The sequence below is a fragment of the Pterocles gutturalis genome, unplaced genomic scaffold, assembly GCF_000699245.1.
Source record: "Pterocles gutturalis isolate BGI_N339 unplaced genomic scaffold, ASM69924v1 scaffold6936, whole genome shotgun sequence".
NCBI lineage: Eukaryota > Metazoa > Chordata > Aves > Pterocliformes > Pteroclidae > Pterocles > Pterocles gutturalis.
The window spans coordinates 1-102,530 of NW_010097760.1; the positions used below are offsets into that span (position 1 = coordinate 1).

The 102,530-nt window shown below is 37.0% G+C and overlaps 2 protein-coding genes across 2 annotated transcripts; one reads left to right on the plus strand and one right to left on the minus strand.

Moving 5' to 3' along the window:
- Window positions 1-2,274: 2,274 nt before the first annotated feature.
- FSIP1 (fibrous sheath interacting protein 1) lies at window positions 2,275-76,531 on the plus strand (the record flags this gene model as incomplete). Its single annotated transcript, XM_010086348.1, has 10 exons — window positions 2,275-2,464; window positions 3,333-3,431; window positions 4,809-4,981; window positions 5,835-5,919; window positions 7,550-7,648; window positions 10,645-10,745; window positions 11,476-11,583; window positions 16,301-16,465; window positions 23,354-23,491; window positions 75,956-76,531. Coding segments are annotated over 10 exons (1,734 nt in total), but the record flags the coding sequence as incomplete, so codon positions are not given.
- A 10,317-nt stretch (window positions 76,532-86,848) lies between these two features.
- On the minus strand, window positions 86,849-102,369 carry THBS1 (thrombospondin 1). Its single transcript, XM_010086337.1, has 21 exons — window positions 102,303-102,369; window positions 100,987-101,564; window positions 100,360-100,435; window positions 99,906-100,102; window positions 99,594-99,719; window positions 97,928-98,021; window positions 96,728-96,901; window positions 96,172-96,348; window positions 95,690-95,863; window positions 95,377-95,504; window positions 95,121-95,273; window positions 94,353-94,571; window positions 93,683-93,790; window positions 93,144-93,303; window positions 92,624-92,742; window positions 91,696-91,930; window positions 91,097-91,324; window positions 90,680-90,951; window positions 90,154-90,251; window positions 89,904-90,043; window positions 86,849-89,222 (listed from the first exon to the last, which is right to left on the minus strand). Exons 1-21 carry the CDS (start codon window positions 102,367-102,369, stop codon window positions 89,215-89,217), a joined length of 3,531 nt encoding a protein of 1,176 aa, XP_010084639.1. The 3' UTR covers window positions 86,849-89,214.
- Window positions 102,370-102,530: the final 161 nt, after the last annotated feature.

A 102,530-nucleotide genomic window follows, 5' to 3' on the forward strand; every position in this document is an offset into this window, starting at 1 on the left:
AGGTGGTGAAGGGTGTGAGGTGAAGGGGCCTCTTCAGTGCATGCGCCTGAGATTTATGAGTTGAAATGAGTGAACGAGTATGAACTGCTCTGTTTCCTTTCTGCCCACTTCTTTGTACTGTGCCGTGGTGTTATGGATCTGTGTATGTGCCTCATTTTGTCCTGTTTCTGGTACTGAATTAAAAAGTGGTTTTCACTTGGGCCTTCTGGAATTTACCAGTGCATGTCCCGTACTCAGATATCTATCTAAACCCTGTAAATTCAGGCAGTTTTTGAAGAGAACCATGCATTTCTGTTGTTTAAACTCAAAATTGAGTTGGGAATGGGATTGTTTGGATTTGGGAACTCCCCCTGTTTGGATTTGGGAACTCCCCCTGTTTGGAACTACTTAATGTAAAAAGCTTTTGGCAGCTTTATTTGATATGTTCAAGATGTCTGTAAAATACCCTCATCCTTCTGTTGATGTTAACCTTGCCGTGTTTTTTTTTAAAAAAAAAAGCAATGACATTTCCTTTGTTGTGCGATTACTTCTAAGACTTAGGCAATTCAAAGTTTCTTTCACAGTTAAGCACATTTGAATACTTTGGTTGGCTTGGTGGTATAAATACACATTTGTACATATATTAAAAAGTGTACATTTGAGTGGCAAGCTAGTCTGTACTGCAAAGACCTCTCAACGTTGAATTGCTAGAAAGGATTTGAAACCTGTTTAATCTACATCTGTAATATTACTGGGCTTGTGTTGCTTTATTAATAAACTTATAGTTTGGATGATTGTTTTTGCTGTTTTTTTTCAGTTTTAGGTCACAATGGATATTACAAGGGGGAGCTTGGATAAAATTTCAAGGCCTGCATCTAGCTCAACAGTTTATCCAAATTGTAGATCTTTAAGTACATCTGTGGCGTTATTAAGATCAGAACCATGTTTGCCAAAGGTAATTATTTTCACCTTCAGTGGGTCAGAAATTCTGTGCCTAATTCTTCTTGGTAGAATGCCAAAGAAATAAGATTCGGCTTTTTTAGCTTCACATAGAGTTCTGGGCTGTGTAAATGTGCTAAGGGATTATGTGAAAGTTCACGAATATGCGTTGCTCCTTATGTGTGCATGGAATGATATTTAAATTCATTTTTCTGAATATGTGTTACTTTTATGTTTGCCACAGAAAGGGCTATTCAGGACTACAACCTGGAAAACTTGCTTGTCTTCCTCTTTGTTTAATCAGATTATTAAATCTATTTTAAGAAAAAAACATTTGAAATTCTGTCAGTAATATGTAGATACACAGCTATAGGCTGTTGATGCACGAGCCAGTATGTACATAATTTCACTTCCATCCCAGTTGTGCTTTTAAACTGAAGTTGGAATAAAAATTATTTTGCTTATTACAAGAAAGCATTTGAGCAGTCCTTGCAAGTTGAATTTTTGACTACAAGGCTCTTTCAAGATAAGTTTGAATCTAGTTTTAAAAAATTTTCATACTATTCCAAGAAATAAATCAGTTCCAGGAATTCAACAAAGTCTGTTGGAAGGTGTTCATCCATCCTCTGAGAAAAAATTAATATTGGGGATTAAGGTAATTTTGAGAAGGGGATATGTGATGTGGTTGTTGGGTTGTAGGCGCTGGGAGTTGGAAATTAGAGATTTAGATTGATTTAATTAAAATTAGTCCAATGGAATTGTTCCACTGTTCACCTGTCCGTAGAATGGGATCATATCTACATGCTTCACGGAAGTATTAAAATTTTTTTTATAGGTTCATAATCAGGCATTAAGTTTAACATCAGGTAACTTTGAATCCAAATTCTGATGTAAACATTGTAAGATATTGCATGAGAATTGCGGTCTCTTGAGACTGATGAATTAAGCATAAACTTCTCAGCTCTTCAAAGACTATAAAAAGCTCTATAGTATGAGCAAGATATTGGGATGCTTCTTGTGCAGAGCACCCATGGTGTAAGGAAATGGACGAGGCTGTTGTACACACAGTCTTAACTGGTTGGCTGTAGCCTCTGCTGCAGCAGAAATTGTGTAAGCCTTTGGAATAATTTCCTAGTCTGTCAGTCTGTGGAATGATGAGCCTGAGAAAAAAAGACTCAGTGTGATATCTAAGAAGCAGAACTCTATATGAGATCTGAAAATTGTTTGTTTATTTAAGAAGTACTCTGCAGTCTTGTATGGAAGTGTTGTTAGCCCTTGTGACAGCATGTGATTATTGTGATTATCTTTCTCTCAAAGATTTTTATTTTTATGGTAGCATTGATTTGCATTTCATAGGTTGGTTCACTTGTCAGTTTGGCTGGTAGTCATCAAAGAGGCTGTCTAAAAGACTGCTGTCCAGAAGAAAACAGAGGTGATGACAGAGAGAAATGTGATGTCAAGGAAGTAAGAGCAGATCAGCAAATCTCAGTGGAGAGTATGACATTTTTTCTTCAGAAGTGTATACTGAATGCCAACGAGCTATCAGGTGTGAGAATAACTAAAACTTTCTGGTGTTGTGGCTAGACCAAATATCACGTTTGTAGACTTTGGGTGAAATTCTATTTGTAGAGGGAAGAGGATGCAAATAGGTAAAACTCTAGAAGAGAAGGAAGTGTCAAAATTCATACCTTCACTTCTCTTCACTATTTTGAATCCATCTGTGAAAGAGAAGTGTTATCACTGCCATACCTACAGCAAGCATCTTGTGGCATCTAAGCTTTGACCTGCACCTTGGTGATGGCCTAAAAGATCAGTAGAAACTGTCTGCATGTGTTCTGTGGGACCACGTTAGAAAGTGTTTTCAATAAGACATGATCATTTGTTAGAAACTTTGTATCCTAATAATGGTCTACCCTTCCAAAAAATTGGACATTATGGTTGTAAGTGTTAGCATTGCTCAGTTGTTAAATACTAATACTAATAACATTCTTAAAATATAAATATGCAATATCTCATTTTAATGAAAGCACTTGTGGAAATGCTTCAGATGGCATTCTTTTGGCATTCTATAATTGGTTATAAGTTGGCTTTCTAGAGCTTCTGACAATATGAAAATAGAGAAGCAAAGGCCGGTATGTGAAGCAGAACGTTTGGATACCTTCTTCAAGTTTAGATAAGATTTAATGACAGAATTGGGTTAGAAAGAAATCCCTTGATTCCTGCTCCAAGAATGACTGCTGGTGCACTAGTACATACAATTTTTTAAGCAGTAATCCACTGGAGAGGCTCTGTGGTGGTCCCTATCTGACAAAAATGTATTTTGGTCTCTTAATTGTTAACATTTCAAGCAGTATCTTTAAAAGTTTATTTCACAGCTATATTATTGTGAAAGGCTTTTTCCTGTGTTTTTTCAGGATGTATCTCTAGTTCAGATTCTGGAGATGATAGCACTGAAACACAGACTTTGAACTTCTGTGAACCTTCCCAAGGAAAAATAAATAATGTGAAACCAGGTATTACTTTTCAGGTGTATAAAGTGAACAGTACAATAATTTTTTTTCCTTGTTAATGTTTCTAGGAGAGTTTGTAACCATACTGTGTTTGTGCATATGTTGTATATTTATAAAGAAATATTACAAATTGAAAATGTATCTGCATTGTGATATTCCAAAGGTGTTGGATGAATTCTTTATTTAAAGATTATTTTATTAAAGGGTATTCACTTTCTTTAATGATATGATGGTATTTGGGTTTAACATAGGTTCGGTCAATCTAAAAAGGCAGAATCTGGTGGTGATTCTATCCAGTGCAGCTGTGCTGGTCATCTAACATAATATTCATTTCTTCAGAACAGAAATTGGATAGAACTCAACTTCAAAGCTTTACTCAGTAATTTTAGGTTCAAATCCATCTGCTGGATTCAAGCCAGTTGAAATAAGTGTCCTTTTTTTTTTGTCTTCCTTCCTTGGGGCTTCCCTGGAGCTCAGTTAGATTTTTGTAGCTCTCCTCTTGTTCTATCACTCATTTCTTTTTATAGCATAAAGTAGACCAATGCATCACAGTAAATGTTTGGGACCAGAGGGTGTGTAAAGCATTTGACCTCAAAAGATTAGAAAATGGAAAAGTATTGCAGGAGTCCAAAACTTGGAAGTCTGTGGAACAGGGACAGAGCTTCCATAGCAAGAGTAGAAGAAACACTTGTAGCAAAGTTTGACCAGAAAAGAGGGCAGAGCATGAGGATGCTATAGGAAGGGGAAAAGCTAAAAATGATCAGAAATTGTAATCTGCGTGTTTAGGAAAAAAAGAGACAATGCAGAAATCAATTTTAATTAAATGATGGTAGTTTCCTTAATGTTTTACCATTTCTATTTTTCAAAACAACATTTTTCTAGAACCAGGTCAGAATCTGGTTTGTGTGAGATATAAGACTGAAGCTTCTATAACATTTAAAAATAGAGATATTACAGAGTCTCTCTTAACCCCACAATTATTTATTTTAATAAGTGATATTTCAACATGTAGTCTAGTAGTCAGCCTGAAGAAATTATTTTTGATTTTTAAGCTTAGTTTGTCTGTTTTTTTTTTTTTTCCTGGTACTGTGGAGATGCTGTCACTCTTCCAAAAATTTGAATTGAATCACTTGCCCAAAATATAGGGTTCTTCCTCTCCCATATCTAGATGCTACACTAAGAGTTTGACTCATCTTTCTATTACTTAGACTTTTATATTTTTCCCTGGTACAAACAGATTTAGAAATCAACATGATATATATGCTTGAGAAAATTTTATTCTTGGCTGTGGTTGTTATCAAATTACTTGTACTGCTTTTTAGGTTTTTTTTTTAAGTTGAAATGCTTCAAGCTGACATTAATTTTAAATCTATTCTGCAGCAAACTCTTCCAGCTTGCAAGATTCTGAAGAAATAGATGTAGATCCTCAGATTCAAGCAGCTATAAAGAAAATGAATAAACTTGACATGATACTGGCAAAAAAACATTTTAAGGAGAGAGCAATTAAAAAACAAGGCAAAGAAATGAGGGTGAAGCTCTGGGAGGAAGTTCAGGTTAGAAATACTCTGCTTATTTTGTAAATAGTATATCTTAGAGTGCTGTCTTACAGAATTACCATATTTCACAGACACATTTTTTTAATTAGTTGGCTGATTAAAGTGAAGAAATTGATCTTAAAAAGTAGCTTTGAATAGGTTTTATGACCAATAGCCAAATATACAGCTGTCTAGGTGTGGTTTGTTAGCCCAGTCTTATGCTTGAGCTCACTACTTGCATGTATGGTAAGGCATGACAGGTAATGCCTGTGTGCCTGGACCTGAAAGTGCTTATTCTGCTCTAGTGTGACCGTTCTTAGGCCCATCTATTTCGCTGTTGTCTAGTATTGAAGAAATAAGAGAGATCCCTTGAGGAAGACACAAAAACACTACAGCAAAATTTTCTCACATTATTCCTATCCTGGTCTCTAGCAGGTAAATGTCACTTTAAGCCTTGAAACATGAGATTTAGTATTTCCTCTGAGGTTAAGTATTGTATAATTTACATGAATACAAATGTCAGTTGCTAAAAAGACCTGATTGCAGTTGGTTTGAGTGCATCTCATAATTTCAATGGATTTGGATTGAGAGGCATATATACATTACAGAACTTCTTTGTCTTGTGACATGTGTCTCCATGTAAGAGACAATAACAGAGGCTTTAAAGATCCACCATGCCTTTATGGTAACTTTAGGAGATGTTCAGATAGCCTCAAGAGGAAAACAAAGCAGTAAGTAAATGCTGCCACTGAAAAAGAAATTTTTTAATAGGGTCTGAAGTTCGTTAGATTTGATAAGCAGAAAACATATTTTGCTTTGAAGTAAATACTTGCATGTATTTATATATTTATGCTTTATTTCTTTTGAATAGTCTATCAGTATCATTGGAAGCCATGAGGAGACAGAAAGCACAAAACTGTTTTTAGCTCTGATCTCGTCATGGCAGGATACAGCTGGTAAGTAAGAAAGAGAAGTAAATACCCTGTTATAATTATCCAGTGTTTTGATTAATATTCATATTTTTGTTGGATACTATAAAAATAAAGCTTTCAAACCTTTACAATAAAATAATATTTGCATATAAAAGTATATCAAGGGGATATTTGAAAAATTAACTGAAATAATTTTAAGTGAAATAATTTTTACATTATCACAAATGTAGATGCTGTACTTCAGCATTAATTTTCTTTTTTGAAGTACATGCATAATAGTGGTAGCAATGTGTAGTTAAAACATTTCAACAAAACTTATTATTACGAGGCAGCTGTCTTTCTATTTCTATGCTAAAGTTTGGGTTTATTAAGAGGAGAACACAAAATTTGATACAGATGATATTTAAAAAGTCTCCAGTAGATGTCAGGATGTATTAAAAAAAACCCCAAAACAGTAGGCAAGCAAGTCTGTGTGGTTGTTAGTGAAGTCCATGCTTCAATTCCTCTTTTATTTCAACAGTAACTCCTTGCTGTAGAGATCATGTGCATCGTGTGGATTCTGGTGTGCCGTACAGGCAAACTCCATATAATTTAGACTTATTTTTTTCCTCCAGCTTGATCTTTCTTGAATTTTCTGTGACAAGCTAGGGCCTTACTTTCCGGGTCCTATTTATTTATTTGAGTGCCCTGATACCTGCCCTGGTTCATACTGAAATGGAATGCAATTAATGTATTTAGCTTTTCAGAGCTCGAATTTGATAAAGAGCTTTGTTAAATAAATTATGCAGAGGATCTATTTAATTATAGCTTTTAATATGACAGTAAAATCAAACACAAGTTCTGGGTACAAACTCATTAATAACTTGTGTCCCAGCCGCAGGCACAAAAAACACTCTGACATGCTCACGGCAGAAATGTAAATCAGGAGTTAATTAAACAGCATTAAATTCCTTCCTCTGTTCTCTGTGTAACAAAATCAAACTTTCAGTTGAGTCTGTTAGACTTCCTTACTACAGGGTGTTGGTTGTTTTTTCATTGTGAAAAACACATTTTTCATATGTGATATATATGGTTCTTTGCAATGCAAGTCCTTTTCTGTAAGTACTAAGTGTATAGACTGCAAGTTAATGCTCGAACTTATACTTCCAGTTGATATATGTTAATATCATGACTGAATCTTTTTCTTTGAGTAACTGAAACAACTCTTGCGTGCTAGGATGTTTGAACACTTTTCTAGACTAGACCCTTGACTAAAGCTACTTGGAAGTCTAATAATTCATGCAAAGGCAGACACCAGCTGTGAAAACCTGGGTACTTGATTCTCATTCAGAGTTTTAGATGATTTGGCACATGGTGTCTGCAGAGGCTTCTGAACTTCAGGGCCTTGTGCTGTATCTTCTAGACTGTAATTATTTGTCCTGTATGGGCAGCAGTTGTTAGAAACAAAAACACAGCCATATGAAACAGCATAATTAGTCACAAGACATACCTTACACTTTGCCTCCTTCTTTATTTCTTGAGAAATATGGTGGTTATGTAATTTATCCAAGTAAATGTCTTTAACTTTCATGTGTGAGATCTGATTGTGTCGTACACAGGCGACTAGATCTTTAAAAACATTTCAATTAAATTTTACTTTAAAAATTCCTTGCAGATCCCTCCCATGCTAAAGAAGATGAAATATGTACTTCAGTATTTCACACACAAATTAATCCAGAAGTTTATAATTGCCATAAAACCCAGCATAATCGGGGTAAGCTTTATGAATTGTATAGTTTGTATTTGTGGATATGGCAAAACAGCATGTACAATGGGTGGGTAATGAAGATTTGGACTTTGTGGCTAGGCCAATGAAATCAGGAAGAGCAAGGTTGCTTAGTGGAATGGCAACAGTTCTTATTTTTTAAAAAATGATAGAATAATTTTGTTTGACTTATCTAAAACATTTTTCTCAACATGCTAAGAAAATTTTTACTTTCAGGTTTATGAACTTTTTCTTTCATTGCAAAATGATGAGGTGTGTAAATGATTAATTGTAAAATGTGTCATTGCTTCTTAATGGAAATTCTTTAAAAACTTCTTTGCTGTTATTCTTGTAACTTTCATTAATAGCCTTATATTCGAGAAGCCATCTAAAAATGAAGATTGGTACTGTATACAGTTTAAACTGTACTGTAATTTTTTGTTTCTGGGAGAAGTAGTATGGACGTTGTGAAAAACCTAAATCCTCAGACAACTCATTTTATATTTTGTTATGCTGACTGTTGTAAAGGCTGCATTGCTCTTATGGGTTAAGTACTTTCTGGCAAAAATCAAATGTCTGCTCATTCTTTTAGATACCACTGGTTTATGTGCTCTGTATAGATTTCAAATGCTGATAGTGGTGTATATATAGTAGTGTGTCCAACACTTCAAAATAAATGTAATTGTGCTTTTGTGCCTCTGTTCTTCCCTATTTGAAATTCAAATTTGTATGGTTGAGTAACTTCTCACATGTGTTGTGACATAAGAATAATAGCTTCAGCTGCCATTGCTATCAGCTGCAATTGCTTATTTCTTGTCTTATCTACCATTCTATGTGAACAGAATTAATCTATCTTCCTGGTGACTGGCTAAGATGACAAGGACATAATAAATGGGTGTTCCTCAAGGTTAAACTACTGATGGCAGCAGAATCTCTGCACTTTTTACAATGTGACTATGTTTTATTTTTTAAAGCTGGATGTCAGCTCCCTTGTCATTTTATCACTTGTCTTAATCCACCAGTATGTGACCTTAAATTTGTGTTATTAAGTGTTTCTCCACCATGAGCTGGAGCCGTGCTGTGGTTTCGATTTCTATGTCTTCCTACTATGTGTCTTCATTCCTCCCTTAAAATGAAGCTTGACCCTCAGCTTTCACCTTCATAATTTCTGAGTTGTCCTGGAGTGTCCTTGCATAGCAGTGGCAGGTGTCATTACCAGTATTCAGGACAGCAGTGATTTCTGAAGCTCCCAGTACAGGCGTGGTTGGGAGTTGCTGTTCCTTGCACTGTTTTGAGATGTTCTACATTCTACTAGTTTGGGAACACATGAAATAGAGATCACTTACAACTTATGAGCAGTAAGATACTTAAATGACTTTTACTGTTTCTACTGGAGGCTTTTGATGTGGTCTCTGAAGAGCTAAGATGTATTGTTTTGGTTGCTTTTGGATTTCTGTGTAACAGTTGTCATAAAGGCACACCCTGTACAAGAGGAGCTTAACTTGTGAAGAAGAATGCATATATTAGTTCTATAATATTACTTTAACAATCACATCAAGATTTTTACCAAGTCTTTGAAATTTGTACCAAATCTACCAAAACTCTCATGCAAACCTTGTTGAGCTACAGTCTGTCTTTTACTTACCCATGTTAATCTTCAGTGTGTTCTTTGTCCCAGTGATCCATGTCTGTCCCTTCTTTACTTGAGTGTTCTGAGATGTTCTGTGTGGTAGCTCCCTCTCAAAAACACCTATTCTACGGTTAGAGAAAGATGTAGCTTAAAAGTAATATTTCATATATGGTGCATGTTATACTGGTGTTTTGTATATTTTGCTAATTTCAGGATACAACCTGTCATGTTTATATTGATTGGTAAATTCTTCTATGATGCAGTTCCTTGATAGATTCAGGATGCTAAAGATAACATCCTGTTAACATTAAAGATAGTTTGGGGTGCTTTCAGTAAACAGTGGTGCATTTGAACTGTGATAGGGTTTTCTTGATCAGATCTAGCACCTCAGTCCTTTAAGGTTTACTTGCAATTTGAGAGTAAGTCTGATTGGTGAGAATGATGCACAGTGTTGAAAAGGATGCACAGAATTTATTTTGTTTCTTTGGGAGTTTGCTTTCCATCTACTCGCTCTGAAAGTGTTATTTGCATGTAAACGTCCATAGCCTATCTTCTATTATCTAATCTGTTAAATTGGTTTGTTTTTGTCGGCAAATAGCCCACCCATTTTTCAAATCTCTACTTTCCAGAAAAGCAAATGTACCATGCTTATTTTTGATGTAGTTTTTGAGACTTAGAAGTTGGTTGTATTTGCTTAGACTTGTTGTTTAATGTGATCAGTGTTTGCTGTTTGTCAAGGAATTGCTGCTTTAAAACTGGTAGAAGTTTTAGTAGAATATATGCCCATTTTTGTATGATGGATAGAAAGTAATTGTTGAAAAAAGCATGTGTAATGTCAGAATATTATGTGTCTGTTTTAGTAGCTTTACAGCTTAATGGCGAGCTTTATTTTTAAACAAAATTTGTTTTATAAGCTCTGTTATAATAATATTAGCTATATCATCTGTTCTTCAGCTGTTTTCTTTAAAAAAATGTACTTGATATGTCTCCAAATAGTTCTGTGGTTTTCAAAAAAAAATATTGTCTGGTTTTGTACTGATGATAAAACTGAAACAATGATAGGGTTTGAAGGAAGCCGTGGCTTTTAAAGCCGCCATGTTTCACATTTTTGAGGTCAGAAATCCAAGAGTATTTTAGCCTTTGCAACATTGAATGATCTAATTTTAGAAAAGTTTAAAAGTGAGATTAGATTTTGACAATAGTTATGTTGTAAATATAACAATATAGTTTATGGAAATAATGAAATCGTCATTAAAAAGTTTTGTCTATCCACTTTATATGTTAAAAATTTAAACGGGATTGCTGTTATTACAGCTCTCACTGAATCGGAAAGGAAATGATCATAATTTAGCAACTTTTCTTCCTCAAACTTCAGATTATCCAAATGAATTAGAAACAAAAGAATTTCTTAATCCAGCAGGAAAAACGCATAGCAAAAGTAAAACCAATCAGAATTTCATTAAAAAGAACATTGAGGTAAGCATTAAAGCATAAAATCATACCATTTAGTTAAATGTTAGCTTAAAAAATAGTATATAAGTGCTTCTGGAGACAGTTGGGTTTTTTATCAGGAACATTAAAAGCTAATTTGGGCATAAATGGAAAAAAAATCTTGCTGTTAAAAAGGGTTGTTTATGGCAGAGTACTGTAAGATACTTCTCATCTTGGATGCTCGTATTGGTGGGGATAATACTGCTTCTGTATTTTTTGCTAAGGAGTACTGGAAACTGAATTGTTGTGTTTGTGCCTGGACATAGCTTGTTTTGGAGGCAAATATTTCCTAAGATTTTCTTTAAATCTATTTACTGTTAACTTAAAGGAAGATATTCTTATGCCTAAATAAGGAGTAGGTATGCAGGTTGTTCATGTATAGCCTGCATGGGACCCTTATTTACAGAAGACTTCTTTGTCTCAGAAAATAAATGCCTTGATTCTGTGAAGACCTAGTAGCTATAATGATTTTAATCCAATGAAAAATATCTGTCCCCCCCCCCAGTGTCAAAGACTGTTACAAGATTACAAATTTATTAGATGCAGGCTGATAGATTTTTCTGTCTGAGTGATAATTTGTATTATGGCAATGAGCAAGATTTTGATGTTAATTTCACAGAGTTTAAAAACTTTGTTTTGGTGCTGCTTAAGCTAATGGAGTTCTAAAGTTTTTTTTATTAGTTTTCTTTATTTTTTCTTTTTGAAAATATTTCAGCTAGCAAAGGATTCAGGAAACCAGATTGTTATGCTTGAGGAAGAAAGGAAAAGGCTAAATGAGCTGTTAAAAGATACAGAAGATGGAATTGATTTGCAAGGTTTTGAGGTATGGTAACTTTAATTTCTATTGTCCTGTTGTATTTGGATTGTTTTTATGGTAAACCGAAATCTGATTTGGTTTTAGTCCTACCGAGATGTCAGAGAAAAGCTGGACAAATCCAATTGGCTTTGTCTCCAAGAATTAATTTTCATTGGCTTTGTTCATTTTACTAACACTTGGACATTCCTGGCCTTAGAAAAACAGCAGAACTTAAAAGTTAGACAGAGGTGGAAGAAGCCTTTGAAGCACACCCAGAGAAGATCATAGAATCATAGAATGGTTTGGGTTGGAAAGGACCTTAAAGATCATGAAGTTCCAACCCCCCTGCCATGGGCAGGGACGACCTATTTTCTCTGCATAAAATGTGAAGTTGTGGCCTATGAGTCTGAGTGGCTAGTGCTGTGGTCTCTGGTAGAAGGGCCAGGAACTACTTCAAAAAAACTGCCAAGAGTTTTTTGCGGACATGAACTTCAGAATGCAGCAATTGGGAAAATACACATTGATGAAGCTTGTGTGTCTGTTCAGAAAGATAACATGCCATCTTTGTGTGGCTTCCAACTCACTGTGTCTTAAAAGTATACAGAGGGACCAAAATTTGCTTAAGTATTAGACATTTATGCTTTTAACATAATATTGTTGAAGAGCGTGTGGCCTGGATACTGAGAGCTAAAGTAGATAGAAATACCTTTCCTCATGGAGAATAAAAAAGAATGTTTGATTGTCCCACCAATCATTGCTTCTATGAGAGTCTGTTCCATGAAGTCCTTGCCTGATCAAGGATGTTTCAATTTAAGGACGTTTCAATTTAAGGACGTGGTCCTACATTTGATAAACGCCAGCATTTAAAGATTTGAAGATGCCTTAAACAGCCTTCTGTTCGTAAACATCATAGCTTTCTGACCTAGAGAATAGTGGCTTTTTTTCAGAATTAATTATTTTTACTGATTGCGAAAGTCTTATGATACATAGTTATTGGGTTTTCTTTTTATTTAAGCTAGGGCACTTCACAAAATTTAGAGGCATTTATTCAGAGTAGCTAATGCAAATTCTGGCTAGCAACATGTACTATTTTTTTGCACCAATTGTCAATGCATCAAGGCAGTGGGAAAGTACAATATCCAAATTTTGTATTTAGCACATGTCGCCATCATGTGGTCATGTATCTATATAGAGATTTTACTACTTAGATCAGGTATTAAATAGATCCCTACACAGGAAGTACGTTGCTGTTATGTTCTTGATGCAATGGACAGGAATGGGAATGGTAATTTGTGGATTAATCTCGTCTGCACTAGATCAGCTCTTTAAAGAAGACAGCTCCTAAATCTAAATCCCAAGTAGAGTAAAAGAAAGGATAATACTTAGTTACTTAAACATGTCTAGTCTGGAGATGGATTCTTCCTTGACCACACTTGAATTATATTATGGGTGAGGCATTTCCAGTGGCTGCTTTATAACAAAGATCATGAGGAAATTATTAGATAATGAGTAATCTAGACTGCTTCAGGCTGGCCCAGGTAACTGTCCAGCCGATGGCCACTTTCATCTTATTTCATTATGACTTTTAAAAAGTCGATGCAACCACATTGGCTAAAGTAATGTTTCGGAGGTTATCAATTAAGACAGAGCTGGCTTTGCTGTATGAATTCCTCTGGATAATGTAGTGTTGATTAGATAAATTCATTTGACTCGCCCTACTAAATATGTCATGTCCAAACAGCACTTCTCACTTTTTTTAAAAGAGTTTTATGAGGATTTAAAATATTTTTAAAGTACATATTCATGCTAATCTAGTTGTCAAAGCTGCAGGGGTATAATTTGTTTCAGATGTTTCGCTGTAATAGCACTGACTGTGCTGTTATAGAAGTATTGTTCTGAGTTAACACACAGGAAACATTGACAAGACAGAAGCTTATTTTCCAGGCAAAACCATCTTGAAAGTACAAAAGAGATGTGTGAGTCCATTTAATCCTGGAGTAAAGCAACTACTGGAGTGATTTGGATACTTGGAGCATGGGGTATGAGAGCTTGGAATATAGACACTGAGTGGTAGCTAATGAGCCCCGTGGCAGCTTAACCGACTCCTGTAGAGTAATTTCTGTGTGTTTGCACTGTGCTCTTCAGTGTCTGATAAGGGGGTGGTTAACACGGCACAAGTGTAGTACCACATTGGATATCTATGTTATGATGGTCACTGTCTCACCTGAACAGTTGCTTCCACAAAGTTGGCAAGCTTCTATAGACATTTCTGAGTGGCTGTCCTGAAGCCAGGTCATGTCTGGTCAGGCTTAGCAGTTGTGTTATCATACTTGTACGATAAAGCATTAGAAGAATGGATTTTGTTTCACATATTAGATTGCTCTCTCTCTTTTTTAAATTTAGTATGGAGGTAATTTATTGCAAGCGTTTGGGGGGTATGCTTTTTTTCTTTTTGCAGACAGTGTTCTTTAAGGTAATGGGGACAAACCAGGATGACCTCATAGCAGTAGTATTGTAATTGGAAGCTGATCTTTCCTCCTCTTATGTGGATGTGGCTGCTTGAATAGCCAGAGGACTAATCTGGAAGCTGTGGAGGAGTGGTGAACATGAATCCCTTGCAAGCCAGATGTTGAAGTCTTAGGGCAAGCTGCTGGCCCTCTTCTGTTAGGAAAAAGAAAGGAAACCAGCGATACACTCATGTCCTGCTCCACATCCCAGCCCTTCTAAGGTCCTGCCTGATGTTTCTTTGCGGTCAGGACAGAGATGTGATCTGCTAGTGTCATGCCCAGTGAATGATGATTTTATAGGCTTGCTTCCCTGAGTGTGAGAGATGTGAGACAGGAGTGCCAGGTTGCTGTGGAGAACCTCCATCTGTTTGTGAATATGAGCTCTTTTGTTTGGGTTAAGTAGGCCAAGCTCACTCATAATATCCAACTGTCTGTACTAGGAACACATAGCAATATTAGTTAGTCAAGTGTTGCTACTATGAAGAGGAAGAAGTTATGTAAATCACGATCAGGAAAAGAAGTGTGTGCTCTCTGTTTCTCCCAGTGTTTCTGTGATAACATCCTGGGGCTCTAGAAGGGCAGCAGCTACTCACCTCAGAGCAGTTCCTCTGCTTTCCTCTGGATGCTTTGTTTTCTTCTTTGGTGATACTTTGCAAGCGTCGCATTACATCTTGTAACCTTCAAGACATTTGGCTCTAGGTGGTTTCTGACGTAGCATCAACCTCTGCAATTTCATTCCAAGCCTGGTTTTGGCCAGGCTTTCTCTCTTGCCTCCTTATTGGATGGAAAGTGGTTGTCCTTTTAGACATAGCTGCTGATGGTATTTCCTTCTTTGACTTGCATAGGAGTCTGCATCCGGTTCCTTCAGAGGACAATAGAGAGTAGTGTATTTATGTTCCAGTTTTTTTGTACTTCTAATGTGCTGCTGTGCAGGTGTTATTGTGTACCAAAACAGATATGTCTCTGCATTTTCGGCCAGACTTTGAGATGCAAGTTCATTGGAGGAGTTTGACAAGATGTGTTCAGTGCAGTTGAGAACATATAATTTTTATCCTTGTTGACTTGCATTTGTCTTTTTTAAAAGCAAAAAATCTCTTACTATTTCAAGTTTACTATATGGACAACTCTGTGTAGTTCCTTGGACTTAAGCTGTGTCTCCAGAATAAGTGTGCAAACAAGGAGTGCTGAGATGCAAGGCATGACAGAAGTGGTTTAAGATGATGTTGAGGACAGTTCTAGTGCAGTTTCTGAGGACTGTGCTTTTCCACTTCAATATTAGCATTGAAAATGTGAGCTTATAGCATGTTCCTTTGTGTTTGCTGTATTATGGCTAGTGGATCTACGTCTGCCAGAATCTCTCCTCTGCATTATCTGGCGAAGGAGTGCAACAGTCCTAAAATGGATTTTTCTTGTCAGTGGCATCATAAGGGGATGCTTACTGTGCAGCACTGGACAGCAAGATCCATATGCAAGTTAGACCACAACCTGCAATTATTCCTTCAAAAGGGAGCTGGGACTACTATATCGAACAAATACAGAAACCGCAACAAGGGAAGAGTTTGCATCCAGGGAAGGGAGCTGGGATAGGCATAGCACAGCATGGCACGAGACTGTTTTAGATGTTTGACTAACTTGTCTAAGAGGCTATAAAGTGAGATACATCATTAAGGAAAAGGGGTTAGTTATCCAAAGTGCTTCTCTTAGGCATAAAGAGAACTTGATCAAGGGAGTTGTGTAACATTCAGAAGAATGGATGGGGAACTTGGGAGCTGTCTGATTGCTCTTTGGCCAGCTGGCATGGAGGTGAGGCATCTGGCTTTAAGCAATTTTATTTCAGGGCTTTAGACTTTTATAGAAATAAGTAAAAATAATAGCAGAAGCCTGTTTAGGTTAACACTTTTTTTTTGCTGTTACATTTTAACAGTGCGTGTAGATGCATGTGCTTTCTAAAAATAAACTTAAATACATATATTTTTGAAGTCCATTTAAATTGTTGCTTGGTTGTATTTAAAAATGAGAAATGTGTGCCTCTAATTGTTCTGTCCATATCTGTTTTTGAGTGTGCTTGGTACATGAATATTGGCAGATTTCAGCTATATACCAAGATGGATGAATACTTCCATTTTATTCTTAAGTACTGTTTATTTGAAAAAAATAAATAAAGCCAGTTACACATTAAGTGTAAAGTTGGTTTCCTTTGGGAATGAGGATTAAATATTTATTGTATCTTTCAATAGGAGGATATATCTGGCTCGCTAGCACCGGGAGAAGGGTACACACCTGAACCAATGGAATTTCATCACCTAAATGAGATAGACTTCAAGCTTCAAGCACTACTATCTGATGAGGATTTTTCTGCGATTTCCAGTTCTTCCTCAAAACCTCCAAGCCAGATTTATGAGGTATATTACAGAACAGAGCTTATGTTCCAGATTTCTTGTTTGAAGTGTGTGTTGAGTTCTGATGTAAATAAAAATACAAGCATGCATCTGTATCTGTATTTTTTGCATTTTTCTTTAGTTATCTTCTATTTGTTCTCAAAATACGTGTTGAAGAATTAAGTGAAATGTTTGGCTATAGAAATCACAAAGAAAAATGTTGATATTTTGAATGGTATGTAATTCAGAAACTGTCTTGTTTTTAACACTTGTTGATTCTACACTTTAAGCAAGAAAATTCATATTCAGGACGTTTTTTAGCTGTGTGACGGCCTCAGTGTTTTTGTCAGCAGAGTAACACATTACCACATGATAATCCATCTTTGGGAATTAGAATTGGGTTTCTTCTTATCTCACGATTCCAGAAGTGCCTCTTTATTTACGATCTGAAAGATAAAATTACCAATAAGCAATGTTAAAGACTATAGAAAATACTTGAAATTACATATGCCTTGTTTTTAATGGCCTTTGTCTTTTTCCCTCACCAGCAGTATTAAGAACGTTTAGGGTCTCAGCCTTGAGAAATAATTTTTTGAATTTTTTACATAGAAAATTTCAGTTTGTCACATGCCCCAGTAATATTGTCTCTAATATAATAGGGCAAATACAACATAAAATACCATAATTCCTGTTTTGCACAAAACTTGTTTACTTCTGTAGAATGTGTAGTTTATCAGAGGTATATCAGAGGCTTTGTAAGAGTGTACATTGGCAAAACTGTTTTCAGTTACGTGTATGAGAAACATCTCTTTGAATGGCTAAAATAACTGTGGGATTTTTTTCTTTTTCTAAAGAGCACTTTAATGTCATTTTTTTATATTGACTTCTTTCTGAACTTCAGGTTTTGTTTTACCTGTAGTAGTATTTTCTGTTGCTCTCACAGTTGCAGAGGAGTCACGTTTTGGTGTTGTTCATTTGCCAACTGGGATGTAAAGTGTGAAACTGCGACTCCCTCTAGTGGGTGATCACTTAAACAAATGCAGTTGTTACCCAGTAGCCTCATGTTCGTGGACCTGAGCTTGCCCCTGATTGCTGGATCTTGTGTACACTTTTGTGAGACATCAGCTTGAAGTTAGTGCGACTGCCTATGATAATGAACACTCTGTTTGGAAACGTTTGTCCAAGGGGGTGGTTGATGCTCCCTTTTCTGGGAGAAGCTCAGAAGTATTTGTGTATGCTTATTAAAGAGTAATGCGTTATCTGTTTGAATAATATTAAACTTAATGACCTAAAAGAGATAGTTAATTCTATAAATTGTCCTTAATTAGTGTAAAAGCAGCTGCTTTGTTTTGCAGAATGTAAAAGGTTTCTAGACATTGTAGTTGTGGGAAACACAGGATTCTGCTTGTCATTTTTTGTTTTGTTCAGATAAACTTAAACATGTGAGTCATTTCAATGAAAGCTACCAAAGCATGGGACTATTTAAAGGTGGCTTTATAAATTTAGAGAAAGAGCTAGACAGAATAAATGTAAGTTGAAGTGAGTATGAGGCTTTAGTTACTGAAAACCAGACTTAGAAGGATGCTAACTGCATAAATCCAAAATTAATTTAAAGACAACAGCAACAACAAAGCAAACAGCAAAAGCAAACCATCCCACTCTGCAGCTTCCAGAAGTGTCTTGATTTCCAGGTGCCTTCCCAGTTGACTTCAAAATGCCTTAGGTGCCTTAATTCCTGCATCTCTGGGTGTCCAGAACTGCTGCTCTCAACAGAAGACAGGGTGTCCAGTGGCTGCCTTAGTTGCATTGTAATCCAGACTTTAGGCAAGTCAGTGCCAACTTCTTCCTGAAGCCTGATTTGGTAGGTGCAATCTAATTGCATCTGGCAATGTGGCATGACTGGGCTTGTTTATATGTACACAGGAATTCAACCGCTAAATTTCTTTTTATCATAAGTGGAGGAGAAAATAGTCGTCTCAGCTTTCAGGAACTTGACTGCTTACTGTGGAATCTTTGTACCAGGTCTGGCCTTTAGTCCTATGTTCTTGGTTATGGTTATTTTTTGTTTTGGTAGGTAAATAGTCACTCTTTAATTCATGCATAGAGCAATAACAACAGGTCAAGTTCTCAAGTCTCAGATAAGTTTCTGTTAATTTCTTTTGTTCAGAGTTTCAGCTTAGATTATATCACTGCTGCTCCCATAACTGAGGTCAATTCTGTAAACTAAATTACTAGATAACAATGGATTGGACTAGATGATCTTTCGAGGTCCCTTCCAATCTCTAACATTCTGTGATTCTGTGAATGTTGGCACAGATGCTATGGAATACAAATTTGAATGCTCTGCCATATTTATTTCTTAGGAGTTTGGTTTTTTTAAAGTTGTGTTTTTTTTTTTTTTTTAAATTTAAATTGAGGTGCCAAGAGGGCTAAAAAAAATCCTGAATATACAGAATTTATTTTGAATGGGTCTAGTTGTTATGGGACACAAGTCTGATTTGAAACATGAATGTCCTTTCCTTTGGAGGAGAGACTGATTTCACTGACATTGATCTTTCTTCTAGAAATCAGTACTGAAATTTTTTCTGATTTCCATGAAATGTGAATTTAATCTGTTGTGGTTGAGTAGGGTATAATGCATTAGTGATGGGGGGAATGCTGGGAAAAATAGTGTGTAAATCATCTGCTTACATTTTCGTTTAGATTTTTAGAAGTAATTAAAACAGAGTTAGCTTAGAATTGCACGCCGTAAAGCTGCATGTTCTTTTCTTCCAAGAACTGCATTAGAATTAACTTTCAAAATGCAAACACTTAATCACCATTGGCTCAATGGGAGAGCTGCTTTCTGCTGCTAGTACATACTTTGGCACGATATAGGATCTATGCTCTGACTCGTAAATCTTTAACAACTGGCTTTAATTATCCTACAGTGCCATAGCTGAGCTGTTACGGGGGAGCATGCAGATTCATCTTTTTGTGCAATGAGTCCAGTTGTATTCAGCATGGCTTTCCATGACTAATGTTCTCTTTTACATGGAAGTGTTTCTCATCAAAACTGTATTTCTCTCTGAAATATTCCTTTGTTCTGGTGCCAACTTAATTAAATATTTAAAAATGCTTCTGTCTGACTTAATTTGTTCTTTCCCAAAAATATTAAGTTGAATGTAATCCTGGAAGAGACAGGAAGGTGATAGGATGAAGAACATGAAGTATAAGACTGTGTGAGTACAGTTACCAGCTTGAAAAACTGGAAAACTACCTGAAAACAAAAGGAAATGGAGACAGTGTTTAAAAACCCGATAGTATCTGTCTGCTTGATTGTCTTGTAAAGATAATTGCTTTAATGTTGTGTATTACCTTGATGAGCTCTTTTCATACCTGATTGGGTTTCTTTTGTCAGAAAAAATATTCAACTTTTCAATTATAGCAGTAGACTATAGTTAACAGTTTAAAAATAAACAAACACACAAAATGACAAAATTCTGAGGATACACTAATGCTTCAATTCATGGACTCTTTGGTAGCCTATGCTTTGTGCCTGTATGTCACCAAAACACATGACTTTAGCAGGTATCTCAGTTTCAGGACATGGTTAGAAGCAGGTTAATAAGCTAATCAACCAGTTTTGTGTCTCAAGAAGATTGTATGACACTAATATCTTTCATTAGGTGGGATTTTTGTTTTAATTTATTTAGATAATTTTGGAAAAGAGGGTGCACACACTATTTCAGCCACTTGAAATACTGGATATTTCTGTTTTGCATTATGATTGTTACAGCTTTGGCTGTTGCTAAGTACTTACATCTTCCCTTGTGTAACAGATCTTACAGTCTTTAAGATTTTTAGATCTTTGTTAGTCTCTCATGGACTTCCACTACCTACATGTGTTGTATAATTGAAACATTAAATGTTTTGAAGCATTTGAAACACTGGCAGTAAAATATTTTCTGTGATATAGTACTTGCTACATTTATTTCATGGTATCTTGAGAAAAATATTAAAAAGTTAGTAAGTGGGAAAAAGTCTTTACTTTGCTCGTATGGTATGAGTACTGATAAGTTACTATTCAGGGATGAGAGAAATGAGACTGTAAGAACTACTTCTGTGAAAGGAACAGCTTAGTGTTCCATAGTGGTCAGATACCGAATAGATTATTAGGAACAATTATTAAAGGAATAAAGAATGAAACAGAAAATATCACAGTGCTGCTGTACACGTCTCTAGTGCACTGTATAGCTTGACTATTGAGCAGTTGTGGTCCCTGTATCTCATAACCAGTACAGAAAAAATGGAAAACTGGTTACCAGAATACCTAGTTTAGAATGGCTTCTATGCAAGGAGTGAATTATACAGAAACATTCCTCAGTTTGGAAAAAAGGAGTAAGAGGGAATGTGATTGAAGTATGCAAAATCGTGCTGATCAGAGAGAGTATAAATAGGAACAACTTTTTTTACAATCTTGTCTAAATAGAATTATATCAGTTGTGGATATTAATTTTGGAGAAATGTTGAAGTGAGTACTTCTTACTTCTGTTCTCTGGTGAATGTTCATCGTTCAAGTTTTATCCAGCACATTCTGGTGAGAATTGGTTCGGTATCATGGCAGAGATCAATATTCAAGAAAAGTTTATAGAGAATAAAGTTGTCATGTTCATCCCAGTTAAGATTTGTTTTGATAGAACAATATTGTCGTACTAGAGAAGCAACCAGGCTTAAAATCATTCTGAGTATGATAAAATGAAAAACAAATTATACATAACTTTCCTAAAGTTTGAAGAGGTTGCTCATAGACGTGCGCAGCAGCTGAGCTGTCTGTAAAATGAAATGTGTGCCTGAAACTATTTGAAAGACTAGGACAGAGATCTGCATAAAGCTGTCCTTCAGAAATGTGAGTGGAAAAGAAAGTAAAATATTTGAAGGTAGTAACTTCTTAGATTTTATGGGTCCTCTCACTGTCACCTTTTAAAATCTAGCTGGTATTGCAGCAATAATATTTTCAGAGATGCTGTTTGCAGTTTGAGCTCTGTTCTTCATTGAAGGCTGAGTTAATATAAAAATATCAACCAGTAGTCCATGCGTACAGCGCCTCAAATAAAATACTGGGACGTATAATACAGCATTTAGTGCATTCTCAATATCACTAGTTGCATATTCTTACAGGTATATTAATAACATTACTTTTAAAAACAAATCGTAATTGCAGCTCTGATCTGTGCTGAGCATTAACTGCTCGCATGGCAATGTCTCTCTCTGTGCACAGATTAAAAGACTGGATTTTGAAATATGATTGCAGAAACAGCTATAGCTTTTTTTTTTAAGAAATATGATTTAATAATCTTTCTCCTTGCCCTTCCACAAATAATTTCGCTTGTATTAAAATGACTGAAGGAACAAAGCTATGTAAAAGCAATTCCCCTTAACAGAGGGAGCTTCAGTTGTACTTTGAGCTGCTTTGCCAACTCTGTATTGCAGATATAAAGGTCATATCCTTGTTTCATGTATTAATAAACATGAGTGTAAATAAGTTCTTTGGTTTTTTATGTTCTGTATAGATGTCGGTCATGCAGGTTTCTTGCCATTGGGCATCATATTTAATTAAGAAAACTCTATATTTAGAAGCCTAGCTTTAGACACTCAATAGTAAGAATTTGACTTTAGGAGGCACACGTTAACTTTCAGTTCGGTTTAGAGAGGTTTTAGTCAACAGATGTTGCTGTTTATATCTCTATCTGTTATAGGAAAATTTACTGATATTGTGGTACTGCCAAGTATTGCTGATTGTAAATATATATTCCAAGATTTGTTTTGTGTTAAAATAAGTTTATTTTCAGGTAACTAATAATTTGGTTTAAATGTCAGAGCTTAGAGATTTGTTTGATGTTTAGAAAAAGCTGTTTATAGAAGCTTGCAATTTTTTACATATTGTAGTTAAGAAATTTTCCATTGAATGTTAAATTGCAAAGGTTGTTTTTCTTTCCAATTAGATGTGCTACTTGATTTTTTTTCCCTGTGCATGTTTATTAAGATTGCTTGAGCTGCTTCTGAAAATAAGAATTAATAGAGTATGTTTGTTATTAAATGCTTGGTCGTGTTCCTTTGGGTTGCATTGACTAATAGGGTTTTTTTGGTTGTGTCTTTTTTTCCCTCTACCACTATTTGAATTCCTTGGGTTTTTCTATAGGATCTTTGCTTTGCAAGAGAAAGCCCTGTTTTGGTTTTTTTTTTTTTCCTCCTTCTTCAGTTACAGTATAATATTGCTGTTTTGCCAATACTTGTAATTCTTAATGATCTAAATGACACGTAATATTGAACCTTGAATCTGATCCAAAGCTACTGAGGGGTGTGAGAACGTGTAACCCAAATATTTGATAAGGGTTGTGCTAATTCCAACTTAGAGAGGGTTATTTTTCATTTACTGTAATATATAGTAAACAAAACCTATGGTCATTACAGTTCTTCCTCAAATATTTAATAAGGGTTGTGCTAATTCCAACTTAGACAGAGAGGGTTATTTTTCATTTACTGTAATATATAGTAAACAAAACCTATGGTCATTACAGTTCTTCCTTTCCCTTCTGGCCTAATTCTGATCCCAATACGGTTAGTAGGAGCAAGCTTTGAGCCCCTCATTCAGTCTCCCTGATTCTCAGTGCATTTTTGTGGTTGTAGTAGAACTTAAGCATCAAAGTGTTATCTCTGAAGTCTAAGAAATTCCTCTTAAAATGCAAAAGGGAAGAATTTTTTCACTCTAAGTCCAGCCTGATGTTTAGCTATTTTATATGAAAATGTACATAATGAAAATTATTCATTTGCCAAATTTGAAATTGACACGTTATTCTAGAGAACACTTTTCTGGCTTTGAAGCAGTATAAAGTCATATGTTTAATCTCTGCCTATTTTTCCTTTTGTCAGGAGTCTCTGGTTTATGCCAACAGAATCCTAGAAGCAGTTCCAGGCGAAAAGGTTTTGCGAGACAATAAGGAACAACGTCATCAACAAAATCGTCTGAAAGAAATAGATCATCAGCTGAAATACCTAGAGAGAAATCTTGTAAGTCTCCTGTTTTTGTTGTATTTTTTCCCCTCAGTTTGAAAACTTTGGAGTTTATCATTTCATGTGTCTTAAGATAAAACAAAATTCTGCAGCCTTGTATAAATTCCTGAAGGAATCCCCAAAGAAATATACAAGCAAAAGTCTCAATTTTTCTTAATTGGGGAAATGTATTTTTCAGTTGTAATGCATATTTTCGATTAACATAGTGTCTTTTGAAGTGAAAGAAATTATTCTCCTCTCTTCCTCCCTAGAGGGGGATAGCATTAACAGTCATAAATACATCCTAAAAGGATTTTTTTTATGGCTCAGTGTTCTTTGAAGGACCAGATCTGGTAGGAATGTTATGTACACGTAAATTACTGTGTGACTTAGTTTTGCTGAATTCATTAGTGTATTTTTGTAACTTAATGTAATACATGCATCTCATAGGTGCAATGGCCTTCAAAATAGGAGCATGTAAGTAAAATGGTAGGTAAAAAAATAATTACTGTTTTAGAATAAGTACATCACATCTCATTACTACTTTGAGGAAAAGCAGGTAGGGAAAAGGCAACTTGAAATCCAGGAGGATTTAACTGAAACCTAGTGACAGGAAAACCTCAAGGTCTTCAGAAGCCTTTGGACTAATTTTTAAATATACCTTGTAAATGTGCTGTTTGATCTGTACTGAAAGAGCTACAAAGTAGCCTATACAGAAGAGAAGTAGGGGGAAAATATATAAAACATTAAAAAACCAGATGAATTAGAAGGGAGAGCCCTAAGATGATACAGTTGTCATTTGTTTGGCCTGAAAGCAAATGTTGGTACTTGTTTTTATGTTGTCTCTCTCACAGATCTTCTTAAGAGCACAGAAAGAAAATCTCTTTACGTTTTGATGTTTTGTTGGGTTTTTTTTGTTTTGTTTTTTTGTTTTTTTATAACTTTGTACAAAACTTTGGAAGGCTTGCCTTGCTCAGGTGAAGTCAGGAATGAAACTGATGAAGACTCAAAAGAACGTTACTGCATTACTGAGCTGGCAGTAGTGGTTAAAACCTGGATAATATATGCATATTATTAAGATTTTAACCTCTTTGTTTAGAGTTAGTTTTCAGCTTTGAGATGAGAAGGCTTTTGTTTCTCCATAGAATGTGCTATGTGGGGAAGACAGACTAGTACAGTAGAGACTGAAGTGAGCTGGCAGCTGCCATGGGTACCCTGATGAAGCTGTACTTCTACTAGGAAACCCCAAGTATTTTGCTACATTAGCGCGAGACATCAGTATCCAACATCTTTGAGGCATACACAGGGGGATTGAGTGCACCCTCAGCAAGTTTACCGCTGACACCAAGTTGTGTGGTGTGGTGGACACGCTGGAAGGAAGAGATGCCATCCAGAGGGACCTTGACAGGCTTGAGAGGTGGGCCTGTGCAAACCTCATGAAGTTCAACAAGGCCAAGGGCAAGGTCCTGCATGTGGGTTGAGGCAATCCTGAGCACAAATACAGGCTGGGTGGAAAATAGATGGACAGCAGCCCTGAGGAGAAGGATTTGGCGGTGTTGGTTGATGAGAAGCTGAACATGACCCAGCAATGTGTGCTTGCAGCCCAGAAAGCCAGCTATGTCCTGCGCTGTATCAAAAGAATCATGACCAGCAGGTTGAGGGAGGTGATTCTCCCCCTCTACTCTGCTCTTGTGAGACCCCACCTGGAGTACTACATCCAGCTCTGCAGTCCTCAGCACGGGAAAGACCTGGACTTGTTGGAGTGGTTCCAGAGGAGGCCACAAAGGTGGTCAGAGGCTTGGAGCACCTCCCATACAATGATAGGCTGAGAGAGTTGGGGTTGTTCAGCCTGAAGAAGAGAAGGCTCTGGGGAGACCTTATAGCAGCCTTCCAGTACTTAAAGGGGCTACAGGAGAGATGGGGAGGCACTCTTTATCAGGGGGTGTAGTGGTAGGATGAGGGGTAATGGCTTTAAGTTGAAAGAGGGTAGATTTAGATTAGATATTAGGAAGAATTTTTTTCCTGAGAGGGTGGTGAGGCACTGGCCCAGGTTGCCCAGAGAAGCTGTGGATGCCTCATCCCTGGAGGTGTTCAAGGCCAGGCTGGATGAGGCTTTGAGCAACCTGGGCTAGTGGAGGGTGTCCTTGCCCATGGCAGCGGGGTTGGAACTCAATGATCTTTAAGGTCCTTTCCAACCCCAGTCATTCTGTGATTCTGTTACAATTGACGTAAAAGAGGTGTGCAAATAAAGGAGGTGGTGACTAGGAATAGTGAGTGTGGGCCAACTTGGTTGCTGCCTTTGAAATGATTAGATCTGCTCTATAAGCTGGAGGGCAGGGCTGCCACTCTGTGGGAGTTAGGCTGTGGGCTGACATAAACCATAGGAAATTCATCAAGGAGAAATGCAGTGTTCTGCTTCAGAGAGGAATAACTCTTAACAGTGCAAGGTGGAGCCTGGCTGGCCAAGGAGCAGCCCTGATGAAAAGGACCTGGCATCATTGTGGACAATAAACTACACGTGAGGCAGCAGCGTACCCTGCAGTGATGAAGGTTGACAGCTTACTTGGCTGTATCAACATGAGCATAGCCAATAGATTAAGGGATGTAATTACTCCCCTTGCCTGGTACTTGTTAGACTGTGTCTAAAGCATTGCATCCAGTTACGGGCTCCCCAGTAAAGAAAGGTGTTGACATACCTGAGCAAGTTCAGTAGAGGGCCACCAGGATGATTTGAGGCTAAAGCACTTGACCTGTGAGGCTGAGGAGACTCGGTTTGTTTAACCAGGAGAAGAGATGGCTCAGGTGGACCTAACAGTAGCTTTCCAATAGCCAAGAGGATGTTACAGAGAAGATGGAGCTGTAGTGTTTTTACTGAGTTACATGGTGGGAGAAAAAGACAGTATTCATAGATTGAAATAGGGAGGTTCCAACTGTATTTAGAGAACAAAAAATACCTCTGAGGGTAATGAAGAATGTGAATGAGGTTGTGTGGAGAGACTCTGAAATTTACATCCTTGAAAACTTTGCAGGCCTGGCTGGGCAAAGCCATACGGCATTTGATCTGATTGCATAGCTGACCCTGCTTTGAGCAACAGTTTGGACTAGAGACCTCCTGACAACCCCCCTCCTCAGTCTGATTTTTTGATTCTACAAGGAAAAGGATCAAGAATATGCATTTCTTTATTATCACTATATTGAGGGAAAAATAGTAATTTTTCATGGCAGTGCACTGTAGAAGTTTGTTTCCTGTGTGTAACTGGTTTTAGTGTTTTTTGTGTAGTCATAAAAACATTAATATAGGAGTTTGTCAGACCAAAAATCCGTATAGTCTACCTTTGGTTTGTGGAGGTCTTTTTTCAGCAGTAGGCTTACCTTCTTTGGTGATCAGAGTTAGGACAAATACTGTGCCAGTTATCTTTTATTGCCCTCAGAAGAAGAGGCATCTCCATTGTGGATCAAAAGCTTTGTGATTCAGCTAGCAGCATAACCGCAGTGGTATAATCACAATTACTGATAGCACTGTCACTACAGTTGCAAAAACTTCAGCCTCTGTCTACGTATCACAGAATCACAGAATGTTAGAGATTGGAAGGGACCTCGAAAGATCATCTAGTCCAATCCCCCTGCCGGAGCAGGACACCTAGATCAGATCACACAAGAACGCATCCAGGCGGGCTTTGAATGTCTCCAGAGAAGGAGACGTATGCGGGGTTTAGGCTGGCAGTGCTGGAACTGTACAACCAATATGGTTGAACTTCTGGCAGGTTTAAAGCTAATTTGGATACAACTACATGCAGTCCAGTGTTTTCGGTTTGGGGGGGAAAAAAAAGCTAATTGACACATTCTTTTTGATGTCAGTTAGTTTTACATGCTTATGGAGTATGGGAACGAAGACTTCAGACAAGGAGACATTGATTGCTCTTGATGTCAGTTAGTTGTACATGCTTATGGAGTATGGGAACAAAGACTTCAGACAAGGAGACATTGATTGCTTTAGAGGCTCTTCACTTGTGTCACTACAGTAAGGCAGCATATTTAGCTCTTACCTCTTCACAGTACCAAAATGATAGTAGAATTTCATTTTAATACACTGCTTTATTATGTTAGACAGTTAAAAAATAGGAGGCAAGTAACTGGAGGAATTCTGTGGAACTTCAGTTTATTGAGTAAGTTAATGGGTAACATAAAAAAAATCTGCGCCTTGTCGTTTTTTTCCTAGTCATTGACCTTTATATCACTTTCTGTCACTGCTGACCTTGTTCGTGAGGTGAACACAATCTGAGGAAGTGTGTCTGGGAACTGTATGACAGTCTACAGCAGGCCTAGGAAATGCAGTGAGCTGCTGACTCATTCAAATATTTTGTATATAAGTGGGTCTGTTCCAAGTCTTGGTTGGGTTATAGCAGTATTGTTTCGTATCACATTGCACTCAGACTCTTGCAACATACCACACATTTTTTCCTTGGCTAGATTGTATGTTTTTAGAACTCTAAATCAATAGACTGTAATGTTAATTTACAGTGTTTATAAACATAGAATATGTTGTCTGTACCAATGTGTAACTCATGGCCAGACTAGCATTGCTGCGTGCTATGCAGCATCTGGTAAGGCTTCAGGGGGGCGTGCTGTGTCGTCTTATCCATTGCTGCTCAGTAGCATGACTCTGAGATCATAGCATACAGATATGAAATATTTGTGTATTAGGTCCTCTGTGAGATACTTTGGTTGCCAGTGTAAATAAAGAAGTATTGAAGGTTTTTCCTTCTAACAGTTAAGTAAAATGTGTAGAAAATGTATGCTTTTTTTTGTGTGAACAAAGAACAGCCTTCAGAAAAGATTGCTTTTAGTTTTGTGTCCTTGATACCTTCTGATCTTATTTCTGGAAAATACAGTTATTGCTAAAGAAGGCTGGACAAAACAGTGTGGTATCTCCTGATGCAACATACAAAATTGAATAATTTTTTTCTTATGTGGAGTGGGAATAGCTAAAACTCCTCAGTAGTGCGGATTGAGTGCCGTGTTTCTATACCACAGTAATATTTGGCCATCAATTCTAGCAGCAAAACTGCTCTCCTCGAGGAAACTGTGTGATGAAAAGCTAAACTGAATGCTTGGGTTGAGAAGGGGGAGTATGTAAATGACATGTTTCCAGAACAATTTAATTATTTCTGGAAATACTGTTTGTTATTCAATAGGTGGCACTCTTCACTGTATGTTAGAGGAAGAATGCCTAGGCATGGTTCTAGGAGATATTATTACTGATGCAAACATTGTCATTTCTGTGGTATAAAATACAGGTTGGGAGAGATTGCCTCTCACTTTTGGCAAGACTCCAGTTGTGCAGCTTTTAACGTTCAGTTATTTTTCTAGCTTAGCTAATTAAGTTAAATTCATATTGCATTTAATTTTCTCCTTTACTCTTTCCTAAAATTCACTGTGTAAAATTGGAAAAAAATCTCCGCTCTGAGTAGAGGAGGTGATTTGTCAGCGGTTATACTGGGCTTTATAATTTTAAAATACAGTATTTTGGAAATTTAATGTCCAAGAGATGACTTTTTACAATGTATTTTTAAACAATCCTTCAGATAAAATCTTTTGTTGTTGTTTCTTTTGTTTCTTTGTTTCCTGGGTGGAAATTATGGTTAGTTTAAGCAGATTTTATCTTTGTGTTAGGGAGTAACTTACAGTAGGGGTATGTGTAAGGTATAGTATATGTAGGTATATGTATATTTCTGTGTATGGTAGAATGCTTTATTTTTTCCACTACTGCAAAAACGAATTACTGAAATGGATTTGTATAGTGGTAGCTTTACTCTGACCTTCTCTTCAAGGGGGAGGAATACATTAATAATATTTCTGGAGCAGACTATTTAGTAGGTGCTGGCTTTAGAGATTTTTAACGTTTATGGATTTCTTCATTACATCTTACCTCACATCTGCTGTGACGCTTCATGGTTTCAGCTAAGTCTGGGACTGAGCAAACAAAACAAGGCTGGAAGATAACACTTTAACGTTCTTTACGATTGATATTGAAATAATGAAACTAAGGGCTTTGGAATCTGAGTTCCTCCTGTATTTTGAAAAAATTGTCCTCAGTGAATTAATATACCAAAGAATGTATTGTATGCATTGTTGAAATGCGTTGTGAAATTTCAATCCAACTGAAGTGTATCAGTACTGCGGTTTCTGGGCCCTCACTGAATTTCTTTTAGGTTTTAGTTTGACCTTAGCTCACTTGTTCTTCATTTGAAACCATGGCTGACTCTTTTCACATTCTTTCATCTTTCAGTTTCCTGGAAACCATTGAGCTTATCTTTGCTTTGTGAATTGTATTGTTAACTGCTGCTTCAAAAAAAATGTTCAGCTGCCACATGCATGTTGCTGAGCATTAACAAAAGGAATTTTATATAGAAAGAATAATAAATGTAGTTATTTTTTAATTGCAGCTTCTACTCATTGTCCATTTGCAATATTCCAGTAGCATGTTTGATGACGTATTGAATTTCTTACTGGCAGGTAGTAGGTTTAAATGTACATCCAAGCAAGCTGTTAAGTAAGATAGTTTCACCTTTCCTGGCTATATGTGTGTTTATTTCAAATATTTTACACTGGAGGCTGATTCTTTCCTGCCAAAATCTAGCCACAGATGCCTGTTTTGGGGTTTTGGTTAAATATATAAATTCAAAAAATATTTCAAGTGAATATTGAATATATATGCATATAATTTTGTGTATACACACATGTATAAATGGTGTTACCTCTTAACATGACCGAGATACTGATACCTGCTTAAAAAGTCTTACTTGCAGTAAATAATTTTAAAACACACAAACAGTCTAGTTTGCCTAGTCCTAAATTATGAGATGTCCTTACATCTCTAGGAATTATTTTTTAACAAATTCAAAAATATTTTTATACAATTTAGTGGTCAAATGTTATATCTGATTGTTTAATTACTGAGGACTTTGTAAATATCAAATAATATGAAATTACACATGCTGTTATCTGAATAGCTGAACTTCACAGGAATATGAGCAATTGGTGTAGATGTTGAAGAACAAAAAATACAAAAGTAGTAAGAATATCAGTGCTGGAAAAAGCTTTGATTTCCTGCAGGAGTTTACTCCAAAAGGCATGATTCTTGTCTTTTTGACGCAAAATAATGTGTATCTGTGGTGAAGGAAACCTCAGGATAAAATTAATTATTGTTTAGTGTTGGGGAAAGTCTCACAAATTACCCTGTATCAGGATGATGAGAGGGTTTGTTGTTATATGTAATTTTATTCCAGCTTTTTCACTGAAACTGATTGAATTCAGTGCACCTGATTATGAGTCTGTATTAGACAACTTCCAGAAAAGAAGAATTTGTTTCTGACTTCTACTATAGTTCATTTCTTCCCCTTTAAGTGGAAGAAGTAGACAAGGTAAAGTCCTACCACATATTTGGAGAGTAATTTGTCAACTAGGCAATCCTGTAATATAGTTTCTAATCACAGTGTCTGCAGAAATTAATTGCTAATACTTTTGACCACAGGAACATAGCCATATTTTTTGGCTACTTTACTTTGTATTGGTACTCCTTCTAGATTCTTCTGAAGAACATAGCCACATTTTTTGGCTACTTTACTTTGTGTATTGGTACTCCTTCTAGATTCTTCTGATATTCTGTGCAGAAACATAAATAGAAAAGATCTTTATTTCAATTCACATAGTAACATCTAGTGGCTGATTTCTGAATAAACATATGTTTGTCCATAAAAGTAGGACTTGTTTAATAAAATATTTTCATAACACATTTCATTACATGAAATAAAGGGAATAAGGACAACTTACCTAAGTAAGGCTGAGATATACCACTTTCTGCTTTATTCCTTCAGAAAGTATCTACCAGGTCCTAAAGTTGATTGCCAAGTTGTTGCTGAGTTTCAAACATATCTTGTTTCTTCAAGTTTTACAAGAATTCATTCTCATTATGTGATCGTACAAAATTGTTTCAGAATGAAATGTGGTAGCATTTCAGCTTATGAGAAAATTAGTGTGAAAACCTTATTTTCTTCATTTAACAGCTACTACACACATGAAGAGAGCAATAAGATTAATAACAGATTGAGAAAATGTAAATATTTCACTCATGATTAAAAAAAATTTCCTATTTATTGGTTGTTTTTCACAGTACTGTGGAAAAGAATGAAGCAGCTGCTAAAAGTATTTATAATAAATAATTTGAAAACAATAAATTGCATTAAGACTTAATGTAATTCAATATATTTTGTAGAAATGTTAGATTTTTAATACTAAATTTTAATACTAAATCAAGTATTAATCAGTTAAAATCATAACAATAGTTAGGTAGTTTAGGTGATATGGAAAACTATTAAGATAATATTTCTGTAGATGCTGGAGCCAGTTAAATTGAACTACATCCGTATGATGGTAAGTGACACTGCCAACTTAAATCATAAGTATTGGTTATGCATCGATACTGTGTATGACAAATCATTACTGAAATTTGGTACCTGTAATGAGACCAGCCTTAAACATGGTGGGTTTCTACATAAGAATGATGAAATTCTCTGCGTTTCAGTGTACGATCCTTCTCCCAAAACGTTAGAGAGTTTCCAGTTAACATGACGACTCTGCTAATTGTTTGCCCCGGAATGTATAAAAAAGAACTGAAAAGCATCTCTCTAATTTTGAACAAAGGAAGCCTTTTGTCTTTTTCTTTTTTTCTTTGACTGCTGTATTTGTTCCCATTCTCTTTCCCAGTGTGTTGCATATGATCTCATTTTCTTCAGTAGAGTTCAGCGTTCTCATCTTTTTTCCCCTATATATTATGGTGTTTGCCATCATAAAATAACAAACAGTCTTTGACTACCCACCCATCTCTAAATTAATGTAGTTCTATTTATAGTCATTGTCTGATCTCCTTCAGTTCTGTGTCTCTAACGTGTTTGAAATTTAACTGTAACGACACTGCTTTCTTCATCGTCTTTATTTATAAATGGCATTTGACACCATCAGACTTTCTTATTGGAAATGTGTTCTGTCTTAGATGATGACAGAATTAATGAAAACTGATTTGCTTCTATGCTCTTATTATTCTTTCAGTATATCCTTTGTCACACCCTCTTTCTCAACAAGTACGATATAAGCATTCTTGTGTTTGCTTCGTATGTTTTTTACTATGCCATCCTTTTATCTGCCCCCTGACCTCTCCCACCATCATGTCTAAACTGGGTTGCATGTATCCACTTGCAAGGCCCTTTTCATTCCTCCTTAACTCCCCTTTCAACCTGTCATCTTTAGTTCAAGGTTGAGATAAATACATGGCTTCAAAGCAGGATGGTGCCCTTCATCGCCCAGTTTTTATATTTCCGAACAATTGCGTATTGCTCTGCTTCCCTCATGCTTAATGCCTTTTCAAAACACTTTTCAGTGAATTGATGAAGATCATGTTTCTGGTTTAAGGCAGTTGAGCATATTGATCGGTCAAGTTCCAGTGTTTTCCTGCTACTTGACTACCTGTATATATGCAGCTTTTGTATAGATATACTTACAGGTTTGTTTGGGATTTTCTTTTCTCCTTTCTCTTCCTGTGTTTGTACAGCATCTAGCACCACAGTTCAGTGCAATGACCGGTTTCCAGCTGCGGTGGTATTGAAATAGTGCATAAAGTTTTCATCATTGAAGTGTGCATATCCATTTGAGGCAAGAAGGTATTTACTTGTTGTTACATGTCTCTATTGGCAAACTTAAGAGTTCCTCATTCCTTGCTGCCAGTTAACATGGTTCTTTAATCTTTGTAGGAAAGAAGCCTTGTTTTTGTTGGCCTGCTTGCATCCTGTGCATTAAAGAGAAATAGTCAGAGAACTATAGTCTCTGTGAGTGGTGTAGCGGAAGGCTATGTTTCCACTTTTCTCTCATTTTGAATGTGACATCTTAGGGCAGAGAAACAACAGGGTTGCTGTGGAGGAAACCTTCTGCAACGTGTACTTAGGTGTAATTTATCCTTTATGGGTGAGTATTAACATCTTGAACTTTTGATGAGTAGCATATAAGTGCATCCTTCCATCGTAGGGTTGACGATTATGTAATTTAGAATCTGTGATAAGAGTCAAAACAGAAGTTTTTTTGGCTGTAAATCTGTCTCCTCCATGTGTGTCTGTATGTCTGCATTCACAAATTGTGTAGCAGATCTTTAATCTTTTCTTGTGCCACTTGTCAGGCCAGAATAGATGTGTAATCAAACAGCATCTCTCAAACTGGAGGATATAAAGCACATAGAAGATGGACAGGGTGCGATACTCTTGTAAACTGTATCAAACTATTTGACAGCCCCATGGGGCTCCTAAACCAAAAACATCTTGAATGTCCGAGCAGGATGTGACTTTTATAATAAATAATTGTAATATTGGTCTTGACATCTCATGTGTTTCAGTTTAAGCTGAATAATCGTTTTATGTATTTTCACCTATAAAATACAATATTAAAGAAAAAAAAGTTATTTCAGTATGATTCCTAAGAGTATACAAATTCTATTAAATCTCTAGATAAGATGGATATTACAATTAATGTATTAATGTGAACTGATGGCATACTGTGTTAAATCTGATAATCAGATGTTTACGACAAAGCTTAGTTGAAAGCTGAAAGTATTTCTGATGGATGGATTTTTGGCTTCTAGAAACAGTTTCCTGAGGTGACAACAGCAGTATTTCTAGCATGAGTGCAATAATTTTCTTTTCAGAAACACTGTAATCCTGTTTAGAAAGTCAGACAAAGTTGGTTTGAGAAAAGCTTTGAAAGTTTTGTCTCATTGATCTAAGCAGTCTAATTACCCAGCATAATTTTTAGTTATGCTGCACAGTGCAGACCAGTGTCAAAAAATACTTAGGAAGTTGAGTTGTCCCTTTTCCAGGAAAATCTTCCCTCTCATTAGAATCTGAAGAGCTAAGGACATATAAGCTTTTGATGTAAAAATTATGTAGATACCCAACATTTTGCTACTGAGTATTCACACTGGTTGCCAGTTTGGCAGAGTTGGGCATCTCGTGGCCTATCCCATGCCGACGTCTGTTTTTTGATTCCCAGACTGAACATTCCTTTGTCTATGGGCTCTGTTTAATACACATACTCAGAGCATGCCAATACACCCAAGCAGCCACAAGTATAAAGCATGTTACCAGTCATGGTCAAGATTATGCCCATTTTCTTTCTGAAAGACAACCTAGGAAGTTAGCATTTGTCTTAGAGTACTCCTCCACTTTCTTCAGTCTCAAAAATTTCATCTCGTAGCTTTGTCTCCAGGTTCCCTCACACAAGAGAATGACCCAGCCCATCCCTACATTGTTTTTTTTAAGTTGGAGAGGAGGAAAACATAATCTTTCCAGTAGTGAAATTAATATATTTGTCCAGGAACACAAAATTCAGGGCCAAAACAGCATAAATTAGAAGGGCAATATTTCTGTAGCCCAGTGATGGGGGGGATGTTCCTCTAGAAGATAACATTCTGAGCACAGCTTGTGCAGACTTTGCTATTCTCATGCAAAATGCATAAACAGATTATTGTGTGGGCACTAGGAACTTCCTTTTTGCAGATGACAGTCTCATCATTGATGTAGATTAATGGTTTCTAACACTGAATTGTGTTTTTCCTAGTGCTTTGTTTCAGGGCTGTGGTGAAGAGTTTTTTTTTGTTCAGACTTGCCTATATCCTTGTCATAGAGGTCTCTGCTCATAAAAAGGGGAAGTAGGTTGAGACTTAGAAATCACTTTTTGGGCATGTACTTTTATAACTAGGGTGGTTAAGTGTAATTGTCATCACACAAACTGATTGTGTGTACCTGAGAGGCATGGCCACATACTTTGTGATAAATCTTAATCTTTAACCCAGTCCTCTGATGCTGAAAGAAGCAGAGTTGTATGTTCTTCTCTTTGGCTCTCTTCTGTTGTCTGATGTAGTTTTGGGTTTGATTTCTCTTTCCCCTCATTATGTCTCCATTTTTGGTACTGTTCTGCTTACAAATATTGAGAGATGTACTTTGGTATATAATAATGCATGATAGTGATAATTCTTTACAAGATTTTGCTTCTAGAATACTTGTTTATGGAGACATGCTTACTAAATGGTGTGTTACCTTTAGTTTCACCTATTCAGGTAGTACCTAAGAAAGAAGCGCATTATAGTAAGTTGACATTGGAAGACTGAAGATACTGACTGGACTTTGTAAGAAATGCTTTCCTTTACTTCTTGATATGACCTATTTTTATCTTTATACTCTGATAAACCTATTATCTCCTAGATATAATTATTTGAATTTCTTCCCTAGAAGAAGTCCCACTTTCAAAAATTATTCCTTCAAGAGCACTTGCACTATATCTTCACAGGCTTTTTTAAAAAAATAATTTAAAGAGTAAACCAAATAATGTGGTCAGTTCTTTTTCTCAAATGCAAAACGCAGTCAAAATTAAATTCAACTCCATACTATGAATCTTTCTTTGTATGCCTTATGTGACTGCCCTTTTTCTTAGAGCACCTCCACGTTCTTCATGTGATTGTCTTAATTTTCTGACACAGAGGTGTCCCCATCCCTTTCAGGTGGAATCTAGTTGTTCATATCTTGGTCATATAGTCTTTTCTGCATGGACTCTTGATGGTCTTTGCTTAGAGGGTATATATTTTTCTTCGGAGTGAATTTATCATCTCTAATGCCTTATTGCAAAGTACTGTAATTATACTGTGGTGTATAAATATGTGTATGTATTGAACACTAAACAGTATTTGCTGCTAAGAAGGCTGTAACTCGGTGTTCTGAATGGGTTCACTTTCTGTGATGTTCTTGGAAAAAAAGATTAAAACTGGATAACTGCTTATACAAACATGAACATGGGGTTGTAGCAGATCTTTTTTTCTTCCTAGCTGCTTTTGTTTCTGTAAATCAAAGCTTTCCTTCAAAGAAATCTCAAGGAAAAGCGGTGTCTCTCAGCAAGGAGTCTTCATTCTATGGGAAACAAACATTTTGGCCTGTCATCTGCTGTTGGCTTAGGGGTGATAGAAGCTTATTAAGAGAGTGCTGGAAGTTCCTGGTTTGTGAGGAGCAGTCTACAGGACTTCACCCTTTTTGTTGAAGCTATGTGTATTACTTTTGCAATTTCACAGAATGTTCTTATTGAATATGCTCTTGCCAATGCAAGATTTTGCAGTTAGTGGTCTTCTATTAAAAAAAAAATCCAAAGATTCATATATTAGGATAAGAATGTTTGCATATAGGTGCAGCACATTTAAAAAGTTTTTGGATTTATCATATATTTAACAGGTATATCTGTGTAATTGGGAAAGTAATTAGAGTTGGTTTTTGCTAGAATTGTCACTCATATGCAATATCTTATACTATTTTTTCATTTAGGATAATTTCATAGTTTTCATAGAATCATTAAGATTGGAAAGGACCTCAAGGGTCATCAAGTCCAACTGTCAATCCATACCACCTAACTGATTGGGGAAAGAAAATCTAATGTAAATACTGCAAGTGTTTTTATTACTAGTATTTTTAGGGACAAAGCTAAAAAGCAGTCATGAGGAAAGTGTCTTCAAACTGATAGCAGCAAGCAACTAAGAATTTTAGTGTTATAAAGCAGCAAAATAACAGTGACCTTTTTTGGTATTGTATAAAAAGGAAGGCATCATGGCCTGTGCTTGTAAGAGTAATTTCAAGTACAGTGTGAGAATGGTTTCAGGGTACATTCTCAGAAAGGCATGTCTTTAACTTCAACTTACAGAATAATAATAATAATAAAAACTTGAATTATGTGAACTCAATAAATGGCAAAAGTAAGTCTTGCATAGAAGGTAGAGAGTATGGACTTGAATTGTGTAGAGAGATCAGAAATAATAATTATGCATGTATCAATCAAACTCTTTATGAATGATGCACATAGAGTGTAACCTGTAAATAGATCAGGAGTATCGATAGGAAGCACGGAGAGAAACAAGTGATGTGTAATGAATTCATGCGAAGAATCGTTACGCAAACAAACATCTTTCCAGTTGTAAATAGTAAGCAGGCTGAATTCTCAGTGTTTGAAATTACTGTAGGAATAACCGTGATAGCTGGTTTATTCTCTGTCTCGTTACCAAGTGACTTGCAGTGACTGTCTGGTTTCTGAAGGTAAAACAGTGTTGACTGGTTTTGAATGGATACACCTATCAAATATTTTTTGATTGGAGGATTTGTGCCATGTGAATTAATCTTCTAGTAAAAGTTCTGATACAGAAATGGCCTTTTAACTTTTCTTTATTCTTTGTTTTTCAATTACCTGGACTTCCTTAACTGACCATCTTTTTTTTTTTTTAAACCTTTGTAATAAAATGTTTCTAGTTTTGTTTATGAAGCTTTGATACTGAAGCTAGGAGCATCAGGTGCAAAATTTAAAGCTAAAAAAAATAAAGTATTGGAAACTGAATTTATAATATTGGCAGGAAAATCAGCTGCAGATTTATATTCCTTACATTAATAACATAGTTTTAGTTTCATAAAAATTAACAGAAAATAAATTAGATTGAGTTTGTTCTATTATGACATACTATGGGAGTTGCATTTTTTTTTAATGCAAGTGTTGCTTAATAAGATGATGTTCTTAGTAGGAAAAATAATATCTGTATCTTACTTGTTTTAATACCAGGGGTTTAAACAGCATTAAGCTACAGAGACAAGTGAGTGAGCAAATCTTTTAATTAACCTGCATGATTATGCATCATGCCCTCTTCATTAAATAGATCCAACATGGAGAAGAGCCAGTTGTTTCTGATAATTTTCTATGGCTTTTGTGGTTTGTATACTTCAGTGTTCTGAAGGTCGGATAGAACTACCAGACCATAAAATCCAGCCAGCGAGAGATCTGGAGCTAAGAGAGCTCAAGGATTTATTAAGTGATGTGAAACTCTATTGTTTTGTGCATGTGTTACATAATTGCTGTCAATGCAAGGCTGTTAAAATTCTCTGCTAGTAATAACACGAGTACCGTTTTATAGCTTCAAGAGGAGATAAAAGAAGTTTCTTAGTCAGCACTTCCAACAATATCACAGCACACGTCAGTTTTATTATTCTGGGGCCTTCAGTTTTGGCAGATGCTCTCCATTATGGCTGTGGTGTGGTAATTACCATATAAATTAAGCAGTGAAATAAGCTGAGTGCAGCCTTATCCCTGCTGCCTGTAACCAGGTTGCAAGTACTGCAGTGTGAAACAGGCATAATTCAGGCTGATTATATTTAGAAGGCCACATTTTGAAATGCTGGGCCTTTATCTCTATTCATGTCAATTTTAAAAGTAAATTGAAGCTGTTTAGTTGCTGTGCAAACAGAAGGATCATTCTTTCTCCACAAGGTACTCTCCATAATAGCATTCCAGGAATTAGTTTAATCCATCCAGGTCTGATTCATAGCCACTAATTATGTTTCAACATACATTCTGATGCTTCAAATTATATGTGTCCTTACTTTAATGAGTTGTAACGAGTCCTTAAATAGGGACCTTTTGCAATTTTCTTTCATATCTAACAGGCTTTACTTCGGATTTTATGAGATTAAACTACTATGGAAAGTCTAGGAAAGTGAGCTGAAATTAGTGGATTTATTTTCTTTTGCTTTGTGGTGGTTTTTTTCCTAATTCAGTTAATTTTGCTCATTTGGAAAAAGCCTTGGAAATTTTTAAATCGAGTCCAAATGCAAATTCCTCGAATAATAGTGATAAACCAGAAATTTTCCTCTGTGTGATAACTAACTGCGTGTGTTAAGAGTGGGCAAAGAAAATGAAGATGATGTGAGCAACTGATGCATTTTAAGATCAGAAGTATTGTGTTGGAAAACAAAAGCCTCAAAAGAAAACTAGTGAGTTACATAATATTTTTTTTTCCTGGTATTGCGTTACAGAAGTCAAAGCATTTCAGAGAACTGGATATGTTATGAATGGTGTAGTGGACACAAAGAAACATGGCCAGGATCTTGATGAGCTGGTGACAAAGCTGATGATGTAACTGCAATTCTTTAATTTAAATTCTTATTTTAAATCTGGTGCCATGGAAAGAACTAGAGCAGAAACTCATGCCATCAGTGTTGGGCTACAGTAATTATCTTTTGCTTTACTAGGATATTTTCTCTATGGATAAAATGTGAATTTGCAAAACTTTGCTTCAGAGATAACTTCTGATCTTTTAATAAGATGGAAAATAAAATTAGGCATTTTGATTCTTGTGCTTACTTCTCACCTCTGAAGGGTAAGTTACAAGCTATCACTTGAAGTTATTACATTTATAAAAAGTATCTTCTTTATATTCAAAACAGAATAAAAAAAGGATTCTCCATTTTCAAGGTGCTTTTGGAATAAAACCTGTTTTCCCTCCTTTGGTGTTTATCTTCCAGTGCAGGATTTGGATTTCCTTTAACATTCTTACATGGAACTGGCAGTGTAAACAGTGAAACAGAACTGAAATAGGATTTTTAATCTTTAAATATCAGAATTGTATTTAACTATAGTAGAAATTAACACCAATGCCAGAACTAATTCCAGCTCAGCAAATTTTATTATTCCTACTTAAACTCCTCCTTGGTGTCAAATATTTCTTTTTCTGCCAATTATATGTTGTTTGGTTGGGTGGGGGTTTTTCCTTTTCCTTTTCTTTCCTTTTTCCTCCTTCTTTTCCTCCTTTCTGATACGCATTGCTCAACAGTTGATTTACTTTTCTAACAGACAGTTTAGATAGTTTCACGCAGCACTTCAATGTCCTTCAGAAACAAAGGTGCTATATAAAATGAAGCTGTTATTTGAATAGCTTAATTTTGAATTTTTAAATATTTGAATTGTTAAATATTGGGATAATCTTTATATTGAGCATATTGAATACATTTTGATATAGTTAAGCAGAAGAGGCAAGTCCAAGCTACCAGAGAGATGGTACGTGACACTAAGCGACTTTTTCTGTTTTGGACAATCTTTTTCTCATTTTTGTAAACCCTTTCTGAGGAGAAGAGACAACTAGATAAACCATTTAAATAATTATTTTCTGTATGTGTATCTGCTCTGTATGTTGTTATTCTTACTATATAATTACCTTCATTAGGACTCTTGTATTTGCATTTTCTTAGAGATTAAATCAATTAAGACATGCTGTAATCCCACAAGGTCTTTAGAGAATTCATGGAGGAGTATGAGTGGCCATAGGGATCTGCCTGGGCAGAGTAATCTTAAAATTTAGTGCTGAAGTTACTACTTGGTTTTGATACTCAGACCTTTCAGTAAATGCTTTGTTTAGTGGTCATGCTTGGAATGTCTGGCTTGATAAGACCTCCATGGAAGTATTTTCTGTCATTGACAGAAATGATGTGAGAGCACAGCTAACGGTGGATAAAAGCAATTAATTGATGCTGAGAATATGGGAAGGCAAGACCTTGGTTAACCACTGGGGATGTGTCACAGTTAAAGTTTGATACTCTGATCTTGCTTCACAAGCAAATATATACAATAAAACAAACTCCAAGCTATTAATTACATTATACTACTTATTATTTGGATTTTTGCCAGGTAGAAAATTATTAGGCTAAATCTTGTACTTTCACACTTGACCTCCCTGTAATCCCATGGAGGGAAAAAAAAAAAACCCACCTCAAAAAATACGGGGAGTAATACTTCATGGGGAAAAAAATGTGTTTGCGTATTGGAGAACTTAATGTTGCTTGTGGAAAACGTGCATTCCACCACCACCCTTCACTCTCAAATGTTATTAATTCAAACTTTACTTGTCATACCTTTACCAAAAATAATTGTAAATGCAAGTAAAATACTTGTTACACGGGACACTGAGTATTTCATGCAGGTAACCAAGGCATTGGCAGAATCTATTACAGTAACTTGAGAGACTGGATTATTTAGAAAGTACTCTTGACAACTTTAGCTGTTGCTTTTCCTTCCCCACTGTCTCAGGCTTTCTGTTTGTGCTCTCTTTATTTGTAGTACTTATCTTTGCATCTCATAGTGTACAAGTGGACTAACCATACTAAGCAGGGCAATGGTAGATCTCAGCACCTAGCTGTAGAGTTAGGATGCTACTACCTATGGTTCTGTCTGGTTTCTCTTATGTTTAGTCAGTTCTGAATATGGATTAACATTGTTTACTTTTATAAATTCCATTGAGCATGCAAATAACTGAAAACAAACTTCACTGTGAGAACAACAGATTTTAATATGCAGTTTTAATCTTGATCTATAATTTTCCCTCATTTTGTTTCTAGAACATGGCATGCAGCAAATACTGTCTAATTTGATTTGTTCTTAATCTTCTCCATTTTAAACCGTTTCTGTGGTTTACCTAGTAATACCCTTTTATGTGAAACTATGAGCTGCCAGGTGATGTGCAAATTCGCTAACCATATAAACCTCAGGGTTAGGTTAAATTAAGTAGTGTTGATATACGCTTTTGGTAGAGGATACCAGAATCTCATGCAGAAATACAGTGAACTCATTTATGTTTTGATGAAAGCTAGGGAGAAGAGCCAAGTTAGTGTTAATTTGTCTCCATACGTTATTAGTCCTTACTAGGTCATTTTTCACAAAAAAAAAAAAAAAATTACTGCCTTAAAGCCTACACTCCTCTTCTAAATGTGACTGGATGTGATGCAGACAAAAGGAAAGGAAACAAACTGTATGAAGCTATGATGGGAGCGACTGTGAGCAATTTAATACCGTGGAACTGCTAATGCCTTGAATAAAAATTTTAGAAGAGGGTAGAAGCAAGTAAAACAGTATAGTATAAGCACAATATAATATGCAAGATTGAAAAACGGTGGCCATTCTTGTGGGTTTTATGGTATACCAAGCTAGATTTCAAATTTAGTGATTTTAACAATTGGTCCATCTGAACCAGCTAAACATTATCTATAGGACAGCATTTCAAGTGTGCAGGCTAATTAATCATTAACACAGCTTTGTGAAATGAATGCCCCCTGCAGTGAGGTTGCTTCATCTACACAACAGCCTGTTGTCAGCCACAGCTGAAAATTGTAGGTAGTTTTTGCTTTCAAGCAAAATGTTAAATTCTTCGTTACTCTTTATTGCAAGAAAAAAAAGAAAAAACTTCTTAAAATCATACTTAAAGATTAATTTGGACTGAAATTGCAGGAATGTTCTTTGAATCATTCTTCATAGCCATCTAGCATAAAATGCTTCAAAGTAGTTAACATGCATATTTCAACTTGGTGAACTAGTATTACATTGGCACAAAAAAATGCAGTCTGCAAATAATTAAACAATAATTAAAACAAGAATAAGCTAGATTTCTTTTAGTACTGAGATCATACTTTTGAAAGCTGATCTTCTCTGAGCCTTTTCTTTGTGTCAAGAAAGAAGTCTGCCCGAAATTCTCTGTACTGCCAGATCCTTCACAGAATCCCAATGTACATAATGCAAAGTAGCTTATGCATATTGCTTTACTCTGAAGGTTTTAACTGTAGATGCAGAGTTAAGCAGGTGTCAGATAAGTTCAGAGAGGTAGAGTCCGTGCATAAGATCATTTATAAGTCCATATATTCAGTTTTTGCATAGGTAATTAAGGTCGTTTTCCTGAATAATCTGGCAATTCATATTCTATTGCAACACTACATCTGTTTCAGGTAAGATACATATAAGTGCTTAAATCATTACAAGAAAGATGACTCTAGAAAATCTTGATGCTATATAAACAAGTGCACAATTTGAGAAAGTGGAATTAATTTAGCTTAATGTAGCCATAGTCCTGCATGTGCATTCATGTGCTGTCTGTGAATGCTCCTTGTGCTTGGGCATCAGATTGCCTAAAAGGTGTAAAAAAAAAAAAAAATATATATATGTATATACCCAAAACCCACTGCAGTTTCGTACTTTATACTTGAAATGTTTGAGGGACCTGCTAAAGTCTAAGTCAGTTTAAGGTTCTAAGCTAAAGCTGGTCATAGTCTATGCTCATGACTGCCATGAGTAACATTAAAACATCTGTTAAACTGGTTTTTACCAGTTTGCCTTCTGAAGAACTAGAAAGTAAAGAGCTGTCCTTTCATTTTGAGCAGAATACTGTTATTCTATATTTTGAGTACAGGATGAGTATTATTACTTGTATATAATAACAACTCTTTCATTCTCAGGCCCATCTAGTTTCAAGGAATGTCATTTATGTGGTAATTTCCTTCAGCATTTATTGTCTGTCTAAATCTTGAATGAATCAAATGGAATATATTACCTGTGGCATAGATTTAAAAATAAGATCGTCTTGACCATCTCTTGTGGGGGAAGATAGCCTGATATTCTGTTGCTTCTTATGCTTTCTTAAGACTTTGTAGATTAGTTATTCAGAAATACTGCTTCTTTTGAAAACCAATAATTTTATTTAGATAAAAACATACATGCATAATAATCTTTACAGGTATACTAGCTAATTGTTTAATGAACTGTAATCTTTATGGGTTTTGTAGTTGGAGTTTATCATAAATGTTCAAGCTGGTGAATCAAGAGCCTTATTCTTTATGTTTTTATCACTGTTGTGACAGAGAGTGGAATATTTGTTTGGAAAGTAAGTTTCCAAAGCAAATTAATTTTCATGAAAACATTTATCCTCTTCCTCTTTTGTGTTCCTCTCCAGTAGTCTTCATAATGAATTCTGGAATAGAAAACTAGCAGTAATAGAAACAGTGGCCTTGTATCTTGGACTTCTCTAGTTAGCTGCTAATGTATAAGTTGTTTAAAGCATTTATCTAAACATCACAAGTATTTTAGTTCAGCATTGAAAGTATCAGATACATAGTTTTGAAATAAACTGAAATAGATTTTAAAAAGGTTGCTCTTCCATGTAGTATGATATTAACTGAGAAAGTTTTAATAGAATCACAGAATAATGTAGGTTGGAAAAGACCCTTAAGATCACCGAGTCCAACCCTAAACCTAACACTGCCAAGTCCACCACTAAACCATGTCCCTCAGTGCCATGCCTACATGTCTTTACCTGCAGGGATGGTGACTCACCACGTCCCTGGGCAGCCTGTTCCAATGCTTGAGAACCCTTTCAGTGAAGAAATTTTTCCTAATAGCCAATCTAAACCTCCTCTGGTGCAACTTGAGTCCGCTTCCTCTCATCCTGTTACTTGGGAGAAGAGAGCGACACCTTGCTACAACCATCTTTCAGGTAGTTGTGGGGAGGGATAAGGTCTCTCCTCAGCCTCCTTTTCCCCAGACTAAACAACCCCAGTTCCCTCAGCCACTTCTCATAATTATAAGACTTGTTCTCTAGACCCTTTGCAAGGTTCCTTGCTCTTCTTTGATTCTGAATGCCTTCTCTTAAATAGTAAAATATTTTATTTTATTGATAACTTACTGTGGTAAGTCAAAAGGTGTTATGTAGTGTTTGAACAATGATAATACCTCCATTGTACAAAGCAGTAAGGAAGAAGGACTAGCCATTCAAAATATAATACTTAGGCTGAAACAGCAGCACAATACAGAACACAATGAGTGACATGTTTAGCTCAGTACAGTATCTATTTTTTATTTTTTCATTTTTTCAGAGTTAATACCTAGGTTACTTATTTTGTTGGAAAAAGGGAATATTAGTCTCCAAGCTGTTAAAGCTTTTATTGTATAGAAGATGTTAGAAATAGTTTTCCTCTTGAGTTACTATTCTGACAGATTCATCAGGACCACTCATATTTAAAAAAAAAAAAGTAGCAGGAAATGTCCTAGGCTTTTTTTTTTCCTGTGGAACACGTAATAATTTATACAAGTCACAAATGTGTTACTCTTCTGTTATTTTTTATAAAAGCAGGATGATAGTTTGGCTCAGGGTGAATGAAATGTCGATAGTTTTGGCATCCTTTAATTATGAGTATGGCTTATTGCCCAACACAGTCTTTGATAAAATGGGAAACCTTGCTATAAGTGGGGTTTTGTTAGTGAGATGAGTAGACTAAAGAGTGAAGGTGATTAAATGTTAAGAATTCATATTGTATTTCAAAATGTTTTACTTCAGAGAAATGTTATTGAGTTCTCTTTCATATATGAAAGGCATAAAATGGTATATAATGATATTTCTAGACATAACTTTTTTCTCACTGTTATTTTCAATTGTTTTTCTTCTCCAGACAAACATAATGCCTCTGTTTAAAATATGTGGTCAGTATTTGTGTATTTGGATGCTTCTGTGGTGTAGTTTAAGATTCATAGATGTTTCCATGAGGTACTTGCATTTCCTGTGAAGTGGTAAAACAAATGGTTTAGTTTGTCATAATTATGTGCACATTTTAAAGCTTGTTCAAGTGCACAAAGAAAACTTTTTTCATATTTTAAGAGTTTGTCGTTCTTTCTTCACTACTTAAATGGACATGAGAAAGTCTGATTCTGCAGGTCCATGCTTGTAGTATGAATTCAAAGAAATATTTATGATTTGATTTTGTCCTCTGTGCATTTAGGATTAGGCCTGTAATTTGCATTACTGGAAATTATGAAAGTGACAAAAAAATAACAGTTCTTTATTGTGCCCTATGCCTAGGAGAAAATTCTTAAAAGCGATTCAGCAAAAGGTTTAGACCACTTCAGAGATTTCTTGGCATAGCAAAAATGCATACTTCTAGGAGAAAAGTGCAATTTTCTGGTTGCACATAGTAAGTGGAATACTTTGATTTTTACATTTTCTTTATAACAATAAGTTAATTATGATCCTGCTCCTGTTACACTAAAATCTGGATGGAAATATTACGATGGTCCGATGTGTGAAGTTGTGTGATTTTTAAAAGGTCATTAGATGAGCTTTGTACATGTACGTGTGTATTTAGATGTGTGCAGTTGCTTAGAATGCTGTAGTGCCTCGTCAGGCAACAGAAACCAGGGCTAAATTTTCAAAACGCTATCATAGCAGTAAACTGTGCATAGTGCACATATGCTGTGTCCGGAGTAATTTTCGCACGCAAGTTAGTGTTTGCCTATGTAGTTACTGCTTTTAGCATGGTATTATGGAGATTTGCTTTCTCAATAGGAAGCTGCCCATTCTGTATAAATAATAAATTAGGTGCATAAGTCTAATCATGTGAAAAGAGTTTTTACATGACCAGTGAGACATTGCAAGGTAACTGTAGCACCCTGAGATATCTGTCTGTGAAAACAGCAAAAAAGATAGGGAAAACAGGATAGATACTCCTTTGTTTCCGTTACGGTGGTTGTCTGTTATATTCAGTCATTTTGTAAATCTGACTTTTAAAAGTTTGTTTTGTCTCTTTACTTGTCAAGAAATACGAGTCTTCTGATATGTAAATCATATCATTGCTTAAGTGATGGTTCATATGCATGAATTTAGTATAAAGGAGTAAAGCTTTTTTGCTATAGGTGTATTGTTTAGCTGGATGTGGTTTCTACCTATGCTATTTAGATGTACTATAACTGATCTACTTTAAGACCAACTATTTTCTTTTATGGGAAACAGACGGAATGTCTGGAATTCCACTTACAAAAAGGAATCTGTATCCTGCTGAGTAATAGCAAGACAGTTGTCTTTTTTTTTTCCTAACTGCAGATGTAAAATTCAATACCAAAGGCATGCAAGATATTGAAGGTGACTTACTGCTAAGATTTAATATTGTGTCCTAAATTATGTAGCTATAAGGAGTATATCTGGCTGCAGGATTGATTTCAAGAGATGTAGCTTAATCTATTGTTGGAGAAATATTTTTCAGAAAGGAAGAAACACAAGTCATAAATTTAAATATTCTAATTGTTCCTATTATTAGCATTTTTGATTTTGTGCATTTGTTGTCATTTATAAGCGTTTGTTACATGCATGTGTACATCCTATGATTTTACCAAGTTTAGGTACGCAGTATAAATAAAATTGCAGCATGTTGCTGAATGTGTTTTGCTTACGTTCATGACAGTAGAAACTGGAGATGCTCAGAAACTTGTTGAAAGGTGCAGGTTTATAATTTTCTTAAGAAATGTAAATACATTATACTTAAGATGTAAATATCAGGCACTTATGAAAGCAGCAATGAGCCAAAAAATGTAGTCCACTTTCATCACTACCTGCAATATAAATAAGCAGTGCACAGAACCTCTTATGAACTTGATGTGTATCATTATTTTAAGGAGACTATAGTTTATATTTACCTAGCAAAATCTCTGACATGTTCTTCATTGATAGCATTTTGTTGGTATTATTTCTTTGTTTTCAGCCTTCTTTCAGAGGAAAAATACGGTAGTAAGATGAAGATGTTGGAAATAATACATTAAAAGGACTCTGAGCTATTACTCAGTGTGAAGCAGATATGCTATGGTAAAACAGCAATTATCCTGTAGTTAATACTTGCTTATCTTTTCAAAGTCATGTGGATTTTGAATAAAATTAATCTGAACTCATGTGACTGCATCCCCTGGATTTGAAAATATTAGCAAATCATTTTTATTTTTATAATGAATTTAACTCTTAATTTTCTTCTTTAATAAAATTGGCGGGTGAAGTGATGTGACCAGTTTTCATGTTACTAACATTAAAAACATTTAATTGAACACCATTTTTATGTTAGCAGATAACTGGTTTTAAATTTGAAGTCATATATAAAAACTTTTGAGCCCCTTTTTTAATAGTAATGACAAACAGAGACAAAAAATTAGACAAGTTGAGTTGTTGACTACTTTTCAGAAGTACACCATATAAACACACAGTCCCTAAAAATATTTTTTAAAGTTAGAAGGAAATCTTCAGTAGCTTAGGTTTTGGATAAGCACAGGAATACTTGCTCTCATTGTTTCTACAACCCTCTGGTTGTAGAAATCACAGTGCTAATCTGTTAAGGACGCCTAGCAGTCAGAAAACTCCCAGGTCTCTAGGAAAGAGAGTTAGCAGATGCGTCGCTTTTTTTCATGTTGGGAGAACTTTCAAATTTACAATATTGTTACTTGCAAAATCAGTATACAAAGTACTAGTACAGGATTGTGATACACTGCAATGCATGTTGCTTCAGATTTCCAACAACATTTAAGTACATAAAACCTCTGCTATTATTGATATATTTTTAAGAATCCTATTAACATCTGGAATTTTTACAAACATCAGGAGTAACAGTGTGGGAGAACAATACTGAGAAATAACAATTATATGAAGTCAAACACTTCATGACTGAAGAAGTAGCAATTAGATGTATGCACTGTTTCGAAGGGGGAAATATGGTTTCTGGGGCTGAAGTTTTTTTTTTTAAGAGTACTTAAAACACAAAGCTCATGCTGAAGTAATTGGAATTGGTTGCCTAATCAGTTTTTATAAATCTCATTGTATAGAGATAAAATTCTTGGTTTCTAGACCTGTTTTTTTTGTGTAATTGGTAATGATGATTCTATTAGGACTGACTTACTGAGTTATCCAGACCCTATACTCAGGTCAGAACATGGGTACTTAACTGGTTACCAGTTTGCCTCCTTTTTGTAGTTTAATTTATCCTCCTTTAACTGCTTCCTTAGATTTTAGTGTTTGACTTTTTATACTATTTCAAGGAAATGAGTTTATTTTACTAATTTATTTCCGTCTTTAAAGCATGAATACATTAGCATATCAGTAGATCATGCTCAATAAGTTCATGTGGATAAGTCTGGAAAGAGGAGTAGTGTGTAGATGCCCTTAAAGAATGAGAGTTTTCCCCAGTCATACTGGGGGAAAAAAAAACCAAACAGCCCACCACATTTTCTCTTGACTAGTTCTCTGAGGCTGGGGGCACGCTCTTACTGAACATTTTGGAAGTCATTCTAGGTATGAAATTATCTACTACAACCGTATTTTATATAACTGGTTTGCTACTAGGTTTCTGGGAATAGTGGAATACTCTTTCTGCAATTCTTGAAATTTAAAATCTTTAGGTCAATCCAAGCATGTCACTTTCTATGCTTCTTTAAAACACAGCACAAATCCCTGTGTGGTTAAATCTCCACTGAGGCTTGTATACATTTATTCCACTTGTAGTCTGTAAAGCTTTTAAATTCAAGAAGATTTTAGTTGCCATTAGAGAGACTGGATTCAAAACCAGGTGGCAGAGATAATGGCTGTGAACAATGCTTTGTTGAATTCCACATCACAATACCTACCCTGATGAAATTCTTTTTTTTATACAGAAATAATAATTAAATAGCTCACAGTGGATCACTGAATAATTCTTTAAGAAATATTAGAAAAAAATTATGTGAAGTTATTCTTTTGATATCTTTGTCTGTTTCTTTGTTGTCTGAATTCAAACTGGTTTTAATCCTTCAACCCCTGTTGTTTCTTGCATTATTGCTCTCAATGCACCACACATTGTTATTTCTGCCCAAGTTCCCTTCAATGAGAAAAGCTTGGTCTATTGTTACTTCTAACTTCATATTGTGGGGAAATATTGTGAGCATGAACTACAGAGGTTTTTTTTTCTTTTTTTTTGGAATACTACTAATATATTTGTATTTTTTTCCTTGCTTCTCTTCAGTCTTTATCAGCATGAACCTGCAGCTTGGTACTGAATTTGGTATTTGTCTTGAATGCGTGCCTCTTTGGAATATGTGACTCCAGGGGAGGAAAATTCCTTTACTGTGACATCGATTAGTGGTATTGTGTTTATATAGTAAGCATGAATGGCAGAAATCCAGCCAGTCAGAGGAGGCATGTAACTTCAGGTTCTTTTGTTGTAATAGTCAGAGTTGGTTCAAGCTGGATATAAAGCTTTGGTTAGTGCATAAAATACCATCATTTTGGAAAATTAAATATTATTTAGCTACTAATTGGAGATGGGAGGGGGTCTGAACGCTTTCTCGAGAGTCTAGATTTTACCTAGTCTTGGGCTGCTTAGCTTGGATAATGTATTTCCAGAGAAGAGGATGAACCTGGGAAGCATTATTTGCATAGATGACTTACTTTTGTTCATAGTGATTATAAAGTACAGTATAGAAAGTGTTCTTGTCAAGTTTGAAGATGATGCCAGATTGAGGAGGGGAGCGACAGCAGTTGATACGCTGGAGAGCAGGGCTGCCAATCAGAGAAACTTCAGCAGGCTGGAAGAGTAGGCCAACAGAAACTTTATGAAATTCAGCGAGGGTAAAACCAAAGTCCTTCACCTGGGGAGGAAGAACTGCTAGGAACAGTACAGGCTGGCAAGCAGCTCCAGTGAAAAATACCTGGGGGTCCTGGTGGGCGGGGGGGGGGGGGCAAACTGCACAGGAGCCAGAGCAAAGGCAGCTAACAGCATCCTGGAATGTTTTCAAAGGAGTAGAGCCAGGAAAGTGAGGGAAGCTCAACACATCTAGATTTTCTGTACAGTTCTACGTGCCCCAGTTCAGGAAAGACACCACTAAACTGCAGCAGAGAGAAATCTGGTGGCTGGTGCACCTGCCCTGTGAGGAGCGGCTGAGGTAGCTGGTCTTGTTCAGCTTGGAGGAGAGGTAACTGTCATAGCAACCTTCCAACACCCGGGAGAGTCCAGGCTCTTCATGGTGCTAGGACCAGAGACCATGGGCATAATGTGAAGAGTTTCAGACTGGATGAGAGAGAGAGCTTTTTCATAATGAGATTAGTCAGGCAGTGGAGCAGGTTGCCCAGAGAGGTTGTTCCATCTCCATCCTTGGAGGTTTTCAAGACCTGACTGGATAAAGCCCTGAGTAACCTGGTCATAATTTTAATTTCAGCAAGAGCAAAGAAGAAACATGGTTCTGGGTATCCTGAGGAGTAGCTGAGGGCTCACAGGCTACCTCTGCTAGCTAGATGAAGATCAAGTCAAATTGCAAGCTCCTCTGATATGACAAAGCTGAAATTGGAAGCAAGAGGTTAGGGCTCTGAGAATATATTAAATGCCAGCTGAGGAACTGAACAACCACTTCCATAGTTGTCTTAGATTTGCCTTTTGGAGTATTCAGTTCTCCATGTGTTCACATCATCTGAATATGAATAAATGGGTAGTCTTTAATTCAATAACTAAACATTTTATGTTCTTCAACTTATTTCTGAAATGAAAGTTAATTCCTTTATCTACTTATTTGGAGGTTTAGTTTGATATGAAAGTGATTTTAACATCAGGTTCGTTTACAAGAATTCTTGTACAACACAATGTTAAACTCTGCATATGATTGCTTAATATTTTATTGTTTAAAATTACTTATCTTCATTTTTCTCTCTTGTTTATGTATTTATAAACACTGAGAGCAGTCTGCTACCATTTGTGTTACTGTCTACTTTATAGATTTTTGCTTTTACAACTTTTGGGCAAATTTCCTTCTTTTTTGAGGGCAAACTTGTGTACGTTTGAAATATATTGCTGCATTTCAGCGTGCTCACTGGAAGCTGGGAGTACCTCCCATGCAATTTGTTGCCTTTCTCCCAGAAATATTTCCTATTCTAAATTTCTACCTTTTAAATAAAGAGAAATATATTTGCCAGGTGTCAGTCCACCGTAGTACTTTGTTCTGAGTTTTGTAAAGAAAAAGCTTGATGTTTGAAGGCTTGCCCGTTTGTCTCAATAAGTAGTGGCTGAGGTGTTTTTTTTAAAAAAAGTAAAAGGTTATACAAGTATTTGAAACCTGTATTGGCTATTCTCTAATTATAATCAATTCTTACATTATTTAAACTCAAATCAAACTTGCTAGTTGCCCTGCTAGTGACTGTCAACCTCTGGCATTAGGAAGGTGAAACCGTTTCTACTAAAGGAGAGCCCAGTTGGATAGGAATGACTTTCCTCACATTGCTGCATTCATATGATTATCAGTGTGTTTTATATGTAAAGATTTACCCCCTCCCTCCAATTTATAATACTTCTAAGCCCTACTGACCTCCATTTTGCTTGGGCTTAATGCCTGGCACTTTTAAATCACTTTAACTGTCTCTTACCACATTTAACAAAAACTGAAACCAACCATTAAATGTAACCGTTCACAGATGTTAGCAGAGATGTAGCACAGTTGTTTTAATAGAGCACAGCAACAGCTTTGTTGCAGGAAATGAGGGCAAATATGTCTTCCAGTGGAAACTATGGGAAGAATTTAAATAGAATATTACCCAAACTAGAATTTGGGTTTTTAGGTGGCAAACATAAAACCTGTATGCTTAAAGTGCCAAGGGGTCTCTCTAGCACAGTTGTTAAATACCCCAATTTTAGGTCTCATTCCAAATAAGGCTGGTCATATTATGGAGCCTCCATATGCCTCTGTAGGACAAAGTTAATCAGATCTCTCTTACACAAATTCTGAGATGAAGCTGATTCTGCCCATAGCATGCAAGATCTCACAGACAGTAGGTTTCTTTTCTGCTGTATTTATGTCAAGTGATATTAAATCTTTGAATTTGAATATTTTCTCTGATGGTAACCTCAGGTTTGTGATATCTATCTGTAACTTAACTTAGGAAAAAAGTTCCAGTATAATTTATTATCACTCAGCTATTTAGTTTGTCTAACCATTTTGGCATCTTTCTCGTTAGTAATGAATGATGTTAGTGTAGAAAAAGCCAAGTATGGCTTATGTTTTTTTAAGAAAAAGTTAAGAATAAACTACCAAATTTTAAGCCATCTTGAACATGTCAAAGTGGTACATTTGTTAAAATATTCTGATTTATTCTTTTGTATTCCTATTAATTAGTGAGTTACAAGGGGGAATTGGTAAGGTTACAATACATTCATGAGTATGTCCACTGCCACAGTATGTTCAAGAACAAAAACTCCATCTGGTTAGAAAAGTTTGTAATATCAGGATTAAAAGGAGAAGCTAGTCACTGCAATTTCTGATTTTATCAGAGGGCAGATTGTATTCCACCTCTAATGAGCCACCTGTTGAAATTAGGAATAGGTATGCTGTCCAGGGAGGAAGTGATGATGAAAACCCAGTATTTGAGAAAGAGGAGGTTATACCTCGCCAAACACTGTAAAGATCTTGCATTGCAGAGGTACCAAAAGGTGTAGTGGTGGTTGATGGTTCCATCCTGAGAGCAGTTAGGAGACTTGCCAGCCTAAAGTACTTGTCTGTCAGGTGAACTGCTGCTTTCTGGGATTCTTAATGTGAGTTATTGCTGAAAGGCTGTTGAGAGTCATCAGATGACCCCTGCTCTGTGCTTATCCTTATAGGATGCTCTTACCAAGAGTGCTTTTAATTTTTGACCATAGGATGATGTTTCAAAAGCCATTCATAAAGTAATGAGGGGCAGAAGGAAGGATGGAAGTCTGCAGGCAAACAGCAATGGTAACTTGGGGATTGGTCTAGAAACAAGTTGGTATGTTTGTTGAACTGTTGGGTTGCAGGAGCAATACATAGGTAGATGTTAGATAAGTGTACTGTTGCAAGGATTATGGTAAATAAATAATGTAATTGAAAATCATAGTATATGATTAAGGTTCATGAAACAATTGCTGTGATTTAATGAGAGCTCATATGAGTGGAATGTTACTGTAGTGTGGTTAGGCTTTTCAAACACAGCCCAAAGAGTCGGGAGGAAAGAGCTATGTATCAAAAATGTAGAGGAACCTAGAGTTATTGAGTGATCTGGTACAGTCTGAAGAGAAAATAAGATAAGGTCAAAATGAGCAGGCCATCACAAAAGATGAATAAATGCATGCAGCATTTTGTGAGCAGTTAGCAAAAACAACCTGGAATTTGGTGGTAGGAAGAAACTTTTAGTTACCCAGCTATGCTTTGGGAAATGTACAATAAAGTAAGTTTAACAAGCATTCACTGGTGACTTTTTTTTGTCTTTTAGTAGTGTCATAGTGCTCTTTTTTTGTTTCCTTGGGAGGGGGGGTTTGGCTGTTTTGGGTTTTTTTGTTTTGTTTTGGTTTTTTGTTTGTTTTGGTGTTTTTTGTGGTTTTTTTTTTTCTCTTTTAAATAAGGTAAAAGAAAGCAACTTGCTGGCAGGTTTCTACGGATGTAATTTTAAATAGTGAGAAACCAGCTAGGAATGGGTAAGTGAAAGGCAGCTTGATTGATGTGACAGTGAGATGATGGTACTCACAATGTTTGTGAAAGAAAACAAAATAGAAACAGTGGATGTAAAGAAGCAGACTCTGAGAACTAATAGAACTAAAGATCTAGGGGGAATAAAGATTGAAATGAAAGCTTTTTTTTTTAAAAAAAACCCCAACAGCTCTCCCACCCCCCCCTAACATTCAAACTCATTTGAAAATGGAAAGGTCACAAATGAAGGTAATGCAATTGCAAAGAAAGGATTGGGACTGACTTGTTGACTTCAGACACACTAAGATAACAAATAAAAAGGGCTAATAATGTTGCATTAATAAGGGTGACTATAAAAGAACATGCATTTAGGGAGATAATTTCAAAAAGGCTAAGGCTTATATGAGCTAAAATGAGCAAGATATGTGAAGAAAAGCAACATGTATGTTAGAAATTCCTTATGCTAGAAGGAGGACCAAAACCCGCCATTCGTTAAAGATCTGTTTTAAACTATGCTAAGGACAGATTTTGTAAGACTTTTTTTTTTTATCAGTCTTTGCTAAAAAAACTGTCTACATTGCTAACCTTGCTACTCTGCTGATACCAGAATTAGTATCTCTATCCATAACTAATAAAAAAATAGGTTAGATTCTGTACATAGACTGAGTGTTTTCAAATTATCTGTTTGATGGACCTCATCAAGCTTAAATTACTGCATAAAGAAATCTCAGAAATATTAATAGTCAAAATTAAAGATGGTCACAAGAGTGGGTACTGAGAGACTGGAAATGGCAAAAGTAGTGCTTATTTTTTTAAAAATAATGAAACAATAACAAGGATGCAACAGCAAATGGATATCTTAAAAATAGTATCAAGACAAAGAACTTCCTGTGACAGGGTAGCAGACAGGCCATTTAGATAGAAACAATAGATTGAAGTTAGGTTCAAATATATTTACACAAGCAGGCTAGAAATATTTCAGTGTTTCACTGTCAGAATGTCAGTGAAATGTGGCTCTGGAGGGATTTGGCTCAGTTTTATTCTGAATTTTCATTTATGACCTGGAGATTGAAATGAGCAGTATGCTTATTAATTTTTGGTAGTATGAAGTTGACAAAACTGTCAATATCTTAAACTGGGATTGTATAGAAATGATCTAAAAAACTTAAGATGCAGTTCAGCAAGGTGCTGTGATTAGAAATAACAGCACAAATAGAAAGGAGAATAACTGTTTAGGTGGAAAGTGTCTCAGGTTTGTAGCAGGTCATAAACTGTGTGAGTCATGTTGCGAAAAATGTGAAACATAATACTGTGGTGTATAAAAATTAAGGCATATTTCTGCTCTGTGCATGTTTGTTAGGTCCCACGTTCCAGTTAGATCCCATTTAGAATCCTACATTCTGTTATGTGAAACTTAGTAAAAGAGCTGTGGACTGTTGGCGAGAGGGCAGAGGAGAGCATCAAACAATGTTGTAGTGCCTAGATCACAGACCTAGAAAATACCTAAATCAATATGGAAAGAACTAGGGGGTGTCTTCTAGTTGATTTTTCATATTTGTTTTTGAAATGTCTATTTTTCCATATGGGAAAAGGAAGATGTCACAGAATTTCTTACAAGTTAGAGCTAGATGCACTTACAACATGGCAGGCAGTAGTAATAGGGAAACACAGTCCTCAAATGAGTTAGTTATTACAAGACCTGGAGTGAATATGCTATATAAGACATTATAGGGAGGCTACAGTTTCCTTAGATTGTCAGTATAACTGTACCTGTAAAATGCTGAATACAAACTATTGTACATCTGAAGGCAATCCAACAACAGTCAGAGAATAATAGAATGGTTTGGGTTGGAAAGGAGCTTGGAGATTGAGTTCCGTGGGCAGAGACATCTCCCCCTAGCCCAGGTTGCTCAAAGCCTCATCCAGCCTGGCCTTGAACACCTCCAGGGACGGGGCATCCACAGCTTCCCTGGGCAACCTGTTCCAGTGTCTAACCACCCTCACAGGAAAAAATTTCATCCTAATATCTAATGTAAATCTATCCTCTTTCTGCTTAAAACTGTTAGCCCTTGTCCTATCACTACACTCGCTGATAAAGAGTGCCTCCCCATCTCTCCTGTAGCCCCCTTTAGGTACTGGAAGGCTGCTATAGGGTCCCTCAGGAGCCTTTTCTTCCAATCCCAACTCTCTCAGCCTGTCCTTGCATGGGAGGTGCTCCATCTCTCTGATCATCTTTGTAGCCTCCTCTGGACCCGCTCCAACAGGTCCATGTCTTTCCTGTGCTGAGGACTCCAGAGCTGGATGCAGTACTCCAGGTGGGGTCTCACCAGAGCAGCGTAGAGGGGCAGAATCACCTCCCTTGACCTGCTGGTCACGCTTCTTTTGATGCAGCCCAGGACACAGTTGGCTTTCTGGGCTGCAAGCGCACATTGCTGGGTCATGTTGAGCTTCTCATCAACCAACACCCCCAAGTCCTTCTCTTCAGGGGTGAAGAGAAGTCATCTATGAGGTGCATGTAAAACATCCTCAGGTGATAAAGAAGCATTCTTTCACTAAAAGAAGAGAGATCAATATGTACTGTGTAATGTATTTTTTTTTCATGGTGTGTTAACAGTCTGTGTAACACTGCCAAGTAAATGTTTCCGTTGATGCGTTTTATCTTTTCTTCCATTTTGAATTCTGTTGTATTTGAAAGCATTAAGTGTGGATTTGATTCTTTGAACAGTCATGAAGCCTCAATAAGAGCTAAAAATACTTTACATCTCAGGATATGCAGTATTAACTTAGCCTGAGACCTGAAATTGGTTTCATAATGTGAATACCTTATTGTTAAATAATGAATCATTTGGGAAAAAATGTAACCCTGGTATAGAACAGTATTTCCCCACCCTGGTACAGAACAACATTTCACAATTCATTAAATAGAATTGTTGGTCTACTAAGGCACATCTAGTAAATTTCTCATTGTCAAAGAAAACTCACAGAATTAGGAGTCAGTGAAACAAACTTGTCATTTTTATACTAATATTTAGAAAAGGAGAAAACTATTAGGGACAATAACTTTGAACAAGATGATTGAGTGGTAGTATTCATTTATAGTTTTGTGAATAAAATATAAGAGCTTTCAACCAAGGCTGAGAGGCTTAAAATAGTCTTTGAGCTATATGACTCACTTGGATTTCATGATGGGATATAGCAAGCATCAATTTAGTTTTATTGTGCAGATGTCTCATGTCTAGACTCTTTTACTAGAAATCTCTGGAGTTTTTCCTAGCTTGCAATCTGGGGCTTGTTCTTTGTGGTTGAATAAAGAAAATCTGAACTGGAGGAGGTTGTGGCTCTTAAGTCACTTGACTGTGCACTGTGGGAATAGACATGATATTTAGCACAAATTTGGTAAGTGCTTGGTAACTTGGCTGCCCATAAAACCACCTGAAGGAAGAAAAAAGTATATTTGAGGAGAGCGATCAGCAAGACTGGCAGAGAGGACTCATTATCCCAAGAGGGCTGTGAGATAAAGCAGGAGTATGCAATTTCTATATGGCTTAATGCAACATTGAGAATTTGAGTATTGTATTACTCTGTGCCATTTCTCACTCTAGAGAGTCCAGAAGTATGACTGCAGCAGTGGTACTGGTACTGACCATGGAGCTCTCATTAGAATGGATTCACTATGGACTGCAGATACTGTCCATGAGATCCTGAATAGATTCCGTAATAGCTCCGGGTTGAGTTCTCTGCTGCCTGTAACAGCTGTTTGCAGGACAGTTGGTATATGGCTTAACAGCAGCCATCCCGTTGGATGGCCATCCGGACATGGCTTTAGACTTGCATATGTATTTGATATATTTGACACAGGGCAGTTTTGTACTAAAACGTTCCTGGTGAATGTTTAACTTGACAACGAAATGCAGTGTAAAACACAGATGAATTTCATCTGTTCTTTCATGTACACTTACAATTTAAGATGTCTTTTATTTTTTTCTGAAGCTTTGTTTTGTAAGCTATCTTATGTAACCCAACAATTGGCTGATGATTTTTTTTTGTTAGAGTAGTCAGTCAAATAGTAACTTTAGCAAGCCCAGAAAAGGATGTAAACGTTTGTGAACAATGTGTTGTTAAACTGTTAGGATGATTTACCAAGACTGTTAAAGGAAAATTAATTAGCTTGGTGTGAGAAGATGAAATGTGAGAGTGTCCTCCTTGTGCTTATTGATGGTGGCACATATTGTTTTAGTTTTTTAAGAAATAGCTTTAAAATCTTGTGTTGGTTAAGAGTGTTAAATTCCTGGCATTGCATGAATTTTTTTCAGACACTCCTTTGGAAGTGTTTAAAGTTTATTGTAGTTTAACTAGAATCAGAATGCAATTGGTGGAAACTAGCTCACAAATCATGCTCCACAAGCATTATTTTCCTCTCATTTCCTGCAGAAAAAAGATATGGGTACAGATTGAAATACGAGATGTTCCTTTTAAACATAAGGGAAAAAAATACTGTAAGAATGATTGAACACTGGAACAAGTAACTAAGAGGTTGTGGAGTCTCCGTCCTCAAAGAGAGCCAGCACCTGACTGGACACATCGCTGAGCAATACTTGAGCAGGCTGTTTGGACTAGGCAATCTGCAGAGGTCCCTTCCAACCTCAACTACACTATGATTCTGTGTTTCTGTCTCTGATAAAATGTGTTCATATCTTTGAAGAAATCTGACGTAATATTTAGTATCTACTTGCATTAGCTTCTTTGAACCAAATGATTTTTGTATTTCTCTATTTTTTCTAATGCTTTTAAGTTATTTTCTTGGACAGCTGGAAAGACATACTATATTGGTTGACTGTTTCATGCTGAATAAACCAGGCAAGCTTAATATTCTTAATGTTTATCAAGAAAGGAAGAAATGCTTTAAAAGCATGAATATGAGGCTTTTGATTACCGTGTATGTGAACAGCATACTTCACTGTATGGATAAGGTCCATGTCTGAAAATTGTAAGAGTGGAATTTTTTCTAGACATGTTTATCTTTTTTTGTGGAAAATACCCTAGGTAAAAGTACTAGAGGATATATAGGTACCCTAAAGGTCTTGTGTTTTACAGGAAAAAAAATCCTCTTTATCAGGGAAATACAAATATTTAATACTGCTTTACAAGAATTTATCTTGTAGATGTCAAGGGAGGTGATGAGCAGGAGGGTCAAACTACAGTGTGCCATTCTGTAGTGGTTCTGAAGGGCCTTGCCCCAGAGCAACTCCTTGAACAAGACAGAATTAGAAAGGAAAATAAGTTTTATAAAAGCTTTTGCCCTTCACCTTCTGTAGGCTATGAGTTCCTTGACGTTATTAAAAGGCCCATCCTATAATCTTGCATCTGGATATTGTCTGTGGCTCTACTCAAGCTCCTTGTAGTTATATGACAAGAATACTGAAACATGCAGGTACAAAGAGTGGATCAGTGTGCCGTGGCATTAGCTCATGTTATTTTCTCTCATCTGAATTGTTCATGTCTTCAAAATGTAATGTTCTCTTCAGATAGTACTGTAAAATGTGCAAGGTAATTGCATTCAAAAAACTACCTGTGGCACTTATCCTTAGGAATGGTTTTAGTATGTGTATTAATGCTGTAATTTTAATTACAGTTCTGTACTTTTATGATATCAGACATACTGTGCAATATAGGCTGTGTAGATAGCTGGTAATTTTAGGATATATAGAAGTCAGGATTAAATAGTAATAAAGGATTCACTGAACTGTGCCAACAAATCAGATGTGATTACAGTCTGTGTCAATGCATATGCAGAGCTCAATGTGTGCTGATGAACAGGCTGTAGTCCATTTACTTATGTTATTTCTTTGTGTGAGGTAAGTGAAAAGGATAGTGTAAGTATGGTCCTAAATTATGTGAAATATTTTATGAAGGCAGTAATTGAGAAGGTTGAATTAAATGTTCCTTCATTTTTATGATGTATGTCACCTCTTGTTTTTAGATCTGTTCATCAATATATTTACTTTTATTTTTTTGTGATCTTATCATTATGTGGTTCTAAATAAAATATTTTGCTTTAATATTCAAATAATGTAAGATGTAATCAATTGCAGTTCCTACTGTTGCTAATTTCTGTTGTCAGAAGAAGTACAGAATACAGTTTTCTCTTAATTGTTTTACTTTTTTTTTGTGTTTACCTTTCTCAAACTTATTTTTTCCTGAAATCTCAGTTTTGCAGTCACTTGTATGAATAAAAACACAGCATTGTGTGAAGTGATTTGTAGGTCTGAGTGTACTCTATCTTTGGTCTTTATCTCATTTATGATAGAAACTTTATATAGATCTTTTAGTAGCAATGAAGTTTAGCAGGTTGAACTTCTCTTGTTTAATTTGCAGTAGCTTCATAGTCACAGATATTTTTTAAATTCAGGATCAAGTTCACTTTTGTGTTAGGACAAGAGATAGAGTACGATGGATCGTTAGTTCCCTGACTCTCAGACTGTTTTTGTCGCACAATCTGTTGGCACCTTTTATGCAGTGCTCTAACTTCAGACAGGCATGGTTTTATACTGTAGCTATAACCAGATGTAAACGCTCAGAGCAGGGCAAGGCCTTCTTTCCCCTCTTTGTTACAGTATGCCCCTTCTTACAGGAGATCGAGTACTTGGCCCTTGGGGCTGTCCAAAAGCCAGAAGATTCCCTCCTGACAGAACTCTCAACCAAGTACTGCTCACTGGAAATAAAGAGACTTCATTTGAAGAAGGGAAGCTATCCTTTTAGATCTTATCTCATTATATTTGTTGTATTAACAAATATCCACCACTCTTTTTAAAATTTTTTATTTGTTTATTTATTTTTAATTACAAGAGCAAAATGTTAAGGTTTTCAGTATGAACTTTTTTCTTGTGTCATGAGAAAAAGAAATCTTAAGTTCCTCATTACAGAATTTTTTAGAATTCTTTGATGAGTCTTGTTATTCCTGGATATCTTTAAAAGATGGATTTTTTTCCATATGGGTTTGTTTCATGAACATATGGGTCTGTTTTGTGGTTTTGGGAGATACAGTGACCCAGATTTTCTCTCCATGTCCTAAAGTCAAATATTGGGATTTTTTTTTAAATTGTATAATTGAATAGCTAATCCTGCCGAATAGGAATTTGCATTGTATGCATCCACTTTGCTTACTAATATATTATTAATACTCTATTATTTTGTACTGTTCTCATTTGAAGCCTCTTCCTGTGCCCATCCTGATATTTCTGGTTTTGTGAATAAGCTAGTAAATTATTAAATTAATTCATTGGGGTGCATGCTGGGCATATACTTGCACACCATCACCCTTACTCCACATATATAGATATAAATCAAGACAGTGAGACAGACTTAAATCACTGATTCCTTTTCATCAGTGAGACTTTTTTTTTTTTTAAATAAGATGTGAATTTCTACCAAGTAAGCCCTCAGAACATTGTGAGAGAAAGGTGGGTACAGTGGCTTAGCTAACTCTCTGCCTTCCCACCTTGGGCAAGTCACTTAAAGCTGTATTGAGTGAATGTATGTTAATTCCTGGACTTTCTCTGCACTTCAGGGTGAGGATTATGTGCTTTAGAATAATATTCAGAGCAGCCAGTTTACTGAGCTGGGAACAGCCTAAGGCAAGCTTATAAGAGCAGAAAGACCCCCAAAACCCAAGCCTGTCTGAACTCTCACGCTTTCTGGAGCTTAGGTATTTTATGTGGCCTCCAGTCAGGTGCCTTTGTCTTCTTAAGATCTAAAACCTAGAGAAACTTTGTAAAGCTATGCACATTTAAAACATTCTTGTTTCAAACAAGGAAAAGCTCTTCTAATTTCTCTGTGTACGTGATGGTTCAAACATTTGCCTAGCAATGGTAGAACTAAATTTAGTTCTTCATAAGTCTGCTGTTTCAAACTACGTCTGTGATGTTCTAAGAGAAAACCATCCATCCTCAATAGGCTATAGAATAGATTCAGTGCAGTACTATTCATGGCTGTCATTGAAACTGAGGTCTATTTTGCGAGGAAAGCCAAGACAAAGAGAGAATGCCTGAAAAGGTAGAAGATGTTATGACCTGGTTCTTAGCACATCCAGCTCTGAGTAGAGAGACTGCAGTGCCCTAATCCCCTTTCCCCAGAGTGACTTGAGGATAAAATACGAAAACACCTATGTCATGTCCCTCCTCTTGTTATTCTCTCCATGCTTCAATTTATGGCTTTTTAGTATGGAGACTTAGAGCCTGTTGCTTCCAGTAGCCAATATTAAACTGGCTCATGTAAAATTATAAATGTAACATGTACCCATGCATAAAGTAAAACAGCCTGCATCAAATGCATCAGGGGCATTAAAAGAATTCCCATATCAAGTCGTGCTTAGTACTGTAAGGGGACACATGTGTGAACAGATTCCACAAGGCAAGAACAAGTTGTTTGTGTCTCCTGCCAGGCAGACCCCTCAGGTCCACAGTTCATTTCTGATGTGTCATGGTTTAAACCAAGCTAACAGCAAACACCACCCAGCCACTCGTTCACCCTCTTCCCTCCCTGAGATGGGGGAGAAAATTAAAGGGGTAAAGGGAAAAGAGACTTGTGGGTTGAGATAAGAAAACTTTAATAACTGAACTACAATAATATTGAAAATAATAATAACAATGATGATAATATACACAAATAAGTGATACACAGTACAGCTGCTCACTACCCAATTACCAAGGCTCGGCCCCTTCCTGGCTAACAAGCCCAGAGCAGCTAAAAGTCCCGAAACTGCAACCCTGGAAAAGAAATAAAAGCCCGAGAGTTGACCGAGAGAGAGAGCTTCCAGACAGACCCTAATCTATATACTGGGCCTGATGTGCATGATATGGAATAGACCATTGGCCAATTTAGGTCTCAATTCTAAACCTAAAGTTGAATCCCAAGCCAGTAATTGGGGCTGTGCTCCCTCCCAGCTTCTCCTGCCCCTGCACACACTGGCACAGCAGAGATGCTGAAGAGTCCTTGACTGTCCTGGCAACAGCTATAAACATCAGTATGTTATCAGCTGCCTTCCCAGCAGAAATCCAAACCAGCCCCTTACTAGCTACTATGAAAAAAGTTAACTCTGTCCCAGCTGACACCAGGACATCATGTCTCTGGAAATGATAGAGTGTCATTGTGTGTCTCAGAATCATGATGTGTCTTTCTTAATTAAAACTGATTCATTTTAGAAATCAGATATAGCTCTCAAATTGTGCCAGCTGGGCTGGGATACACACATATAATCCCATTGTAGAGGCTATGCTACTACACAGCATCGTCCTTCCAGATTGCAGCTGTATCCAATCTTGGTATTTTTACAGATTTTTATATCTATAACCGCAACAGGTTTGATATTGATGTATGTTTTTATTATTGTAATTAGCATTAAAAATAGATACTTAGTATTTCCATCTCTTTTAGTATGCTCTTATTGCGTCTTATGCAGTATAATAATGCTAGAAACTGCTGCTAAACTACGTGTTTTCAGAGGTATGTATCTTTCTATGAACATCTGTTATATTTGTCTTAGCTTGACACATGACCTGTGTTTCAATCAGATCCTTGGTGCATTTAACTTGAATAATTTGCCCATCTATCCTAAAACTCCTCTAAAAGTTTGAAATATTAATAAGTTTAATGGAAAAGCATGCTACCTAAGCAGTGAGTGTCCTCAGTTAAAGAAGTTATGACAAATATTTATCATCCACCAAAAGCTGCTGATTTTTGTTTCAAAAAATATGATCTGTTATTTTCTCAATGTGTTTCAACAGGAACTCTCTGTCTGAATTAGCCTAATGAATCAGTAGCTTTCTGCTAAGTGCGTGGAAGATGCACAGAAAACACTTGACTCTCTCATTGCCTACCGATTCAGTGGCTGTGATTCCACATAAGTGAGAGTAGTGTCCTCTAAAACCAACAATGTCATCATTAATTCATCAGAAACACAGCTGTGAACTTTGGTTGTTTTTTTTTTACCAAAGCAACCGGGCAAAAACATTCCAATGTGCGGTAAAGAAAGTTCCAAGCAACTGGGGTGCACAGAGCTTTGTGTTTAAGCCATTGACCTTGTAATGTGATCACACAGACTTTTTGTAAATTAATCTTTCAGATCTTATGAGTGACATGTGAACTTTGGCTTTATGGGCAAAAGACGGACTCCAGCTCCAGTTGAGTCACCTGTATCCCAAATGCGTGATAAATTTACATAACTTTCTTTTGAAAAACATGAGTCTTTTCATGCTTTCATGTCTTTCACTAGGGGAAATATAAGACTTTTTTTCCTTTTTGTGCAGTGGTGTACATCATTGAATATAAATGGGATTGTCCCAAGCTTAATTTAAGAATATATTTTAGCTATTCCTATAGCAATTATATGTTTCAAACTGCAAAAAATTTACTGTGAGCTACATGCAGCCGTACCATGTTACATTTTGGTAATTTGTTTGTTGTTTCTAGAATTGTATTAATTTCCCTAAAAGTAAAATTTCTTAGAATCAGTGTTTACACAGCTGTTTTGAATTACATTTTACATGTGAGCATGTTCTGCAGAAAATGGGTGAAAAATTCAAACACTAAAATATTCTTGTGTCACCAAGACATTATTTTTTAAACGGTGAGTCTTTTTGCTATAAAGCAAGCCTTTAGATTTCCACATGAGCATAATTATTTTTTTGTCCCTGGTGCAGGAAAGCTGGTATGCTTGTGCTTAGTATATGCTATTTGGGCTATCTGTTTTCCTGCACATCTGTCACTTGGCTTGTGGTATTCTCTTTGGTGATGAGGAGTAAGTACAGGAGCATGGCCAGTGTGGTTGTGTGACCTGTTGAAAGCTGTCGTTGCTTCTAGTTACAAACACGTGTCCATCTCATATTTACCAGGAATGGGTTTAGCAGGAAATGAGTAAGTGGAGGGAAGGAAACATGTACTACAACGTTATGTTATGTACCTCTTGCCCTATAGTTTCCATGGTCAAATCAACTGTCTCGGTGAAGTGAGTGAAGGCTTTCTTGCTTTTTATCTGAATGCAGATAGCTGTGCTTCTGATTACATGAACCGGGATAATAACAATAAGGAACTGCAACATTTTGAATGTACTTTTCTAGATGTCTTTGTTCTGGGCCGTGAGAAAGGATCTGTGACTCAGAAAAAGAACAGCAAAAGATGCTGTAAAGGGTTTTTATTTATAAGGCCTAGAGAATTAAGAACTATTAGAAATATAGTGGTAAAGTAACTGTGAGGTATTTCCTCATCACTCCAGAAGAAAAAAAAGGAGGTTGGTTCTCCTACCTGATCTTATAATGTTTATGCTGTTTCTAGTTTGGCAAGGACATAAAATACATGGATTTTGGTTATAATAAGATAAGAAATTTATCATACCAGCAGAAATATGGTCGTTGGTATTGATGCACATTTACTATACGTGTTAGACAAGCCTGAGGAAAAACTATATGGGTTTTAATAAATGATCAAAACTAATGTTTACTTTAACAACTAGACTTTCTGAAGAGTGACCTTTGTAGTCAGACAAAAAAATGAATAATATAATTTTGCATTTGTAATTAAAAAGAACAGCTGACACACATCAAGTAATAATAATAGATTACAACTTGTTTTACCTCAGTCTTAGCTTTGTTACGTGGTAAATGTAAATTTTCCAGTAATGTATATTTGAATGTTTCAAGGTTTAACTCCTGTTCTTGTACTTACTGAAAGGATCCACTCCTCCCCCGTCCTCAAAATCAAGAACGGGTTCAGGCAGGCTTGAAACTCCAAAGAAAAGGTTTTCCCTAGGGCAATATTGTTCATTACATTCTTCCTAAAAGGCTTTTGGGTTTTCGTTTTGAATGGAAATAGTAGAGCCAGATGCAGGTATCTCATTTCAAAATACCCTTCCATTCTTTAGAAAAGAAAAAGATTCTTCATTATTGTCTTCCTTTTTAAAAAATATTTTTTTCAGCACTCCATAAAATAATGCCCACATTGACAAGCACACCTGCAACCTGATGTTCCCTGCAGAAACTTTGCACTTGCCCTGTGGCAACAAGCCCCACCAAACACAAAATGAAAAAAAAAATTTTATCAATTCTTTCTCTGACCTCTCATAGGCAGAGACTGAGATGTGGCAAAACTATCCCTACTTTACTCATTTATCTGTACTCATGTACAGTGATTTTTCTCTAAAAGGCAATGACAATTTCATAGATTTTAGACGGACTGTTCCTTAGTGAGTGTAATTATTCATGCCATAAATTAAAACGGTCAGAAACATTTCACGAGCAGTAAATGAGAAGTTGATTTTTTTCTTTTTTTTCAAGAGACTTAATACTCCTGCCATTGTGTGAGGTAGGATTCTGTATTTGCAATTCACATAATTACAAATATTGCCAACTTCTCTTTCTTTTTCCTCCAAGTTGTGTAATTTTTGGTACTGTTAAAGCTCTAGATTTTTGCAGTCCAATAATTGCACTAAAATCTTTGCTCCTATTAAAAGAGAGAGAAAGCCAAGCCTTTCTTTAAAACTGTAACAATTAACAGATCAGAACAAGAAAAAAATTACCATTTCAGATGTACCAGACCTGCTATTTTTGGAGAGGCATCCTGGTTCTCAAGTGTTTGAGCGTTTGCATTTGCTGATACATGGCAATACTGTATATGCTTATATTGAGCTTGTGGGATGAACTATAACAACAAGACAATGAAAGCTAAGCCAGTGTAATACATTATGGGTCTTGTTATTTAAAACTATGTGTTGTTACATTTCTGTACTTCAACATATTTCTCGGAAACAAGTTTCTGAAAAGTAATGTCTTGTATACCTTTTTCTAATCTTCTGTGTTTTGCCAAATTTCTGTTGTAATATTGACCTCTACTTCTTCCCATTTATTCTCTTTTTGCTTAGTATAATTTGAGTTATGTTGTCAAAAGGCTTCAGTCAGAAAGGCTTCAGTTTTAAAACAATAATTTGTAAGCAAAACTCTAACTGTTCTTTTCTTTAGATTTTAGCTGGGTTGAGTTACAATCTGAAGTGCTGGTGTCTCTCTGACACCTGTGTAGACCTTGGGGAACGACAGTTAACAATAGTACTTGGCTGAGTCCCTTGCTTTCAGAAAGGAATACTGTCATCTGTGTTTGATAGAGTCAAAACCTCTGTAAGCAAACCACATTTATAAAAGAAACTATGTGCTTTTTTCCCTAACTTGGACAATTGAGATTGTACACTACCTGTATTACTTCACTAGAGAACACTGCGGGTTTCTTTATTTTGTGTCCTGGTTAAGAGCACAGGACTCTTAATCTCAGGGTCGTGGGTTTGAGCCCCACATTGGGTAAGTGGGTGTGTGTGAGTTGGCCCCCAGCCAAGGGCAAACCCATCACATCTTGTTGTTCTGCATACAGAACTTCCTTCATAGCATAGTTCTGCTGTTGGGCGGGGAAGCTTCCATCTCCAAAATATATATCACAGGTCAGGTTTACCATGTTTTATAGAAGTCAGCATTCAGAGGTGCGTGTTGCTATTGATACACCAGGCCAATTAATAAGATTCCCTTTAAAAGATAGTCCTAACGAGTGTCAGGAAGTATGCCCTGAACTCCTAGAATACGTAATCTATTACTTTGTTCTTTTTTAAGCTTCTGCCTATAGTTGCTTTGGTGAGTCTTTGTGGCTTACTGCTCCTTCGGCCAGTCCTTCTTATTTTTAGTAGGACTAAACTGCACCTAACTACAGAGGTCACCTGGATCATGTGTTTGTGGCTTCCCTGCTCTCCACCTTCTTGGGTGAAGGCATTTTGTTAGTTTTAAGTTTTATTGGTGTTTCATCACTTGCAATAAAGTTTTTTATGTTACAGAGAAACAAATCTCCATGTCCTTAGTTTTATTACTGTTTATATTTGCTGTTACCTCAGTAGACTGTGGACCCCTGAGTACTCTTAAAATCTTAAAAGATACTTTGTTGCAGAGTTTTACAATTGCTAGAATAAGATACTGTGGTACCACTATACTACACTGTATCTAGGGGGGAGGAGAAGCCAGCTTAACCAAAAGAAAAATAAGTGGGTTTTTTTAACAGAAAACAGCTGCAACCACATCAAGGCATTTTTGTCTACTCTACTGGCTTTGCTGAAAATTAAAGCCACAACTTAATAATATTCAAGGAAGATAGTTCTATGGAATGAAATCTGTTAAATGCTTAATAATAAACAGTTAAAAACACAAAATGGGGTGTTTAGGAAACTGGTTTTGAATGCTAAATAGCCTAGATTGCAGAAGTTCTGCTGCTTCAGTAGAGGCTAGAAAATGAAAGTCTTATTCAGAATGATTGTAAATACCAGTTCAGGGGTTTGTGTCCTACATTTTCTCAAATATGTTGAGTGTGTTCAAATAAAAACAGCTTACTTTCTAACCTAAGAATACTTGAAAGTGTATGACATTAGGGCTCTAAAAGCAGGGAGCTATCCATTTGTTGAGGAAGATTTTAGAAATGAGGGAAAAAAAATAACACAGTGACTCTATATATAGTATAATGCTTAGTTTTTTGTGTCTACAAATGCAGTAGATTAGATGAGCTAAATGTTGAACTAATCTGAAGTTAGAAGAACTTGAATTCTTGCAAAACATTTGTTGACAACCTTGGAGTAGGTGGATTTTAAATTCAAAGTGATTTGAATCAGAGACTTTTATAACTGTGATATTTAAGTCGGGGAGGGGTTACATAATGATTTATGCAGCTTTTAAAATTCTTAAACTTTTAAATTCTTTTTCTAAAGAACTCTTGACTCATTGTTTAGTGACTACTAGGATATGTCTGCCCTGGCTAGGAAAATAAACTGTATGCAAATTTAATTTACACAGTTTAATGTCTATTTAGAGTTTTAGTGCTTACCTTTTGTTCTGTTAAAGACACTGAGTAAAATTTCTTCCTTTGTTGATTCCTGCTTACTAGAAGTTTGTGCCCTGCTGCTTATGGTGGAAGCTGGAGTATAATTCAGTAGCAAGACAACAGTGTTTAAAAACCATTGAAACGTAACTATTTTTTTTAATTATACAGTATATACAAAAGTCAAATATGCTATACAGTTACAGCAGGATTTGAATCTTAGGGCAAGAGGTACCAGAATGCTGCAAACACTGGTTGCAATTAGGGAGGAGAACAGAATAACATTATAAAATTTTAGGATATCTTTTGGGCAAAACCAGATTTCATTGTGATGTTGGAAGAGTTGTTTGGGTTTGTTTTTTTTTAAATACCCCTGTTTAAAGCTACTTGCCTTCTGATGAAAAGGAAGTATTACTTGCAGTTAGTGGATTGATCCTATTGCTTTAACAGTCTAAAATAATGGATTTTAGAAGGATGCATAAGTCTTATGTTATGCATGCTAATGGAAATACAGATATTAATGAGTTATATTTTGTATTTTAACTTTTTAGGTTTAAATCTAATACTGTTTACAAATACCGTATTTGGTTCAGTTAATGAAAATGGAGCTTCAAAGTCACTATCTTCCTCTAATGCATAGGCAATTGAGAAAAATAATTACATAATCTTCAATTACTTTAAAAATATTAATTTTTTATTAATAAATACATGCCTGATAGGAATACTTAAAACTTTAAACCTGTGTGACATTTTCAAATCTTGTTTCCTAAGGTTGCCTTCTGAAAACTTTGGTAAGGACATACAAATTTAGATTTTGGGGTCCCTGGGTGAAAACCTCATTGCTAATATGCAGACACCTAGAAAATGTTACACATCCTGCAGATCAAAAGCTACCATTAAATGAAGCTAAAATTGGAAGTAAGCTTCAGAAAGTGAAGGGTAAAAAGTGCAACTTGGAGCAATTCAGAAATTAAGCTTTTTGAATCTTTAAAAGTTATACAACTATTTCCATACACTTCCAAGAAGAAATTAACACAGCTGCTGAAATCTCTTCATTATATCCTAGTGTAGTCCCATGCAAACTCTACAGCTTCGAGTAATGTAGCTTAATGTCTATGGCATCAAATGAGAAGAAAATAATTGTAAAAGTTGTTTTACCTTCCTTTTTTCGTTTCTACTTCTGTCACCTTTGGCAACCAGTTGCCTTCTCTTTCTAAAGTCTACAGGGAGTGGCATAGCTGATGAAGCAGTTTTTTGTTATTTGCACATTCAAACCACAAGCAATTGACTGGATATTTTTGAGAAAGATAAAGTAAAAACACCTATTATGCCTCTTTGTAATGACTGAAATATGCATGTTTAAATTAATTTTGCCTGCAATAACTTGTCATAATTATTTTTACTTGTATAACCTGTAGGCTGTCTTAAAAGTCAAAAAGAAATTAAGTGCTGGAATTACCATGGCTTTGCTTCACAATTTTCACCTGCTTTGCTACTCTAAATAAGAACAAAATTGTCTAAACTCTTGTTCCCTTTTGACTTCTGTGAAGATTTCCCTTTGTCAGATAAAGGGGAAAAAAATCCTTTAAGGCTTTCTATTTCCAATTTATTAGTGAAGTTTCTGCCTCTGGCCTCCCAGTGAACGGATTGGGGCTGTGCAATAGGCTGGGAGGGAACACAACGAGGCAGATGAACTGAACTAACCAAAGAGCTATTCTGTGCCATATAACATCATACACAGCAATAAAAAGGGAAAAGAGAGGGTTCTAGGAAGTTGCCCATCTTTTGCTCAGGAACTGTCTGGGTGTTGGTCTACCCATGGGAGATGGTGAGTGTTTGCCTTTGCATCACTTGTTTTGTTTTCGTTCTCTTCTGTCCGTTCTTCTTTGCTTATTAAACAATTTTTATTTCTATCCACAAGTTTTATTACTTTTATTCTTCCTTTCCTCTTCCCCTGCCCCACTGGTGTGGGGGGTGGGAAGTAAGCAACAGCTGTAGGGTGCTTAGCTGCCTGCGGGGGTTTAACCCATGACAGTCTCATAGGGACATATTCCCATAATTTAAATTAGTTTACAAGTTATGGACACCAATCCTGACTTCTGTACTGCAAAAGAAGTTTGGGCTTTAAGCATTTCTGGAAATTGTAAGGAGTTCCCCCACAATGCCATTATGTGTCTGGTTTTGTGTGCAGCATGTTAATATTGCAAAGTGGCACTGACCAGCACTGGTCATAGACAGGTGTGTGGTGCATAAAGGTGGGACCTTGGAGTTGGTGGTGCACATGGAGTTGAGCAGTGTGGAGATACAAGGCAAGGATTGTCTTTTCAAAGCAGAACAGAACTGCTTGAGAAACTGTTAATAAGTCATGAAGTAAGTTCCTGTGCTGATATGTCAAAAATCTGAATGTTGTCTCAATAGATTACTGTATTCTTAGAATGGAGTCTTTTTATCAGGAAGAGAGCAGTTACTTTAGAATTGACTGTTGCAGTCCTACACATCAGTAAAAATGTAAGTAAATCAGAGTAAATCAAGGTAAATTTTTTCAGGCAAATAAAGTATCATAAGAACTGTTGAGTGTAATACTTTTAAGAAACAAAATATGCGCATTTGCAGACATGCCAGCTACATGAGTCCTTAAATAGTCCTGGCTTTCTAGTGCTTATTAATTTACTGTGTGTTGTTTTATGACTATTTACTATAATTAGAAATAATCCTGACATATTAGCCTTCTCCCTATGCTAAAATCTGATGAGGCCTTTCAGTGTTAGTCTGTTTCTGCTACTGTGAAGATGTGGAAAACAAGCCTAAAGCTTTGAACTTGCAAGCCCCTTAGTCACAGCAGGTCTGTCCACAGCAATCTACAAGTTTGCATTCCTACCACATGCAGTAAGGTTTTCTCTATAGACCCATGCCACTGAGGAATTCAGCAAGGAACAAGAAATCTTCAGTTAGACAAGGGCCACAAGTGTGTGAAAAACTAGCCACATATAAACAGTAAAGGTCATTAGCAGGCTCCTAAACTCCTGGCTAGGAATTAGTTTTTTGGATCATTAACGGTAAAAAGCCTAGGGAATGAATGGGACTCAGGGTCCTATTAAAAATTAGCCAGAACAATTAAAAGATTTTCCAATTTCTAATGGGAACCAGACCTAATAGCTCATTTTCCCTTGTCTAGTGGGCTGTTTCTGCATTTTGAATGACATTAATTTTATGACCTTGTATTTTTAAAGAAATATCTTGAAGTATCTTTCCTGTATAGGAGTTGTAAATTATTTACAGTGAGGGCAGTGAAAGCTTGGGAGAAGTAGAATCTAGTGTCTCCCTAAGACTGTGTTACTGATTCCAAGTCTTGTGACCCTAAATTAGTACAGTTAGCTGTGACAGGATTTCTTCTGGTGTGTGCAAATACATACTTTGCAGACTCCTAATAGAACTGCTGTATTATGTGATCCCATGAGTTAAAAAGCTCATTTGGTTGCAAATGCACAGCCTTTTTTGGTATGAGGTGTCTCTCCTTAGAGTATTACATGTGTCCCTAAACCCAGTTTTCTGATTTGAACAGCAGCCTTTCTGCTTTCATTTCAATGTAAATTTCCTGCTGCTGAGTGGATGACTGATGGCCATTTAAGAGCTACCTTCTCCTCTACTGTATGTTATTCCTTAACCCTAAAATTACTTTGGCACAAGAAAATGGTGAACAGTAAGCCTTTGTTATTTTAAAATGTAATTTTTTGAGAGGTATGTTAAATACTTTTTCTTTCCTTATCTTTGCATCCTTGCAAGCATGTCTTACAAAACAATCCAAAAGGAGGAAGAATTAAAGAAAGAACAAAAATAAGTAATGTTTTACGCTGTCTGCTTTGCCTGCAGGCCCGCCACTCTGGAGAAAAACAAGCCCACAAGTCACCAAACTTTTTCACTGTAACTGTTATACTCATTCCCCTCCCCATTCATGAATTTCCCCACCTAGCCCTCTGGTAATAATCAAGGTAATCTATGGACTAATTGTCAATACAAGCCATATGATTTTCCTGAAAGGAAAAAAATATATTTCGACAAGGAAAACTAGATTGCAAATAAATGGGATGGGATGGGATGGGATGGGATGGGGCAATAAAAGGATGAAAGAAAAGCAGGACAAGGTGATCTTCCTCACTATGTTCATTTTATACTCAGTCATTCGTTTGCACCAGATGCAGAATTCCTTTCTGCAGTGAGTGAATTGCCCTGTCATTAACATAAAATTAGCTCCAAATGATCTTGGCCAAGAGCTTTGAAATACCACATACTCAAAAACATGTGGGAATCCATGTGGGTTTCCAGATGTGAGAATCTTCTGTGATACAAATATAGTTATGTTTACATAGCATAATCTACTCTGTGGATATGCTCTAGATGCAGCTGTGCTTCCAGTAGTGGTATAACTATGAGACTGTGCTGCTCTGCCTGAATGAATGCGTCTTGTTTCTTACAGTGCGTCCACTCTAATAATGACTACTTGTAAACAGACATTGTCCTGCAAGTTAAAATACTTGTTCAAGAAATGTAAGAATTCAGCATGGGCTAGTAGATTAGATTGAGAAAGAAAATTTGAAAAATTCCATGTTTAATTTTTGATTCGTCATGTGTTTTGCTGCTGACTGTTTTTCCCTGTCTTACTTTTCATCTAGGATTAAAATCTAAAAGCCTGAAAAAAGTTTGAAGATGTCATAATTTTTTGTGTTATCCAGATAAGTGCTTACGGTTGTGGCTTGATTTTCGTTGTATTATCAAAAGTACATTGATTGATACCAAGATTAGCTGGATCTCAATGTAATTACCTGATTTTATGTTCATCTAAATAAAGCTTTCTACAGATAATGATAGTTTGTCAATGCTCTGGGGTTTTTTTTTGTTTGTTTAAAAGCCCTTAACATCTCTATTTCTTTAATGCAGTTGTCTTCTTTTGTGTGTGTAGGAAGTGAACTCAAAGTGGCTTTGATAAGGAAATGGGTCTGTGCAGGAAAAGACTAGTGGGTGAAATAAATCTATAAAAATGACTTTAAGTACATCAGCTAGTGCCTGAACTGTAAAGTAATCAGTGTGTAGTAGCAGTTATTAGCTATTATCAGTGTGTGAACATATAAATACGGAATAGTGACTGAAAGTAATCTAGAATGTCTTTCTTGTTCACTTTGTAGTATCACCGTGTAATTTTTAATAGCCACAAGAAGTTTTACAAATAAGTACTATTTCCTTCTGTACTGAAAACTGTCCCCATTCATGAATATGAACAATCAGTTTTCAGGTACTTGGGCTGTGATCGCATCATGTCATATACATCTAACAGGGTCATATCACTCCCATAGTTGGATAAGAGACCTTCAAGGAAAAAAAATTGGCTAGACATCTCATATTGATCTTTCCTCTGAAATGACAGTAGCTCCATGCTCTAGCACAATGTAAAGTAAATTCTGTCTGATAGTCATTACACAGTGACTCAAATAATTGTTTGACATAAATCACTGCAGCCTTAGGGAGTTCATCAGATGGTCAACTGATCCTGTGTCTCCTGGAGGTTGGGTAAAACTGAGGTTGATTGTAGAAAGCATCTTTTTCCATTAAATGTTGCATAGTTCTTATTTATAATATGTTTTATTATATCTTCTATCTCTCAGATTTCATGGGCAAATGTATTGTGCGTATCTAAAATATGGCCTGTACTTTTCGTTACGATCTTTAAATTGTCAGGGAGTATCGTGCTTCTCTATTACCAAGGAGCATTAAGGATTGTGAAAGCTAGAAGTAGCTCCCCGTTGCAAACTTTTCTAAGCAAAATATCCTTCGCTAGTCTTCACCATTACCAGCTAATATCAGTCATTATCTTTAATATCGAATTGTAAGAAATGTCCGGTAAAGGAAACCTGCGTAATAAAAATGATGGGAGTGCACCACTGTCTGAATAAGAAATTGACTGAAGAGATAACACCTGTGAGCTATCCAAGCAGTGACAGCTTGTAGAGAGCAGTAAACCTGTTGTACAGAGATGGGGCTTTCTTCCGTTACGTGCCATGGCATAAACTTGACGTTGTAGGTCCTGTAGATGAGTAATGCATGGGCTTTTTGTCACATGGTGGACATGTCACATGGTGGGCGCTGTGTTGCATTTCTGCAGGGAGCAGCTGGGAATATTTCAGTCAATCTTTGTGGGCTGGTACTGTCCAAAACCATTTTTGACCCCAGTTGCATTGCCCCCAACAGCTGAAAGTCTTTTGGCAATGTGCTGTTTTGCTTTCAGTAACTAAAATCTGAAAGTGTGTGTGTGTCCGTATGTATACACAACAAGCCAAGACAGACGAAAAAGTAAATGCTTTGGTAGTTAAAAAGCAGTGATATCTAGTGGAAGACTAAGTAAAATGAAAGGCCTCTCAGTGTCTTGTGGACATCTGACTTCTTTCCTAACTTACAGCATCTAATCTGTCTAGAACCTAGTGAAGACATTACATAAATGATGCATTTATGTAAATGTATATTTAAATTCAGTTTGAACTGAAAAACATTGATATCAGTTTAAGAGTTTGCCAGTGCATTTGTATCTCTCAAACTGTTTTATGGTGCTGCTTTTCATTAATTATATTTTGACAGAAGAAATTCTTGCCCTTTTTTTTTCAGACTGAAGAACAAACAGGACTCTCTGAAGAGCAGCTTAAGACCCTTCTGGAAGAATGTATGCAGACTCGGAGAACAATAAGCAACGTTACCATGCCAAAGTCTCAGGAATCTCTTTCTTGTGGATTAAGTCCCCCTTGTTACACAAGTCAAGACTACACTCTTCACTCCACATCTACTCTTTCCAAAATGTTAGTTGAAGACCATATTGTAGGGATGTTAACGACTCAGGAAAGGGCTGGACTCGAAGACAAAAGCTTATGTGTTAATACAGAGGGTGAAATCCCTGGCTACTATATCAGCAAAGCGTTGGCTGATAGTCACTTATCAAAGGATTCACTGGCCCAAACAGAGGAACCTGATGACCTAGAAGTTTTACAGAAGATGGGAGTTAAGAGTATTACTGAAGGTTACTTTATGTCAAGAGCACTCAACACAAAAAGGTTGAAGAAACCTTCTTTCTTGGGTGAACCATTATATTGCATCAGCATGAACAATGAGCCATCCACAGAGGCTGACATTCTCAGCATACCACTGCAAACCAAAGGAGGTGAGGCTCTTAACAACCCTTTAGAATAGGCTTTTGATTATGATGAAAAAAACCCAAGCAGGTTCTCACCAGAGGTATGCACCAATACACACTAATTATTATGGTGGGGCAATGATGTACTTTTATAAAACATAAAACTGTGCCAAAAATAATGCACACAAAATAACAGAATGTTTATTAAAATTCTTGCCCTGGCATAATTGACTATAAGACTAAGACTCTTACAAAATATATTATCCAAGTTGATTATTTCTGTCAACTGGAAAACAGTGTTGACAACACATATAGATGATGTTTTTGGTAGTGGGAAGTCATATTCCCTGTTCTGTTGAGAGCAAATATTCTCCCAGTAGTTTGTATAACAATTCACACAACAATCCAAGTGTTTCTTAAGGGTTTTTAATAAGGTAAACTCAGTAGCGTAGAAACAAACATGACCAGCTATATTAAAAATAAATTTATTTCAGGGAGTTCAAATTTACACACAAAAGATAACAAAATTAATAAATACTGCATGACTTCTATAAATTACTTTTAGTTCAGTGAAAGAAAGAATAGACTTTGACCAGCAAAAAAATAAATTCACCCTACCTGGTATTATAAAAAGATTTTGGAAATGTCTGATCTAGGTGTTCCTCCAGCAGGGGGATTGGACTAGATGATCTTTCGAGGTCCCTTCTAATCTCTAACATTCTGTGATCCTGTGTGATTCTGTGATGTCTCTATTTTTAATGTCCTTTACTTAAATGCAATTATATAGTGATATAATCTAAACCTAAATTTAGATCTTTAGCCTAAGACCACTTCTCTTTCTGGAAGGTCAACTGTTCAAATAAGCCAGATTTTAGGCAGGTACATCGACACCTTTCATTTCTTGCATAAAAGTTGTGAGAGTATGAAGTTGTATGTGATGAAAATGCTAGAGTTTAATTGTGTTAGAAATCAGTACATTTTGCTAGGTTTGTCAAGATAGATCTTTGTTATACTGGCAATCTATTCTGAATTTGGAGAAACATTTTTTCACATTCATTGGTAATTGTGAAGAACATACTAATGCCTCTTTCCTTTGTTATCACTTCTTAATTGTGACCACAACTGTTTCTTTGATTGTTCGTACTTAACCTTTCTACAGTGAAAGGAATATTAATTTTTTTTTAAAGTGGTTCCACCTATCAGAAATCAAGAAGGCTTGTTATTGCTATTTTTTACCCTGCCAGACAAACTGGGTATCTAGACTTACCAGCCATATTTGCCCATTATGAGATTTAGGCCATAGCTGCAATAGGAAGAAAATAGAAATGCAGTACCTGTAGAAAAGGTTAGGTGTGGGGTTTTTTTCTGTTTTTTTTTTTTTTGGTTAGTTTTCAGCTGACTTCACATGCCAGCTTTGCTCTTCATGTAGATGCAAGCATCAGAAGAGTGGAGCAGGGGAAGAAGGAAGTGGTCTGCCCCCGAGGCAAGTGGGGTGGCAGTGGTGGTGATGGGGAATGCCACAGAGAACCACCTCTGCCAGGTCTTGTGTAGGATTAACATGACTGCATACTACACCACCAGTCTTCTTCAGCAACTAACAGTGAGAAAAACTCAAGTTTAACTTGCTGCCTTCACATGAATTAAAGTTCTCCTTTAGTCTGAATAGATGTAGTACAGTCAGAGGCAAGTCTGACTCAGCCCCAGCTGCCATCTCTCTTTATTGGTGTTTATTTAAGATGAGATGTGTTAAATCAATCAAAACGCGATGCACTATAGCATAGTGACGTGAGCAGGTAACTATTTATACCTGTTGCGGTAGACATAGTTACTATGAGGTGATTTTATTGCAGAAGAGAGAAAGGAGATTTCAGCTATTAAGTAAATTTCCGTATGGGACATCTCGTGGTAAAAGTCTTTAAAGGGAGTGTGTTAACGTTTGTCACATAGTAATTTAAATATCTTTGAGACATAATCATGCTTTGTGTCAGAGCAATGCAATGGGGTGTTTCGATTATCTGCTTTCTCTAGTGGCTGAGTAATGTTCAAGCAGATAGACCTCAAGTCTGTGTAGTTATATATATGGTCATTTTGCTTGCCAAATATATATATTTTTGGGGGGGGTTGGGGGGGAAACCAAGTGCTCTGAATTTTCAGTCTCTAAATATTTTCATTTTTGCTAAAAACCTAAAAACAAACCCAAGGATATCGTTACAGATATAATTACTTTATCAGGCTGTGAGTCTTTATGTCAGTGTCTGATTTTTAAAAATGGTGTGAACAGGTAATCTTTAGGGACAGTAAAAGTGCGTGCAAAATAAAACCCACTTCAGAGGTTTATAATTGTACATTAGTGCCAAGTATTTTGTAGTTATCCATAAGTTTAAGTTAATTATGTTCAGATGCTTTGTATTCCATGAATATTACTCTAATGCTAAAACATATATCCAAAATTAGCATTTAAATAGATGGCAGTCCATTATTATTTTTGTCACTGTACTGCTTATGAGAAAGTGTACAGCATAAACCAGAAAACCCTGATACCTTCCCATGGAATTAATTTGTTTCCCGCAAAGGTGACTCAGTTCTGTCTTAAGCAATTATTCCTGGCTATAAGCAAAAGGTTGTGATTTTTATCAAATTTATCAAAGTTGCCTAATGTATTCTGTAAGTAACCTTGGTGTTAGTTCAGATATGAATAGATGTGCTAATTGTATTGAGGAATGGAGATCCCAGTGGAGTCCGGTTTAAGGTAAATACATCTGCAAATTAAGGCATCACATGTATTTTTATTTTCAAGAGACATTTACATAGCTGAGCTTTGTTATGGTCTTAATTCTAAGGGACATTTAAACTTATATACATAATCTTCTTTAGACAGTTTGATTTTCTGGCCTGCTACCCCTGGTTTAAACTCAGTGTAGTGCTGTGTAAACAAACAAAAGTGTGTTTGTGTGAAACTGGTTTAGCAGAATCTCAGTTTCGCAGTTGTCGTGGTACTGTAGTCTGTGATCTAGATTCACTGTAATACATTATTTAAGGAAATCATACTAGTTAACATAATTCATATATATATGTTTGTATATATAGATATGAAAGAAATTCTCATGTGTATTCAGAGATAAGTAATTCCTGCTTCTTGAAAGAAGCAGTAATTTGCATCAGGGTCATATGCATGTAAATATAGGTAATGTTTACTGAGAGAAACAGAAGCCAGACTTGCCCACATACCGATATGAAAAGGTTGTTCTTTCTCAGTGGTATGAGCCAATTGGTAATTAATTCCAGCTCTTTTTCTTTTCTATATTAAGTTTTAAGTAGAAGTAGTATCACAAGCTGCTGTTGCTTTTTCTTCTTGCAAATAATACTATGCTTGCAGCAGTTCAGCGTATGATTCTTTTCTTTTTTACAGATGATTTGAAGATTGAAAGTTGAGGGGAGAGTGATTATATGCTTCTTTACACAACAGTTTTTCTAAAAGTGTGGTTTTCAGACAGTCTGAAGGCAATGAATTATCTTCATTGAAAACTGGTCTATGAGGTGATTTATTCTTAAGAGTTTATTATTATCATTATCATTATCATTATCTTATGTTGTTGCAGTTTGATTTCAAAATAAACTCTTGCTCTTCATTAGATTTCCTGGGAGTATTGTATCTAATAAATGAATGTACATGTGCATTTGTGTAGCTGTGTGTCTGATAGACGTGCATGTTCATGAAAACTATAAAATACAACTTGCAAAGTTCAATTTCCACTGATGAGACTTTATTAGAAAGGATGTGAAATGTGCATAATCATTTTACCTTTCCTCCTTTACACACAGTCTAATATTTTCATTAAGTTAGCTAAATCCTGGCCTCCGTTACCCCAGTACAGTTTGCTGGAGCTTGCAGCCTGTCTGACTGCTGAGCCCAGGCTTGGTGAAGGACCTAAATACGTACCCAGTTTTCTGCCCCGGGGCTGTCTGCCGGACTGCTGGTTTGGTTGAAGGTAAAGGCTTGCACAAGTCCTCTGCTTCGTCAGAACATCAGCACCAGTCTGCTCAGATGTGTCTGATTCCTGATCCTGTGGAGTGTAACCATATAGTGAACAATCTTATCCTCTGGTTAAGAAGTGTGACTAGGTGATGAAAGATTGCAGTCCCTTGTGAAGGCTTGGTGCGAATAAAAGCGAAGGGGTTCATAAGTTTGCCCTAGTAGTTTCTGGATTGTGAAACCCTGTAATAATGGCTAGCTGGGGGGAGGGTAATACAGATGGTTTGTGTTTGACATAATAATAAAAATTCATTACAGGTTTTTGCTTCAGCTACTATTTCTCCTGAATTGTCTACTTATTTACTGAACTGATGGTTAGTTTTTCATTTCATGCACTGTAGGGTCAGAATAAGAAGACATTATTAAAAATCATGGTTCTCTTTAAAAGTTTTTTTAGGGTGGAGAGATATTCTATCAAAGAAAACTCAATTGATTTTGCCATTGACAAGCTCTCATTTGACACAAAATAAAAGGACAAATTCTTCTCAGATACTGTACTAGCCATTTAGCATCCAACAAGAAAAGATGTATGGATAGAATGTTAACTATACAATGGCTATGTTATGGCATAGGGTTTACTTGTACTAATCTGAATGTTTAAATTAATGTATGTATTGGCTGAGATTTTAATCTCAGAGTTGCCAGTCTGAGTGGATGCACACTCCTGAGGAAGTGGTAACTATGTGGATATAACAGAGATCAGAATCTAACCTACTTTCTTTTAATTGAAAATGTAAATGGGACATTATATTTGTAACAAGCAAGTGCTATGTATTGTTTTATTTTCTTATATTTTTACTTGTTTTGCGACAGCAGTACCAAACCCATGGATACTGGGCATTCTGCGTAGTCCCATTGCTCTGCGTAGGATTGCTGTAAGCATGTTTCGTGGAGCTTTGCAAATCTCACCTAGATGTATTTCTTATCTTCCTTAAAAATTTTAAGCTCACATTATGACACAGGTCATAATTTCTTTACCATAAATATAATCAAAGCAATACTGACAGGTTTTTTCAAGAGAATTTTCTGTGCCTGTGTGATATTCGTGCAGGACTGTCCACTGGCTGTAACCTTTCCACAGTCCAGTTATTTTCACATGGAATTTGTGTTTGATAGAGTCCTTCTCAAAAAACAGTGTTAAAGGGCTCGGATAGTTTTTGAAGAAAACCAAGTTCTGTTACAAGTGTATATGTAGAATATCTACAGTGTATATTAAGAGAAAAAATAATTAATTCTTATTTTTCTGGTGTATTTCATTATCGTAAATCTCTCACTGTTATGAGAAAGCTTTTCCTAGCACCCTCAAGGAAGAGCCTGTCGCAGACTAAGCCTTACAACATTCCTGAAGCCGTGAATGCAACTTTTTATTCACCTCTGGCATTTCAGGTAAGTTTGAATGACTATTGGGTTGAAGAGTATATTTTGACAGGAACCTGAACTTAGAGACTATGTCAAAAAATAGCGACCTAATATTTATCTGTGCTTGGTTTCTACTGCATTATATTAAATAACAGGTTCTTTGAGAAGATTTTATTTCTTGATGGTGTTACAGGTGAAATATCAGTTCAAGCCCTCTTTTCTTTCTTTATTTTCAGTTTTAAGTAAAACTAGGAAATAAAACTATCTGGTAAAACGTGTTTACTGGTATGAGGTACAAAATAAAGGCAATATTTTATATATCTATATCTATATATCTGTTGTGACCTGCAATAACCCCTCTGTCGGGCTCGCCACTGGAATTCCAGCTGCACTGGAATGCAGCAGCTTCTCAGGGAGTGATGCAGCAATGGTGATTAAGATTTTAAAATTAATTTTAATTTGCAGCCTAACTCAGGATTTGGAAACAGGTTTTCCAAAATACGTACCTTAAATCAGCATAAGTTGTATTTGGTAAAAGATTCTGACAACTAGCTTCTGTACAGTGTTTCCTAGCTCTGTTCATCCCAAAACACAGCAGAGCACAGGAGACTGATTTTTAAAGTTATCCTTCTGACTTCTGGGCTTTGAGATGTTTTAGATTGAGCAATAGGAAATTTTGTGTGTGCATGCAGGTTTGTGCTTTGTGCCCCTTATCTTATTTTCTACTATGATTTTACAGCAGAAGATGGATAATTTTGTTCCAAAAATTTAATATTAGTGAAAGCACCACACCCATGAAGAGAAGATTTTGGTGTGCTTGCATCTGTTTGCTGAGCAATGTATGACCAAACCATTCTGCCATTGTCACTGCAACTCCTCAGTCGCAATGCTGGGGTTTGTGGTGGCCAGCTCTCAGCTGATGATACTGATTTACTCTAGAGGGTATGTTTTGATGCTGCATGGTTTGCCCTTTTAAGTTACAAATTCCATAGTGTTTTTTGTCTGAAAGAGGAAAATAAGGGTGATTCAATCATTTTCATGAACAATATATGCCTATATATGTATTTATAGATTATATGTATTAATTTAATATATATAATGTATAGTACATAGTATCAATACATATATTTAAGTAAGATGATTTAAAGAACTATAGTGTTAATTTCAGTATACTGTAATGGTATGAGAAGTTCAGCTTTATAGTTATTATGCAGTTATTAGAGTGGTTGAGGGTCTTTTCCATTTCAAATGGAAATGGCAAACTAAATATCCTGATTTAAAAAAAAGTTTGTTGACTAGAGCCAACAGCGATAAAAGGAGTGAAATTATTCTTATATGTCCAGAATTCAAGTTTAAATTAAAGTAATTCTATCAAGGAGTGAAAAAACTTCCAGCTTCATCATAAAAAAAGGAAGAGGAAAACACCCCACAAAAATTCTCAGACAAATGCTTATTTCCAAGCCAGACGATGGCTGGTGTCTACTTTGTGGATCTGTAGCGCCTGCTTTCCCTCTCACTTCCTGAGCAGAACTCCTGCAGAGTCAGTGGACATGCTGAGCACAGAGTGAAAACAGGCCGTGCAAAAATTATCTGCTGCATAGATCAGAGAGGAAAGGGCTGCTTGAACACGTCATCAGAGTGGCAAGGTCTAGTCTGGAAGTGTGAAAAAGTATGCCAATAATTAGAAAGGGTGCAATTTTACTTCCAAATCAGGGAGGAATAGGTGAGAGGCTGTTGTTTGCAGCTCAGTTTGTGTAATTTCAATAATGATAAGAATGTTTCTATTGTATTAAAAACTCCTATTTCCTAAATAAAATTCAGCAAATAGTGTGAGAACGGACCTTTTCTCTTTGTGTCACTTCTTAGCAAGGCTTTCTCACCACAGCTTTAGATGAGATCTCTGTCTTGCTTTTTAGGTGCAAAATCTGCTCCACAGTTTACACTTCCAAGAATGCTTTCTCCCCTAGTTACAAAAAAAAGAGCCCCACCTCTGGGAATCTCACAGTTTGAAGGGTAGACAAAGAAGGCAAGGTGGTTTGGCAGATGCTTGGGAAGTTGTTAAATCAGCAAGCTTTTGAAATCTAGGAAAAATAATAACTGTGGGGTTTTTTAAAGAAATTTTCAACAGATCTATTTATTGAGAAATAATTACTCTTTTATTTGTAGATAGATTTAAAGGTCAGGAAAACTGTTTCCTTTTAAGGTAGAATAGAGGTGCTTGAATACTACTAATGCTATAACCTACAGTTATCCAATTATACGTTTCATTGAGGGATTGGCTGGAATCCAGGTGCAGTAGTTGGAATAAAAGGCTCCCTGTCATTTAAGTCTATGTGAAATAGTTCACTGCTTGCAATTGAATCTGCAATACCTTATCTATTGTGCTTAAAAAAAAAAAAAAGTAAACTGAAATGCTCACAAGCATGTATTTCTAGAATGCTGAAGTGCATGAATAATTTTGATATACAAGCAAGTATTCTGTATTAAGGATTTTTTCCCCTCACTTAAAAATGCACTCTTCTTGTGGAAATACAGTGCTGTGCCATTATTTTCCTATTGTTTGCTTTGTGTATTTGGTATGCATAGTTTTGGTGGGAAGGGTATTGCCAGAGGCATTCTGCCCTAATTTTCCAATAACACTAAAATGGTCTCTCCATACGCATTTTGTGACTGGAGTCATCAAAGGAGACTGACAGAGTGTCTAAGCAGCACTCAGCTCAGCTCTTGTATGCATTGCCCAGGCTAGCAGTTCTTGAATTTAAAAGCAGTTGAAAAATTAAAGACTAATGATGGCTGGGTTTCCTGGGATTTATCTAAATTTGAATATCCAAATTTCTCTGTGATACTTGACTAATTTTATGGATTTCCTATGGAAGATTTTATCTTTAAGACTTTTGCTTGCCAAGCACTTTTCTCTAATGAGTTCTCTTCCTCTTGTTATAACTTTGCTTAGATACTCATACAGCTTTGTGCACCTGTTCTTTCTCTCTTGGAAAAGATGAGAAATAAGAGCTAGAAATCCCCTTGTGGTTATATTAAGATGCTCTCTTCTATAATCTCAGCAATCCTTTCCAAAATTAGTTTATGCTGAAAATCAACCAATTGCCATAGTAGACTTCACTACAAAATCATGGCAATAGCAGTAAAAAGTGCACTGTTGTCATTAAGATGCAGATTTTGCTGTGGTTATCTCCGTCTTTATCTCCATAGGTTACCAGTATCTACAGGTTAAACTACTATACCTCTTGATGCAGATAACCGCTTGAAAACTTAAGCTGCCGTATTTGCATGGGCTCTGAGAAGAGCGTGCTATGATAAGAAAACATTGCACTCTTTGCAGTAGCATGAAACTTGAAGATTATTTATGCAAAAATTTTGCCAAGTGCCCAATAACACTAGAAGTGGCATGCAGTAGTTGGTACACCTACGTGTCCCACCGATGAGCCTCCAGGGAGTTGGGAATGGCGTATTTCCCACAGGCTTCACCTATGGAGCTTTTTGCCTGTGGAGTGTGGCTGTTTTCCATGCTCTTTCTGCTTAGGTTTTTTCTGACAGTTGTTTCTTTGGGCAAGTACAGGCCCAAGTTAGTTACCTCATCTATAGCTCGTGCTTGTGTCCTATTGTACTCACAGTCCCCAAGCAACAAGTGTGTGGACTTAACCTATGGGTTAATACAAGGCATATGGTTTGCGTTTATTATTTTGAGGCATGTGTCATCCCCAATTCAGATACGACACTGGTATAAGATACATAAATGCATGCAATAAATTAGCATGAAAGTTTGGCTTGGGCTCAGATAGGTAATTGAAATGGGCTACCAAGATTGTCTTCACCCGTGTGAGCAGCAGGTCTCTTTTTTAAACTTATATCTACATATAGCCACATATAGATATATCTGTTCATACAGCCAGTTGGCTTTCTAAAGCCAGAGTATCTCATACTTCCTACAAGTACAGTAAAGAGATTTCTCCAGGTAGGAACTTTGTTTTTTGTAGTTGTGGCTCTTGGTGCCCCTGGAAGGCACGAAGAGAGTTTGAGACCAGAACTGCAGGACACCTGGTACAGCAGGCCTGGAGAAGATCAGATGGGTGACACTGACAGTTCATTCCCACAAGAGACGGCCACATCCCACTCCAGAGAAGTGAAGCAGACAATCCTGCAGTTGGTGAGGGCAGAAGTTCAGCAGCCGCTTGTAGTTCAGAAGCAACAGGTCAGGAGTTCTTTGTCTTTTTTCTCCTTGTTCTCAGTGGGATAAAATAAAATATACAGGACTGTTCTCAAAATTTAGTAACAGAAAGGACAAGTACTCTTCATCCTCAGGAAAAGGAGATGAAAAGGTTAATCTTGTATTGAGGTGGTCCTGCAGGTATACACTTCTCATGTTGATATTTGGCACTCCTAGCATAGCACCTGGCTTTGCTAAAGGGCTCATGAGACAAACTGCTGTTGTAAGTAAAGACTGAGCAACTAGTGTTAGCTGTTCTTACTTTTAGCAGCATGTTCCATATAGTTGATATAGTGCCACATCCTCAGCTTTTTTTTGTTACACTAGCATTCTCAGTCTAGCAGAGATAGAAGCAGATATTCATCTGCCCCTGCAGTTAGTCTCTTCATGTGAAAGAAAGAAATAGAGGGTAGGCCTGTCTTGGGCTAACTGAAGTCCCCCAAAGAGTGTTTTGCCTCTGGCTTCATCAAGGACAGCATGGCTGTGTCTACACTTTATAGAAGTCTTCAGTGAAACCTTCAGAATCAAATGTGCCAGCTGCCTGTGCTACCTAACTGCAGAAGGGCCATCAGGTAGACAAGCCATTATACCTGGGCTGAAATCTCAGGTGCATCCCCTCTTGTTATAGTTTTAATGTAAAGATTGTAGAGATGTCTTGCTTTGAAGCCCACTTTGACATGAATAACAGCTCTATATGTTAGCATATCAGTGATCCACATCAGTATCACACACCATTAATAAAACTAGAGCACAAAGGTGTAAATATAAATGTCCTTGGTGGTTTATTGTTCTTTGTATGTAAGAAGCTTTATTGTACAACTTACACCACTTTAAAATGGAAATTGATTAAAAATGTTTACAAAAAAAAGCATATTCTTAGAAAATTATGCTAGCAAAAACATTGGGAGGAGGGAAGCAAAAAAATCTTCAGTTCAGTGTGCAAACATTTTATAAAAATAGAAATACTAACTCTACAGGTAGCATTTCATGATAAATTATTTAAATAGCGTATCTACACAATTATGTGATTAACTATTACAATGGCAATGAGAAAAATAATTTATAAAAATACAAGCAATGGTATACAAGATGACAGGAAAAAATATAACACAACATTAGCAATTGTATTTGACTTCTTTTTTTCCAATGCCATTTCTTTACTGGGAATATTTTCTGCAAAGAAATTTTGACTATGTACAGCATTAACCTTGTAATACTACAGTAGCTTTAAAGTTTGTTAGACATTTGAACTCTACTTAATCCGAAGGTTTTTCTCAGTCACACAACAATGAGGTAATAATTGTACGTAAAACTTTCACTATTCATTTCTTTTCCTTTTTTGAAAAGACAAGGAAATATTAAGTATAAGGATGCTGCCCCTTCTCTTGGGGAAAACAGTCTTCTGTTAATGTACATCAAGCCCTCTCCCTCTTTTGCAAGGAGCTCCTGAAATTCTGTCTAGTCCATACAGAATTCCTTCTTTTGTAGCTGCACATGGCTAGTTACAATAATTAGTGCACAGCAGCACAAACAGCTGGTTTGAATGGTTACTGATTGCAGCCATTGTGCCCCTCTCTGCAATCTCCTCAGGGCAGGTATTCTGGTTTTATGTGATGCCCATGGAGCAGTGGTAAAGCACTGCAGACATTTCCCAGCACTAAATAACTGCTAAGTGGCAAATGGCATTCCCTCATCTCTAGCACTATGGATGCGAGACAGGAACTGCTACCATCTCAAGGGACTGGAGTTTTAGCACTGCAGAACAGTTGTCTGCCAGGCTACCAACTGCCTCCTCACAAAGAAAGGAAAAGCCAACACTGAGCTCAGACTGAGAAAAACAAATATCCCATTCCCCACCCTGACACTTTTCCCTGCTCCTCAAAGCCTTGATGGGAAGTTGCTCCTTGTAACAAGTACATCACCACTATCTGCTCCAGAGAACTTTTTTTCTCAACTAAACCCCCTCTAGTTTCAATATAGAACAGAGTTAATAAATAATCTGTATTTACAATCTTACAGTCATGAAGACTTGTAACAATTATTATGTGGATAGTCTTGACGCATTTCTTGCTGTTTTAATCAATAATCCCTCAGTCATTATAACATCAAGGATAGGTAAAAATAAATATTTTACAATTTCAGTATTTTATCTACAGGCCCCTTCCCCTCCTCGAAAGAAGTGAGGGGTCTAAAGCATCTATAGCATGTAGAAAAGGAATTTTTTCATTACTATTGTTTTTGTGCCTTTTTAACCATAAAAAGTGAAGCACATGCTGGTTTCCTGAAGGACAGCACAGTGCTAGCTGAGATGGCGGTGCTTTCTGGCACCGTATCTGAAAGACAACACTTGAAGGTAAGAAGGATCTGCATCTAATCAGGAAAAAACAGAATGTAATTGTAAATCCCAGTTCTCCCAAAGCTGGTGTGATCCAGTGTGCCAGTTTTTATCCTCTTTCCCCCTCCCATTATGGAAATCAGTTTTAGGATATCTGTTTTGTCCTGTGTCATAGAGCAGCTGATCTAGCTCACCACAAATAGAGTAAAAGACTGTTTTCATCTGAAAGATACGACATATAAAACAACAATCATTTCTCCAAGTTAAATGGATGTAAACCAAGGTAGCACAGCCCTCATTAAAAAAAAATTCCTCTCCCCCTTAAAGAAAAAAGACTCAGAGTTCACCCTCCCACCCACAACCCCTTTTCCCCACACAATGAAAGGTCTTCAGTTTAAGTAGTCCACAGCACATCCAAAGATGTTCTTTTTACAAAATGCTACTCCATGGGACCTCCAGTTAGAGAGGCAGCAACACTGCACTGTGATAAACAGCAAACAAATGTCTTTCCTACTGAAAGAAGTGTGCTTGTTTGGTGAAGACAGTTCTCATTTGCAAGACACATTTGTTTCCTTCCACTTCAGCAGAGGTCAGATACCAAGTACGTTGTCACTTTCATTCTCTCAAAAGCATTCTTTTGAGGCAGGTCATGTGTTTCGAGTCCACATTTACACAGAAAGAAGAAAGGAAGGAATAATATAATGGTCCCAGGATTTGTAAGGCTAAACATTTCAGAAGGTGCAATACCAGCATTTTTAAACAGTCTCTGGATCCAATAACTTTGTGATTATGGATCTGTGAATGAGAAAAAATTAAGATATTTAAATATTTCAGTATGATGCATGATTATGTCTAAGACATTAATCCCTAGAGAGATTTATAAAGAACATACTGGTAAAGAAAACCAAAATTGCTTAGGTACTTTCTTGGGTTAGACTTCACCATCTAGTCTATGTAACCGTTACATAATGAAGTCACAATTTAACGAAGAACAGGGCACCTGGAAATAGTCATATGCACTTATCCCCATTGAACTGCAAAAGTAGACACAATATATGGGTAACTTTCTACCTTGCTTGATTTTAAGCTAATCAGTTTTTTGCATGCCAGACACTACTTTTTGCTCGCTAAAGCAAGTATTTTGCATTTTCACTTTGGATTTTGCCAGCTGTGGTGATTCATTCTAGTAAACACTTTAAAAGACATTCCAGCTCCAGATACGAACTATATCTTAACATGGATTTCTGATACTTTGAGATAACAGGATAGAAATATACTTAAGATTTTATACATTTAAACTTTTAACTGCAAGGAGTTTATCAAAAAGGTGTCCTGTTTCTGCCTCCAGAACTCACTTGAGATTGAACCATGAGAGATAATGTCCCACTTAGCTCTTTTTTTTTTGATGCATTTTTCTTAAGAGCAGCTTTCTTGAACCAATTCATATACATAGGATCTCTTCAATGTCTTCCTTACCTCTGCATTCATATTTAAGATCTGAGAAGAACACCATTTCTTGGGAGAAGACAAATAATCCTAGCCGACCACCAGCATAGGTTTTATCATAGATTGGTCCTGAGTCTGCCATTATTTTCTTCCCTTCATACATTACAACTCTACAAAGAGACAATGGGTTAGCCAACTTTGACAAGCTTCTGTTAAGTTTATCTTTAAAGACCTTCACTTTCCTTGTGATAATTACCTAAGATAAAAGGATTATGCTCACCTGATGTAGCCAGTCTTTGGTCTATGGCTAAGACGCCATCTGTATGCAGTGAAGTCTTTCCAGCCTATGTGACGAGGGTCATGCCACAAAGTTCTCACCTATGAAAGAGCGTTTTTTTGTTAAACAAAGACCTGAGAAAACATAGCCATTATTTATGCCACAAAGGTGCCTTGACGATCATCATTGTGACTAGTAAAGGCTTAAATTAAGTCACTAGGCTCTGTAATGAGGTCTTTTGAAATCAAGTGTATTTAAGTTTATTTAAAAATACTTAAATAGGAATGTACTCCACTATTCCAGAAACAATTGATTCACTGCTGCTGGAGAGCCTGTCTGCAGTGTGTAATCCTGTTAATTTTATATAATACTTTGCATGCTTTGGGATAATTACAAAGTTGTTAGTCTTTGCCAAGAAGACTAAGCCATTCTGACCAGCATGTGCATACCCCCTGTACGCATCTAACTTGTTGGAAGAACAGCCTGCCTTACAGCACAGAAGAGCAGGTTATGAAAGTGCCACTCTTACCTGGCCAGGAGTGTTTCCTGTGTGCCACAGAGCATTCCGAAGGTGTTCGCCCGGACCAGTGGTGGAATTCACAACTTTGATGGAGAGACCTGAGTAGCCTTGAGCTTTGGTTGGTGTCGAGTCCCAGTAAGACTGGGTGATCTGCTTCCACATGACAACATAGAAACGACTGCTAGATTGGTAGCCAAACACAAAGCCAGCATAATCATCGTCCCTTTCTGTATTGATGAAGAAGGTGCCACTGAAGTCCACAGCATTGAATTCATCAAAACCTATGGGTCATTAAAGGAGAAAGTTTTAGGTGGTGCTATTTTGTCATTCTTAAACAACTCCCTAATAGTTTCTCAGGTTCTCCTCTCCCCTTGCCCTAACCAAAAAAAAAACCAAACCCAATGTCTGTTAAAATTTTCCCCTTACCAACTGCAAGGCCAGGGTCACAGTTGACTGTCTGAACCAGCTCTTTACCCTGGTGACGAACAACCCAGTTTGGATCATTTTGGGATGTTCCTTTCGGATCCAAAGGAATCATCTGGAATCTTCGGAAATCAGTCTCACTGATGTCCACATTTTCAGGGCAGATATCATCAATGTCTGGCACACTGTCTTGGTCAAAGTCATCTTTGCAAGCATCTCCACGTCCATCACCTGTGGGACACAATTTCACCATTATATCATCATTGTTGTTTGCTTCCAAGTCTTACAACTTGGAGTTGAAATCTTAATTGAAGATCTGACTGCCCAGGTACTGCTGGTAGACAGTACAGATGCCACAACAGCTACTGTATAAATGACCTTTCACTCCAGTCTGGTAGTGACCTCGGAATAAGTTGGATGTTGGACATGTGGTCATTTTTACATTGCTCCTTACTCCTGAGGAGCACTATAACAACAGCACAGCCATTCTATCCTTTTTGTTACTTGTAACTTTTGTCCAACCCTAAATAGTGTGAAAAAAATATAGCATCACATTATTGGAAGATACTCTGAAAATATTACTATGATACTGGCCACCTTACCATCAGAATCAGCTTGATCTGGGTTGGCAACCAGTCTGCAGTTATCTTTGTCATCAGGGATCCCGTCATTGTCATCATCATGGTCACAGGCATCACCTTTTCCATCCTTGTCATGGTCAGCTTGATTGGCATTGGGCACATAGGGGCAGTTATCAAGATTATTTTGATGGCCATCTTCATCTATGTCCTGGTTATTGTCACACTCATCACCTATGCGGTCAGAATCAGTATCTTCCTAAGAAAGGGGAAAAAAATATATATTTTTAAAAGCCATTTAAAAAGAACCTGAAATAGGAATCTTAATAGCTACTATTAATTGGGATTTCTGCTTGCTTTATCAAGAGCTAAGATGGATGTAGTGAGACATTAGGATTAATGCATGCTTACTTAAAGCCACCTGTGCTAACTGTTGTTGAGCTGCTTTAGTGTTGCCCTGGTTTCAGTTTGAATCCACAGCAGTAGAAAGCAGTGTGGTCATCAGCCTCACTCCTTCCTTCTGCCATGTAACTCTTCTGTCTACCTTTTCCTTAGAGAAGAGCAACCCGTGCTGTGTTCAGCTTACTGGTAGAAAAGCACTACAGACTAAGAGGGTAGTTCCTACCTACCTAGATTTCATACAATGTTCCCGGGAATTTTATATCTTTAGTATGAGAATCACCACAACTGACAAACCTAAGAAAAGTTTGGGATATGAGTACATGCAGTAATCTCCCAGATCTTCACTAGAATTACTTTTCAGAAAACCCCTGGAAGCTGTTTGAGCTGTGAGAGCATGTTATTTGATAAAGGCACCATGTGTCAAATTAATAAGAAATATTTGTGACAAGTGAAATTTAATCTGTAACTTGCTGTTTAAATATTTTCTACAATACACAACATACTATATATTTTATACCAGTCTTCTATTTATATAATGCAAATCCCCTACCTGGTCAGGATTGTGTTCTAAGGGGCAGTTATCACACTGATCTCCAACACCATCCAAGTCTGTATCCCTCTGGTCTACATTGTAGACATATTGGCAGTTGTCCCTTTCATTAAGGACACCTGTAAAAATTAAGGAGAGTTCATGAATGTAAATCAGACATCTAAATGCTGCAAAAGGACTGTTTAAAGCCACCACACACTTTTAGATAAATTTTTGAAAGCATTTTGAGCAACATTTGAAAGCTTTGAAACTTGACTCATCACTAGCTCTGCCACACACTTCTGTTCCTACTGTCTGTGAGAGCAGAGATAGAATTTAACTGTGCCAAAATGTGTATATTTCAAAGTGAATTTCCATTAGCTATAACTGTTACTTCAGTAGTCTTTATGTCCTGAAACCACCCAAGAAACTCTTATGTGTTCAGGGATGAAATTCGGGTAGGAAACCAGTGGCACATTAGGTACATTTGATCAATCTGTGATTAGAAAACCATCTAAAGGAGCGATTAGAGGCCACCTACCATCTCCATCAATATCCACTGCACATGCATCTCCTTCTCCATTGTTGTCAGTATCAGTTTGATCAGGGTTGTGATTGTAGGGACAGTTATCACAGCGGTCACCAACCTCATCTCTGTCATAGTCATACTGCTGTGGGTTGTAGATGAATGGACAGTTGTCCTGCAAGAGCAAGAAAGAAGTCAAGCTTTAAAAAGAGTCAAATTAAAGCTTTAACTAGATTCTGCTTAGGCTTGTACCACTATATGAAACGAGAAATTATAGGCAGGGAAACAGTTAAAACTGGAATGCTTCTATCTCAAAACACTCTATGAGTGTAGGAATGGCTAAATAAAAAAAGAAGATTCACTTCCAAAGCTCAACCAGCTGCAGCAAATTTGTCTGCATAGTTATGCATATCTAAAGGTTTCTAGGATAGCTGTCAGTGCCAGCAATTTCCTATGGTCTGCTGTTAAGATTAAGGTCAGAAGCTAGACCCCAACCTTAGGAAGGGGAATGGGAGAGCTACATTCTCAAAGGCTGTTCTTTTTTGTTGTCTTACCCGGTCATCAGGAATACCATCATCATCGTCATCGTTGTCACAGGCATCACCAATCCCATCCTTATCATAGTCTTCCTGCCCAGAGTTGGGCAGGTTAGGGCAGTTATCCTAGAAGGGAGAAAGTACACAGATGTGTTTACTCCTGTCCAGATTACAGTAGGGATTTTAGCAGGCAGGATCTAATCATTAGGCAAAAATCATAATTCTTCTCAATCAGGTAGGTGTTAAAACTTACTGTATTTCTCTTAATTTTACCTAGTCATTACTGTGAGGATAAGTCTTACAAAGCCATAGTTCAAATAATTTTTGAAACAATGATTTGGCTGTTTTGGAGAATCTTACCCTCTTTTTCTTTTCCTGGAGAGCAAAGCTGATATAGGTATAGCCTAAACTAGAGTCTTCCTGTAACATTTATAACCAACACTTATAATTGTGGCAGGCTTCATTTTTTCCCATCTTGCAGGAATATCCAAAGCAACAGCAATACCTTGTGATACCTTGGTGATGGTATCCCTACACAGAGAGCTATTTTGACAGTTTTATTTACAGAAAGGATAGTTTAATAGCTCTAACAAGGTAGAGACTTGCTTTATACCTCAAACCTAACATATTTTGTTTATTTCTCAGATAGGCTGTTACAATGGTAGATGGGAAAACAGGATAAACTTACTTTTTTACAGTGGTAAGTGGCATTGGCAACACAAACAAGGTTCTCATTTGGCCATCCATCCAAGTCAGTATCTTCTCCACAGATTATGCCATTGCCAGCATAGCCTGGTTTACATTCACAGCGATACATGGGGTCACTGAAGTGGCCAAGATAATTGCATTTGGCATTCTTGTTGCAGTCATGTGTTCCATCTGTGCATGGATTACGTGGCTTGCAGACCTAGAAGGCCACACAGAGATTAAATCCACTGGAAGCATATTTTTATCCCTCATTTTTCTCCAGATATTCAAATAAAACACAGAGAATATGTGCTTGTTTTGATCGGAGATCCTTCAATTAGGAAAAAAAACAACAAAAAACTAGAGCAGCTTCATAACATTACTTTCTTCCACTCCAACTCTAGAAGCAGTCTTAGCACTAATTATTATTTTTCTTATTGAAACCTTATTTCCTTTCAAATGGAACCAAGCACTAAAATATCTCTAGGGCACATATTGTTGGATCATAAGTGAATACTGATTAAATTACTCTCCTAAAATGATGTATAACATCTGAACCCTCCACAGCTGAGGAGGACAATGATTTTTACAAATCATTTTGAACTCCAGTAGAAACTGCTTAATGCTCCTCCTGTTCTAAATCACAGAAGATGGGGTTTTTTTTATTAAATGTACCAAGTCCTTCTTCCCTGAAATGCATAGGTACTTTCTGTTGTTTAGAAACTTTGTGAGCTTTCCTAACTCAGAACAGTTCTCAAGTTGACAATACCTGTTTGTTAGCCATGGCATCCTCAACACTGCGACCAAACGGCTGTGTCCCAGTGAAACGTGGTGGACAAGGCAGACAGTTGTACCCAGGTTCAGTATTCTCACACCTGTGCACTCCATTGAAGACAAAGCAGGCATCAGGAACCTCTTTGCACTGAAGTACAAGAGTTTGAGGTAGAGGAGAACAACAGTTAGAATTACTCTCTCTTCCCGTTTTCTTTCATGCCCTTTCAAGGAGCAAAATCTAGTCTTCTCACCTCATCAATATCTTGGCAGTGGACACCATCACCATGGTAGCCAGCAGGACAGGCACCACACTTCCAGGAACCATCAGGGGAGCTGGTACATGTAGTCCCAGCAAAGCAGGGATTAGACAAACACCCATCTGAGAAACAATGGGAAAATGTAAGATGAAGAATGCTTACCATGCTGCTGCAGTACTGTATTCAGCTGATATGCTGGTTTAAAATTCTAGCACTTGTGTTTTACAGACTTATGTCAAATTTTTTTAATCAGTATTTTCAAGATTGTCCACAACCTTCAGATGTTTATGGGAAAATGGATACTCACCAATTGGACAGTCCTGCTTGTTGCAGACCTGAGTCCCTTTAGCTTCACCTACACAAGCCTTCCCACCATACTGAGGTTCAGGATTATTGCAGAGACGGCTACGTTTTTGAAGTCCTCCTCCACATGTCACTGTGCAAGGATCCCAGGGAGACCATGGTCCCCAGTTGCCATTAACTAAAGGGAAATAGAAATTAGAAGACATGTATAGCTTTAAATTCAGTGGTACTAGTTTCTACCTGACTAAGGACTATTACTTTTGTAGTGAGAGCACTTCAGACATTTTTCAAGCATAAATGACAATTAATGGACTCCATGGAAGAACCATAGAAAACAGTTTAGTTTCATCTGAAACTAACCTGTGAGGTTTTACCTGGACCACCTCTAAGTTTAAAGGGAGAAGATTACTAGAATTAGATTGTGTAGCAACTACTCAGGAATTTCACTAAGCTACCAAATGGTAGTTACCACCTGGACACACTTACTTGGGCAAGGATCTTTCTGGCAGGGTTTGTTTTCTCTTGCCTCGCCCTCACAAGGTTTGCCATTCAGCTGTGGTACTGGAGAGTTGCAGAGCCGAATTCTAGTGATGATGCCCGTGCCACAAGTGACAGAACATGATGACCATGGTGACCAGTGACTCCAACCACCGTCCTGTTTAACTACAAGAGAGATGTCTGTTATTAGTAGAGTTTCTGAAGAACAGACTTCAGCTGCATAGCACCTAGGACATAGCCAGTACCAGAACTGTACCAAAGACTCCATATATATTGGATAGGCTCAGCACTGTCACAGATCAAGTTGTTTTGTCACTAGAGGAACTGCATACCTAAACCAGCCACAAATTTTGACCTGGAAGCAGTGCCCAAACATGCCTATTTACTTCATCAACCAACTGCCCCGCTTTACATGATTAATAGAAGTCGTTACAGCTAGAAGCCAACGCTCCATCCCAGTGCCAGAACTACATGGTAATCTTTGCATTAAGCCAATACAAGTGGTCTGTGTTTTACTACCAGTGTGAGCAGATTAAGTACTTACATCTCTTATCACACTCCTGAAGGTGGCAAGTCCGAGTCTGTACAGAAGACCCTTCACAGCGGTTATTGAGACTGTCACAGGACCGCCCTCTCTGCTGAATCCCATTCCCACAGGTCACAGAACATGAAGTCCACTCAGACCAAGGAGACCATCCATCATCTGCGTAGTCGCTAGCTGCGGAGGGACACAGGTCTGTTATGGCTCTGAATAAAACTCTGGGCATGTGTTTTTCCGTAGCCTTTTCTCCCATCCCTCTCTCCACAAAAAAAGGACACAATTGTCCTCAAAAGCCACATGCATCTTCCTTTCTTGTACAAGATAAAAGTCATGAACTCAAATGTTTCAGTGGTCACATGCATCACCTAAGTGTTTTGGATGGCTTTTCTGAATTCATCATTACTATGCTGGTTTTATACATCAGTCACCAATAGTAGTTTCCGGTGAGTTTTGCAAGGTTTCTCTTTTCTAAGTACAATCAAGATTAATTAGCATAGATAATTAAGAGTATTATGTTTGCTAGAGAGAAAAGAATTCTAGTCATAGAAGCAGAGGCTGAGACTTGCATTTAACCTTATTTTTTTTAATAATCTAAGAGTTACAGTTCCTTATTAAAAAGCTTATAGATAGAACTTGTTTAGAAACACATTTGAACTTTTTTTTCCTCTTCTAAATACACTACTTTGCAGATAAGGAGAGACAATATTGTTTGGAATATTTTAGCTTGCTGAAGTGTGGGGTAGCGTGCACTACTGAAAGGTATTCACCACTGAATACAGTACACTTGAGCTGTGTAATATAGCTCAGTAGCATGTCCTGTCTACACATTTTTTTGTTATATTTTTTGGATTTCAGAGCTTCTTTTGACTTCTCTTACTGATACTGATCCAGCGTATCCCCAAGCCCCTCCTTTCTCTACAGAAATGTGTTAACATCTAAAACCAGTCTTTAGTGGTGTAATTTTCAGGAGGACAATGGTGAGTCCTTAGGCAAGTGGCAATTAGAAACAAATACAGCAGGCCAGTATGCTATTGGCTATTTAGTAAATTGTTTCAAACAGCAGCTAACCTCAAAGAGGCATCAGGCTAACCTTACTCCACTGGTGCAAGGTTATACCCAGTTGTGGTGTACTTTAGAGCAGCATGTGTCCAGCTAGATCAAGCCAACTCCTATAGAAGCGTGAAGGTATTATGAAGTACTTACGCCAGCATCGGGGGCAGCACTCCCCATCAGGCACAGTGGCATTGGAGCAAGGCATGAGAGGACAGGACACTTTCCGGCATATAGTGGCAGAATTCTATAAAGAATTGTGAAAATCACAATAAGCAAGTGGAATATAAACCATGTCTGGAGTCTAGTTACGTGATGAAGAGATCTTTTCTGCAGCACTTAAAGACTCTATAGCTCATCTAAAGCAGAGACCCTTGTATTTAGAGCTGAAACAACCCAAGGGTAGTCCCAGGTATTTTTAGTCAAACTTAATCCCATTCCCATTTTCACCCATTATTTTTCAGTCAAGAGTGGAAGTGTTTTGGTTTTGCAGAAGCTGATCAAGAGTAGCTACCAGATGCTAGCTGGAGTAAAAGACTGTCATGTGATAGCCAAAGTATAAGGTCAGACTTCAAGGGAATGAAACAAGAAAGAGCAGCCAACTTTCTTTTCAGTTAATATGGATTTAAGCTGATTATATGGTAAAGATAAAATGAGTTTAGTGGACTCTGCTCAAGAGCCATGAAATCTATAACTTATACTTAGAGGTCTTTGATCTTTAAACCAAGCTGGCAGGGTAAGAACACCCACCTCCAATCTCAATGAGATTTAAAAGGGCAGCCTTTAGTTTTGCTTCTTGAAGGTAGCATCTTGGTTAGAAGAATGCTCTCATGATTACCATTTTAATCTCCCCAAGCAAATGACTCCATTAAGGCAATTACAGCTAACATTGAATGGTAGGAAAGAGACAGATGCAGAAGACACAGTATCAGACAAGAGATCATAGAATGGTTTGGGTTGGAAAGGACTTGGAGATCATGTAGTTCCGAGACCTACAGAAGCAGATGCAGAACTTGGTGAGATGCCTTGGATTGCACATCTACAAATGCTCAGCCTTTAGTTTCTAAACAGAGGCAGGCTAGTTAACCCACTCTTTGGTGGGCTGGTACTCCAAGACACTTTTACTAAGGTATGCTTACAGTTAAAGGGAACAAGCAATAAGTTTAAAGAAACTCTGAAACTGCATATTTTAGTGTATTTTTACAGCTTTCCATGGAAGTGGAACACAAAGCATAAGTATCTTGCCAGGTGATCCTGGGATTTAAACAGCTAAACTGAAATCTGGAAGGGATTGCTGTTCCATATAATCTGTAGCAGCTAATAAGACACAGCCAGAAGCATTTGTTAAATAAAAAAAAACCCATAAGTTTGTTAAGAGCCTTTACCAACTACTAGAATGTCTGTTCCTACTAAGCCAGCATAAAGTTCAGTGAGGACAGAGGGTTGATCTAAAGTACTCCAGGGAGCAAAGCTGGTAGTACTATAAATTTGTTCTATTGATGCTTACTTTTAGTTTACTCATGGACTTATGTAAAGAATAAAGAGATTTCCCAAATGAAGGAACTAAAAGTATGTTAACAGCTGTATCAGAGTGATGTCTTTTATACTTCTCTAGAATACTGCTGTTGTAACACTGTATGAAAGCTGCATTTATATCAGAGATCTAGTAGGATGAAATAAACTGAGTAATTCTCTGGCTACTGTAGCATGTCCAGTTCTGTGTAGGATTCACTCTAACACGGAATGTAATTTAGAAATATCTGTTCATTTCAACTCATGAATTTATATACAGAGGATTTATGAATGTGAGGAATCTTACCTGGCAGGTACATTCAGTGCAGCTGTCAATAGTCCACTCTTCTTTATTTTTGTGCAAGATTCCATTATGAATGCATACTCCAGGAGTGATCTGGACCACTTTGGCAATCAGTTCATTTTCTTCAGTCTTAAGGGGGTTGGGGGTGGGCAGGGGAGAGAAGCAGAGAGAAGATATTTAGAAGTTAATACAGAAAACACCCTTTTCCACAAAAGTCATAGAGTAAAGCTCTATGTTTATCCAGGCTCTTAAAGGGCAGGTTGCAATTCATTCACTAAGTTAATGAAAGGTACCATGAATTTAACCAACACTCACCACTTTGCGAACTCTGTCTTGAAGTGTTGTAACCATGGATCGTAGCCCTTGCAGTTCCACAAACATATTTGTTAGTTCATCACAGGAAAAACCACAGACTGCTTGGATGTCCTTTGTTTTATGGCCAATGTAATTAGTGCGGATAGCTGGACTGGAACCATTGATGGGGTTGTCCAAAGTAATGATCGCACTAGTGGCTAAGAGACAAAAACACACATCAAGTGAATGCTTTTTTTTTTTTTTTTACCATGTGCATTTATCATTCCAGCAATACCACCTGCTAAACAGCTGCCACCAGATTCATTAGAGTGCCTGCAGAAATATAATCTTATTTCTTATGCAACATGGATTTGTATGTCAGCATACTTCTGAGTTCTGTTTCAACTTGTCTTTCTAACATAACAAGGAATCTTATTTTTAATAGGTCATTGGATTCAGAAAATTGCAAACTTACAGCTAGAGCAGCCTTTGTTCCTCAGGATAGTTTCCAGAGTTGTTCCAAACACAAACCGCACATTCTGCAGCAGTCCCTGTGGACAGAGGAAGAATTACAGCTACTTGCAGTGACTGCAAGGGAAAGAAGTACAACTCGCATGGAGAGAGCTTGTGGGCACTTAAAGTCACGTCAGATCATTAAGATTAGCATTGTGACAGACAGATGGAAAAGTGAAACATGTTACTTTATTCTCCTTAATGATAACAAGCCCTGCTTCCTAACATTCTCATCCTTGACCCTGAGGACTGGCACCTCTCCAGGCAGGAAGGAAAAAACCCACAGATTTCTGAATCTCATATAAGAAGCTGAGCAATGAAGCTACAACTACCCGTTTGGAAGCTTCAGTGTCTTCTTATTGCTGCAGAAAGTTCTATTCCTGCAAATCTAATGCTTCACTCTTCAAACTCCATTATTAAAGTTCATTAGATTCAGAGGTGGTTCATATCAGATGTACACTAGCCAGTGGTGGATCCCTTTCTCCCTGTTACCCGTGTCTCTGTAGCTATTCAGGCTGGTTGAGAAGCTAATGAACCTTTAAGGCAGATGACTGAAAATACTAGGCATGAATGTAAGTGAAAGTCTTACCTGGAAGTTGTCGTTGACTCCCCCTTTGGCAATACGGAGCCTGGCACTGCTGGCCAGGTCCCTAGTGAAGATGTTCTGGATGGGGATGTCCAGTTCAGCATTCTCCATTTTCTCACACCCCACATAGAGCTGAGCCCGGTCTTCCTGCACAAACAGGGTGATATTCTTCCAGTGTCCTGTAGCTAGCAAGGCATCCTCCACTGACACCAACTGCTGCTTGCCATCACCAGAAAGGCTCAGGTCCAGCGTGCCTGCCTTGCCATTTGATACTAGACTGAAGACATGACCAGAGCCATCTTTCTGTTCCACAGACAGCAGCGTGCCCCTACTCTTCTTGGCTTGCCGGAGAGTGGCCAGGAGGATGAAGCCCTTCTCAGCATGGATGGCATCTAATAAGTCTTGGAACTTGGAATCAGGGACAGCAGGGATGCGACTGGCGTCTTCAATGCGGTAAGCAGGGCTGGAGGATTCTGGTCCCTTCACCAGGTGCACCCCAGGCGCCCGGCGCCCAGCTCCCTTCCGAATGAAGCCGATGAGTTCAAAGAGGTCAAAGACACTGTTATCATCACTCCTGGACTCTGCAGAGAGATCAGAACGAGTATCATGAGCCAGGGACAAGAAGAAATTGAGTGGCTGCATATGCCCAAGGCTCGTGGTGCACACCGTGAGAGGTGCAGCGCCTCACGCAGAGCACAGACAGCGGCTCTGAGGGCACGGCAGTCCCACCAGGGCTGCTGCGTGGCAGTACATGTGCATTCTTGTACAGGAGCCAACCGGCACAGGAGTGCCAGGTACCTGCTGACTGACATGCAAAGGTAGCAGCCACTCTGGCACCTCATTAGGCTCTAGCAGAGGAGAAATAGACAGCAGAAGCCCAGACTGCAACATTCCTGTGCTAGGATGGAGCAAAGTGAGCTAGCTTAGTATGGCAGGTGACAGCAAGCACAGTAGCAGCTTCTCTGCAGCACCACGACAGCAGCCTACTGCCCCATTCCTTCTTCAGCCAGTCCCTACATCACATTCCCCTGTTCCTCTGCCCAACGCACAGCTGAACAAGGTACAGTCTTAAGTCCTGGAGACTCCGCGCTTCTATTTCTGAAGGTTACACAAATTCCACACCAGAGAAAGTTTCTTGTTCCCAACTAGCTCAGGTTAAAAAGTTTTTGTTCATTGAAAGCTTTGGAGCTTCTCACCACCAAGCACAACTTCAGCTGCCCACACAGACACCAAGAAGTGGTGGTTGGTTCCCCCCCCCCTCTTCCCTGACCATTGTGAGCCCCAAAGCTGCCAGCTCCAGAGGACAGAGCTGGCCTTACCTGCTGTGCGCTTGGCTTCCGAGAGGCCGAGCAGGAAGAGGAGGCAGAGGACGGTCGTTGGCCCCATGGCAAAGGTCTGTCTCGGAGCCAGCCTGGGGACAGTCATAAGGAAGAAGGTCCCCGCGCTGCCGTCGCACCCAGGACGTACCGGCACCACCGACTCCCCGGGGGCAGGAAGGCTGCGCGGCGGGAAGAGGCAGGGACAGGGCAAGTGTCCCCCACCCGCCA

What these genes read in the sequence shown, in the direction of transcription:
- THBS1 (XM_010086337.1), bottom strand. Translation starts at nt 102,369, where the DNA reads ATGGGGCCAACGACCGTCCTCTGCCTCCTCTTCCTGCTCGGCCTCTCG. An exon ending in GTGCTGCCCCCGATGCTGGC is followed by an intron (nt 96,902 to 97,927) that starts GTAAGTACTTCA and finishes GTCCCTCCGCAG; the next exon opens with CTAGCGACTACGCAGATGAT. An exon ending in ATGGTATTCCTGATGACCGG is followed by an intron (nt 93,304 to 93,682) that starts GTAAGACAACAA and finishes TTGCTCTTGCAG; the next exon opens with GACAACTGTCCATTCATCTA.